At 41.4% G+C, this 136,830-nt stretch overlaps 2 protein-coding genes across 4 annotated transcripts; one reads left to right on the top strand and one right to left on the bottom strand.

Moving 5' to 3' along the window:
- Window positions 1-7,412: 7,412 nt before the first annotated feature.
- On the top strand, window positions 7,413-30,098 carry usp12b (ubiquitin specific peptidase 12b). The gene is made up of 9 exons (XM_060923572.1): window positions 7,413-7,621; window positions 12,070-12,150; window positions 12,594-12,807; window positions 17,071-17,324; window positions 17,793-17,869; window positions 23,584-23,667; window positions 26,503-26,700; window positions 26,840-26,918; window positions 28,022-30,098. Exons 1-9 carry the CDS (start codon window positions 7,574-7,576, stop codon window positions 28,121-28,123), a joined length of 1,137 nt encoding a protein of 378 aa, XP_060779555.1. The 5' UTR covers window positions 7,413-7,573; the 3' UTR covers window positions 28,124-30,098.
- A 1,762-nt stretch (window positions 30,099-31,860) lies between these two features.
- On the bottom strand, window positions 31,861-136,629 carry arhgap36 (Rho GTPase activating protein 36). 3 transcript variants are annotated; one of them, XM_060923265.1, is made up of 13 exons: window positions 136,188-136,629; window positions 79,391-79,547; window positions 74,680-74,748; window positions 62,496-62,776; window positions 45,926-46,127; window positions 43,280-43,335; window positions 40,721-40,871; window positions 40,492-40,640; window positions 38,299-38,475; window positions 38,104-38,192; window positions 37,691-37,887; window positions 35,433-35,734; window positions 31,861-32,209 (listed from the first exon to the last, which is right to left on the bottom strand). In XM_060923265.1, the coding sequence occupies exons 1-13, from the start codon at window positions 136,278-136,280 to the stop codon at window positions 32,102-32,104; spliced, it is 2,031 nt and encodes a 676-aa protein (XP_060779248.1). In that variant the 5' UTR covers window positions 136,281-136,629; the 3' UTR covers window positions 31,861-32,101. The 3 variants fall into 3 exon arrangements, with proteins under 3 accessions (XP_060779248.1, XP_060779426.1, XP_060779338.1); XM_060923443.1 differs by lacking the exon at window positions 136,188-136,629 and adding an exon at window positions 112,946-113,054; XM_060923355.1 differs by lacking the exon at window positions 136,188-136,629 and adding an exon at window positions 93,801-94,076.
- Window positions 136,630-136,830: the final 201 nt, after the last annotated feature.

Raw genomic sequence — 136,830 nt, 5'->3', positions numbered from 1 at the left:
CTTAAACTTAAAAAAAATTGCAGCCCACTAGATGGCGCTTCGGTTGAGAAACACTGATCTATGGTCTATAATATCATTAAAAGCGTCAGAGAATTTGGAGAAATCTCTGTATGCAAAAGACAAGGCTGAAAACTGACATTGGATGTCTGTGATCTTCAGGCCCTCAGGCGACACTGCATTAAAAGCAGACACGTGTCTGTAGTGGAAATCACTGTATGGGCTCAGGAACACTTCAGAAAACCATCGTCTGTGAAAACAGTTCATTACTGCATCCACAAATGCAAGTTAAAATCAGATATAAACAATATCCAGAAACACCGTCACCTTCTCTGGGCCCGAGCTCTTTTACGATGGACTGAGGTGAAGTGGAAAATTGTCCCAAGGTCTGAAGAATCAAAATTAGAAATTGTTTTTAGAAATCATGGACAGCACGTCCTCCAGGCTAAAGAGGAGAGGGGCCATCCGACTTATCATCATTGCACAGTTCAAAAGCCAGCATCTGTGATGGTATGAGGGTGCATTAGTGCACATAATATGGGGAGCTTGTACATCTGGTAAGGCATCATTAATGCTGAATGATATATACACGTTTCAGAGCAATATGCTGCCATCCAGACAAAATCTTCTTTCAGCAAGACAATGCCAAACCACTTTCTGCACGTATTAAAACTGCATGGCAAAACAGTAAAAGAGTCTGGGTGCTAAAGTGGCCTGCCTGCAGTCCAGACCTGTCTCCCATTTTAAACATTTGGTGCATTATGAAGCGCAATATATGACAAAGGAGACCCCGAACTGGGCGGCACGGTGGTGTAGTGGTTAGCGCTGTCGCCTCACAGCAAGAAGGTCCGGGTTCGAGCCCCGTGGCCGGCGAGGGCCTTTCTGTGTGGAGTTTGCATGTTCTCCCCGTGTCCGCATGGGTTTCCTCCGGGTGCTCCGGTTTCCCCCACAGTCCAAAGACATGCAGGTTAGGTTAACTGGTGACTTTAAATTGACCGTAGGTGTGAATGTGAGTGTGAATGGTTGTCTGTGTCTATGTGTCAGCCCTGTGATGACCTGGCGACTTGTCCAGGGTGTACCCTGCCTTTCGCCCGTAGTCAGCTGGGATAGGCTCCAGCTTGCCTGCGACCCTGTAGAACAGGATAAAGCGGCTACAGATAATGAGATGAGATGAGACCCCGAACTGTTGAGCAACTGAAATTGTATATCAGGCAAGAATGGAACAGCATTTATCTTTCAAAACTATAGCAACTGGTCTCCTCAGTTCCCAAACGTTTCCAGAGTGTTGCTAAAAGTAGCAGTGATGCAACACAGTGGTACACATGCCCCTGTTTCAACTTTTTTGAAACGTGTTGCTGACATCAAATTCAAAATCAGCATATATTTTTCAAAAAACAATAAAAATTTCCTAGTTTCAATATTTGATATGTTGTCTTTGTAGTATTTTCAATGAAATATAGGGTTTCCATGATTTGCAAATTATCGCATTCTGTTTTTATTTACAGGTTACACAGTGTCCCAACTTTTTTTTTTTTGGAATTGGGGTTGTGTACATATATTCATTGTTTTTCCCCCCTCCTTTTTCCCTGTTCCCCATTTAGCTCCAATATGTGGTCAGTCACTTGCTTCCTTGTCAGAACAGACCACTGAGCTCTATATAAAATCTGGAGAGCTCATAGGCTCTACAGAGTGAAGCCATCTGGCCACCATCTTACTACTTATATTGCAGAGCGGAACGGTCATTTAGGCTACTGGAATCTTAACAAAACTGGACAAGTTATTTATGTAGCTGGTGAGAAAAATTACAAGAAAAATGCCTGCCTGTGCAGCAGTGAACTGTACAAACTGTCCAGTCAAAGGTTGTGGACAGACATTTCACCTGTGAGTATTGATAGTGTGTGATAATTTTTACGTGTGTGCACAGTGCCATTTGCATGGACCCCCTATAGCATTTTATGATGGTTTGTAAAAGCCAAAGAAAAAAATAACAACAGAAAATCTGTCTCATCGTCTTGTCTGTTTTTGTTGAAAATTTGACATTGATATCTGGGATGAACTCTGTGACAGTGTCAGATTTTTGATGGAAGTGTCCCAAACGAGACCAAAGCCAAAGTCAAGACATGTTTGATATTGAATGTGAGAGCTCAAGCTCAATGGCTCAAATTCAAAAAGAAAAATGAACTGAGTAAATTAGCCTCAGGAGCCTAAATGAAGGAAAGACCATAGCCTTAGGCAGAAATGGCAGTGAGGGATGCAAATAAAAAGAGATATGTTGTTATTCTAGTTTACTCAGTAGTTATTTTCATTTACCTAAGGCTAAGCACAATTGAGGGCGGCACGGTGGTGTAGTGGTTAGCGCTGTCGCCTCACAGCAAGAAGGTCCTGGGTTCGAGCCCCGGGGCCGGCGAGGGCCTTTCTGTGCGGAGTTTGCATGTTCTCCCCGTGTCTGCGTGGGTTTCCTCCGGGTGCTCCGGTTTCCCCCACAGTCCAAAGACATGCAGGTTAGGTTAACTGGTGACTCTAAATTGACCGTAGGTGTGAGTGTGAATGGTTGTCTGTGTCTATGTGTCAGCCCTGTGATGACCTGGCGACTTGTCCAGGGTGTACCCCGCCTTTCGCCCGTAGTCAGCTGGGATAGGCCCCAGCTTGCCTGCGACCCTGTAGAAGGATAAAGCGGCTAGAGATAATGAATGAATGAATGAATGAAGCACAATTGATAATGTAGATCATCTACACGTCACACTCACTTGCACAAATTTACAAAAAGGGCATGATCGATTATCTGTTTTAACTGCATGATTTTAGTTTAAATTGAGTGCAAATATATCGATAAGTACTTAGTCAGGGTTGGTCATATTTCCCGAACGGCGTCTGATATATGATTTCCTGCAAAAAAAAAACCTGAAATCATCTCTGTAAAAATAATTATAGTTGTAAAAGAGTTGTTAAATTATCAGAGATTGAACTGGAAAAGAAAAAAAAACAATTACAGTGAAGGGGAGCGCTATGAAGATATGTAAGGAATGGGGTAAAGGTGAGAAAATAAGAGAAGGTAATGAAAGGGGGAAAACTCAGGAGATACTTTTCTTGGGGCAAATTTGATCGGATACAACGCTTTAATCAGCGGCACGGTGGTGTAGTGGTTAGCACTGTCGCCTCACAGTAAGAAGGTCCTGAGTTCGAGCCCAGCGGCTGATGAGGGCCCTTCTGTGTGGAGTTTGCATGTTCTCCCCGTGCCTGTGTGGGTTTCCTCTGGGTGTGCTGGTTCCCCCCACGGTCCAAAGGCATGCAAGTTAGGTTAATTGGTGGCTCTAAATTGACCGTAGGTGTGAATGTGAGTGTGAATGGTTGTCTATGTGTCAGCCCTGTGATGACACATAGACACACTTGTCCAGGGTGTACCCCGCCTGAGGGAGGAGTAGCAATTTAACGCATAAGTGGCCTTTGATGTATTTCTGCCAAAGGTTCGAGGTCAAATGAATGCTAAAAATTATTAAGGTATAAGGGAAGATGGCATGAAAGAATTTTGTCTAGCTTGTCCTGGTACTGTATCAGGTGGTCCCATTCATAGACATTCCTGAAAATTTTATGATATCATAAAATGACATCTTGATGTCATGTGATGTCATGCATGATATGGAGATCACAGATGGTCATTACCTATATGCACACCAAGTTTCATCCCGATATCTTGAAAACTGAGCTAGAATGTGAGTGTGAATGGTTGTCTGTGTCTATGTGTCAGCCCTGTGATGACCTGGCGACTTGTCCAGGGTGTACCCCGCCTTTCACCCATAGTCAGCTGGGATAGGCTCCAGCTTGCCTGCGACCCTGTAGAACAGGATAAGCAGCTACAGATAATGGATGGATGGATGGAAAATGACGTCATGATGTCATGTGATGTCATGCATGATATGGAGATCACAGATGGTCACTACCTATATGCACACCAAGTTTCATCCCGATATCTTGAAAACTGAGCTAGAAATGACCCTTGTCTAACTACTACTAAGACGTGTTCACTAAACCTAAGCAATTTTAAGATCCCATTTCCACTTCAGGGAGTTTGCATGTTCTCCCCGTGTCCGCGTGGGTTTCCGCCGGGTGCTCCGGTTTCCCCCACAGTCCAAAGACATGCAGGTTAGGTTAACTGGTGACTCTAAATTGACCGTAGGTGTGAATGAGAGTGTGAATGGTTGTCTGTGTCTATGTGTCAGCCCTGTGATGACCTGGCGACTTGTCCAGGGTGTACCCCACCTTTCGCCCATAGTCAGCTGGGATAGGGTCCAGCTTGCCTGCGACCCTGTAGAAGGATAAAGCGGCTACAGACAATGGATGGATGTCAACAGATAATGAGATGAGATTTCCACTGCAGTTGAAATGGGATAATAATAGGGTGGCATGGTGGTGTAGTGGTTAGCACTGTTGCCTCAAAGCAGGAAGGCTCTGGGTTCGAGCCCAGTGGCTGACGAGGGCCTTTCTGTGTGGAGTTTGCATGTTCTCCCTGTATCTGTGTGGGTTTCCCCCACAGTCCAACGACATGCAGAGCTGGTGCACAAACAATGTTTGACAAATCACTAGGTGTACCACAGCGAGTGATAGCAATCTAGTCAAACATTTCAATGGAAAACCACTCCTAATTATCTGTGAATGTACAAGAGCCATTCAATTCAACAAGCTTGTCAAATCAACACAAGCATTTTCTGAGACAGCACAAATATCTGGACAATAATGTCAACTAAAGTCAAGGCATCACAAATAAATCAAGGCGGATGGACAGTAAGGACACATATGCCACAACAACAATAATTATAATAGGTGGTGCAGTGGTTAGTGGTGGTGGTGTAGTGGTTAGTGGTGTCGCCTCACAGCAAGAAGGTCCTTGAGTTCGAGCCCAGTGGCTGGCAAGGGCCTTTCTGTGCAGAGTTTGCATGTTCTCCCCGTGTCTGCGTGGGTTTCCTCCGGGTGCACCGGTTTCCCCCACATGCAGGTTAGGCTAATTGGTGGCTCTAAACTGACCGTAGGTGTGAATGTGAGTGTGAATGGTTGTTTGTGTCTATGTGTCAGCCCTGCGATGACCTGGTGACTTGTCCAGGGTGTACCCCGCCTCTCACCCATAGTCAGCTGGGATAGGCTCCAGCTTGCCTGCGACCCTGTAGGACAGGAAAAACGGTTACAGATAATGGATGGATGGATGGATGGACAACGCTTTGACACACAAGTGTGTGTGTGTGTGTGGGGGGGGGGGGGGGGGGGGGGGTTGTTATTTTAAGAATTTTGACTTTTCCATGTTTTACCCCCCTAGAAATATGGAGATGGTCCATCTATGTGGGAAAATATCAAATTTTATTAAATTGAACCTTGCTAACCCCCCTGTACATACCCTTTGAAAGTTTCCATTCTTACAATATGACAAAATACATTACAGTGCTGTTTGATATTAGAATGCTGCATTTTTTAATGTGTTTTAAAGTTATCGATGAATGCGAACCTCTTCAGGTATGCCGCTAGGTACGACTACAACATTTTCAGTGCAGATGATCATTATTTTAAGGTAATAAGCTTAGTGGTAAGTAAACTTGCATTCAAGTAAATTAAACATATGGTAATTCTGCTCTTTTTCAGCAAGTTTTAAAGTTATTGATGAATGTCACACTCTTCAGTAATACCTCAAATATGAACTATTTTTAAGCACAGAGGATCATTACTTAAGGTTACTAATTTAGTTTTAAGAACCAGTATGCACAAATGATTCATATCTGAATTATATCTCCCAATGTATTAAATAGTCATTATTTGTATTCTTGCAGGTAAATAATGGCTTCTGTTGCAACACGGTCAAAAGCTAAGAAGATACTAGATGTAGTAGAGTGCATAGAGCAGGCTGAGTTCCCATCTGGGATGCTTCCAACAGGGAAGGACATCATTCAGAATATGCTCTATCTGCTGCGGCTGAAGCGTGCTGGTCAAGCACAGAGATCCAGGGATGCTGCTGCTCAGTTGCTGGCAGAACTTGTTCAAGAGCACTGGTTATTTTGTAACTTATACACCATCCACACCAGACATATAAAGAAGCACATCTTGAAACTTTATGGAGAATTTGTTACTCTGATTCAAACCCGTAAACAGAGACAAAATGAGGGTTTTTAACAACTCTTTTTGTGAGAAATAAATGTTATTACTGTGATTTTTGATGTTATATTTAAGAGTTATTTCTGTTAAGGAATGCTTACACTACTGTTCAAAAGTTTGGGGTCACCCAGACAATTTTGTGTTTTCCATGAAAAGTCACACTTTTATTTACCGCCATAAGTTGTAAAATGAATAGAAAATATAGTCAAGCCATTTTTCTGGCCATTTTGAGCATTTAATCGACCCCACAAATGTGACGCTCCAGAAACTCAATCTGCTCAAAGGAAGGTCAGTTTTATAGCTTCTCTAAAGAGCTCAACTGTTTTCAGCTGTGCTAACATGATTGTACAAGGGTTTTCTAATCATCCATTAGCCTTCTGAGGCAATGAGCAAACACATTGTACCATTAGAACACTGGAGTGAGAGTTGCTGGAAATGGGCCTCTATACACCTATGGAGATATTGCACCAAAACCCAGCAGCTAGAATAGTCATTTAGCACATTAGCAATGTATAGAGTGGATTTCTGATTAGTTTAAAGTGATCTTCATTGAAAAGAACAGTGCTTTTCTTTCAAAAATAAGGACATTTCAAAGTGACCCCAAACTTTTGAACGGTAGTGTATATTAGTGAAAAAGGCAGTTTTTGACTATTTGGAGGGGTTATTAACTTCAGAGGGTATGTACAGGGGGGTAAGCATTTTTCAGTTGGCCAAATATTGGTATTTCCATACTTAGATAGGGCGGCATGGTGGTGTAGTGGTTAGCGCTGTCGCCTCACAGCAAGAAGGTCCGGGTTCGAGCCCTGTGGCCGGCGAGGGCCTTTCTGTGTGGAGTTTGCATGTTCTCCCCGTGTCCGCGTAGGTTTCCCCCACAGTCCAAAGACATGCAGGTTAGGTTAACTGGTGACTCTAAATTGACCGTAGGTGTGAATGTGAGTGTGAATGGTTGTCTGTGTCTATGTGTCAGCCCTGTGATGACCTGGCGACTTGTCCAGGGTGCACCCCGCCTTTCACCCGTAGTCAGCTGGGATAGGCTCCAGCTTGCCTGCGACCCTGTAGAACAGGATAAAGTGGCTAGAGATAATGAGATGAGATGAGATGAGGGGGTAGAAAAAAATGTTTGGTCTAACCCCCAAACACAAGCCGTTTAACATCACACGCGATGCGAGTGGTAAGATGGCGGCCATCTCTTTTTACGGAACAGATACGCCCTTCGCGGCGTCTCCTGTGTACTGCACATGCGCGAAGATTTTGCGCATGCGCGCTGCACACCGGACAGGGACACACACACACACAGAGGTCTTGCAGTGACAGCAGACGGGCACTCCTCGTTCTGTGTCCAGCTGCTGGACAGGCAAAAGCGGGGCTTTTTCACCGGAAATCCAGCCTTTTGTGGCTGTCACGGTTTTACAGCTGGGGTTTGGTCCAGTATGGCTGCAGACGGATGGAAATACTGATGACAGTCCGAAAGATCGCCTCGATATGTACGATGGTGAGTTTTTATTTCTCCTCGGTCGCTTTGTAGCCGTTAGCCTGCTAGTGTCTCTACCTCTGTCTCGGCTGCGTGAGCCGGTGTTTTGGTTCAGCTAACAGCCTGGAAGGTAAACAGCTAGCAAGGTGAAACCCCTCCTGGTCCAGAACATCTCCTCCTCAAAGTTTATCACGCAGGCGAGTTCTCGTTATTACTGATACAGGTGCAGTTCGGCTGAATGGGGTATTTGCTGAGGAACTTATTTAGCTATATGAAGCCTTAAACAAATGTATAAATTAGCGAGTTGGAAAGAAGTAAGCAAGCTAGTTAGCTTAGACTAGCTACAGCTAGCCTCTGAGCTGTTAGCTTAGTGGACCCAGCCTGTGTCCTGCATGATTCAGCCCAGGGCGTCTCCATGACCAGGTTTAACCTGTCTCCTTCATCAAAACCTTTTATTTCTCAAATTATAAAGATGTTACATGGCTAAGCAAACCTTTTTCAGGAGTATTTCATTTGTTTCGGTTGACTAGGATCAGTGACTGCTGTGTGTCTTTTAACTAACAGACAAATATTGCACTACTATAACACAGTGCAGTCAGTGTTGTGAATTTAATTTAATTTAAGTTAAATAGCTAACATGTGTACATATATTAAACGTCACAGCTACTAGCATCAGTTCACAAAGCAGAAGTGCTAATTCAGAGTGAGTCATCCTGGTCATCTGGATGTTTTGTTTTGATTTATTTCTCTTCCTGATTGTACAGATCAGTGCCCTGTTTTAGTGTTTTCCCATCATTTAAATGGTCCTTTTTACTGTTTACTCAATACTTGGGATAACCTGTGTGGGTGTGTGCTGTCTGTCCGAACATCCAAGGTCATCCATTCTTAGGAATAAAGCAACAAAACTGTACTTTTAAGAAGAAACCATTAGATTAGATTAGATTCACTTTATTGATCCCACATCGGGGAAATTCACGTGTTACAGTAGCAAGAAATTGTCATAAAGATAACAAATAAAAAAGATTGAGAGATGGCAGAGGTAGTAGTGGTGAAGTAGTGCAAATATAACGACAAACAGGTTATTGGTGCTACGTTACAAGTTGTGGGTGTTTTACAGTCTGACAGCAGCCGGTATGAATGACCTGCGGTATCTCTCTCCTTCTTACACTGTGGGTGTAGCAGTCTACTACAACCCCGATTCCAAAAAAGTTGGGACAAAGTACAAATTGTAACTAAAAATGGAATGCAATAATTTACAAATCTCAAAAACTGATATTGTATTCACAATAGAACATGGACAACATATCAAATGTCGAAAGTGAGACATTTTGAAATTTCATGCCAAATATTGGCTCATTTGAAATTTCATGACAGCAACACATCTCAAAAAAGTTGGGACGGGGCAATAAGAGGCTGGAAAAGTTAAAGGTACAAAAAAGGAACAGCTGGAGGACCAAATTGCAATTCATTAGGTCAATTGGCAATAGGTCATTAACATGACTGGGTATAAAAAGAGCATCTTGGAGTGGCAGCGGCTCTCAGAAGTAAAGATGGGAAGAGGATCACCAATCCCCCTAATTCTGCAACGACAAATAGTGGAGCAATATCAGAAAGGAGTTCGACAGTGTAAAATTGCAAAGAGTTTGAACATATCATCATCTACAGTGCATAATATCATCAAAAGATTCAGAGAATCTGGAAGAATCTCTGTGCGTAAGGGTCAAGGCCGGAAAACCATACTGGGTGCCCGTGATCTTCGGGCCCTTAGACGGCACTGCATCACATACAGGCATGCTTCTGTATTGGAAATCACAAAATGGGCTCAGGAATATTTCCAGAGAACATTATCTGTGAACACAATTCACCGTGCCATCCGCCGTTGCCAGCTAAAACTCTATAGTTCAAAGAAGAAGCCGCATCTAAACATGATCCAGAAGCGCAGACGTCTTCTCTGGGCCAAGGCTCATTTAAAATGGACTGTGGCAAAGTGGAAAACTGTTCTGTGGTCAGACGAATCAAAATTTGAAGTTCTTTATGGAAATCAGGGACGCCGTGTCATTCGCACGGAGGAGAAGGACGACCCAAGTTGTTATCAGCGCTCAGTTCAGAAGCCTGCATCTCTGATGGTATGGGGTTGCATTAGTGCGTGTGGCATGGGCAGCTTACACATCTGGAAAGACACCATCAATGCTGAAAGGTATATCCAGGTTCTAGAGCAACATATGCTCCCATCCAGACGACATCTCTTTCAGGGAAGACCTTGCATTTTCCAACATGACAATGCCAAACCACATACTGCATCAATTACAGCATCATGGCTGCGTAGAAGAAGGGTCCGGGTACTGAACTGGCCAGCCTGCAGTCCAGATCTTTCACCCATAGAAAACATTTGGCGCATCATAAAACGGAAGATACGACAAAAAAGACCTAAGACAGTTGAGCAACTAGAATCCTACATTAGACAAGAATGGGTTAACATTCCTATCCCTAAACTTGAGCAACTTGTCTCCTCAGTCCCCAGACGTTTACAGACTGTTGTAAAGAGAAAAGGGGATGTCTCACAGTGGGAAACATGGCCTTGTCCCAACTTTTTTGAGATGTGGTGTTGTCATGAAATTTAAAATCACCTCATTTTTCTCTTTAAATGATACATTTTCTCAGTTTAAACATTTGATATGTCATCTATGTTCTATTCTGAATAAAATATGGAATTTTGAAACTTCCACATCATTGCATTCCGTTTTTATTTACAATTTGTACTTTGTCCCAACTTTTTTGGAATCGGGGTTGTACTAAAAGAGCTGCTTAAAGCCCCCACAGCCTCATGTAGGGGGTGAGAGGGGTTATCCATGATTGAGGTCAGCTTGGCTAACATCCTCCTCTCACCCACCACCTCAATGGAGTCCAGAGGACAGTCCAAGACTGAGCCAGCCCTTCTGACCAGTTTAAGTTTCTTCCTGTCCCTCTCTGAACTTCCACAGCCCCAGCAGACCACAGCGTAGAAAATCGCTGATGCTACCACAGAGTCATAAAAAGTCCTAAGCAGTGTCCTGCACACACCAAAAGACCTCAGTCTTCTCAAGAGGTGGAGACGACTTTGGCCCTTCTTGTACAGGACATCTGTGTTGTTAGTCCAGTCCAGTTTGTTGTTGAGGTGAACACCCAGGTATTTGTACTCCACCACGATCTCAATGTCCAAACCCTGGATGTTCACTGGTGCAATTTGAGGAGCCGTCCTTCTGACATCGATCACCACCTCCTTTGTCTTGCTGGCGTTGATGCGCAGGTGGTTCAGTTCGCACCAGGCGACAAAGTTGGTGATGAAATTCATCCTCTGCGTTTAACCCATCTGAAGCAGTGAACACACACACTCAGAGCAGTGGGCAGCCACACCAGAGCGCCCAGGGAGCAGTCAGGGGTCAGGTACCTTGCTCAAGGTAGCCTCAGCCCAAGGACGCCCCACGTCAACCTAACTGCATGTCTTTGGACTGTGGGGGAAATCGGAGCACCCGGAGGAAACCCACGCAGACACGGGGAGAACATGCAAACTCCACACAGAAAGGCCCTCACCAGCCGCTGGGTTCGAACCCGGAACCTTGCTGTGAGGCGACCGTGCTAACCACACCACTGGTTTGGTGTAGCATCCATTTCAAAGTAAGGCACATAATTGGACGTGTTTTACTCTAAAAGCTAATTAAAGGTACACCACATACAACAGGTATTAAAAAAAAAAAGTACCTTGATGGTAATACCTAAGAAACAAGGATATACAGTTTGGTACCTTGTATTTCTGAGTCTATTGACACCCATGATTTCTGGCAAATTAATTTACTCTTGTACTTGTAATGCGTATTGTGACTTATTACCTGAAATGCTGCACTGGTTTCGGATCCAGTGGCATGTTTTCTGATTTGGTCTACTGAAGTGTTTTGTGCCGGGAACGCGTACTATGTGGACTGAGACAACTTGGCACAAATTCTCTTTGCCTGAGATGACTGGCACTGAAGCGTGTTGAGACTCCGTTTGGCTGTCAATAACGGTTCAGGATGAGGTGTCGGCTAATACTCTGAGCTCTGATTCGAATATGAGTAAGAGTAGGAATGGTGCATGATTTATCTTCTCTACAGACAGTGCCATTAACATCGGGATTAGACTCCGTGCATTGCCACGCAGGCCCGTTTCGTTTTTTTAACGCCATCAGGCTGTACTTAAGCTTTGTGTTATACATTAGATGACCAGCCATTGTGTCATTTTAGATCTAAAGAACAGTGCTTTTGTATCTACCTCTTGAGCTGTTGTGCAGCTTGCCGGTGTTCTGCTAGTGCTAAAGATGTGTTTCCTTGTGGATGTACATCCTGTTAGTGTCACACCCTCCCATGTTCCTGTTCATCTAACAGGACAGTCTTGTCAGGTAGTGACTTACAAGAGTGAGGATCGGAGATAATAATCCTTGTGGCTGTGTTTTTCAGGGCGCCAATGCCTCAGCTTTGGAGAAGGAGATTGGACCAGAACAGTTCCCTGTAAATGAACACTACTTTGGTCTGGTTAATGTAAGTGACCTCCTCCTCCTCCTCTTTTTTTTAATTTATTTATTAATTAATTATTTTTTTTTGCATCCCTGAGCAGGTTAACTGTAAAGCTTTACTAAATATCTCACAGACTTATATGAATCTGCTGCTGGTCTGTATACCATGCTAATCGCTTTTTTTCCTTTTTTTTTTTTTCCTTTTTTTTTTTTTTTTAATCCGACCTTTAGCACCTGTTCTTATCAGTACACCTAGCGGCTTATCTGGTCGGTCAAGCTTCCTGCTTTAAAAGTGACAAGTTGATAATGAACATTTACTTATTCAATGGAAGTGCCTTCAAGCCCTTAGATGCAGCTTTTGTCTGACTGTATTTTTAAAAATCACTTCTTCATCTCCCTGGCCTCTCCTCTTCTCTCCTCTTCTCTTTTCTCTTCTTGTGGATATATATATCTTTTTTTTAATTGCAGTTTGGCAACACCTGCTACTGTAACTCAGTGCTGCAGGCTCTGTATTTCTGCCGGCCGTTCAGGGAGAAAGTACTGGCCTACAAGGTGCAGCCACGGCGCAAAGAGAGCCTGCTCACTTGCCTGGCAGATCTCTTCAACAGCATCACTACACAGAAGAAGAAAGTGGGAGTCATTCCCCCGAAGAAGTTCATCTCACGCCTGAGGAAGGAAAATGGTAACACATATATAACTGTTGTTTAAATTGTTATTATTAAGAGTGACATTCCTGACTAGACCAGGCGTTCAGCCTTCAGTATGAAGCTGATGTAGTGGAGGGATGAAGGCAGTAATAACAAACCAACTGAATTGAATTACATCTGATCATCTTTTCCACTGAACATTCAAAAACCGGAACTGGCTCAAAACACTCAGTAGAGGTTCTGGCTCATTTTCTACCAACTTGAGCAACGACTGGATTGTGATCACAGTGGCGTTTGCATTGCATTGAGCATTGATGCCAGCATTAGGTTCAACTGTTCACATCAAAGTGGTTCCTTCTTCCTGTCTTATCAGCTCTTTGGTTAGTCATATCGTTTACGCTGGCGTCATTAATATTTCTGACGAAACGGTTCAGTGGTGGCTCGTTGATGATAAGAGGAACAATCGTGATTAAATTAAAATGACTGAGTGGATAAAAATAAGAAGAAATGAAAATGGAATTGGAGGGACATTATAGCTGCACTAAAATGAATCAGTACCCAGGAAGTTTGGAAAATGTTAGCCATGTTGCTTAATGAATCGTGGTTTGTGCTGTAAAAAGGCTGAAAAATCAAACATAATGTTGTCTTTAGTGACACAAATGCAACCAATGAACCAGGCTATTCTACTTTTTTTTTTGTTATATAACTTTAAACTTACTGGAAAAGTGGACAATCAGTGCGTTTACATGCACATAGAGAAAATCGAATTTCTGCCATTGCTCGACTGAAATCGAAGTTCTAAATGCCATGGATACACCTTAGCTAGGCTGAAATCGAACCGAACTTGATTTCTCGTAATCGAGCTACACGACCTAGATTATGCGATTTTTGCCGAGCTACTACTTAGTGCATGTAAACCCTATCGAGCTACGTAGTCGAGCTACTTACTTCAGCACTGCCCCTTCCGGAAGTGACGAGTGACGAGACCACAAGCGGGAAACACGACAGCCTCAGTCGGCATGACACAAGGTTCCCGCGGGGTTTTAAAAGGTAGTAGAAGGTGGTTAATTAAAATAGGCTAAATTATGGCCAGTAAAAAGTAGTAAAAGGTAGTAAACGTAATCTGACGTGGTAGTAAATTTTTTTGACCCCCATCCAACTGGGCCTATGTGTTTTCTAATTCGTTTAATTAATCTGCATGCCATAATATCCATAAATTACTATATTTGGGCGAATTTATTTTTATGTATTGAGGAGGACCGCAGTGAGGAGTTGGTGGCGCATGCGCATTGAATTCCAATAACGGTCGAATCCAGTATAAATTTATACCAGAGATTGTTTAGTACGAGACTGACTTTGTTTATACGGCTCTAGTCGAATCTATCTGTTGACCCGACTGGCGACATCTGCACGAGAATTAAACAATGCGGAAATGCAAATTTTCAGACCTCTGGCTGGAGGAACCTGATTTTAAAGACTGGCTAAAGGTGGTAGATGGCAATCGGCGAGAGGCGTTCATTGAAAAGTTGATCGAAGAAAAGGTCAAACAACTGAGGCACATGTAATGCATTTTGTGTGTGCGCGCGCGCGCGCCTGGTGCGTTTTGTGTGCGCGCGCGCCTGTTTTTGTGCGCGCGCGCGCCTGGTGCGTTGTGCGCGCGCGCGCCATTTGAGGCATCCAAAATGTGATGAGCAAATCTGTTGAACTGTTCAAATGATTAAGATTAACCCTCTAAAACACTGATCTCTGGGAGGAAGGTGTTGACTCTGCCCACGGGCCTTCACGACTACAGGACTGGTGCAAATGACTATCTTAAGCAAACTTGGCAATGTGTTGAGAGACTGCCAAAATAGGGCTTGGGTTATGTGTGTTTTGTATCTTTAGGGTGTGTGTCTTGTCTTTGTCATGTGTGTGTGCACCCATGTGTGCGTGCGCCTGGTGCGCTGTGTGTGTGTGTGTGGGTTCGTGTTTGCCATTTGACCTGATTTAAATGTAATGAGTTGATGTACATAAGCACATAAGATTTTTTGTGCAAATCTGTTCACCTGTTCAAAAGATTATTCCACAAACAAAATGTTGGCCATCTTGAAAGTGTTGGCCGACAAAATGTAATCAGATCTTGTACCTAATGTGAAGTGTTGACACACAAGGTTTAGTGCAAATCTGTGTACCCGTTAAGAGGTTATGGGCCACAGTTTCCCAGTTCAATAAAATTATAACTTATATGTGGAAGTTTGTTTTCTTTTATGCAAATATGCATTACTCCATGCGTAGCCCTAGCAATGGGAGGTTCTATTATGCGTCCAAAGGAAAAGAGTTACACTACCGGTACGTTCAGATTTTCTTTCTATCTTGTCTCATCAATCCAACTCTTTGGGTAGAGTTGTCACTAACTTATATGTAGCACATTCACTTGGACTAACACATATACACTCAAAGATTACCTTGTTAAATTGTGAGAAAATGTCCAAATCCAAATTGTCGCTGTGGTAGTAAAAAAAATTGTGAAGGTAGTAAATTCAACATAAAATATCTGTAGGAACCCTGATGACAACAGTAGTAGCGAGCAGCAGAAGAGGTCAGGAGGAACAAACGAAGAAGAGAAAATGGCGAGCAGAAACGTGCAATTCTGGAGCAATGAGGAGACAGAGTTCATGCTCATTCAGCTTAAGGAGTTGAATATATTAAAATTCATGGACGGGAGAAAAACGCGCAATGGAGAACACGGAACTGATAACTTTGTTTACACTCTTGAATAGCTCTTCTTCATGACGACAACCGGAAGTGTACCAACACGATGGGGCGTGTAGCGCCACCTGTGGCTCGGGTGCACAACGTACCTCACACAATAGCTCGATTTCCTTGTGTGCATGTAGGATTGGATTTCTCTGGCACCCCTGCTGGGACCCTTAGCTCGATTACCGACAGTAGCTCGGTTTGGATGTGCATGTAAACGCACTGATTGTGAAAAGCACAGTTCCAGTATTGTGTTTCATGGGAAAAAAAAGCCTTTTGTCTGGCAACAGAAGTACATTATTCACTCATGGAGCACTTTATTAGGAACACTATAGTAGTACTGACGAGGGCCGCCCTTTACTCTTAAAACAGCCTCAGTTCTTCATGGCATTGATTCCACAAGATGTCAGAAACATTCCTTTGAGATTCTGGACCGTGTTGATATGATTGCATCACACAATTCCTATAGATTTTTCAGGTGCATTTTCATGTTGTGACTCTCCTGTTCTACCACATACCGAAGGTCTTCTTTTGGATTCAGAAGCGGTGACTGGAAAGGCCACTGAAGCGCATTGTCATGTTCATGAAACCAGTTTGAGATGAATTTTGCTTTGTGACATGCTGCATTATCATGCTGGAAGCTTCCATTAGAAGTTGAGTGAATTGCAGCCACGAAGGGATGCACATGATCAGCAGCAATACTCAAATCAGCTGTGGCATTCAAGTGATGGTGGATTAGTATTAATGAGTCCAAAGTGGGCCAAGAAAAACATTCCCCACACCATTACACCACCTCCATCAGCCTGGACTGTTGACACAAGGCAAATTGGGTCCATGGATTCATGCTGCAGGCACTAGGTTCTGATCCTACCATCAGTGAGCCTCAGTCCAGTTTTGGTGATCCTGTACCCACTGCAGCCTCAGCTTTCTGTTCTTGGCTGACAGAAGTGGACCCTGACCTGGTCGTCTGCCATTGTCGCTCATCTGCCTCAAGGTTTTATGTGTTGTGTATTCTGGGATGCTTTTCTGTTCATCACAAATGTACAGAGTGGTTATGTGAGTTACTGTAGGCTTTCTGTCAGCTCAAACCAGTCTGGCCATTCTCCATTTACCGCTCTTATCAACAGGGCGTTTCTGTCCATAGAACTGCCACTCGGTGGATGTTTTTTCTTTATTGCATCATTCTGAGTAAACTCTAGAGACTGTTGTGTGAGAAAATCTCAGGAGTTATAGAAATATTCAGCCTGTCTGCACCAACAATTATGCCATGGTCAAAATCACCGAGGTCACCTTTTTTTCCCCCCATTCTAATGGTTGATGTGAATGTTACCCACAACTGCTGGCCTGAATCTGCATAATTTTATGCATTGCACAGCAATAAAGTGCTCAGTGAGTGAATAGTGCTCTTCCTGAACTTGGATACCAGACAAAATCGTTATTTATGCAGGTTTGCTTGCATGCCATATAAATTCTGCGCCGCCACCACGTTTCTCTCGTTAAATGACACTGTACTGTGTTTGAATTAATGCATCACTCTGCTTTATTTTTGTTTCTTTTATTAGAGTTGTTTGACAACTACATGCAGCAAGATGCTCACGAGTTCCTCAACTACCTGCTCAACACCATCGCCGACCTGCTGCAGGAGGAGAAGAGCCAGGAGCGGCAGCAGAACGGCAAGGTGGTGCAGAATGGAGGAGGAGGAAGTGGGAGCAGCACAGGAGAGGCAGAATCAGCCGAGAAGAACCAGCAGACGTGGGTGCACGAGATCTTCCAGGGCACACTGACCAACGAGACACGCTGCCTCAACTGTGAAGCGGTGAGCTGAAGAGAATGAGCTGTCTACCAGAGAGCTGTTTACTTTCTGCTCCTGGGCTAGTTTACATTTGGACTCATTAAAGCTGACAGATGGAAGTGGACATGTTTTCTTAACACACACAATTAAAATTTTTTTTTTATTTTTTATTGCCCATCATTTAGATAGAACGGTTTTAGCATTTCATAGTGCACCTAGGATAGCCCCTGCTTCCTGAGCAGCATCATAGAAGTGTGTGGAAGTTTATTTAAAGAGGATTCAATAGATGAAGCTTAAAACGTTTAGATATAGAGAGGAAACTGGTAATTCATGCTTGGGTAGAAACATTTCAGTTCATATCCCTTGTATTACATTGTACAACTAAATACTGATGATGGCTGGATATTGGAACAAATCTATACAGTTCAGAAATGGCCTTCTACCCTAGACTTATGGAATACGATGACGCTTACTTTCGTTTTCACCCCTCAGGTAAGCAGCAAAGACGAGGATTTCTTGGATCTCTCTGTAGATGTGGAACAGAACACATCCATCACGCACTGTCTCAGGTAAACTCAACCACCTGGACAGAGATGGCTAAAGATATCGGCATAGCAACTTGAATAACACGTCCTGTAGCGTATTGCTCGTTACATTCCTTCACACAGAAAGCACTTGACTGCTATGCACAGCATTCTCTGTTAGCTAGCTATCTAATATTATCCTCTCCACATTCACTGGATATGAGCAATCGTGCACTCTGATTGGCTACTCTACTACTAGGATATCAGCTCATGTACCATGAGTAGAGAAAAACAAAATGGCGGAGCGGGTTGCTGAACCAACCGAGGACGAAATAAAAACTCTATTCGTAAACAAAACCCCCCAAAATACAAAAAAAGCAACAAAATATGGAATAAAAGTATTTGATGGGAAGAACGTATCTTCTTAAAAAATTTTCAATTATTATTATTGCATTTCTCACAAATTGCTCCTTTCACCAGTTCGGTTTGTTTGCATTCTTCATCTTTAAAGGTCCTATGGCATGAAATTTTCACTTTGAGGTTTTTTAACGTTAAAATGAGTTCCTCTGACCTTCTTAAGTCACCCCAGTGACTAGAAATGTCATAATGTGTAAACCAAACTATGCCCACCCTTTGTCAACATTTGAGAATGGCGTGCCAAAATGGCGCGTTGATAGGCTCTTCCCTTTACTATGTCAGCAAGGCAGATGATCCCCACGCCCCCCCCTCTGGATTCCCACCCACCGTATGGATTGCCCGCCCAGCTCAAAAATTGCCACCATAGATACGTCACTTCAATTTTGTAGTGAGGAGACCATAGAGGACACAACAACATGGCACCACCTAAGCGAGCAAAACATGGAAATTGCACTGTACATGGATGTGACAACACAGAAAAGAGTCTGTTTTTACTGCCGATGGGAGAGCCCCTGAAGACGCAGTGGCTTAATTTAATTTACTTCAATAATACGCCGTCGAGTCTACCTAAGACGGTGTATGTTTGTCGGAAGCATTTTCCTGAGGAATGTTTCCACAACTTGGGACAGTACAGGGCAGGTTTTGCACATCAACTGTCACTGAAGCCTCGGTCCGTACCAAGCATCCCTGCCGCATCAGCCACAAACACCGAATAAGTAAGTGTATAACTGTTAAGTCGTTTTGCCGTGTTTTAAAATCGGTGCGCTAGCCTAGCAATGGCTACATTAGCTGTGCAGCTAACCGCTTCCTGCAGTTAGCCAGGTACTCTGCGCTACAAAATCAAAAAGCATGCAGCATGCTCTGTTAAAGTGAGTTTAGTCTGGAAATTGACTGTAACTTATGAGCTTATGTTTGACTATTGCTCCGCAATGCATGTCTTCTGTTGGATAAGCGCTATGTTGCTGTAGTTGCTGCTTCTATCCTCTTTGGTTATGGAGTGCGTGTTCAAGCCTAGGGTATTATACGTTCGTAAACTACCACTCCGAACACTCTCACTCTCTGTTCTCTGTGTCACGTTGAGTTTACGAAAGGAGTCTGAGGGAGAACGGGGTTTTGTCTTAGCAGCGTGGCTACAGGCGCTGATAGCAGCGAGTATGTGTGTGCACGCAAACACTATACTACTATACTATACTACTAGTGTTGGACACACATTTTCCCACTCCCTTATTTAGACTTGTGAAGGAACCTGATTAGTGGTCATTTCTTCTTATGTTATATATTTCTCATATTTATTTTTGTGTCTCCATAATTTTCTGGTCAAGCCCCTCCCCCCATGGCCCGCCCCCACCCTCTACCCTTCCCTGCCTCCATGCTTCTCATTAGCAAAACGACGCACTGGGAAAAGGGCTGAAATGGGGCTTTCTCCCAGGAGGCTATATCTATGTGCTGAGGGTTCATTTCGAGAAAGGCGGTGGATATAACATCCGGAAACCTCCACGAGCCCGTTTAAAGCATCAACAAACCACCATGCCATGGGTCCTTTAAGCGTTAATTTAAAAAAAAAAAGTTTTTTTTCAAAGACTGGTTCAAAAGCTCAAAGAAGTTTGAAAATTGCATAACTGAAATGTCCAAGGAAGAATTAAGTAAATGCCTAAAGCTATTTTATACCTCGGCACGACAGCAAGACGGCACTTCCTGCAAAAAAACCCCAACACTAAAGTCAATTCATGCAACCATCGATAGAGTTTTAAGAAGTTCGCCGAAGCGGAAATGGTTTAGGCTGATGTTTTGTATAAAGTTTTATTTATCGAATTTGCAAAAAATAAAAATGCTCCGTTTCTCAAAATCCAGTGAATGTGGATAGAATAAAACAGTTATTCCACTCAATCTCATCGTACACGGCTTATAGCCAACTCAGCACCACAGACCTCGTTAGCTATCAGCTCATGTACGGCTCGATTTCGTGGAATAACTGTTAATTAGCTATAAGCATTTCCAAAGACGTAACCAATACGTACAACAGTTGGATGTTTTCTCATGTGCATGTTTTTTGGGGCACTAACTAGGCAGTGCATTGTAAAGCAGTTCATTTTTACAAGCCATAGGCAGCAAGATGGTCAGGTCGGGTCATAAACCTGCTACTGGTAACCATGTAATCCAGTACCACCTGTACATGGTCGGGTTGTCGGCGACTAAACCGGCAACCCCCCCCAGGTTTTCCTGGTGAGGAGGGTGGCTAAGCAACCTGCAGGACGTAAAACAAGACCTGTCAAAGGGCCGATGAACTCGTCTGAGTCAACGGCCACTTAGCAACGTAATTAAGATGCCCTGTGGTATCACCTCAAGTGGGCAGTGACGTATTACAAAGTACAAGTCCCCAGCCAATCACTGCAGTGATGGGAACAGCAGTAGCTGTCTTGGAATGTCCTTGGCCTACTGCACCAAACCCAATCACTGAGAGAGTGACATTAGTAACTTGCAAAAGCAAGTGTCATTTAAACCCTTTGCAAGCAGCGTACCTGTAAGTGTCAGAAATCTTGACTCCTGGCCCTCCTTAGTGGCTGACCGTTCATCATGGAGACGTTGTACTTCAGACTTCTTCCATACAGATTAGGCAGTCTTCGTTGGTCATCAACAGACAGCATAACTAACTAGGCAGCAAGAAACCTCTGTTAACTGGTCACTGGGTTCCTCCCTGTGATGTCATCCTTCTTAGCTGTCAACTTAAGTTCATCCCGCTGAGATGGGAGAGCGCTACAGGCAGCGGAGGGCGAGCTAAAGGCTCATTCACGAACAAGACAAAATCCATTGAACTACAAAAAATGTAATGGGTAGAAAATGGCGGAATGTCTTTTCAAAGCTACTCACATAAGAATAAAATGTACACTGCCCCAATAAGGCTACTCTCTTATAGTTTATTCAAAGAATTACTTTGAAATAAATTTAATGGTGGAAATGTAATGTGGATAGATTTTCTACCCACCTCTGAACCTGGGACCTGAACACACACCTCAGGTATGCATACCCACCTTAGTGACATGTCACTAAGATAGTAATATTGCTACATGTTAATGTCATGATACACTTTTCTCAGTATTATAAATTGTTGGTGTTTTACAAGTTGTGCTACTCACTGTTGCGGTTAACTGGTTAAACATTTAAAATCTATTTTTGTGCCCTTCCTCCATTTCTCGATTTGAATACTTTTTTTGTAAGGGTTTAATATCTCAGATGTTGTAGTTTTTCTCCCCCGCTGGCCGAAAGGCCTGAAGGGGGATTATGTCGTGGTGATGTCCATCCGTCCGTCCGTCCTGGGAAGGGTACTCACCTTCTGAAATCAATTCCTCTCACCATTCTTGGAGGAATTTCACAAAACTTGACAGGATTCTTTGTTATATGTCGGTAATACACATATTGGAGTTTCGTTCAGTTCAATCACATTTTACCAGAGTTATGGCCCTTGAATACCAAACTTGTACAACCCCGATTCCAAAAAAGTTGGGACAAAGTACAAATTGTAAATAAAAACGGAATGCAATGAGGTGGCAGTTTCAAAATTCCATATTTTATTCAGAATAGAACATAGATGACATATCAAATGTTTAAACTGAGAAAATGTATCATTTAAAGAGAAAAATTAGGCGATTTTAAATTTCATGACAACAACACATCTCAAAAAAGTTGGGACAAGGCCATGTTTCCCACTGTGAGACATCCCCTTTTCTCTTTACAACAGTCTGTAAACGTCTGGGGACTGAGGAGACAAGTTGCTCAAGTTTAGGGATAGGAATGTTAACCCATTCTTGTCTAATGTAGGATTCTAGTGGCTCAACTGTCTTGGGTCTTTTTTGTCATATCTTCCGTTTTATGATGCGCCAAATGTTTTCTATGGGTGAAAGATCTGGACTGCAGGCTGGCCAGTTCAGTACCCGGACCCTTCTTCCACGCAGCCATGATGCTGTAATTGATGCAGTATGTGGTTTGGCATTGTCATGTTGGAAAATGCAAGGTTTTCCCTGAAAGAGACGTCGTCTGGATGGGAGCATATGTTGCTCTAGAACCTGGATATACCTTTCAGCATTGATGGTGTCTTTCCAGATGTGTAAGCTGCCCATGCCACACGCACTAATGCAACCCCATACCATCAGGGATGCAGGCTTCTGAACTGAGAGCTGATAACAACTTGGGTTGTCCTTCTCTTCTTTAGTCCGAATGACACGGCGTCCCTGATTTCCATAAAGAACTTCACATTTTGATTCGTCTGACCACAGAACAGTTTTCCACTTTGCCACAGTCCATTTTAAATGAGCCTTGGCCCAAAGAAGACGTCTGCACTTCTGGATCATGTTTAGATACGGCTTCTTCTTTGAACTATAGAGTTTTAGCTGGCAACGGCGGATGGCACGGTGAATTGTGTTCACAGATAATGTTCTATGGAAATATTCCTGAGCCCATTTTGTGATTTCCAATACAGAAGCATGCCTGTATGCGATGCAGTGCCTTCTAAGGGCCCGAAGATCACGGGCACCCAGTATGGTTTTCCGGCCTTGACCCTTACGCACAGAGATTCTTCCAGATTCTCTGAATCTTTTGATGATATTATGCACTGTAGATGATGATATGTTCAAACTCTTTGCAATTTTACACTGTCGAACTCCTTTCTGATATTGCTCCACTATTTGTCGGCGCAGAATTAGGGGGATTGATGATCCTCTTCCCATCTTTACTTCTGAGAGCCGCTGCCACTCCAAGATGCTCTTTTTATACCCAGTCATGTTAATGACCTATTGCCAATTGACCTAATGAGTTGCAATTTGGTCCTCCAGCTGTTCCTTTTTTGTACCTTTTAACTTTTCCAGCTTCTTATTGCCCCTGTCCCAACTTTTTAGACATTTGATATGTTGTCTATGTTCTATTGTGAATACAATATCAGTTTTTGAGATTTGTAAATTATTGCATTCCGTTTTTATTTACAATTTGTACTTTGTCCCAACTTATTTGGAATCAGGGTTGTACTTTGACAATTACATAAGGGTGTATTAAGCACTTATAGCATAGATATAGTTGCCAGTGGGGGATATTGCGCTCTCGGAGCACTCTTGTTTTAATAATAGGGCTCTACTGGTTTTTTTGCCGCTTTGTTCGTGAAATCTTAGCACTGTTCCATATTGTGTTCGCAAACGTGAAAATGTCTACCTGTATTAAAGTACTGTATTTTTGGATTATTATCCATCTTGCACTGTCACTGTGTTGACATGAGGATAAAGAGCTGTCATTTTTCAGTGGATGTAAAGCAGCGGTCATGTATTGATGTAATAGGTGTGATCGGTCTCTCTGTGCAGGGGCTTCAGTAACACAGAGACATTATGTAGTGAATACAAGTACTACTGTGAGCAGTGTCGGAGTAAGCAGGAGGCACAGAAAAGGTAAGGCAGACTTTTTGATCTGTATATCGATACCATCTTTTTATAGGCTTCTGACCTCAGCAGTAGCTGTCCAGCTGTTGGACACAGCAACTGTCTCAATCCCATTAGGCTTGCATGTGTTGTGCGTCAGGGTTTCTTTATTGTTGTTAGCAGCTGTGTACATGTACGTACTGAAATGAAACGGCGTATCTCCATGGACCATGGTGCAAGAAAGGCCAAGGTACAAAGTGCAGAAGCAGAATGTGCAATTTGCGTTAGGTATAGCGTAAGACATGGTTAACATCATATTGCACAAGAACTGGAGTTCTGTCAGTAGAGAATGATGAGGGTGATGGTGCACAGGAATGTTCGCTCAGCTAGGTAGGAGTTAAACATCTGGATGCATCAGGGCTCGACATTTAACTTTTAAACCCACTTGCCCTGGTTTTTTGTGAGTACTACTTTTTTTTTTTTAGGAAAACCATAAATAGTTGTGAACTGCAACATAAAATGAAGATCACACATTAAGTTGACGTTTGGTTATTGATTAAGTTTATTGTTAAGTTTGGTTATTGGTTACTTTTTACTTGTAACAGACAATAGCAATTTTATCCAAAGTAGTTTTTCCTGCCTTAGTCGATTTATTTTCCATTTCACATGCATACAGCTGTTGTAAAGTTCAGTGTGCTCTGTAGAACTCTCATACTGTAGGTTCATTACTCAATAATGTAGAAATCATAAAATAGAAATCTATAACAGTTTGTATGAAGAAAACAATAGGGTGTCAATACTTTTGAACAGCACTATGTTTGAGAATATTTATGTATCTTTTTTGTATTTTTATTTATTTATTTATTTTAAATCATCCACCTCTAGTTTAAAAGAAAAAAAAAACAGCGCTGCGTCATGACAGACAGGATAATGTTTGAGTTTAAAATTGTTTAGTGTGTAGGTTGTGGGTGTTTTATACAGACCTGGCAACCTGTAACTGAATCAGTGCAGCTGGTCTGTCATGACGCAGCGTGTGTGTTAATTTTTATTTATTTATTATTTAAAAAAAATAAACCTAGAGGTGGATGATAAAACAAAAAAAAAAACCAAAGCGGCTAGAGATAATGAGATGAGAATGAGATGAATTTATAAATATTTTGCACAGGACTGTGTTGCTCTGATAACAGAAACAAAGCTCCAGCTCTCCCTGCTCTTAATCTGTTCTGTTCTTTCAGGATTTATTGCGCATGTCGCTCCTTGTTGAGTTTTTTATGCCCGAGTTGTTTGAAACCAATTTGGGTTTTTTGTGTCGAATAAGGAAGCAGCTTCACCTGAAAGAAAATCAAACACTTTCATGAAGGCGCTGACTCGAATGCGGGCAGAAAAAATAAAACGAGATTCTTAAGCAAACTCTTCCATCCTCACTTCCGACTTTGTTTTTGTAAAATACATTTTAAATACAATCGTGAATTTCTCTGGAGTTTTCAGGCTGAGCTCCTCTCGTCATATTCTTTAATCACTCTTTTCCTCGTTGTTCTTGAAGCATTTGCTTCTATTTGTTAACGTTTTTCTTGATAGTGGGGAGACGGTAATGCCTTTTATCTATTTCTCTGTTTGAACAAGCAAAAACAGTGCAAAAATTAACCATATTGAAGACAGATTAAGCCTTGCTTGCATGAAAGACCGTGTCTGACCCCAACTATAATTATCATGTGATGCGTGACATCATGCACAAGGGGTCTATAAACAGTACACGTACCATACTACAACAGCGGGGGTATGTAAAATAACTTGCAAAGCAGTAAATGAAACCGAGACTAACGCTACGTTCACACTGCAAGGCTTAATGCTCAATTCCGATTTTTTTTGTGAAATCCGATTTTTTTGTGAGGTCGTTCACATTAACAAATATATGCGACTTGTATGTGATCCTCAGTATGAACGAAAAGCGACCTAAAAGTGTTCCGCATGCGCATTGCAGGATACGACGACGTCACACGCAGTGAGCATGGCCAGTGTTTACGGAAGTAAAACCGCCCGGTTGCGGTATGACCCATCCAATCTAGCTTGAATAGCTGCATCCCCCCAAATGGAAATCAGCTCCCTAACCTCTGCGTCCTTCCATTGAGAAGATTCAGAACCTTCAGAGCCCGAAGCGTCCCTCACATTGATGTCATGCGCCATGTTGTTGCAACTTTTTTTGAGAGACCCGCCGCCTACTTCAGCGCAGAATAGTGACGTTTGTGGCTTGTTGATGACGTGTAAGTCGGATGAATGCGACCTGGTGGTTCAGACTGAAGTCGCATATGAAAAGAGCGGATAGGAATCGGAATTAGGACCACATATCCAAACGGCCTGGGTCGGATTTGAAAAAATCGGATCTGTGTCGTTCATATTGTCAATAAAAGATCGGATACAGGTCACATATGGGCGAAAAGATCGGATTTGAGTCACTTCAGCCTGCAGTGTGAACGTAGCCTAAGAAAACAGCCAGGACATAATGGCGGATATGTAGTGAGGGATGCTTTTAGGAACTGAAATAAAAGATCAAAAAGCCTCATTTTTGTGGTGCTAGTTCGTAATATATGCTCATTCCAACTTGCCCGGTCGGGCATGTCGGGGACGTATCCCACTTGCCTGAATGCATGTTTCACTTGCCCCGGGCAATCGGGCAGTCCTTAATGTCGAGCCTTGACACATTGAGAATTCCGATAGCTTGTGGTATGAAAATGGTCAAATGAGAGCAGATGTTTTGATACCGTTTTCCAGATTACAAACGAACAAAGTTTACTCAAATCCCCTAAAACACCACGCAGGATCTCTGCGAGAAGAGCTCACTTTTTTCTTTTCTGGCATTCTCTTCAGGATGCGTGTGAAGAAATTACCCATGATCCTCGCCCTGCACCTAAAGCGCTTTAAGTATATGGACCAGCTGCATCGCTACACCAAACTGTCCTACCGTGTGGTCTTCCCTCTGGAGCTGAGGCTCTTCAATACTTCTGGTGACGCCACCAACCCTGACCGTCTCTATGACCTTGTGGCTGTGGTAGTGCACTGTGGGAGGTAGGAATTTATTCACCACCACTGGGGCATTCATCATTGCCATGAAAAACCTAGTGAGGTCAGTTTGTTTTGGAGAATATGACTTTGCTCATATAATCTGACTGCTTTCAAGTTGGTGTATGCCCTTGTTCTGTTTCAGTGGTCCAAATCGTGGTCATTACATCACTATAGTGAAAAGTCATGGCTTCTGGTTGCTGTTTGATGATGATATTGTAGAGGTAAGACTGAAATGCGAGCTATTTCTCTTTCAGGCTATGGAAGTCTATTTTCTATTTATACTTTTCTGTGACTTGAAAAGAGGAAGTGGTGAGGACGGTGAGCATTAAAATGACACGCATTGGAACATGTAGTGGTTTGGGTTCAACACGGTTATACTATGGTATTACATCTGAAGTGCATGTGTATACGTGTGTAATTGTTACTAGAGTCTAGTTAAGTGTTTGAACAATGGGAAAAGAAGTGCATGATTGGTTTCAGCCTCACTCTGCCTAGCATTTGGACTACTGTGTTCTGGATAAAATCCCTTCAGTGTCTTCCTGAGTTATTTGCAACTGATGAATGATGGGTTATACGACAGGGTGCTGAAACGTCTGCTTTCTTTTTCTCTTATTGCTTTTCATCTTGGCAGAAAAGTGTGTATCTCGTGCAATAAAAAGCAACCAGTATGCAGGTGAAGGGTATGAATTTTCTAGACACACCATCTGTTATTTGTATTCTTGTGACTACTGTGCACATTAATTGTTTAGTCTTACACTTTAGCAAAGTAGACTGAGACAGGATTTCCTATGGTAAGCAAGGCTGTATGTGCATGGCTGTTTTGTCTTGGGGGAGTGTCATGTCTAGTGTGCAGGTTAAGCCTGAAGGTTTCAAAACCAAGTTGTTTTGGAAAAAAAAAAAAACCCTCAGTGGTCTGCTGTGGATACAGTCGTTTGGCTGCTCGGTGTTGATTTTAATGGATTAGTGAGGCTCCAGAGTGCATTAGAAGAAGAACACATTAGCTTTTTTTTCCACCGTGGGGCGTCATTCCAACAAACCAAGAGCTGGAAGTGAATTTTCCGCAGTGTACACGCTGCCAGTCTGTTGGGATTCTTTGCAAATCTGCTTTATTTGCATGAGGTTAGCCTCATGCTGCTGGTAGACATCAATCTGCCAGTTTCCACTCTTACTTCCTTTCATTCCTGCTTGATTGTGTTTCTGTTTTGTCCTGAGACTGTCTTGATATCTGTTTAACCCTTGGCATAAATAGGTTTGAAAAGATGTTCACAGTGGTATTTCTCTCTCTCTCTCTCTCTCTCTCTCTCTCTCTCTTCCTTGTGTTTAGAAAATAGATGCCCAGGCAATAGAGGAGTTCTATGGGCTGACGTCTGACATTTCCAAAAACTCTGAGTCAGGCTACATCCTCTTTTACCAGTCCAGAGACTGAGCCAATGACAGTGTGCGAATGGGACCGCTTTGGCTTTGTGAAAGTCAGGCTGAGGCAGAAGGCAGGGCTTGGGCTACGTACGCCCCCACTTCAGACCCTCTCAGCCGAGCCCCGAGTCATCCAGGTGAGCCTTTGCACTGGAGCAGCCAGCAAACAGAAGGCAGGAGCAGTTGATTCCAGAGCAATGAGAGTGGCACGGTCATCTCCATACAGGCCTAAGGGAAGTTTGGAGGTTTTCAATCATCAGTCATCCCAACAGAGAGACACACACACACACACTCTCTCTCCATCAGTCAGCTGAGTCACAAAGAAAAAAAAAAAAAGACCTATAGATGGGCACAAAGGTTACGGTTTGTGTGAAACCAGTGATCTGGGGAGTTCTGATGTTTTGGCATTCATTTTCTGCATGACACTTTGCTTTATGCTTTGTCATGGAAGTGTGCACTGTAAAAGCTAATGTTAATTTTGCACAGAGCAGATTATGATAAATGTAATCACCTGTAAACATCTTGAAAAGGTCGGAGACGCTTTCTTTCACTAGACCTTTATCTGCTGTGAAAACACGCCATACTGTTTGCCTACGTGTTATTCTCTTATAACTAGAGTAGGTTTCATGATATCCTATTATATGTGGCAATAACAACATGATACACCTCTGCTCTGTCTCAGTGACACGGTTTGGCTGGTTTGAAGTCATATTTTACTGTGTTTTTCTTTGGAAAGACGTAAGCAATCATTCGCAGGAAGTTCTTTGGGAAAGAAGCCTGTAGGTTGCCAGCGCTGTGGAACAGAGAGGATCATTGGTACGGGCACAGTTCCGGTTCTGTTGTTTAGTAATAAGGTTGGTTTGGGATTGAGCCCTTTACGTTCAGACAAGCGAATGCAGTGCTTTGATTATCACGGAGTGCGCACTTGGTGGAACATACACTACGGCAGTGTGCACTTTGTAATATATAAAACCTGGATTTAGTAATGGCACACTTGGATATGAAAGGAGCACTCGATTATTTATTGCTGTACTGCAGAAGGGTCCTGTATTTGACATTTCATTTCCGTGAGAGAGGTTTTTTTTTTTGTTTTTTTTTTCCCCCCACACACACAAAGGATCCAGACTTCGCTTGTAAAGATCTGGGTAATTCATGGCTTTAAATGAGTGGCTATAATCTTGTACTCATTATCTCCAAGTCACTGTTTTCTCCTTCTCTTTGTACTCAGTAAATATTTAACCGGCTGTCTGTGGAGAAAGGAAGGGAAGGGAAGTGAGGCAAAGCATCGCGGGTCATTTGTTATGGTGCGACCAGAAAGCCGTTCCCAGAGCAGTCAAACAAAATAATGTTCTGAAAACACAAAAGTGAAGAATTCTGGATCGTCAGAATAGCAAAAATTCCCACAACAAACAAGCCACGTCTGGATTTCACAAAAACGTCGAAGTGCAAAGAACAGCGTAGTCACGTGACAATACGAGTTGTGTTTAATGTTCATGTGCATTTGTAGTAATCCCAGTCTGAGATCACTGTAGCGTAGTTGGCCTACGTTTGGTAAATGTAACCCCTAGGTGTTGTGGCCTTTTTTTTTTTTTTAATTTTTTGGCAGCTTTGCTAGTAAACATGTTCAGTCACTGACATTAATGGGGTGTCGGAGGTGAGTGCTGTCCCATTCTGCTGGTTCCCAGCTGATTAATTGGCTCCATGAGCCGACCTGAGGCTTATAAACACGTCTACAGGAACATGCACATACCGGACTTTTTAAGAGTTGTTAATTTTCCACTGATTAAGAAAGGCACAAATGCAGCTTGTTAATGTTTTCATTGACTTCCCCAGTTATGTGAATGTTCCCTGCACATTAATATTAGCTTGGTGTGCCTTTTCACTGAGATGTGGGCTCCAGGAGAATTTCAATGAACACAGTTGTTTCTCATTGCAGGTTTTTTTTTTTTTTAAGACTACTTATCTGTGAGGGGTTTAAAGGAACAGTCCACCGTACTTCCATAATGAAATATGCTCTTATCTGAATTGAGACGAGCTGATCTGTACCTGTCTGAGCTTTGCGCGACCTCCCAGTCAGTCAGACGCGCTGTCACTCCTGTTAGCAATGTAGCTAGGCTCAGCATGGCCAATGGTATTTTTTGGGGCTGTAGTTAGATGCGACCAAACTCTTCCGCGTTTTTCCTGTTTACATAGGTTTATATGATCAGTGATATGAAACAAGTTCAGTTACACAAATTGAAATGTAGCGATTTTCTATGCTATGGAAAGTCCACACTATAATGACAGGCGTACTAACACCTTCTGCGCGCTTCGACAGCGCATTGATATCTGAGCTCCGTATCAATGCGCTGCCGAAGCGCGCAGAAGGTGTTAGTACGCCTGTCATTATAGTGTGGACTTTCCATAGCATAGAAAATCGCTACGTTTCAATTTGTGTAACTGAACTTGTTTCATATCACTGGTCATATAAACCTATGTAAACAGGAAAAACGCGGAAGAGTTTGGTCGCATCTAACTACAGCCCCAAAAAATACCATTGGCCATGCTGAGCCTAGCTACATTGCTAACAGGAGTGACAGCGCGTCTGACTGACTGGGAGGTCGTACAAAGCTCGGAGAGGTACGGAGCAGCTCGTCTCAATTCAGATAAGAGCATATTTCATTATGGAAGTACGGTGGACTGTTCCTTTAAACTGACTGTGCTGCTGGCTGAATTCCACAAATGTAGAAATTTGCATTACAGCTGTTATAAAGCTTGTATAAATGTTATAAATGGGGAAGGATGAACAGGAATTTTGCAAGTGCTGATGCCACACTTTAAAGGAATATTCCAGGGTTGTTGTTTTTAAACCCAGTACTATCATATATATATGTGCAATTGCTATGGACAAGAACGGTCATGTTTCTCTGTACTGAGAAATAAAATTCAAACCTGTTGAAATTGAGACTATTTTCTACTGGCCAGTTATTCCAGAAATCTGTGATAATTTCTCATTTCTTGTCTGTTGTAAAATGCACATGTGTACTGCATATAGACAGATTGTGTGGGGGGGGGCGTGAAATGCCGTTAAAGTGTGCGCAATCACATACAGTGACCTTAAGGTGAAATGTCGTATTTATAACATTTTATACTTCTTTTATAGCAGCCTTAATTGAACGATTAGCGTTAAAGCTGCTAGTGCAGTAACTGGATATTTTATATCTCCAGTTTAAGTGAACAGAGGAACGGGAAGAGGATGAGGCTGAAAGTCTTTTTGTCTACTTCCTAATTTATATAAAACTCTAGGTTTCTATTTTCTTATACATGTTTCACTAATCATTCTTTCATATGGAACGCCACTGGCGCCGCAGACTTGAGCAAATCGTTGCTACGGAAATGTACGATTAGAAATGTCCAGTTCTTTTCAGATATACTGAAAGCTGCATCCCAATGATCATTTTGTTTGACACATCTAAGCACTGATCATAAATGAATGTTGATTTAGATTTTGCATTAAATGTCACACGCAAGCCTGTGTAATGCAGCACTGGAGTTCTGTGAGTCATGTGACCGATCACCCCCAAACCACTGCCTGTCAATGTTGCACTTTTGACAATGTACAGATTGTTAAAAAAAAAAAAAGGTTAAAGACTGAGATGTGAAGTGTATGGACTAAATGAAATGGTGTTGGTTCTCGATTAAAAAACAAACAAACCAAAACTGAGGTTTTTTTTTTTTTTTTTCTCCCCTTAAAAAAGTCCATCAACCACATTTACATTGCTGACAAAGGATTGTTTATTGATATAGTGTCAGGACAGTATGTTGTACCATTATGATTTAACAGCATGATACTTTTATTTGTATGTCTCTCTTGTAGAGTGTTTTTAGGCAAGTGTCGCCTCCTTGTGGTCCAGTGCTCAACATCAGTGTTCATCTCTGCTAACTGCCCCTCCACCCTTACACAAATAATTCTCCCAAAGTAAAAACAACAGGAAACGAAACATATGGATGCTTATATGATCTCTAAAAAAAGTTCACCTTGCCATGGTTTCCCATTCAGCTTTTTGCACATTGAGTCTGGTTGCTGAAGAAGTTTAGGAGAGAAAGCCTTTGGGATCATCTGTAAGGAAACAGTGCAACAGCAGCATTTTGGTCAACAGGTTCATATGGATTTAAAAAAAAAATAATCACTACACGAAAGTTACGATTATACTTTTATTCAAAAGCATTGTTCATACTGGTACACATCACTGAAGGAGATAAAAGCAGCTGCCTTGGCAGAAGACCACAGAGTTTCTGAAATGAGGATGAAACTAGAAATGCAGGCATGGGATTTAACAAAAAAACAACAACTTTACTTCCAATGTTGGAGCAGAAAACGTAAACTGCATACTGGCATTACATTCCAGGCATTTAGCAGATGCTCTTATCCAGAGTGATGTACAACATACCCAGAGCAGTTAGGGGTTAGGTGCCTTGCTTAAGGGCACTTCAGCCATTGCTGCTGATCCAGGGAATCGAACCGATGACCTTTTGGTCCCAAAGCTGCTTCTCTAATCATTAGGCTTCCCCATTAATTCCATTTCAACTCTGCAAATTATGGGCATCAGATTTGATATCTAAGCACACTCTTCTGTTAAACCTGTGAGTGTTGTCTGTATAAATCTCTGCACTGGTGCAGAGTTGGCTTTATAACATTTCGCTATTGAAATATAAATTCTTCACAGCTTTACACAGGTTCCATGAACTGATTTCAATAAGTATAAAGCAATTAACATTTGAGTTTTGTGTAAAAATGTTTTAAGTTTGAATTCAATTGAAAATATGCACAAATGAATATTTGTGGCATCTGGAAAAACCCACCAGATGTTCCTGTGTCTGGATTCTGGCAGACAAAAATCAGCTTTTGGCTGAAATCTGGGTTTTCTGTGTCTAAGGGATTTTGACACCTCAACTTTAAAAAGCCATAATTATAATTCACCAAACTGACATAGCAATACTTTTTAAAATCAGCTTGTGCTGTAAAGATGTAAAGAGCCAGCTGAGTGAACACAGCAGTCAGTCACTCTGCATAAAGATGCGTAAGGCCTTGTTAACGCAGTGTGATTTCCTCACACAGCGCTCACATTGTGCCATAATGAAATGGACACGAGCCCAAACAATTCAGATTTATCAAAATATGTCAAAATGCTTCTGTTTCCTCAGTCAGAATGAAATCATTAAATGCAGTTTTCTCTCTTTTTTGCTTTCAGGGGTAAACCGAGCGCTAAAACATTAACAGTGCTATAACTTTGATTGTAAGCAGAGAGAAACATATTCCTGTTCAAGAAAGTCTGACGTTTTCAGAATTCTATTCAGTAGGAAATGTAAAATGGAAAGGGTTTTCTCAGGGCACTACACAAAGGTATTCCACCTGTGAGTAACAAGTTCACATCAACAAACATTATCTCATCTCATCTCATTATCTGTAACCGCTTTATCCTGTTCTACAGGGTCGCAGGCAAGCTGGAGCCTATCCCAGCTGACTACGGGCGAAAGGCGGGGTACACCCTGGACAAGTCGCCAGGTCATCGCAGGGCTGACACATAGACACAGACAACCATTCACACTCACATTCACACCTACGGTCAATTTAGAGTCACCAGTTAACCTAACCTGCATGTCTTTGGACTGTGGGGGAAACCGGAGCACCCGGAGGAAACCCACGCGGACACGGGGAGAACATGTAAACTCCACACAGAAAGGCCTTCGCCGGCCACGGGGCTCAAACCCGGACCTTCTTGCTGTGAGGCAACAGCGCTAACCACTACACCACCGTGCCACCCCAACAAACATTACATTTGTTAAAAATGTCGAACTCCACTATTCAGCCACACTGCCACTTACAAATAACATATTAATGACGTCGTTAGGTATTAAGTCAAATTTATATTGGGTATTGCAGATTTAATTTTACTCGCGGTTGGATAAATGAATGCAGGTGTTATAGGTTTTGTTCACATGTTAACTAATGCTGTAAATAATGGAACCGTAATGTAAAGTGTTATTGCTTTGTTGCATATATTTATTTCTCTGAGCCATTTCTAACTTGCAATGATTTAATGCTTTATTTTTTGCCTAAGCTATAGCACCTTGGTCAACTCATCAGCTAAATCTCAAGCTCTTAATAAACTGAGTCAGACTTCTAAGCCCAAAAGGGTCGAGTCTGAGACGAGGGGTTTTAAAACCCCACAGCTCATGCAGTGTGAAAGCTGAGAGCAGGTATTAGAAGCTTGTGTGATGTGATATGGTCTGGGCATTTGAGAAAAAATACTGCACAGAACGAATGTTTGAATGTTCATGTATATAAAATATAACTTGTATGCATTTTTATGATATACAGTATGTACTATATACTCTTATGAGAATCTCCATGGTAACGGCCCTTATGTAGCAAACACTGCTGTGAAATTCCTCTTTTTAGAGCTCTGTGGTCATATTCAGTTTGATCAAAATCAAATCCCACTTTTACACATCCCACAGATCATCCTTTCTTTAGGTTTATATACTACACTCGCTGGCCACTTTATTAGGAACACCCATCCACCTGATGTTTTATGCGGTTCTCTACTCAGCCGATCCCTTGACAGCAGCACAGTGCATCAAATCATGCAGATACAAATCAAGAGCTTCAGTTAATGTTCACTTCAAACATCAGAATGGGATACCCATGCCACATTTGAAAGTCACTTGGGTGTTGGTTTGAGGATCTCCTGGGGTTTCCACACACAACAGTCTCTAGAGTTACACAGAATGGTGCAAAAAACATTGAGTGAGCGACATTTCTGTGGGTGGAAACAAACGCCTTGCTGATAAGAGAGGTCAGAGGAAAATGGCCAGATTGGTTTGACCTGCCAGGAAGGATATAGTAACTCGTATAATCACTCTTTACAACCGTGATGAGCAGAAAAGCATCTCAGCATGCAACAGCAGAAGACCACATTGGGTTCCACTCCTGCAGCCAAGAACAGGAATCTGAGAATCGATAACAAGTTCCTATTAAAGTGGCCGGTGAATGTATATGTCTGATGAACACTTTATTTCTCTCTTGGAGCTCATAACATAGCCCTATATGAACATGCACTGCATGGAAACTTCAAAACAAAGGGAGCAAGAGGATTAGTGAAGATTACTTATATATATATATATATATATATATATATATAATATCTACAAGGTATTCTATTATAAGGTGTGTTTCTGTGTTAGGGGAGTATTTCAGTCTCTAGGAAGCAGGTGAAGAAGACTATGCACACTATACTAGCTCATCTAAGGGGTCATACGACAGTCTCTGAGCCTGACACCTTGCCAGTGAAAAAGTCCCAGAAGTTGCTTGGCTGCTTGCTCTCTTCTGAGGTGGAGGAGGTGTTGGAGTTCTGTCGCACCCACACACTCCTTTCTTTCATGCTCTTGGGCTGGGAGGTGTCTTCCTGTGGCAGGAGACTGAACTGGAGACTCTCGACTGGACTGGGAAGCCCTGTGCCCCCCTGCAGCTCTTGCTCATCAGACTGGAGCTTGGTGGAGGGCTGGGCAAGACTCAACAGATTGTGATGGGAATGGAACTGTCGCATCTTGGCTATACCCTTGGGTGGAGTGTCTGAAGAACCTAAACCAATACACACACACACACACAAAAAGGGCCACAAACACTTAATGTTTCATCATTTTGGGTCAAAATTAGCAGTGAAGATTTATTATAATAGAAAAATGGAAAAAAAAACCCTAAAAACAAGAATTCTAATATGGAACTCACTCTAATGAATGTCATAAAATTATTAAAGTTGTTAATGGGATTGGCTCCGGATCTCACAGGATAAATAAAGATAAAGGGATACAGTGGTGCTTGAAAGTTTGTGAACCCTTTAGAATTTTCTATATTTCTGCATAAATATGACCTAAAACAACATCAGATTTTCACACAAGTCCTAAAAGTAGATAAAGAGAACCCAGTTAAACAAATGAGACAAAAATATTATACTTGGTCATTTATTTATTGAGGGAAAGGATCCAATATTACATATCTGTGAGTGGCAAAAGTATGTGAACCTTTGCTTTCAGTATCTGGTGTGACCCCCTTGTGCAGCAATAACTGCAAATAAATGTTTCCGGTAACTGTTGATCAGTCCTGCACACCGACTGGGAGGAATTTTAGCCCATTCCTCCATACAGAACAGCTTCAACTCTGGGATGTTGGTGGGTTTCCTCACATGAACTGCTCGCTTCAGATCCTTCCACAACATTTCAATTGGACTAAGGTCAGGACTTTGACTTGGCCATTCCAAAACATTAACTTTATTCTTCTTTAACCATTCTTTGGTAGAACGACTTGTGTGCTTAGGGTCGTTGTCTTGCTGCATGACCCACCTTCTCTTGAGATTCAGTTCATGGACAGATGTCCTGACATTTTCCTTTAGAGTTCGCTGGTATAATTTAGAATTCATTGTTCCATCAATGATGGCAAGCCATCCTGGCCCAGATGCAGCAAAACCGGCCCAAATCATGACCCTACCACCAACTGGTTTCACAGATGGGATAAGGTTCTTATGCTGGAATGCAGTGTTTTCCTTTCTCCAAACATAACACTTCTCATTTAAACTAAGAAGTTCTATTTTGGTCTCATCTGTCCACAAAATATTTTTCCAATAGCCTTCTGGCTTGTCCACGTGATCTTTAGCAAACTGCAGATGAGCAGCAATGTTCTTTTTGGAGAGCAGTCTTTCTCCTTGCAACCCTGCCATGCACACCATTGTTGTTCAGTGTTCTCCTGATGGTGGACTCATGAACATTAACATTAGCCAATGTGAGAAAGGCCTTCAGTTGCTTAGAAGTTACCCTGGGGTCCTTTGTGACCTCGCCAACTATTACATGCCTTGCTCTTGGAGTGATCTTTGCTGGTTGACCACTCCTGGGGAGGGTAACAATGGTCTTGAATTTCCTCCATTTGTACACAATCTGTCTGACTGTGGATTGGTGGAGTCCAAACTCTTTAGAGATGGTTTTGTAACCTTTTCCAGCCTGATGTGCATCAACAACGCTTTTTCTGAGGTCCTCAGAAATCTCCTTTGTTCGTGCCATGATACACTTCCACAAACATGTGTTGTGAAGATCAGACTTTGATAGATCCCTGTTCTTTAAATAAAACAGGGTGCCCACTCGCACCTGATCGTCATCCCATTGATTGAAAACACCTGACTCTAATTTCACCTTCAAATTAACTGCTAATCCTAGAGGTTCACATACTTTTGCCACTCACCGATATGTAATATTGGATCATTTTCCTCAATAAATAAATGGCCAAGTATAATATTTTTGTCTCATTTGTTTAACTGGGTTCTCTTTATCTACTTTTAGGACTTGTGTGAAAATCTGATGATATTTTAGGTCATATTTATGCAGAAATATAGAAAATTCTAAAGGGTTCACAAACTTTCAAGCACCACTGTAAATGACAAGTTAGCGAACCACGGGGACAGCAATACAAGGCTGAAAATTGAGCGTTTCCCATCAGTGGCCATGAGAATTGAAACTCCAGTTACATTCTGTAACCATCAGCGAGACTCACGTTTGCTGTTGGTGCTGAGATGTAGTGCGTTGAAAAAAACCTCGCTGCTCAAACTGCTTCCCCCAGCTGAGTCTCCAAACAAAGGCGACATAGGCTCAATAGGTGACATGTCATCACTGGACTGACCCACTGAGTCCAGAGATGTCTGAGTGTCCCTCCGTAGTCCCAGGTCTGCCTCCACTGTCACACTGCTGCCACTGTCATGCATAAGACAGGCGTATTCAGATTATAAACACAAACTATTCCCGAAACATCATTCATTTACAAGAGTCAATACATTAACCCAACTGTTTGATTTTGTCACAAGAAATTCAGCTATGCCATGGAAAAAAATCTAAAAAAAACAAAAAAAAAAGGTTAAAATATGAATTTCAGAGGATCAGTAAAGAGCATCGTCCACCCTGTTCCTTCACCTGAGCTTTCTGCGTAGCAGGTAGTCGATGACATCTGGATCAGTCTGAATGAGACTCATAAGCACCTCCTGCTGGAGCTCTGCTGAAACCTACAGCCAACCAACACGTAAGAAAACTGAATCAAGTGTCAGTTTCTAACTATGATTTTTGAGACGGGGCGCTACTACAACACTCATCTCTCTTTAAGTCTCTCACCGTGAAGAGATATTTATAGTGCTGGATGAAGAGCAGTGTGACTGAGATGATGGCAGCACTGTCCTCGATGCCCATTGCCTCAAGTTTCAGGTCTTTATCTGATCCTTTCTCCTTCTGTAGCAGGTTGGGCCCAAAAATCACGGCCAAGTTACCTGCTGTCATCTTATTCCCTGGGATCTGAATAGGACACAAGTAAATAGACAAGACGGTGAAATGCACAGCAAGGAAATGTAAAACAAATGTACATCCCCCATTCCAAAAAAGTTGGGACACTGTAAACTGTAAATAAAAACAGAATGTGATAATTTGCAAATCATTGTAACCCTATATTTCATTGAATATAGTACAAAGACAACAGATCAAATGTTGAAACTGGGAAATTTTTATTGTTTTTTGAAAAATATAAGCTCGTTCTGAATTTGTCATCAGCAACACATTTCAAAAAAGTTGGAACAGGGGCATGTGTACCACTGTGTTGCATCACCTCGACTTTTAACAGCACTCTGTAAACGTTTGGGAACTGAGGAGACCAATTGCTATAGTTTTGAAAGAGAAATGTCCCATTCTTGCCTGATATACAATTTCAGTTGCTCAACAGTTCGGGGTCTCCTTTGTCATATTTTGCGCTTCATAATGCACCAAATGTTTTAAATGGGAGACAGGTCTGGACTGCCGGCAGGCCACTTTAGCACCCGGACTCTTTTACTACAGAGCCATGCAGTTTATTATGTGCAGAAAGCGGTTTGGCATTGTCTTGCTGAAAGAAGATTTTGTCTGGATGGCAGCATATTGCTCTGAAACGTGTATATATCATTCAGCATTAATGATGCCTTCCCAGATGTACAAGTTACCCATGTCATGTGCACTAATGCACCCTCATATCATCACAGATGCTGGCTTTTGAACTGTGCAATGATGATAAGTCGGATGGCCCCTCTCCTCTTTAGCCTGGAGGACGTGCTGTCCATGATTTCTAAAAACAATTTCTAATTTGATTCTTCAGACCTTGGGACAATTTTCCACTTCGCCTCAGTCCATCGTAAAAGAGCTCGGGCCCAGAGAAGGTGGTGGTGTTTCTGGATATTGTTTATATCTGGTTTTAACTTGCATTTGTGGATGCAGTAATGAACTGTTTTCACAGACGATGGTTTTCTGAAGTGTTCCTGAACCCATACAGTCATTTCCACTACAGACACATGTCTGCTTTTAATACAGTGTCGCCTGAGGGCCTGAAGATCACAGGCATCCAATGTCAGTTTTCAGCCTTGTTCTTTTGCATACAGAGATTTCACCAGATTCTCTGAATCTTTTAATTATATTATGTACCATAGATGATGTAATCCTCAAATTCTTTGCAATTTTACATTGAGGAATGTTATTCTTAAATTGTTGCACTGTTTGCCCACGCAGTCTTTCACAGAGCGGTGAACCCCTCCTCATCTTTACTTCTAAGAGACTCTGACTCTCTGGGATGCTCTTTTTATACCCAGTCATGTTACTGACTTGTTGCTAATTAACTAAATTAGTTTTTTTCACATTACACAACTTTTTCAGCCTTTTGTTGCCCCGTCCCAACTTTTCTGAAACATGTCGCTGACATCGAATTCAAAATGATCATATATTTTTTCCAAAAACAATACAATTTCTCAGTTTCAACATTTGATATGCTGTCTATGTACTATTTTCAATGAAATATAGGGTTTCCAAGATTTGCAAATCTTCACATTGTGTTTTTATTTATGTTTTACACAGTGTCCCAACTTTTTTGCAATCAGGGTTGTAAAACCGTAGTGATTAATAATGACTTTTCCACTGTCTGGGTTTTATAGACATGGAAACGATAGGAAGTGTGATTCATAAATGTTCATATGAAGATAATAGAAACAAAAAGGCCAAAAAGTCTTTAAAATTCTCAGTTTGTCAAAAGTACGGTCTCTTAAAACATTCTGATGTGACCTCACATTCATAACGTTGATAACCTGCTACGTATCTATAATATGGACACGGATATTTTACTGAAAGATCACATGACCTCGTGCAAGAAGTGACTGTTGAAATGTCATATCCTTGATGCTGGAATTGCTAAAAGCTACTGTAGTGATGGTTGCAGAACTACAGAGATCAAGGTATTGAAGAGCAGGCAGAGGCTGAGAGAGAGAGAGAGCGAGAGAGAGAGAGGATGGGGTGTGGTACCTCCTGCTGGTCAGGGCTGACAGAGTCATGAGCATGCTCCTGAACGGTGTGTAATAAACTCAGCAGCCTCAGTAGAGTGTCACAGTTACATGAAGGCAACAGATACAACAGGTGCTGCAGGTATGTCAACTGATCAGCGCCCCACAAATCTGTAACACGTATATGCCATGTTTATACATAAGTACATGCAACTGTGTGTAGATCCGTGTGTGCGTGTGTGTGTGTTTACTATTAGCATGCAGAAAGGCGCAGTATAGCTCTCTAGGCAGCAGAGGGTCAGGCATGTCCCTCAGGAACTCCTTTAATAGTGCTGCCACATCATGAACACTGTGTTCATCATCCAGTACAACATCTGTTCCACTGTCAAAGTCCTCACGCAACTGAGAACAAACACATACAGAACACATTTTAACAGATGTGCAAAAACGCAAATGAACAACATACCATCTAGACATCCATATATAAATATAGAATTATTATTCTAGACTCTTCTAAGAGCCTAACCTCTTTTTTACTAGGATGAGCATATGTTTTTAATGGAGAGCACTTCTGTAAGTAAGACAAGGGCATCTGTGAAATTCTATAATTGCTTTATATACATAACGTACTACAGACAGCCTTGAAGGAAATTCACAAAGGAAGAAACTATTGAGGCGGCACGGTGGTGTAGTGGTTAGCGCTGTCGCCTCACAGCAAGAAGGTCCGGGTTCGAGCCCCGTGGCCGGCGAGGGCCTTTCTGTGTGGAGTTTGCATGTTCTCCCCGTGTCCGTGTGGGTTTCCTCCGGGTGCTCCGGTTTCCCCCACAGTCCAAAGACATGCAGGTTAGGTTAACTGGTGACTCTAAATTGACCGTAGGTGTGAATGTGAGTGTGAATGGTTGTCTGTGTCTATGTGTCAGCCCTGTGATGACCTGGCGACTTGTCCAGGGTGTACCCCGCCTTTCGCCCGTAGTCAGCTGGGATAGGCTCCAGCTTGCCTGCGACCCTGTAGAAGGATAAAGCGGCTAGAGATAATGAGATGAGATGAGAAACTATTGAAGGTGCTACGCACACTGAATATATAAAATCCAATGTAAATAATATAACGTATAGAAAAGGTCAGAGGTGGACAGTAACGATGTACGTTTACTTGAGTACTGTACTTAAGTACACTTTTTGAGTATCTGTACTCTACTTGAATATTATTTATTTTGGAAACTTATAACTTTAACTTCACTACATTTGAACAAATATCGTACTTTTTACTCCACTACATTTCTATCAAGGTCCTCGTTACTCGTTACTATGAAGCAGCTTTGAAAGTGGATGTTTTTTTCTTTTCTTTTCTAAAATGTGATTGGTTTTTTTGCAGGTGACACTGAGACAGTCTATCAGTAATCACTAGGGTCACGTCACGTCCATAGACTGTATAAAATCAATTCAATGATTTCCCAGTAGCATTATCTGAACACGATCGGTTGATGGCAGAATGGAAGGAGGCAGTTCTTCTGGGGAATGCACGCACCCATGGCTTTACCTGGAACCCATGTTTCAGTTATCTGAAAGGATTAAAGATTAGTTTCATTTTAAATGTTTGCCAAAAACGAACCACATCACAGCCTACAAAAACTCGCCGTCCAACCTGCGGAAGCATGGTGAGGTATATAAATGTTTTATTCCAACAGAAAGTTTGCAACGAAGTTGTCTGTGCTTTTAGAGCTAGCAATATCGTTGCGAACGTAGCTATGCAGTCTGGTTAGTCAAATGACTTCCTATGGATTTGCCCACCAAGTCGCCATCACCTTGTCCACGGCTAATGTTTACACATAGCTAGTCAACTTGGACACAGTTAGTTAGTATGTAAAAATGGAGTTACGCTAAAATAAATAACGTTAACTTATCTGAAGTCCTTTCAGAAATATCTCATCTCATCTCCTCTAGCCGCTTTATCCTGTTCTACAGGGTCGCAGGCAAGCTGGAGCCTATCCCAGCTGACTATGGGCGAAAGGCGGGGGACACCCTGGACAAGTCACCAGGTCATCACAGGGCTGACACATAGACACAGACAACCATTCACACTCACATTCACACCTACAGTCAATTTAGAGTCACCAGTTAACCTAACCTGCATGTCTTTGGACTGTGGGGGAAACCGGAGCACCCGGAGGAAACCCATGCAGACACGGGGAGAACATGCAAACTCCGCACAGAAAGGCCCTCGCCGGCCATGGGGCTCGAACCTGGACCTTCTTGCTGTGAGGAGACAGTGCTAACCACTATACCGCCCTTTCAGAAATATGTTTTAGCACAATCTTGCCAAATAAACAATGTAGAAATCTTTCTTTTCTAGTAGCGTTAGCTACCCAATATGATTTCGAGTTTGAAAAGAGTTTGCTAGCGTCAGGTGGAGCTTCACTGACTAGCTAGCTTAACATTAAACCACCATGATGCACAGCATGCGTTCATTTTGTGAATTCACATTTCTGCCTTTGGTAACGGCGTTAGGTTTTGTAAGCGTTGTGGCAATAATACAACAATGCGTTGACAGAAAATGTACTTTTAATACTTAAGTATTTTTAAAAGCAAGTACTTCAGTACTTTAACTTAAGTAAAAATTTGACTGGACAACTTTCACTTGTATCGGAGTAACATTTGACCAGTGGGATCTGTACTTTGACTTCAGTAATGATGTTGGGTACTTTGTCCACCTCTGGAAAAGGTATGATAGTTTGAGTGTGTATCACTGTTGAAAAGGAGGCTGCAGGCTTTAGCTTAACTGACACTAGGGGGTAGTGTGAGCTGAGACTCACTTGGCGGACTCTCTTTTTGGAGCTTCCTACTCGGAAAATCCCCACCGTCTGCAACCCTGGAGAGCAAAGAAGAAAGTCAAATGAAGAACACTGAATCGGTTTACTCTTTTTCTGTTCTGTGTATGTCAACTCTTCTCCAAACATGCTATTTATGACATTACAAACTGTTTGCTATTCACAAACATCAAGTCTTAAAAGTTAGACAGGTCTATTACTGTACATTTGTGTGTATCTTCTAAAAAGCCAGCAAGGTCATTTATACATGTACTGAGCAAGACACAGAAATGAAGTGTTTAGCAATGGGTCACTAATACAGTTAATTATGTCTAAAGATATAAATTGGATATGTGAAGTTTAAAGTTGAAAAATACACATGTAAGATAATTAAAAATCCCATTAAATAAATTAAAGGTGCAGTCAGCTAGTTTACAGATATTTTATTTGATTGATTGATTTCAGTATCCATGAGAGAGAATAATTGAAGCCAGTATCTCACTGGGCTGCGACAGCCTGCGACTAGTTGGAGACACAACAATTGTGATAAAATATGCGAATTAGCGACAATTTTCACTTGGAATCACATTGAATTGATATTCACGTATTTTACCGCAATTGTTGTGTCTCCAACTAGTCGCAGGCTGTCACAGCCCGGCTTTCCCTCGGCAGGCAGGGAAGTAGAGGAAGCCTCACGGAAACTGACTTGAGAAGGGTTCACGACGGCTTTGCGACACCAGTGACACATTTGCAGCTATTTTGAGATAAATTTTGTCGCACAAATTTTTTGAACATGTTCAAGATTTCAGCGACGAAGGAGCGACACTTTGCGACTCATGCAAGGAAATTGAGAAGCCCCGCAAATGTTTCAAGACACTTTTGAAACTCTCTCACGAATGATGTTCGCAATTTGTCGCAAGCTGTCGCAGCCCAGTGAGATACTACCCTAAGGGCCTCACTCAAGGACCTTCAATGGAAGTCCAGGTAGTAGAGAAATCTGTAGCCCAAAACCTTAAACACTGAACCACCCAATATTGATGGAAGTTAGCTGAAACTAGCCTCAACTCAAAATCCAGACAAAACAGCTTCTCCCTTCAGTGTTACCTCCAAAACCACATCCCCAAAACACCTGCACACATGCACTACCTGGGGTAGAAAGTAGTCCTGGGCAATGGGCCGATATTTAACAGTTATTCCACAAAATTGAGTCGTACATGAGCTGATAGCCGACAGGGCGCATACGGTAACACCGAGTTGGCTATAAGCCATGTATGACGAGATTGATTGGAATAACTATTTTATTCTATCCACATTCACTGAATTTTGAGAAACAGAGCATTTTTATTTTTTGCAAATTCAATAAATAAAAACTTTATACAAAAGTCCGACAAAATCATTTCCGCTTAGAATGTAAACAAACCGGCGAAAGGACAGTAACAATTTGTGAAAAATGCTGTAATAATAATAATAATTCTTGAAAAATCAAAAAGATATGTTCTTACCATCAAATACTTTTATTCCATATTTTGTTGCATTTTTATTGTATTTTTGGGGTTTTCGAGTAGAGTTTTTATTTCGTCCTCGGTTGGTTCAGCAACATGCGCTGCCATTTTGTTTTTCTCTACTCATGGTATATGAGCTGATATCCTAGCAGTAGAGTAGCCAATCAGAGCGTGCGATTGCTCATGTCCAGTGAATGTGGATAAAATAAAATCAGATATCAATGATGATTGACAGGAAGTAATCACCCACAATGCAAGGGAGAAAATAATTAATCGAGAAAGTAGCAATAACCTACAAATAATTTCTGTTACTGCCAAACAGCTGATAGAGCCTTTCTTCTAAACCAACCTAGCATCCATGTTTTCATCTGGGGAATGGTGGTATGATCGAAATTATTTTTTTTTTAGATATTTTTCCAGCTCTATTAGAAAGGCTGAATGCTTACACAAGAGGAGAACCTTTGTGAATTGACAGGAAACATGATCAAAAGGCAATGTTTTGGTGATCTACAGCTTTTGTTTCTGCTCCAATGTTCTAAGACTGGGCTACCACAGAGAACTGAGTTTTATCTCGAAGTATCTATCTTATAACAATATCAGAATGTGAGGAGAACTTGCAAAAAAAAAAATGTTCAGACTTTAAAAACCACTGACTGCACCTTGAAACAATCTCCTTGTCTGTTTATATAAAGAAAAAAAAAACCATGAGATAACACTTTATTAATCCCAAGATGGAATTTCCAGTGTTACAGCAGCAGGCAAGAAATATTATTGTCTAATATGAAAAAGACGCAAAAGGGTATTACCACATTACCACATATTAAAAAATAATAAAAATGAATGTGCACTGGGCTATGAATGTATGTGCAAAGTAGAATTTCAAACCATAGTTTTGCAGTGTGCAAATATATCGTTATGCTGCATGGAATTGAATAAACCGTTCAGGGACGAAAGTGAACTTTACAGATGAACGAAGTACAGAATTGTACCGTCTGAATGCAGCCGGGAGGAAAGACTCCCGCGAAAGCGTTCCTTCCTGTACTGGGGCAGAAGGATCCTGCTGCTCAATATCCTCTGTATAGCATTGATTTCAGCATGCAGTGAGTATGTGGGTTCAGCCCTGATGACTGAGATATCCTGCAGTGCTCACCGTATGTGTGTATGTGCTGGCAGCAGCGCTCCAGGACACGTGGCACCTGTCTGTAAATGGGGTTCAGGCTCAGCTTGGTCTGTGTGCGGCCCGCTGGTGTCTTCTTGATATCCAATTCATTAGGATGAGAGAGCTGCAGTGCCTCCAGCAGCCTGGACTGACTTTCCACCAGGTCGGAGATGGAGTCCACTGACAATCCTCCCTGGAGACAGACAGAAAAAGAGAAATGAAAAGCCATACAAAGGAGTTTTGACATTTCACCCAAAAGTTAGACATACAGAGAAACAAATGGAAAGACAGAGAGAGCGAGAGAGAGAGATGGATAGGTGAAATTTCAACTGACTTCATCCAACTGTTTCTCATTTGTATGGTAAGAGTGATAAATTATATAGAGAGTAGAGTGAAATTCTCTCGCCTGTTTAATAGTACCATTAATCCAGTGGCGGCTCCTGAATTTTTTTTCAGGGGGGGCAATTTTCCCCTGTTATGTCTACACGGACCGTAAATGTCCACAGGACTGAAGTAAATTGACCTAGGTAGAAAATCAATTGGCCGAACTTGTTTTTGCCTGGTAAATTCAGATATCAATATAGACAATATCTCTTCTCTCCACTAGGTGGCAACACTGAACAAGTTAAAGGTGGCAAACTAAGGTAGCCTAGTAAACTAGACCCACCCGCCTAGCGGCCAAAAATATTTTTGCCTACGAGTGGCAAATATTCATATTTAGTCTGGCTTGCCAGGCTAAAACTAAGGAAGATTCATTGTGAAGCCTTCAAAGCAAAACATTTGGCATCACAATCAATTAATATTACATTACTCATTTATTTTCTCATATTTTTCCAGTATTCTATAATAAGTAGACACAAATTCTTAATTATAAACATATTCTAATTTCTTCAATTCTAAAGAATGCAATTAAAGTGGCAGGATATAAATCCAAAACAAGTGTTTAAGTTTTGAAAAAGATGAAGAAAAGCATAACCATCAAACAAACATGTGCAGCTTAATTATGTGTTTTTTTATATGGAATTGCACCATTTTAACAACAAATAATTCTAAATAAATTCTGCAGTTTTTTTTCCCCAAGAATTCCTCCAGAAAGCCATGCCTTAAAAGGAAATTTAAAGTATTACAAGCATGTCAATGAACACAAAAGGCTTTAGTTATTTAGCTATATACACACAAGGTTACACAAGGTTTTGTAGTCAGTACAACTTGGCTTAACAAGTTGGAAAAAAGGTACGGTGCTGCTGGCTCCAATGAACACATACTGTACAATATATAAAAACTGAAAATATGCTTAATTTACACCAAGTCAGAGAGAACTTGAGGCTACTGAAATATTCCAAGCATGGCAATGTTAAACTAACATTGGTAAAACAAAAACATGGCAATGTTAAACTGCCATTGGTAAAACACACACACACACACACACACACACAAAAACAACTTTTGCCTAGTAAATTCAAATATCAGATATCACTGTACCGTCTGCTGTGCTACTTCCAGGGTGGAAGAGAACGCAAGGGGAGCAAAAAAGAGCTACATCACAGCCAGCTAGCCAAGTTTTCCAGTGGTACCAGTTCTTGTTAAAACCTCTTGAGCAGGTCTTCTCCCCCTTCGTAGACACTTGCTTGATGTTTAAATTCGGTCTAGGAGGTCCTAGCTGTTTGATTGCTGTTTTCTCCTCATTGGTACGACGACTAAAGGGAACTTCTTTCAGAGACGCTATCGTATTGTTGCACTCAACACTCGCTGCCATCTTCATAGAATGTTCACACATTTCCTGCGCAAGTTGCGTTTTCCAGCCCAAAATTATGTTCAAAACCCGCAAAAATGCACTTAAAATTGCCCAATCTGGCAACACTTGCGTGGCGCAACAGGCGTATGACGTAAGCACGCTGCTTGTGCGAGCACATAAAACCTAATAGAAAATGCATTGGGAGCAGGATTTTCGAAAAAAACGTACATACCATTACAGTCAATGGGAGATTTTGGGGCAAATCTGAACCTGACAGAAATCGCCCCAAAAGGGCGTGGCTGCACCAGGCGCGACCTTAGCCTGATTGGACAATGACATTACTGTTGCCGTGGTAGTAGGAGTAGATAAAAAAAAATCTCCCTCCCTGTTTGGGAGTGCGTCGCCCAAATCGCCCCATTAACGAGCCGCCAGTGCATTAATCCAAGAAGCTGTTCAGCAATTTATTCAGATCCTTCATTCCCATTCTCAACCTAATATGTCTCCAGAGCAAATCACGTTTCTTTTCTCCTCAGATTAGTTTATCAAAACCCAAAAAGACTCAAATTTAGATGAGTTTGACTCAGCTGTTGAACCTTTACTATGCTTATAGGCATAACAATTTTTGGAACCAAATATGTTCATCTATCCATCCATTATCTGTAGCCGCTTATTCTGTGCAGGGTCGCAGGTAAGCTGGAGCCTATCCCAGCTGACTATGGGCAAGAGTCAGGGTACACCCTGGACAAGTTACCAGGTCATCACAGGGCTGACACATAGAGACACACAACCATTCACATATGGTCAATGTAGAGCCACCAGTTAACCTAACCTGCATGTCTTTGGACTGTGGGGGAAACCGGAGCACCCGGAGGAAACCCACGCGGACACGGGGAGAACATGCAAACTCCACACAGAAAGGCCCTCATCAGCCACTGGGTTCGAACCCAGAACCCTCTTGCTGTGAGGCGACAGAGCTAACCATTTACACCACCTTGTCGCCCAGCTGAATACAGGATTTCATAATTTATTGAATATTTTGATTTAGTTTATTAAGTTAACTTTGAATATAATGGTAAATAAATGTGAATATGTACTGTATTGTGGATTATGTTGCACCTAGCACATTTATCTATTATATTATTATTATATTTGTACAATTGTCGTTGCATTTTGAATGGTGGAGTGGTATTAGTTGTTGCTTCTTGCCCCGTCCCACCCCTCTCAGTAGACAGGTGACTGCAGCACCTGCGCTATATGTGTTTTTACCTTCCGTGATGGAGGACACTCAATTCAGGCATGCAACCATACAGTTTTAGACCGCTGCAAAGCACTGGTTTGTAACTTAAATACCGTCGCTGTAATCAAGAATCACAACCATTCAACTCCACTAAGGCTGATGCTTTAATTTTTACGTTGGGAATAAATTACTGAAGCGAAACAAAGTTTTTGGATTTGGAATTTATTTGGGCAGCGCTTGAGCATGTCGAACAAGGTGTGTAAGCCTATTTGAGTCACAGGAGTAAACTGAAGGACATTTCTTTGAAACCGATTGCTCTTATAACAATGAAATAAAGACAAGGACACAAATATCTCGGGTAACATTTCTTAATGCTGAGAATGCACATTTGATATGTACAGAAGTAGTTACTATATAATATCTATCATGATCTAACTACAACCCCGATTCCAAAAAAGTTGGGACAAAGTACAAATTGTAAATAAAAATGGAATGGAATGATGTGGAACTTTCAAAATTCCATATTTTATTCAGAATAGAACATAGATGGCATATCAAATGTTTAAACTGAGAAAATGTATCATTTAAAGAGAAAAATGAGGTGATTTTAAATTTCATGACAACAACACATCTCAAAAAAGTTGGGACAAGGCCATGTTTCCCACTGTGAGACATCCCCTTTTCTCTTTACAACAGTCTGTAAACGTCTGGGGACTGAGGAGACAAGTTGCTCAAGTTTAGGGATAGGAATGTTAACCCATTCTTGTCTAATGTAGGATTCTAGTTGCTCAACTGTCTTAGGTCTTTTTTGTCATATCTTCCGTTTTATGATGCGCCAAATGTTTTCTATGGGTGAAAGATCTGGACTGCAGGCTGGCCAGTTCAGTACCCGGACCCTTCTTCTACGCAGCCATGATGCTGTAATTGATGCAGTATGTGGTTTGGCATTGTCATGTTGGAAAATGCAAGGTCTTTCCTGAAAGAGACGTCGTCTGGATGGGAGCATATGTTGCTCTAGAACCTGGATATACCTTTCAGCATTGATGGTGTCTTTCCAGATGTGTAAGCTGCCCATGCCACACGCACTAATGCAACCCCATACCATCAGCGATGCAAGCTTCTGAACTGAGCGCTGATAACAACTTGGGTCGTCCTTCTCCTCTTTAGTCCGAATGACACGGCGTCCCTGATTTCCATAAAGAACTTCAAATTTTGATTCGTCTGACCACAGAACAGTTTTCCACTTTTGCCACAGTCCATTTTAAATGAGCCTTGGCTCAGAGAAGACGTCTGCGCTTCTGGATCATGTTTAGATACGGCTTCTTCTTTGAACTATAGAGTTTTAGCTGGCAACGGCGGATGGCACGGTGAATTGTGTTCACAGATAATGTTCTCTGGAAATATTCCTGAGCCCATTTTGTGATTTCCAATACAGAAGCATGCCTGTATGTGATGCAGTGCCGTCTAAGGGCCCGAAGATCACGGGCACCCAGTATGGTTTTCCGGCCTTGACCCTTACGCACAGAGATTCTTCCAGATTCTCTGAATCTTTTGATGATATTATGCACTGTAGATGATGATATGTTCAAACTCTTTGCAATTTTACACTGTTGAACTCCTTTCTGATATTGCTTCACTATTTGTCGGCGCAGAATTAGGGGGATTGGTGATCCTCTTCCCATCTTTACTTCTGAGAGCCGCTGCCACTCCAAGATGCTCTTTTTATACCCAGTCATGTTAATGACCTTTTGCCAATTGACCTAATGAGTTGCAATTTGGTCCTCCAGCTGTTCCTTTTTTGTACCTTTAACTTTTCCAGCCTCTTATTGCCCCTGTCCCAACTTTTTTGAGATGTGTTGCTGTCATGAAATTTCAAATGAGCCAATATTTGGCATGAAATTTCAAAATGTCTCACTTTCGACATTTGATATGTTGTCTATGTTCTATTGTGAATACAAGATCAGTTTTTGAAATTTGTAAATTATTGCATTCTGTTTTTATTTACAATTTGTTCTTTGTCCCAACTTTTTTGGAATCGGGGTTGTAATAAAAACAAGAATATTGCACACAAATCTCCCCCCGCCCAAAAAAAAAACAACAACCCACAATTCTGACATGTTTGTCATGTATTTGAGTTTATGTTAGTGTTTGTATTGTAAATTCTTGCAGCTGCTTCATGGCCAAAAGATTTTCACTCTATTTTTTTTACAGTACATAACAAAGCTTTCATTCCGTAAGTGGCTGTCTAAGTGAAAAGGCAATGGAAAATACATTAGCCTACAATTACAGCAAATCCTTTTTTAGTCACAAAAAAAAAGTTCAAATGCTGGAATGTAAACACATTTTCAGAAGGGTCCTTCAGTTGTTGAATCAGCTGTCCAGTAACTCATCACTGGTGCAACATTTTCTCTCTCCAACCTCTAGTTCACAGGGCTGGGCTGGTGTAATTTGGTTCAGTGGAAAGACAGATACAGATCTTGGACATTCACGCTGTGCAGTAGCCACCCAGAGAAAGGTAATCTCCATTCCCACTGAGCCAGAGACACCACACAGGAACTGGAGCTATTTTAATCACATAATACCTCCAGGCTATCCACTGCCTGCTTTTCTCACTCCACAGCAACACTGATTAATAATGGAATTAGTAGAGTGAATTTTACTTCATGTTATATTTACTTTACGTTTTGAATCAGATTGGCCTTCTTTCGACTGCTCCTGTACGTTAGGGGTCACCACAGCAGATCTGTTCCACATATTTGACTTGGCGTAGGTTTTACACCGGGTACCCTTCCTGATGCAACCCTCTCCAGTTTATCCAGGCTTGGGACCAGCACTAAGTATGCACTGGCTTGTGCAACCCCAGTGGCTGGCTGTTTTACTGAACCTGCATGTCTTTGGACTGTGAAGGAAACTGGAGCAGAGGAAGTCCATGCACATATGGGGAGAACATGCAAACTCCACACAGAATGGCCCCCGCTGGCTGTGAGGTTTGAACCTGGAACTGTGAAGCGACAGTGCTAACCACTACACCACTCTACCACCTTTGAATCAGCTTGGCCAAAAGGCTTTAATTCCTTTTCAAAAACATCAGCAGTGACCGTAGTTATGGCTGCAAGGCAAATCACAAGTTTATATTAATACACTTGTTCTAAGTTATTGTGTTTATATGGACAGCTCATTCACAGTGAACCTTTATGGCAAGACACTCCACATAAATATCTCATCTCATCTCATTATCTGTAGCCGCTTTATCCTTCTACAGGGTCGCAGGCAAGCTGGAGCCTATCCCAGCTGACTACAGGCGAACAGTTCCATCATTCTGTCGCTAAACAACAGCTGATCACACCGAGGTGCTCGCTGACCGCCGGTATTTATTAGTTTGGTCCTGCATTTCCTTGCCTTCGCAACATAACATCTTTTCTTCTCGCTTTCCGTTACTGTAGTAGGTCTTTCACGTTTCATTCGCACACTCCTCCATTCACTCACTTTCATTCCTCCATTTTTCTCTCCTCTTTCAAATTTGTATCCCACAATGCCTTGTGCGAACGGGCAATTTAGGGCCACATGGCCCTAAATTCATTAATTGTTCTATTTAAAAAAATAATAAAATTGGAAGTCTGTGATTCAAATTCAGTAGCTTTCGGTTCACCAAACAAAAATAATTGGGTGTCGGGGAAAATTCTTTTTATGACCTACACTTGAAAAATCTGACAGGCAGTCTACCTTTAACTTCAAGTGAGAAAAAAGAAAGCCTGGTGAGGGGAAAAAACTGTTTATAATTATTTTAAAGGTGACATATTATGCTCCTTTTCCACAAGTTGACACAGTTCCCTGAGGTCTTAATGAAATGTCTGAGACATGCTTTGGTCAAAATTCCACAATGATAAACCACCACAGCTCCCTGCTCACCCTGTCTAAACAGCAATGTTCAAAACAGCTGATTTGAGTGCCTGTTCCTTTAAATGATAATGAACCACTGCTAACCCCACCCCCCTCTGAATATTCATTTCAAAGGCAGATCTCAAGCCATGAGTGGAGAGACTTATATGAGGGGGCGGGATAATTCTAATGACCTCCACTTGTGACATAGGAAGGGGAGCCAAATCTGAATGGCTTGTTGAAGCACGTTTTCTGAAATAGGCAGCCCAGAAGAAACTGCCTGGGTGTCTTATTTCAGAATTTGTGGATTGATAGGCACTCTAGATACTCAAATATATATGCACAAGCATTGAAAAAGCAAGTTTTTGATAATGTGTCCCCTTTAATGTAAGTGATAACAGGAACTTATTTCATAGATGTTCCACAATATTAAGCATAACCGGATAAAGTATGACATCATACTTTAGTAAAAAAAAATAGAATTGTTGGCAAATTGCTAAAGTATAAAAGGATAAAAGTGACATAAATCTTCATGCGTCATTGCCATGACCAGACTTCCTCAATAAATTCCAGCACCCCAGAGTTACTCAAAACTTCAGTTGGGTTTTTAATAACAATAACTTCAGTGATGGTATGTCTCATCTCATTATCTCTAGCCGCTTTATCCTGTTCTACAGGGTCGCAGGCAAGCTGGAGCCTATCCCAGCTGACTACGGGCGAGAGGCGGGGTACACCCTGGACAAGTCACCAGGTCATCACAGGGCTGACACATAGACACAGACAACCATTCACATTCACACCTACGGTCAATTTAGAGTCACCAGTTAACCTAACCTGCATGTCTTTGGACTGTGGGGGAAACCGGAGCACCCGGAGGAAACCCACGTGGAGAACATGCAAACTCCACACAGAAAGGCCCTCGAATCCAGAACCTTCTTGCTGTGAGGCGACAGCACTAACCACTACACCACCATGCCGCCCGTGATGGTATGTGTTTTATAAATAATACAAATCAAAAGTAATTAGTGACTGGATTATCTTTATGCACTTTATCTTCCTTTGTCTATCTATTACATTATTCGGCAGTATTTCACCTCCTGCCCTGAGTGTTATTTCTAAAAATATACATCAGCACTGAAAGCATTTCTGCAGTTCCCATGTGTATCTGCACAAGAGATTTCATTCTGGATCTACTTTCTTCTTCATCTGATAAAAAGGAGAAATGTCTCTACCACTTTAAATAATCAAGTCTAAGGCTTAACAAAGCAAACACGGATAAGGGAAAACTTAAACAGCTTTAGCAGGTTAACCCCTGTGCACAACCCCAACCCTCCAGCACTATGCACTACATTATCCCACACAGCAGCCGTTACAAAGAAAACAACCACATTTACACACAGACAGCTCTTGTTTAAATGTTTAAAGATATATATATATATATATATATATATATATGGGCGGCACGGTGGTGTAGTGGTTAGCGCTGTCGCCTCACAGCAAGAAGGTCCTGGGTTCGAGCCCCGTGGCCGGCGAGGGCCTTTCTGTGCGGAGTTTGCATGTTCTCCCCGTGTCCGCGTGGGTTTCCTCCAGGTGCTCCGGTTTCCCCCACAGTCCAAAGACATGCAGGTTAGGTTAACTGGTGACTCTAAATTGACCGTAGGTGTGAATGTGAGTGTGAATGGTTGTCTGTGTCTATGTGTCAGCCCTGTGATGACCTGGCGACTTGTCCAGGGTGTACCCCGCCTTTCGCCCGTAGTCAGCTGGGATAGGCTCCAGCTTGCCTGCGACCCTGTAGAAGGATAAAGCAGCTAGAGATAATGAGAATGAATGATATATATATATATATAAAATCTCAAACACAGTCACACAAAGTATGTTAAAGACCTTCATGTATCGCTTACAAATTGCTTTTGTAGTTTGTTTATTTTGTTTCCAGTCTCTTGCTTGTCTGCTGGACTCCAGTCATTTAAAACGGTGCTTTGAAAGCATGTTTAGGCTTTCCAGGGGAGAATTATTGAAAAATTTCCTCAGTATGCTTCACGCTTTAAGTTGTTGTCCAGTGGTCCACTGCTGCGGACTAAATTTCACAAACATTTCATTTTCCCGGAATGCAGCTGAGTGAGCTGATCAGTAAATCAACGAGCCAATCATACACAATGTCTTTATATTTAAAGGAGAACTGAAGTCATTGTTAAACGTGCTTTATTTCTTAATTAACGTGTTATTCAGTTACGTTTTCGGTTTTAGTAACCTTACCGTATATGGTGACTTGTATTGGCAACTAATTGCAATTAAATATTATACTTATCGACCTATTCAGTATTGAGCCATGTTGAATTTAGTTTGTTTGGACCACGGCGGGCGTCACTTATCCGTGCGATCTTCATGAGACTTGTGCGAGACTTCGAAACGTGACGTGTCAGCCAGGTGTCAGTGCCGCCATTTTGAAAACTGTTTTCCAAACGAAATATTGCACAAAAACGAGTTTAAATGACGATTACTGCCTACTTTTTTCAAACTTTCCTTTGCTGTCAAAACAAACAAAACTTCCAGCTTGATTACATCAGCATTCGAAAGAGGGCGCGCGCGTCTTTTGACAGCATTCGCAGACATTGGTCACTTTGATGTCTCGCACAGGTCTCAACGAATTTTGTTTACGGCCATTGCTTTGACATATGGACTGATATATTACAGAGCATATTTCAAACACTCATAACTTGCTATAGCAGTGACAAACTAGCTATCAAAAATGCATTCCTATATTTAATAAAATGAGATAAACAGAGGGTGGCACGGTGGTGTAGTGGTTAGCGCTGTCGCCTCACAGCAAGAAGGTCCTGGGTTCGAGCCCCGGGGCCGGCGAGGGCCTTTCTGTGCAGAGTTTGCATGTTCTCCCCGTGTCCGCGTGGGGGTGCTCCGGTTTCCCCCACAGTCCAAAGACATGCAGGTTAGGTTAACTGGTGACTCTAAATTGACCGTAGGTGTGAATGGTTGTCTGTGTCTATGTGTCAGCCCTGTGATGACCTGGCGACTTGTCCAGGGTGTACCCCGCCTTTCGCCCGTAGTCAGCTGGGATAGGCTCCAGCTTGCTTGCGACCCTGTAGAACAGGATAAAGCAGCTAGAGATAATGAGATGAGATGAGATAAACAGAATGTTGATTATAAAAAAATTGCCTTCAGTTCTCCTTTAAAAGGATAGTTTAGGAGTTTAGTACATGGAAGTGGTATATACACTAAAGGCTTATTCATTCAGTCATGAATCATTCTGTTCTTAAGGGTTCAGAAGTGTAATTTAAGCAATATCACACAAGCAAGAGTGTGTTTATGCTGAATTTCAGCATGGCTGTGGTTCTGTGTAGGCACACGGCTGGATTCTGGGTGCCGTAGTTAATCCTAGCCGTGCTGATACTCTGTATAACTGCATGATTATGAGTGTGTTATTGCTTTTAGACAACAGTCTATTAAACAAGAAATTACTATCAAGGAAATTATGTGTTTGGACACAATATGGTTAAAGTTGGTGGCACGGTGGTGTAGTGGTTAATGCTATTGCCTCACAGCAAGAAGGTTCTGGGTTCGAGCCCAGCAGCCGATGAGGCCCTTTCTGTGTGGAGTTTGCGTGTTCTCCCTGTGTTTGTGTGGGTTTCCTCCAGGTGCTCCGGTTTCCCCCACAGTCCAAAGACATGCAGGTTAGGCTAACTGGTGGCTCTAAATTGACCGTAGGTGTGAATGGTTGTGTGTCTCTCTATGCGTCAACCCTGTGATAATCTGGTGACTTGTCCAGGGTGTACCTTGCCTCTCGCCCATAGTCAGCTGGGATAGGCTCCAGCTTGCCTGCGACCTTGTACAGGATAAGTGGTTACAGATAATGGATGGTTAAAGTTTTGTTTATTTTTGTTCCACTAGTGGAAATAGATCCCAAAGGAGCTAAACTAACTTCATAGCTTTATATAAAAGTGCTTTGGGTGAAATTGGTGTCCCTTCTTCCTTTTCACTTTCATCTGACAAACTTTCATATTTTAAGTCAAACGTTATATTCATAAAAACATATTGTTTGCCACCTCGGCTGATGATTTTGCTCACTCTAATACTACTGTAGTAACAGTTTCAAACTATTAAATGGAATTTTATTTGATGAACACAGATAAGCGGAGTGTTGCCCACAGGGAAATATCTCAGTGTGGTTAAAGGAAATATAAACACTCTTGGAACACCGCTCAGCCAATCAAATTAATGGACTGGAACAAATTGTTGTATAAAAATTCATATGATGTTGGATTGTGTTCAGCGCAGCCCGAAACTAATACAATTATTCAACAAACAGTGTTTGCTGTACTACATACTGTATATTTTATATTATTCTATCCACATTCACTGGATATGAGCAATCATGCGCTCTGATTGGCTACTCTGCTACTAGGCTATCAGCTCATGTACAGTGAGTAGAGAAAAACAAAATGGCGGAGCGTGTTGCTGAACCAACCGAGGACAAAATTTAAAAAACTCTACTCGAAAACAAAACCCCCAAAATACAAAAAAAGCAACAAAATATTGAATAAAAGTATTTGATGGTAAGAACATATCTTTTTTTTATTTTCAAGAATTATTATTATAGCATTTTTCACAAATTGCTGCTGTCATTTCGCCAGTTTGTTTACATTTAAGCGGAAATTATTTTGTCAGACGTTTTGTATAAAGCTTTTATTTATCGAATTTGCAAAAAATAAAAATGCTCTGTTTCTCAAAATACAGTGAATGTGGATAGAATAAAACAGTTATTCCACTCACTCTTGTTGTACATGGCTTATAGCTGACTCTGCACTACACGCCTCGTTGACTATCAGTTCATGTATGACCTGATTTCGTGGAATAACTGTTAATTAACACTAGTGCTGTCAAGCGATTAAAATATTTAATGGCGATTAATGTCGCGACTGTCATAGTTAACTCGCGATTACTCGCAATTTAATCGCACATTTTTGTCACATGAAAAACCATTGTAATTCTCTTATCAGCATGAAAAAGTGAATGGGCTTGCTCACCGTTCGAACTACGGGGGTACTCGGGGGATCCGAGATCCCCTGAAACAGACATGAGATCCCTTGAAAACATGATTTGGGAAATGTTGGGGGGTCTCTAAAATATTGGCAAAATGATGTTTATTGACATAGCAATCGTGTGTAACGGGAAGCATTTGCATATCTGAAGTGAGCGTGCGATGGAGATCCGCACTCTGAGACAAGCGCAAGCACCCCCCCCCCCCCCCCCCAAGGGAAAAAAAGGGACCCCCTGAAAATATCAGCATAGTTCGAACACTGGTTGTACCAATGTTTTTTTTTTTATTGCAGAGCATAACACGTCTTATCACAGCCACTGCAAAGTGGGGCTGGAGCTGCCGATGGGAAAACTAAACCTAAGCCGAGCACCGTGGCTCTTCGGGGGAGGGCAGAGGACTCTGGCTGTGCGGGGCGTGGCATTACAGTCTAGCTGCTATCGTTTTTCTAAGCAAAGTCTCTGTTCCAAGTTCCTGGCAGTTTCAAAAGCTTATGAAAAACCTACATCATGTCACAGAGCGTTAATCTCGCGATAAAAAAATTATCGCCGTTAAAATTGAGTCAAGTTAACGCATTAATAACGCGACATTTTTGACAGCACTGATTAACACACATTTCATTGACACTTACAATTTTGAAACAGAGAAAGATGTGATGCCACAAACAAACTTTCCAACACCGTCATTAGTAGCCATATACAGTTGGTTGTATCCATTACAATTACAAGCCTCTCTCCTACTGTTCCATGGTGTATGATGGGACAAGTTACAAATTGTCAATAAAGCCACACTTATTTTGTTTCCTCAATATACTACAGACACCGGTTCATTTTACTGTCCTACTGATGCGTTCAAATGGAACCTGTGAATTCATACTTTGAACATAAGAAGGCCCAGCATACCATAAAGCTGTGAGAATCTGTTACTTATGCTGCACCAACTAAAACTCTGTCACCAAAATAAACAGCACCTTAACATGGAATTCCTACTTGGAACGTCTGGAAGGTATCCTCAATCCCCAAATATATAATCTCATATCAACATGGCTGCGCAAACTGTAAAGTATCACTTCTCTACTTTTAAAGAAGAAGAACTTTATTCATCACTGGTAGCCATATACAGTTGGTTCTATCCATTACAACTACAACACTTGTGAAATTCCTCTTTGCATTGAACTCATCTGAAGCAGTGAACACACATGTATGTGACCAATGAGCACACACACATACCCAGAGCAGTGGGCAGCTATGCTACAGTTCTCAGGGTGCAGTTGGGGGTTAGGTGCTCAAGGCCACCCATGTTAACCTAACCTGCATGTCTGAACTGTGGGGGAAACCGGAGCACCCGGAGGAAACCCACACAGACACGGGGAGAACATACAAACTCCACACAGAAAGACCCCCATCGGCTGCTGGGCCCGAACCCAGAACCTTCTTGCTGTGAGGCGACAGTGCTAACCACTACACCACTGTGCCACCCAAATGAGAAATGAGATTATAGTAATATTTGCTTTAGCTCAATCAACACACAGATACATTAACCGGTAAAATTTAGACTACTCGCTGTTACTATACAACTTACTGTTTGCTCAGGGTCTTAGATCATGATCCTTAAAGAGCTGGCTAGCTTCTTTGAAATTCTAGTAGGATGTCAACAAGGTGCCCTAGAGTCCCCTCCGCTCTTTAACATCTACATGGACTTTGTGGTGAGAGTAGCCCACAGCAAAATACTGAAAACATTCCCAGAGACTGGCTTTAGGCTGGAGTACTGCATTCCAAATGAAGTATCACTACGAGAACTACGTCACAAAGTACCATCATCGGGTCACAGTCAAATCACTGAACTACTCTACACTGATGACCAGGTTATTTTTGCAAACTCAGCAGAGGAATTTCAGAGCATTCTTTCAATCTATGACAACACTTTCAAACAATTTGGGATGCAGCTATCCTTTGACAAGACCAAGACAGTGGCATTCAATATAGGTGAGGAACTGATGCAACGGGAGTCTCATAACTCTCGGAGAAAACAGGATAAAGTATATCAGAAGTTTCAAGTATCTTGGGTATACCATAACAAACTCTGAACACACCTCATTCTCTGTTCACACAAGAATCGGAGCAGCATTCCAAAAATGGAATGTGTTGTTGACCGACAAGCCCATATGGCTGGTGACTAGAGTTAAATTTTTGACAATGCAATCACGCCTGCTCAATAGTGTCCAAGTATGGGATCTGTCAGAGTATGAGCCCAGCAAAGTGGAAGTGATATGGCATGGCTTTCTTAGAAAAATGGTCCGTGGAGGTTTTGAGTGCAAGAATGCTCCGAGGGGTTGATCGTAGAAGTGATAAGGATCTGAACACACAAAAGGAGGGTGATATTAACTGGAGCTTTAAGATATCCAATAAACAGCTACGGGATATAACCAGAACACCCTCAATTCGTGACTTCTGCTATCTGCAACATCTCAAATATATAGGTCATGTATGCCGGCTGGAAAACGGCGAACCCCAGAAGCAGATGCTATTTAACATGAGAAATTCAAGATGGATATGGAATAGAGTAGAAAGGCTGCTGAGCATCGACGCGCAGCAGGCTAGAAGGACCATGATGGACAGAGTGAAGTTTATGCAACTACTGGATTGTGTATTCAGTCAGTAGTGCCCCAAGGCTGTATGTGAGCCAAGAGGGAAACCATGATGATTTTTTCTCTCCACTTAATAACTCAAAAATATCTCATCTCATCATCTCTAGCCGCTTTATCCTGTTCTACAGGGTCGCAGGCAAGCTGGAGCCTATCCCAGCTGACTACAGGCAAAAGGCAGGGTACACCCTGGACAAGTTGCCAGGTCATCACAGGGCTGACACATAGACAACCATTCACACCTACAGTCAATTTAGAGTCACCAGTTAACCTAACCTGCATGTCTTTGGATTGTGGGGGAAACCAGAGCACCCAGAGGAAACCCATGTGGACACGGGGAGAACATGCAAACTCCACACAGAAAGGCCCACGCTGGCCACGGGGCTCAAACCCAGACCTTCTTGCTGTGAGGTGACAGCGCTAACCACTACACCACCGTGCCGCCCCACTCAAAAATATCTGGATTGAAAATGACATTATTCCAAGTTCCACCTTCCCACTTATGAATTAGGTCGAATGCTGCATAAGAAATATGGACACTCAGCTAATACCTGAAACTAACATTTTAGCTAGATCGTACATATTTTATTTTAAAAAAAAACTTATAAATTTGTCTCAATGGAAATGAGACAAAATAATCAAGAACACCAAAATTTCTTTAGGTATGTTGGTAAATTGCAAAGAAAAAATACAATGCTAATAAAATTAATCTCACATATTCATTCTCTCTCATATTTACCGTTGACGACAGGCTGAAATTTAACGGTCAATGAAGTGTTGAATACCATAAGAGAAGGCCATTCATATGGAACCTTCTTGAAAACACGAAGAATGCCTTACAGGTGATTTTTGAAATCAGGCAATTCTAGATTTACCTAGGTGAATTAGGTCAATATTCTTAAAAGAGATTTTTTTTTTTTTTTTTTTGGGGGGGGGGGGGGGACTCATTAAAAAAGGGGCTTGGATTTTTAGGGGGTTCATTAAAGAATGAGAACACTTCGACATCCACTCACTATTCACCTTTCCCCCTTGTTTCTCACTCACCCCCTTCATATCTTCTATCCTCTCTACCCAAAATTATGCTTATATACTTGTCTTTCTGTCTAAATAATATATAAATGTAACATTATTATTAATTTACCACTTCTTTTACTTTCCTTGCTGGGAATCAAACTCAGAACCTTCTGCTTTGAAGTCCACCACTTTACCACTACACCACAGAAGATTCAGCTCCCCTGAAGAAATTAAACATTCCACTAGATTACCCAACCCTAAGCTTAACCCGAGCCCTAAATCCTAATTCACCTAGGTAAATCTAGAATCGCTTAGGTGACTCCAGATTCACTTGGTGGTGTAGTGGTTAGCACTGTTGCCTCACAGCAAGATGGTCCTAGGTTTGAGCCCAGTGGCTGGCAAGGACCTTTCTATGTGGAGTTTGCATTTTCTCCCCATGTCTGTGTGGGTTTCCTCTGGGTGCTCTGGTTTCCCCCAAAGACATGCAGGTTTGGCTAATTGGTGGCTCTAAATTGACCGTAGGTGTGAATGGTTGTCTGTGTCCATGTGTCAGCCCCGTGATGACCTGGTGACTTGTCCAAGGTGTACCCTGCCTCTCGCCCATAGTCAGCTGGGATAGGTTCCAGCTTGCCTGCGACCCTGTAGGACAGGATAAGTGGCTACAGGTAATGGATGGATGGACAGATTTTCCTGATTTCAAAAATCATCTGTAACAAATGCAACCCCACTGGTCAACAAGTGTGTTCGTATTTTTCAGTCCAAACACATTAGACAGTTCTGTATACTCAAAAACATCTAGAAAAATACATAAGTATGTGAAAAAACTCTCGAAATGGTGGCTGCCATCCATTACTGAATGTGAGGGACTGTGACTACATTGGTCAGATAAAAAGTGCTTACTGACCGGACCAGGAATAAAAAAATAAAAGCTTACGTCTCTGAGAATCTTCAGATTCAAGAGAAAGCAATGAGTTTCGGAGTACTGTTATATCTTCTTACCCGTCTGTGACTGCGAGAGCTGTTGTCCAGGAATGTTGGTGAAAGTGGTTTGCTATGGAGCTCCAGCAGTGATGAGGATGCATCGTCGGAGGTGGAAGCTTTGCTGACCAGGGGCTGGTTTCCATTCTGCTGCCGTTTTTCAGCACGGAAGTGCATGACACTGGCCTCCAACTCCAGACAGTCCCGGCGGCTCTCCTTCAGAGCGTCCTGACGCTGTTTATAGGCCCGATCATTAGCGATCACCTGTGAGAGAGGAATCCCAAATGCCTTGGGGGCTGTTTCTGAGGGCAGGGAAAGAAGAAAAACATTTCAGTTTTTACATAATTTGGAAGGTTATACAATCCTCTGGTTTGGTCTCGTCTAGATTTATTATGCTGTGTATTATCATAGTTATCATAGTTTAATATTCACATCATTGTGTTGGAGAAATTCCATCTAAAGCTAATAAACAGAATTTGAGTGAGCCACAGAATTGGTGTGATCCTTTAATTTCAGTATTATAAAACCATTTATTTGCATTCTGTTCTTCACACCACCAGTAATTTAATTCAATATTGTCTTTATATTTGCGTCGGAGACGGAACAAATGCTACTATGATAATTCAATCTGTAGCTGGACCACCTCCCGGGAAAGAACATCTTATGAAATTCAAGAATATTAACAAACACATTTTTTTAAATGTTGAAAAAAAGAGTTACTGGCAGCACAGTACCATGCAAATAATTGCATGAGTAATAGCTGGAGAGTAATTATTTATTTGCATGGTACTGTGCTGCCAGTAACTCTTTTTTTTTTCAACATTAAAAAAATGTGTTTGTTAATATTCTTGAATTTCATAAGATGTTCTTTCCTGGGACGTGGTCCAGCTACAGATTGAATTATTATAGTAGCATTTGTTCCGTCTCCGACGCAAATATAAAGACAATATTGAATCACTCCAATCCATCCATTATCCGTAACCACTTATCTTGTGCAGGATCTCAGGCAAGCTGGAGCCTATCCCAGCTGACTATGGGCAAAAGGCAGGGTACACCCTGGACAAGCCACCAGATCATCGCAGGGTTGATACATAGAGACACACAACCATTCACACTCACATTTACAGTTAATTTAGAGCCATCAATTAGCCTAACCTGCATGTCTTTGGACTGTGGGGGAAGCCAGAGCACCCGGAAGAAACCTACACAGACTGACCCCCATCAGCAGCTGGGCTTGAACCCAGAACCTTCTTGCTATGAGGCAACAGTGCTAACCACTACAGCACCGTACCACCATCATTCAATCGAAATGCTTTCATATTTAGAGCAGCCTCTGTTTCAAGCACAATTTAAGCCTGAATGTGGCTTTGAAAAGTTGTACAGTTTTAAAAAGAGCTAATCTCAAAATCCTACAAAATGCTCCAGTGACACAATACTGAAACACTCAGTGGACTGTTAGAGTGAGGTGGAGGGTCACAGGAAGTTAAAATGATGCCTGAGACAACAGCATAGAAACACTGGCTGACTCACTGGCACATCATACTTGCGGAGTACATCTTTTGTTTCCAAACAGGAAAAAAGTTTCATCTGTGTCAGTCTCTGGGCTCAGAGATACTGCTGTGCCAGTCTTCAGTCCATCCCATCTAACCCACAATGCCCTAACTGAGAACAACAACAACGGATATGCTGCCCACAGTTTCTGCTTCCTTATTAAGCCACCATAGTGCACTCTATACTGAACTGTGAACTGAGTTGAATACACAAAAATATATTGAATTCATGTGATGCAAAGGAAATACACTAACAACTGCATTACAGATGAATAAATTGAGCCTTTTGGAACTTTCCTACCACAAATACAACTGTTATAATATTCACAACTGTAATATTATAATATTATTACACTATTACAGAGTTATATAGTAATTATTATTACTATTACAATATTATTAGGGGTGGCACGGTGGTGTAGTGGCTAGCACTGCTGCCTCACAGAAAGAAGGTTCTGGGTTCAAGCCCTGTGGCTGACAGGGGCCTTTCTGTGTGGAGTTTGCATGTTCGCCCCGTGTCCGTGTGGGTTTCCTCCAGGTGCTCCAGTTTCCTCCACAGTCCAAAGACATGCGGTTAGGTTAACATGGGGCAAGGCACCTAACCCCCAGCTGCTCCCTGGGCGCTGTCGTGTAGCTGCCCACTGCTCTGGGTATGTGTGTGTGTGCTCATTGCTCACTTGTGCGTGCATGTGTGTGTTCACTGCTTCAGATGAGTTAAATTTTATTGTGTGCTTGAGTGTACATGTGATAAATAAAGGCTTGGCTTCATGTAGATGATAGATTTTGATCTGTCTGTACTGAAGAAAGTTGAATTGACAAAGTATGATCTAGAAATGTGGTCCTCTGCCGTCTAGGAGATTCTGCCTCACGGATCGAGCCGGGATCCAGGAGCGACAGCACTGACACGGACACAGCTGTTCAGAGATGTTTCTCAGTTTATTGAAAGACAAACATGAGTATCCACAATCAAGACTGTGATGTAGTTAAATGGTGGGAAAATGTAATTTCAGGAAGCCGAGTTGTCTGAGAGTGGTAGGGTCGCTTCAACAGTTGATGGAGAATTACTGATCAGGATAGCCTTATGAAAAACAGAAAGCAGATGTGCGAGCAACTGTATGTTTCAAGGATTTAACTGAAACTAGCCAAAATAAGTAGCACACAAACGAGCCAAAACAAGTTACAAGCCTGCCAAACCAATACTGTATCTCTATCAGTATCTCTAACAAAAAAAAAAACAACACACTGGTACAGATCGTCAACCAGGCTGGAAAAATTATTGGACACAAACAATTGCAACTTTCACACCTATACACACAGGCTCTAACAAAAAAAGCATTTCAAGTCTACCAGGACCCCACTCACCCTCTACACTGTGCTTTCCAGATGCTGCCATCAGGACGGAGACTTAAAGTCCCAATGACTAGGAAGAATGGTTACAAGCGGTCATTTATTCCATCGGCTGTGACCATTCTCAACAAAGAACTGCCTAAGCGATAGTGACACATTATAGTTAGTTAGGTTGTGCATCTTAAAAGTTTTTAGTATTAGTATGGTGTTTCTACATCTTTTTCTTTTAACTTTTTAATATTTAACTGAGTGAAATGGACAGAGTAACTGTTCCTTAAGAACACTTTCTTCCCCATTTATTTATTTATTTATTTATTGAGTATTATGCTGACTGTGATGTGTGTTTGTCTCTGTGTGTCTTTTATGCCACTACTAAAGAGAAATTTCCATTTCATGTAAGTTTAATGGACAATAAAGAAGTCTAAGTCTATCAGGAGATGACAAACACAAGAAAGAAACTTAATTGTGTTACTTGGCTACAAATAGAAACCCACCACCCAAACTGACAACTTTGGCTCCAAACCTGACAATCCTCTGATGACAGCATGAAGTACTTTTAGCCAGAGGCACACGTCATGGAAACAAGAAGTTTTGATGCAATCCTGCGTCCCTGTTTAACTGGGATTCCGTCTTAGTCATCTGAAGGTAAGCATCTTACATGAAAATTCGGTTTGCTGTAACTCCGGGCAGTATTTTTCACAACAGAAAGTTGTGCAGGGTGACTGGTTGCATGTGAAAGCCACTGTCAGTGAAAGTTATTAAATGTTTAATATTCTTATCAAATTTGTGTATTTACTATTAAAACTGTCTTACAAATAGATCAGCGTCTTGTCTTGGATCTGTACGTATTTCCTTATGAGAATAAAGTTGATCTAAAATAATATTGACTTCATCTCCGAAATGAATTAAGTACTAATTCTGTTTTTTTTTTTTAAACGTTTAAGCCTCTGAAAGATCAGCAGTATGACATGGGAGTAAGCTTAAGTCACCTGTTGTGCTTTGCGTGCCACCTGTCTCTCTCACTGTCCATCTAAGGTCATGCCTGAAGTGTGAAGGCATTCTGGCAGGTCAACCTACTCTGACCCACTTTTGGAGACCTGCCAGTAATCTGTAAAGACAGGAGGATTAAATCTTCTTTTAAACACATGCTGTCCCTTCCCCTCAATCCAACTCCTTCTATCCCTCCATCCAGCCTTCCCTAATTCTGCTGTCGTCCAGCATGGGGAACTGAAGATGCTAGCAGTCACCCTGTGGCCAAATAGGAACAAGAACCCTTTATTTATCACACGTATACATAAGCACAGTGAAATGTTTCCTCTGCATTTAACACATCTGAAGCAGTGAACACACATGCACACACAAGTGAGCAATGAGCACACATACATACCCAGAAGAGTGGGCAGCTATGCTACAGCACCCAGGGAGCAGGTGGGGGTTCAGTGCCTTGCTCAAGGGCACTTCAGCCCATGGCCACCTCGTGTTAACCTAACTGCATGTCTTTGGACTGGGGGGGGCGCCAGAGCACCCGGAGGAAACCCACGCAGACACGGGAGAACATGCAAACTCCACACAGAAATGCCTCTTGTCAGCTGCTGGGCTCAAACCCAGAACCTTCTTGCTGTGAGGTGACAGCAATAACCAGTACACTATCGTGCCACCACTAAGTGAAAGTGGGAGGTCACTTGGGACATCAGCAAACAGGTGCTGACTGACTCAGGCATCTAATATCTAACACCCAAGGATATTAGACACTTTCATTACTTTAAAGATCAAATAGAATCTCAGTTCCTAGATCAGTAGCTGCTTCATCCTGGTCAGGGTCTTGGTAATACACCCTGGATGGTATGCCAGTCCATCATAGAGCACTATGCACTCGCACACATACACCTCTAGTTGCCAATTCACCTACTGGCATGTTTCAGAGATTGGAGGAAACTGGAGAACCCAGAGGAACCCCATGTAAACAGAGGGAGAGCATGCAAAACTCCATACAGACAGGAACCCAAGCTCAGGATCAAACCCTGGAGCTGTGAGACAGCAACACTACCTGCACCACTGTCAAAAAAAAAAAAGTCAAAGTCCCTCCCATGCCAGGTCTTCCCAGACAGTCTCCCATCCCAGTACTAACCAGGCCCTTAAGGCAGCACTAATCCCTGCTTCTATAGCCCTCAGCCTCCCGCCTATACAGCTAGGGTTACAGTGGGGGGCTAGTCCTCTGGTAACCATGAGTCTGACTCTCCACTCACATCTGTATTGCAGCATACCTTGCCAGATGGCAGTAGGTACCATTTTTATGATAGTCCTTGGTATGACCTGACCACAAGTAGAACTCGTGAGCTCCCAATCAAGAGGTGGATGCACTAACCACTAGGCCAGCTCACAGAACACCTGCACCACTGTGCCCTTTATTAAATCAGCATAACTAAATTAGACAGGAAGGAAATTAAGACTGCAAAAAAATGACTCCCATCCAAACTTTGGAGTTTATTTGTGCAAAGTTAAGACAAAAGTACACTTAGAAGGCATTTCCAGTGCGCCAAGAATCCAGAGGCATCTTTTTTTTTTAAATTCTTGCAAGGATCTGGATCATATCTGGAGATTTTATTTGACAGTACTGTGATTGGCAATTACCCAACATGGATTTCATCATACATGGGTCATAGTTTGCTATATTCGGGCAAAACCATCTCTGGATTCTGGGGTATTTTGCATAGTGTTAGTGCATAAATATTATACATTGCCATGCATGACAAATTTGACAAATTCCTCTCTTGCTCCTGAACAATCTTCTGTCAATATGCCTTTAGGTTCTTGCAACTGATCCTGAAACAGCAGTTTGACTTCTCTATCTACAGTGGTGCTTGAAAGTTTGTGAACCCTTTAGAATTTTCCATATTTCTGCATAAATATGACCTAAAACAACATCAGATTTTCACACAAGTCCTAAAAGTAGATAAAGAGAACCCAGTTAAACAAATGAGACAAAATATTTACTTGGCCATTTATTTATTGAGGAAAATGATCCAAAATTACATATCTGTGAGTGGCAAAAGTATGTGAACATCTAGGATTAGCAATTAATTTGAAGGTGAAATTAAAGTCAGGTGTTTTCAATCAATGGGATGACAATCAGGTGTGAGTGGGCACCCTGTTTTATTTAAAGAACAAGGATCTATCAAAGTCTGATCTTCACAACACATGTTTGTTGAAGTGTATCATGGCACGAACAAAGGAGATTTCTGAGGACCTCAGAAAAAGCGTTGTTGATGCTCATCAGGCTGGAAAAGGTTACAAAACCATCTCTAAAGAGTTTGGACTCCACCAATCCACAGTCCATGTACAAATGGAGGAAATTCAAGACCATTGTTACCCTCCCCAGTAGTGGTCGACCAACAAAGATCACTCCAAGAGCAAGGCATGTGATAGTCAACAAGGTCACAAAGGACCCCAGGGTAACTTCTAAGCAACTGAAGGCCTCTCTCACATTGGCTAATGCTAATGTTCATGAGTCCACCATCAGGACAACACTGAACAACAATGGTGTGCATGGCAGGGTTGCAAGGAGAAAGCCACTGCTCTCCAAAAAGAACATTGCTGCTCGTCTGCAGTTTGCTAAAGATCATGTGGACAAGCCAGAAGGCTATTGAAAAAATGTTTTGTGGAAGGATGAGACCAAAATAGAACTTTTTGGTTTAAATGAGAAGCGTTATGTTTGGAGACAAGAAAACACTGCATTCCAGCATAAGAACCTTATCCCATCTGTGAAACATGGTGGTGGTAGTATCATGGTTTGGGCCTGTTTTGCTGCATCTGGGCCAGGATGGCTTGCCATCATTGATGGAACAATGAATTCTGAATTATACCAGTGAATTCTAAAGGAAAATGTCAGGACATCTGTCCATGAACTGAATCTCAAGAGAAGGTGGGTCATGCAGCAAGACAATGACCCTATGCACACAAGTCATTCTACCAAAGAATGGTTAAAGAAGAATAAAGTTAATGTTTTGGAATGGCCAAGTCAAAGTCCTGACCTTAATCCAATCGAAATGTTGTGGAAGGACCTGAAGTGAGCAGTTCATGTGAGGAAACCCATCAACATCCCAGAGTTGAAGCTGTTCTGTATGGAGGAATGGGCTAAAATTCCTCCAAGCTGATGTGCAGGATTGATCAACAGTTACCAGAAACATTTAGTTGTGGTTATTGCTGCACAAGGGGGTCACACCAGATACTGAAAGCAAAGGTTCACATACCGGTACTTTTGCTGCTCACAGATATGTAATATTGGATCATTTTCCTCAATAAATAAATGACCAAGTATAATATTTTTGTCTCATTTGTTTAACTGGGTTCTCTTTATCTACTTTTAGGACTTGTGTGAAACTCTGATGATGTTTTAGGTCATATTTATGCAGAAATATAGAAAATTCTAAAGGGTTCACAAACTTTCAAGCACCACTGTAAATTCACTCAAGTCACTTCACTGCTGTGCCTCCTTTAGCTTTAAAACCTTGATACTTGATTACAAAACCAAAAACAGACCAGCCACACATTACTAGACGACAAGGGTTAAATCCAAAATTGTGCTCCAATCCCTTTTCCCTTTCCCTCACAAATGTGGTTCAGCTTGACCCATCACCCTGAAAGACAGCAGGAAGATAAGCACTGAGACTTTCCTCTGGAATTCTCTACTTATGTTTCTGGCAGTATCTTAGGTTGTTTGTATTTTAGACTTAAGTCGCGGAAGCCATGGCCTAAAAGTTAGAGAAGCAGCTTTGGGACCAGAAAGTTGCTGGTTTGAGTCCCTGGACCAGCAGGAATGGCTGAAGTGTCCTTGAGCAAGGCACCTAACCCCCAAGTGCTCCCCAGGCTGATCTGGATATGTTGTAAGTTGCTCTGGAGAAGAGTGTCTGCTAAATGCTTGTATTGTAAAGATTGATCTTCACTAACATAACCTGTTGGACTAAACAATGAGTGCATGAATTTATGTTCAAACTAGCTACAGTAACCCACTCATATATTACGAAATATAGTTTGCACAAAATAAATGTGTCCATAGCATATGGCTGCACAGATTGTAGACGATAAACCCTCAGTGGCATAGAAAACCGTGCCAAATCTCAATGTTCTGCTGGCACTAAAGCTGGATAAGTAGCATGTCACAAAGGTCTACAGGAGATTTCCTATGGGTTGTGCACATGCATATTATGGTCACAATAGGAATGTTGCTTTATCTCACAACTTTACCATCATGACATTCTACAGTAAAAGAGGAAGAGAGAGGAGGATCAGTGTTTTTGGTCAGAAACATTGCATTCTTTGGCGGGACTGGCAGTTTTTGATAGTTCATTTTGAAAAGAGATTGCATGGGAGTGACAAGATTAAGATGGAATGTGTGGGGTGCTAAAATACTGTTAGTGTCTGTGTGCATGCACTTAAAGTTTAATTCAACTGACTTCAAATATTTCTCCTTCCCATGTTGTTTGATATGAGACAGGCTTGTAGTATTCGAGTCCAGGACTTGAGTCCGACTAGTGCCCTAATTTTAAGGATTCGTGACCCGACTTGGACTTGAGCACTGATGACTCGGATTTGGACTTGGACTCAGACTCGTGCATTAACTGCATTCAGACTTGCAAAATGGAGACGAGGACTTGTTTTTTTTCTTTATTTTTGTAACATGCCATAATAATTTGGCATAAGATATTTATATTTACATTAATTTTTGTACTAATTTCATGCAAGAGTGTCACACCTGCGCACCTTGGTGCATGCATCAGATAGACTCTTGGGTGCACTCCGGACAGCGCACACCAAGCGGACTCTCATGCGCACGCCGTAAACAACTTGCACCTGCACAGGATTAAGGTGCAATCAGCGTGCCTATATAAAAACTGCAAAAACACACTTACTTTGTGAAGTATTGAGTTGCGTTGCTGACACATTACTGAGCTTTATTTCCTTGTTCAGTTTCCTGATCTGGGCAGCACGGTGGTGTAGTGGTTAGCACTGTCACCTCACAGCAAGAAGGTTCTGGGTTTGAGCCCAGCGGCTGACGGGGGCCTTTCTGTGTGGAGTTTGCATGTTCTCCCTGTGTCTGCGTGGGTTTCCTCTGGGTGCTCTGGTTTCCCCCACAGTCCAAAGACATGCAGGTTAGGTTAATTCAGGGGTGGGCAATTATTTTTTCCATGGGGCCACATGAGAAACAGAAAATTTTGTGGAGGGCCGGACCAAAAGGCTGAACTAAATTCTGCATAATATTAATTGTATTTCTTTATATAAAGCAGTAAATAACATTGTTTTTACAAGCTGCTAAGACTGGTAAGAGTATGGAAAAAACGAGGTTGCCTTACAAAAAATGTCATTTATTCAATCAAATTTCCCAAAACAACGGTTAACAAAATGTGAACGTTTGTACCATTTTTTTTCAGTCACATTCACCCCAAAACACAATAAAGACATCACAATATTGTCTTTCTATTCCAAATATCAAGCAAGATACATCATATTATAATAATGATGCCCACATTTGTAGTCTAATCACATCATTTGGTGTTTTTCAGTTTCTTATTTGTTCAGTGAGAGAAATCTAGTCTCTGTTGGTCTTTAACGAGTGCATCAGAGTCAGGTTGAATGTCTGAGGTGGAGATGCGAAGCACAGCTGACAGATGATCATCGGTGAGAGAGGATCTATACCTGGATTTGTTAAACTTCATCACTGAAAATGTTTGTTCACATATGTAGGTAGAGCCAAAGAGAACAAACATCTTCTGAGCATGTCTCCTCATGTTTGGAAACTTCTCCTCCTTGAGAGAAGAGTAAAAATCCAGCAGTGTTCCTGACTTAAAGTGCTCTGCCAGTATCGCATCAGACTGCAGGTCAGTGAGTTCCAGCTGAACATCACTGGGTGCATTATCCACATCACAGGTAAAGGGACAGGAAATCATCTGCATTTCACCCTCCATTGTTCTGAAATCTTCAAATCGCCTTAAAAACTCACCATGCAGCGCTCCTAACATAGTTGAGTACCTGCGGAGGTAGTCAGCTGATGGTGTGACTTCCTTCAGGGTTTGCATGTGAGTGAGATCATTGCTCTCCAGTTGCCTTGAAAGAAACTGCAACTTTGTCATGAATGCCTTCACCAGGCTGTGCATTTTGTGGACAAAAAGGCCCTTGCCTTGCAGTTTGGTGTTCAGTGCAGTCATCAGTGCAGTCACATCAACAGCAAATGCAAAATCTGCCATCCAGTCCTCACCTGAGAGCTCTGGGATGCCTTTGCCTTTCTTCTCACAAAACTCTCGGATCTCTGTTTTCAGGTCCCAAAATCTGTGTAGCAGTTTGCCCAGGCTGAGCCATCTGACAGCTGTGTGGTAGCTGATGTCACTGTGTTCCGTCTCGTACTCCTCTAACAGTGCAACAAACTGCCTGTGATTTAGTGCTCGTGCCCTGATGAAGTTTACTGTTTTTGTAACAACATCAATTAGATGGTTAATTTTTAGCACTGACTTGCACAACACATGCTGATGTAAAATACAATGCAAAAATACCACTTTCTGATCTGCATTGATTTCATTCACTTTATCTTGCAGACGTTTCAAAAGTCAGACATTTTTACCCATCATATTTGGATAACCGTCCGTTGTGACTCCTGCCAGTCTGTCCCATTTCAGTTCCAGTTTGTCCATGCACGCATTTACCTCCGTGAATAAATCGCTCCCTGTCGTCGTCCCTTTCAGTGAACGCATTGCTGCCAGCTCCTCTGTAATCTTAAAGTCCGTTATCCCACGGATGAATATGAGTAACTGGGCTGTGTCACAGACATCACAGCTCTCGTCCAAAGCCAAGGAAAAAAAGTCAAAACTTGCCACTTCATGTTGCAACTGAAGCTCCAGATTTCCCGCAATGACCTCAATCCTTCTGGTCACGGTTCGCCTGGACAGCGGGACTTGCTCAAATGCTTGTTTTTTTTCAGGACATATTAGCGCTGCAGAGTCCACCAAGCACTCTTTCACAAATTCCCCCTCCGAGAATGGCTTACTGTTTTTAGCGATTTTGTGGGAAAGCACAAAGCTGGTCTTGGTTGCTGCATCTACCTTTCTTCTTTTTGCAGACATTTTGGGGGCTAAAGTCTTCTTGTGACCTGCTCGCAACAACATCGATTCGGTGTAGGTATCAGATCTACAGATTGGCTCAGGCTCCGGCGCCTGCTGGTGACGTCACACTATGTGATTGGGTGGACCGTTTGAAGGATGACGTACAAGTTTGTGGTTGGTCTGGACAAATTACGGAAGTAGTTATCGCGGGATTAGGTTTCGTGGGATTTCATGTCATGTTCATGTCCTGCGCATTGCGTTTTTGTTGAACACAACTTCAAAATAAAAGCAATGCACATTCAGTCCATGCATGAGGTAAAATTAGAAAATACGTTTATTTTGTAATTTCTAATTAACCTTACGCGGGCCGGTCAGAATGAACCAAAGGGCCGGATGCGGCCCGCGGGCCGTAAAATGCCCAGGTCTGGGTTAATTGGTGGCTCTAAATTGACCGTAGGTGTGAATGTGAGTGTGAATGGTTGTGTGTCTCTGTGTCAGCCCTGTAATGACCTGGCGACTTGTCCAGGGTGTACCCCGCCTTTCACCCATAGTCAGCTGGGATAGGCTCCAGCTTGTCTGTGACCCTGTAGGACAGGATAAGCGGCTACAGATAATGGATGGATGGTTTTCTGATCCCTGATTTCCTGTTTCTCGTCTTTGATTCTGCCGAGTCTATGATAGCCTGTTTGTGCCTCGCTCAACCTATTGTCTGTTTCACTGTTTTATGATTTTGCCTGCCATTCTGGATTGTTTACCTGTCTTCACTTGTATTAATAAACACACTTTCTGCAGTCACGTCCGTCTCCCAACCGTCTCGGACAGAATACTTCACACTCCCTGATAAAGAGAACGCACATTCTCCTGTTCATACGTCATGTTCAGGAACAAATTAATGTTAATGCCGTTAAAACAGCCACCGTCAAATGGTGCGGTTGGAATCTTGTTCTCGGACTCGACTCGGATCAATCATGTACTTAACTCGACTCAAAAATTTTTTAATGACTTAGACTTGACTTGGACTTGAACACTGGGGACTCGAGACTGGACTCGGGCTCGAGGTGTAGTGACTCCACTACAACACTGATATGAGATAGAAACTGAAGGATTGAGTCAAAAGTGTTTTGGTACGTGCCAGATAAGACAGAATAAAAGCGTCAATCACTCAAGAAGGACATATTTGAAAAAAAAAATCAGAAAAAAACAGAAATATTTCCCTACCTCTTTCCTTCTTTTCCTTGGAAAAGGAATCAAACTTTCTTCTTAGTGACTTCCTTATCTTGCGAATCTCTGAATACAGAACAAAGAAGATAGTATCACAAAATCGCATACAACACATTTTCTAAGCGCATTAATAGTAAATACAACTACATATAGCTGATCATATGTAAGATTTACATGCAATTTGACAAAATACTTTATACATTGCTAAATCTGTTACATATGTCTGATGTATTAGAAATCAACATAAAAACGTATTACATTTTATACATTAGACAGAGAAAGTTTGGTTTGGCTATTGATAATCAAAGCAACTCATGGAAATACATTTTTGAAATTTCACCGTTGGTGAAAGATTGGTAGAAACTTTGTGCAGAAATGTGGAAACTAGATGATCATTTTAAAATGTTAAACTACGTTTAAATCTAAAATACAGCATATACAAAAGTCTTTACAGCCTTGTTAACATTGCAAGTTCTTGTGCTGTTAAAAAATGAACCCAAGATAAATCACATCAGATCTTTTTCCATCTTTAACATGATACACAGTAAGCAATCAAGAAAATTCAAGTTTCTGAAAGACTTTCTTGACATCATCTTGGTTTCATCCAATTGCTCAAGCCATGGCCCACACAGAGCTTACAAAACATGTACGGGATTTCATTGCTGAAAGTTATTGATGTGGGATGGGAATAAAAGAACTTATAAAACATTATATGGACCATGAAAGGCCATCATGAACGAGTTGAGTAAATGGGGCACCACAGTGACATTAAAAAGAACAGGATGTCCCTCCAAAAACTGATGTAAGGACAAGAAGAAAACTGATCATGGAGGCTGCCAAGAGACCAACAGCAGGAATATCTGGGAAGTACAGGTCACTCTCTGCATGTGACAACAATCTTTCATATTCTTCATGTCTGGGATAAGGGTAGGGTGGCTAGACAGAATCCATTTCTCATAAAAACAAACAAATAAATAAACATCCAAGGCCAGATAATCACCCCAAGCCATGTGACAAAATGTGTTATGGCCTGATGAGTCCAAGGTAGAACGTTTTGGGCACAATTCTAAAAGATTTGTTTGGCAAAAAAACAAGACAGCTTATCATCCAAAGAACACCATACACATGGTGAAGGTCACCAGTTTGATTCCCTGGACCAGCAGGAATGGCTGAAGTGCCCTTGAGCAAGGCACCGAACTCCTAACTGCTCCCCAGGCTGCCCTGGGTATGTTGTATGTTGCTCTTGATAACAGCGTCTGCTAAATGCCTGTAATGTAATATAATGAAGCATGGTGTTGGCAGCATTGTGTTTTGGGGCTACTTCTCCTCAGCTGGAACTGGAGTGCTGCTCAGGATAGAGGAAATCATAGATAGCACCAAATGGCAAATCTATTTTGACACCAAACCTGCAGAACTCTGTAAGACAGCTAAAGAGGAGGAAGAATTTCACAACAGCAACCCAAAGCATAAATCCAAGTCACTAAAGTAATGGCTGAAGAAGAATAAGATTTTGGAATGGCCCTGATCTAAATTCTATCTAAAATGGAAGTGGAATGACTAAGGAAAAGAAGAATAAAATTGCTGAATCAAGATGTGCCATGTTAGTCGATTCTTCGCTAGAAAGACTGAGTGCTGTATTACTAGAAAACAGTGCTTTCAACAAAGTGTTAGTTACTGGCTGTGTACACTTGTGCAACCAGGCTATTGTACATTTTTTTCTTTTCCTTTTTCCCCTCTTTCTAAATGTTCCTTTAGAATTTCTTTTCATTTCTATTTATTTTTCACTTGAATTTTTTTGCTTGCTATTCCACATTAAAGATAGAAAAAGACACGATATTATTTATCTTGTTTTTTTTTTAAATCATAAAAAGCCACCATTTTAACAGGGGTGTGTAGACTTTTTATATCCACTGTACTATATTTCAGTGAAACGCCCACCACATGTTTGATCGTCTGTTGACTGAGTATTTTTAAATAGGGTCTGTGCCCACGCTAACATGGTGGACTGCCAGAGCAAGCAATCTAGGTTACTATAAAAACTGTGTTTTAGGAGGACCAAAAGAGGAAGAAAATTGCTTCAAACAATATAATCAAAATCAAAACGTTTGCTTGCTGGATGCTATAGTGATGATGAGCTTGAGAAAGAGGATGAACTGTGCAACTGGAAAGCACTAAAAATATGTACACAAAACACAACACTCATCACTCATGTAGTGTGTGAAATCTGGAATTAACCTTTTATGTAGCCTGTGGGAGGAAACACGGAAGCAAAATAAAATCTGTGTTTCTTTAAATTTTCATGAAAGTTGTGAATTTTGCATCTTTTATACATTCAATTCTATTTCATCTTATGATCATCATCATAACTGTTCATCTTTTGTATTCAGTACCAGTCAAAAAATTTGGACACACCTTCTAATTAAATAGTTTTTCTTTATTGTTATTAATTAAAAGGCACTTCATGTGTTAAAGTAATGATGGATGTCATTTCTCTTTACTTAGTTGAGCGATTCTTGATATAATATGGATTACTACACTTGTGGAATTACTACCCATTATTTACTGTATTTTTATGATTTACTGTTTGATCTCAAACTCATTAAAAAGGCAAGAAATTGCACTAATTAACTTTTGATGAGGCACACTTGTTAATTGAAAAGCATTCCAGGTGACTACCTCATGAAGCTGGTTAAGATAATGCCAGTAGTGTGCAAAGCGTCATCAAGGTAAATGCTGGCTACTTTGAAGAATCTAAAATATGAAACATATTTTGTTTTTTTAAACACTTTTTTGTTTACCACATAATTCCATCTATGTTTGTTATTTCATAGTTTTGATGTCTTCAGTAGCGCGGCATGGTGGTGTAGTGGTTAGCACTATTGCCTCACAGTAAGAAGGTCCTGGGTTCGAGCCCAGTGGCCGGTGAGGGCCTTTCTGTGCGGAGTTTGCATGTTCTGTCCGTGTGGGTTTCCCCCACAGTCCAAAGGCATGCAGGTTAGGCTAATTGGTGACTCTAAATTGACCGTAGGTGTGAATGGTTGTTTGTCTCTATGTGTTAGCCCTGCGATGACCTGGTGACTTGTCCAGGGTGCACCCCGCCTCTCGCCCGTAGTCAGCTGGGATAGGCTCCAGCTTGCCTGTGACCCTGTAGGACAGGATAAAGCGGCTACAGACAATGGATGGATGTCTTCAGTATTGTTTTACAATGTAGAGAATAGTCAAAATACAGAGACACTTATGACTGAGTAGGTGTGTTCAAACTTTTGAGTGAGACTGTATGTTGAGAAATTAGTGTAATTTCCGTTTTTATTTTACTGGAAATTTCCCTGCGGACTGGCCAAAATAGCTGTTGTTGATTTTTGTGGATATGCTTCCAGATACTGAGATATTTCCAGCTTTCCTGAGAGTGTAGCTCAGGAAGGGTCCACATGTCAAAGCTACTGCTGTGATGTGTGTGTGTATATATATATATATATATATATATATATATATATATATATATATATATGAGAGAGAGAGAGCGAGAGAGAACAGAAGACAGAGGCTATGACACCACAATGGGGTTTCAAGCATCATGTGAAGAAGATTTAGGTGGGGTCAAATTCCCATGACTACAGGAAATGAGCATTTATTTCCACAGCAATTCTCCCTCCCCCCTCCACACCCCAAGGCATCATGGGCTAATCTCTTATCCACGCTCTGGCGAGAGAATGGAGAGAAAGGGAGGGGGGGTGGCGGGGGCAGTTCACTCTAAGGTATGTCAGAGCGTGAAAACAAAGTATGGAAGCAATTCAGTCAGGAGCACGAAAGACCAAAACAAAGTCATATAAGGTATGACTTCAAAATAACCTGTACAACTTTCAAATAATCCACCAAAATCTCCCAGGAACAGGCTGATAGTAGTGGGAAGTTTTATGGCTTTCTCCTTGGGGAAGAGAAACAGTCTGTAAATATTCCCACAAAGCCAACTAGTCTTCTTTGTAGGCGTCAACTGGATAGACGAATATAGCTGCTCACTGAGCATGGGCTAAAACGCAGCTCCGTGGAAGAATGGTTACATTCCACTGATCCGTACCTTACAGATGAGCTCATATTGGCTGCTTGGTTCTAATGTTGGACAGGCTGCACAAAGAAATTTCACACATGCCCAGAAAACTCCATATTAAACACCCACTCATAAAAAGTAAGGCCGGCAATCAAAATGTTTGAAGGAACGTTTAAAAATGTAAAGGAATGCATGAGACTGAAAGAGCGAGTATGTTTTTCACGGGAAACTCCTAATACATCTCCTCATGTGACAAACAGATACAAGTCTCAGACATGATGTTTTAATGCTATGACCCCTCACATGCCTCATTTATATAACAATACACATGTTCTGGAATACACTTTTTCCTGAACCTGGTTTTGTTTTTCATTTTTCTCTCTTCATCTTTCACACTCACAGACAGCCTCTTTTCTCCCTCCAACACTGAACCCACCAGATTTACCGTCTCTCGGGATTCTAATGAATCCAATGTACGGTAGTGTTTGCAGAGATTTCTGTAAATTCCAGGCTCCTATTAACTTTGCTCAAATACCTGTTGAAAAAAATTCAGCTCCACAAATTCAGATCTGGGAGGCATGTGAGTGATTATTACCTATAAAAAGAGAGAGTCAATGACAAATTGGGTATACTGTGTACAATACAGTGAGAGTGTTTACATACCTTTGGGAATGCTGATCTTGAAGTCCAGCTCTCTCTCCTCCAGGTGATAGAGGGCCACCTCCTGTAACCGGGCTCGCTCCAGTTCCGACAGGCTCTGAATGGCCACCGGTTGCAGCTTCAAGCTCTGACCCAGCATAGTGGCCCACGTATAGTCACCCTGAAAGACCAACAGAAAGAAAGGAATGAAAAATGAAGTTTCTTGAATTATTTAATAGCAATTATTTAATAGCATGAATGTGTAAGAATGGGAAGTTGAGGTACAATGAAAGAAAAGTCTCAGTGTTAATCCCTGGCAGAAAAAAATAAAATAAAAATTATATATATATATATATATATATATATATATATATATATATATATATATATATATATATATATATATATGAGTGAGTGAATCCACGCTTATGGGTACTGAAATGGGGACATGAACTTATTTTTAAAAATTCACCTAAAACCATTTCTTTTTTTTACCATCAGGTCACAAAACATGTAATCTTTAATGAATGATATGTTAAAAGATAACTTTAATTTTCTGAGATGTAATAAAAACATATTTATATGCCAAAGTCAGAACGTAACAGAAGTGTTGTGGACATATATATTCTCAATTTTAACAATGTAGAATTACTTTTTGAAACATAGGAAGGTGATGTTTTAGCAAATATAATTAATAAACATGTGTAGTAGAATAAACATACACATTCTTTCAATAAGATTAACATGGTATATAGCTAGATTGTAATTAATTTGTAACAGACGCGAGATGGACAATCGTAACAGAAGTAATGTAACAGACATCATTTTGGAACTCATAGGCTTGACTTTGGCATATAAATATGTTTTTATTACATCTCAGAAAATTAAAGTTATCTTTTAACATATCATTCATTAAAGATTACATGTCTTGTGACCTGATGGTAAAAAAAGAAATGGTTTTAGGTGAATTTTTAAAAATAAGTTCATGTCCCCATTTCAGTACCCATAAGCGTGGAATCACTCATATATATATATATATATATATATATATATATATATATATATATATATATATATATATATATATATACACACACTATCCACATTCACTGGATATGAGTAATCGTGTGCTCTGATTGGTGAACTCTACTACTAGGATATCAGCTCATATAACGTGAGTAGAGAAAAACAAAATGGCAAAGCGTGTTACTGAACCAGCCAAGGACGAAATAAAAACTCTACTTGAAAAGAAAACCCCAAAAAATACACAAAAAAGCAATAAAATATGGAATAAGAGTATTTGATGGTAAGAACATATCTTTTTTTTTATTTTTCAATAATTATTATTAGAGCATTGTTCACAAACTGCTACTGTCATTTCACTGGTTTGTTTACATTCTAAGCGGAAATTATTTTGTCGAGGTTTTGTATAAAATTATTTATTAAATTTGCAAAAAATAAGAATGAAAATGGTCTCTTTATACAGTGCTGAGCGTAAATGAGTGCACCCCCTTTGAAAAGTAACATTTTAAACAGTATCTCAATGAACACAAACAATTTCCAAAATGCTGAAAAGACAAAGTTTAATATAACATCTGTTTAACTTATAACGGGAAAGTAAGGTTAATAATATAACTTAGATTACACATTTCTCAAATTAGAGTGGTGCAAAAATGAGTACACCCCACAACAAAAACTACTGCATCTAGTACTTTGTATGGCCTCCATGATTTTTAATGACAGCACCAAGTCATCTAGGCATGGAATGAACAAGTTGGCGACATTTTGCAACATCAATCTTTTTCCATTCCTCAACAATGACCTCTTTTAGTGACTGGATGCTGGATGGAGAGTGATGCTCAACTTGTCTCTTCAGAATTCCCCAGAGGTGTTCGATTGGGTTCAGATCAGGAGACATACTTGGCCACTGAATCACTTTCACCCTGTTCTTCTTCAGAAATCCAACAGTGGGCTTAGATGTGTGTTTAGTATCATTGTCATGTTGGAAAAGTGCACGATGACCAAGGGCACGGAGTGATGGTAGCATCTTCTCTTTCAGTATAGAGCAACATGTCTGTGAATTCATGATGCCATCAATGAAATGCAGCTCCCCGACACCAGCAGCACTCATGCAGCCCCACATAAGGACACTGCCACCACCATGTTTCACTGTAGGCACCATGCATTTTTCTTTGTATTCCTCACTTTTGCGACGCCATACAGTTTTGAAGCCATTAGTTCCAAAAACATTTATCTTGGTCTCATCGCTCCAGAGTGTAGAGTCCCAGTAGTCTTCATCTTTGTCAGCATGGGCCCTGGCAAACTCTAGGCGGGCTTTTTTGTGCCTGGGCTTTAGGAGAGGCTTCTTTCGTGGACGGCATCCATGCATGCCATTCCTCTGCAGTGTACGCCGTATTGTGTCACAGGAAATAGTCACCCCAGTTTGGCTTTCTACTTCTTTAGATAACTGCAGTCAACTTGCATGCCGATTTTCTTCAACCCTTCTCATCAGAAGACGCTCCTGTCGAGGTGTTAACTTCCGTGGACGACCTGGACGTCTCTGTGAGATGGTTGCAGTTCCATCTTTCTTAAATTTTTGTACCACTTTTGCGACAGTATTCTGACTGATAAGTAAAGCTGATCTTCTTGTAGCCTTCACCTTTGTGGTGTAAAGAAATTATTTTCTTTGAGGAATTCTGAAGAGACAAGTTGAGCATCACTCTCCATCCAGCATCCAGTCACTAAAAGAGGTCATTGTTGAAGAATGGAAAAGATTGATGTTGCAAAATGTCGCCCACTTTTTCATTCCATGCCTAGAAGACTTGGTGCTGTCATTAAAAATCATGGAGGACATACAAAGTATTAGATGTAGTAGTTTTTGTTGTGGGGTGTACTCATTTTTGCACCACCCTAATTTGAGTAAAACTGAAAAATGTGTAATCTAAGTTATATTATCAACCTTACTTTCCCGTTATAAGTTAAACAGATGTTATATTAAACTTTGTCTTGTCAACATTTTGGAAATTGTTTGTGTTCATTGAGATATTGTTCAAAATGTTACTTTTCAAAGGGGGTGTACTCATTTACGCTCAGCACTGTATATCTTCTTGAATGGGGTGGCACGGTGGTGTAGTGGTTAGCACTGTCGCCTCACAGCAAGAAGGTTCTGGGTTTGAACCCAGTGGCCGGCGAGGGCCTTTCTGTGCGGAGTTTGCATGTTCTCCCCGTGTCCGCGTGGGTTTCCTCCAGGTGCTCCGGTTTCCTCCACAGTCCAAAGACATGCAGGTTAGGTTAACTGGTGGCTCTAAATTGACCGTAGGTGTGAATGTGAGTGTGAATGGTTGTCTGTGTCTATGTGTCAGCCCTGTGATGACCTGGTGACTTGTCCAGGGTGTACCCCGCCTCTCACCCGTAGTCAGCTGGGATAGGCTCCAGCTTGCCTGCGACCCTGTAGGACAGGATAAGTGGCTACAGATAACGGATGGATGGATGGATGATAATAATAGTCAAACATTTCCACATGCTCTAGAAAGAGTAAAAAGAGAGGCTCTAGGTCCTTATAGCCTGGGCCTGCCCATCCTAAGCATGACGCAACACGAGGGCCTGTTCCGAGCTTAGTCTGGCCAGGCAGGCTATCTACAGCATTTCCAAGCTCCCGAAAAATCGGGAACCAATCAACTTTGAGCATCTCCAACGGCCCTGGGTAGAGGCGTGTTCAAGGCAGTGACGTAGTAGAACTGCGACCGGAAGCCATAGATTGTTTACAGCGGTAGATGCTGTATTGAAAGCATTCAACGGGAAGTTCTCATTGAAAACAGAGCAAAGAGCAGCCCTGGAGGTATTTATTGAAAGGAAGGACGTTTTCGCCTTGCTCCCGACCGGCTTCGGTAAGAGTTTAATCTACCAGTTACTCAAGCAGTTTCCGTCGCGTCGCATACATCAGAGGAAAGAGTGATGTGATTGGTTTAAGCTTCGTCACAGCCTTTTCTGGCTTCGACCAGTAGCAAACTGAGGCATTTCAGGGAGGCGGGTCAACCACGGGCTCTGCGAAACGGTTTGGCTTAATAGCTTGGCCAGACCAAATGCTCGGAGAGCTTTGAAGTCGCGTTAGCCAGGCTAAGGTCCTTATACAGTACAGTCTAGACAGTTTCATGATCCACAAATAGTGTACTTCTTCTTAAGACAAACTGACACACAGCCAGAAAGTTCCTGCTTATCTAGAAAGTTCCACAGCCCTACTGTGGAACTGCAAAAACATCTATAAATATCTGTAACACAAAAAAGAATGTTAGTCTGACCACATTTGCTATTAAATGTAATGCCTATCACGGCACTACTTTTAAACAATTGGCAAGTGTCACCCACCCATGGTCCGCATGACTGTATACATCCTGTATGGAGTCATGCAAAGACTGAGTGGAGTGTGTTTATGTGTCTCTGCGCAAGTGTGTGACACTTACTGAAACAAAAGAACACAGTCAACTGCTCTCTTTTGCCACTGGCAGCTCAAGAGGATTCCCGTGATCTTTTGTAGATAGAAAACCTGAGCGTATGTAGCCTGATGTAAGCATGACATTTATGGAGTATTGCTTAGCAAATAAAAGCAACAATGTTTATTCTGTATAATCTGACATTATGATATCAGAAATTACATGTTTACATCACCTACGTAACCTGTATTACTGGCTACAAACACACACTGAGTATCAAAGGTAATCGTTTAACTCTTCTTCCAGATTCAGTTCTTCATCTTAAAGGTAGACTGCCTTTCAGATTTTTCAAGTGTAGGTCATAAAAACAATTTTCCTTGACACCCAGCTTTTTTTGTTTAGTGGACCGAAAGCTACTGAACCCGAATCATATACCTCCAATTTTATTAACTTTTTTGTTTTTACTAACAATTAATGAATTTAGGGGCACGTGCCTCTAAATTCTCCGCCATTCCTGTCTGCTTCGAGATGATCCATTTTAAAAAACTACATCATATATCACGTGGTGGACTTTTCCCGTTTTGCGCAAAGCATTGTGGGATGGAAATTTGAAACAGAAGAGCAAAATGGAGGACGCGAGTGTGCAAAAGAAACATGGAAAACCGATTGCAGTAATGGAACGCAAGAAGAAAAGACGTTATGTTGGAAAGGAAAGGAAATGAAGGCCCAAACTAATAAATATCGGCGGTCAGCGAGCACGTCGGTGTGATCAGCTGTTCGTTTAGCGACAAGATGATGTAACTGTCAGTGCACGGTCAAGGTAAACCTGCGCATGCACACACAGACTTCCTCTTTCTGCTTGACTGCGTTAAGTGAGCGATTTCATGCGCATTATTTGCTTGGGAATCCCCTCAAATTAAGTAACTTCCCAGCCACAGAATGGCCTGATATTCTGTGAGATATTACAGAAATAAACATATATCACAATGACCAAATTTCAGAGGGAACTAAATTTCACCGATTTTATGAAATCAAAAGGCCGTCTCACTTTAAAGTATATGATCCTGAACTACTATAAATACATTTAATAACTATGGTTAAATTAATAGGAAAGGTGTTCAGATATAAGAGTCTGGAATGTATGTCTGGACCAGCCGACAGCTCCTGATGGGTTTAAGGGGTTAAATACGAAATGAAAGTATGCAATGATAGAGTACACAGAGAGCATCGTAGCTGAATTAACCTGACAGGCTCAGAGAGAGTGAATTAACAGGCAGCACTGACAGGCAGTAAACAGAGGCACAGAGGAAAATCCACTGAGATGAAAGTGATGACAAACATGGTAATGACCCTCACATGAGCATCCTGCACATCAGTCATGCTCTATGAGCTTTGGGTTGAAAGGGATCTTTTTGTCAAGCCACATTTTAACATGAAAGAAAGATGCTCTGGAATATTCATTAAAATGATAAAAGGAGGGCGGCACGGTGGTGTAGTGGTTAGCGCTGTCGCCTCACAGCAAGAAGGTCCGGGTTTGAGCCCCGTGGCCGGCGAGGGCCTTTCTGTGTGGAGTTTGCATGTTCTCCCCGTGTCCGCGTGGGTTTCCTCCGGGTGCTCCGGTTTCCCCCACAGTCCAAAGACATGCAGGTTAGGTTAACTGGTGACTCTAAATTGACCGTAGGTGTGAATGTGAGTGTGAATGGTTGTCTGTGTCTATGTGTCAGCCCTGTGATGACCTGGTGACTTGTCCAGGGTGTACCCCGCCTTTCGCCCGTAGTCAGCTGGGATAGGCTCCAGCTTGCCTACGACCCTGTAGAACAGGATAAAGCGGCTAGAGAGGATGAGATGATAAAAGGATGAAGAGAAAAAAAGCTTTTTCCCATAATATTTTTATTATCTCCTGAGATTTTATTGTTTTCTCATTATTTTTTGGATTTCAACTAAGAGAGAACTTAGCTTTTGTTTTTCATTTGTGAATCAGAAAATCCCTGTTGCTGGTAAAGGAATTTGCAGTAATGGAAAACTAACAGCTTTTTTCTCTGCAGAGGGTAAAACCATAGCGGACTATATTGCAAAAGCTTTGCTGGGAGATTAATACTGGATAATAAAGAACAAGAAATTGGTGAGCAGTGTGCTTCTTTGCAGTGTATAATAAAAAGGCTTCATTTCAAAAGGTTTATTAAAGGAGAACTGAAGGCAATTTTTTTATTATCAAAATTCTCATCATTCATCTCTAGCCGCTTTATCCCGTTCTACAGGGTCGCAGGCAAGCTGGAGCCTATCCCAGCTGACTACGGGCGAAAGGCGGGGTACACCCTGGACAAGTCGCCAGGTCATCACAGGGCTGACACATAGACACAGACAACCATTCACACTCACATTCACACCTACGGTCAATTTAGAGTCACCAGTTAACCTAACCTGCATGTCTTTGGACTGTGGGGGAAACCGGTGCACCCGGAGGAAACCCACGTGGACACGGGGAGAACATGCAAACTCCACACAGAAAGGCCCTCGCCGGCCACAGGGCTCGAACCCGGACCTTCTTGCTGTGAGGCAACAGCGCTAACCACTACACCACCGTGCCGCCACAAATGTTTGAAATATGCTATGTAATATATCAGTTCATATGTCAAAGCAATGGCCGTAAACGAGATTCGCTGAGACCTGTGCGAGACATTGTAGGACGGAAGTAAAATGTACAGCGGAAATCAAAGTGACCAACATCTGCCAACGTTATCAAAAGACGCACGCGCTCTCTTTTGGATGCTGATGTAATCAAGCCAGAAGTTTTGCTTGTTTTGATAGCAAAGTTTGAAAAAAGTAGGCAGTAATCGTCATTTAAACTAGTTTTTGTGCAATATTTCGTTTGGAAAACAGGTTTCAAAATGGCGGCACTGACACCTGGCTGACACGTCACGTTTCGAAGTCTCGCACAAGTCTCGTGAAGATCGCATGAATAAGTGACACCTGCCATGGACCAGATGAACTAAATTCAACACGGCTAAAAACAGAATAGGCCGATAAGTATAATATTTAATTGCAATTAGTTGCCAATACGAGTCACCATATACACTACCATTCAAAAGTTTGGTGTCACTTTGAAATGTCCTTATTTTTGAAAGAAAAGCACTGTTCTTTTCAATGAAGATCACTTTAAACTAATCAGAAATCCACTCTATACATTGCTAATGTGCTAAATGACTATTCTAGCTGCAAATGTGTGGTTTTTGGTGCAATATCTCCATAGGTGTATAGAGGCCCATTTCCAGCAACTCTCACTCCAGTGTTCTAATGGTACAATGTGTTTGCTCATTGCCTCAGAAGGCTAATGGATGATTAGAAAACCCTTGTACAATCATGTTAGCACAGCTGAAAACAGTTGAGCTCTTTAGAGAAGCTATAAAACTGACCTTCCTTTGAGCAGATTGAGTTTCTGGAGCATCACATTTGTGGGGTCGATTAAATGCTCAAAATGGCCAGAAAAATGGCTTGACTAGATTTTCTATTCATTTTACAACTTATGGTGGGAAATAAAAGTGTGACTTTTCATGGAAAACACAAAATTGTCTGGGTGACCCCAAACTTTTGAACGGTAGTATAAGGTTACTAAAACCGAAAACGTAATTGAATAACACGTTAATTAAGAAATAAAGCAAGTTTAAAAATGGCTTCAGTTCTCCTTTAAACGTCACATTTTTATTATAATTAGAATGACCTATATAAAAGACTGAATTTTTAAAAAGACTGATATCTTATATCCTAACACAAGCTTGATGGAGAAAATAGGATGTCCATTTGATCAGAAACTGCTGAGTATTACCCGCTCTATTTTGGAGTATTGGCACCTCCGTTTCCTGGTACCCGCTTGGGGTCACTTTCCGCTACAGTCATCATCACACCACCTGCTGAGCTGTCCGGGTTATAGGTCACAGTTCAAAAGTTGTTTTTCTTGCTGTTTTCTCTGCTGCAGTATAGAATCAGTGAATATGATCTGACCCATTGCGGTGTCGTCTTTAATTCTAAGTTAACAATTCAAACTGTAACCTTTGACCTCTAATATCTATTAAATCTCAATTGCATCACTCTCCTTTAAGTATAAAACTACTATTAACCATGAATCATGACTATGGGAGAATATGGAAATGGCTAACTGTGTGGAAAACATCCCTAGCTTTAACAAGCCTTCAGATACTCTGTGTAAACTATGCGATAATCATGTACTACATTAACACTGTGTGTCTTGGCTCTGTAATCAAGGCTGCAATTAGCAAAATTGGCCCTTGTTAGAGTGGTGAGATAAAACAGTCCACATACTAGTACACAAAGACTGCACCGAAATCACACACAACCAGTATGTTACTTTTTCTGCCTCATAATGTAAACCATATGAAGGTCTGAATTACATAAACAGACCTTCGAAAACTAGTCAACTAGTCTGATGTACAGTATATTGTTTTCTATCTGGTGGAATTTATGCAGACAAACAATGCATGCATGCACCCTCAAAACATGTTCCCGACATAGCAATATTTCTCTGGATTCACTCCGAATATTCCCTGCATTACATTTCAGATACTTGATTAATTGACCACACTTGAATTTAACAGTCAAAGAAACTTCAAATTATTCAGAAAGTTGAGATTATTGTTTGAATGTCAGATGCCCCATGATCAGTTAACACCCTCCAGCATGGTGCTTTTAGAGGAACTGGATATAGCAGGATGGGCCTCAAGGTCCATGAAGATCGTGTGTTTTCAATGCAAGCAAGACAATAGTGCATTCCACATAAACCCGTGAAATGAATCGCCTAAAGCAGTATATGATCTTCTTTAAGATATCGGATTATTATTAAGTGCAAATTTGTCTTGTGCACAAAGGTGAATAAGTAATTCCAGAGCTCAGGAAGCAAAGTATACAGCTTTTAGTCTTGGGTGGTGGTGGTGTGTGTGTGTGTGTGTGTGTGTGGGATGTTTATGAACTCTTAATGTGGCTAAACTGTTTAAGCTCTTTAATCCTGCTAGCAACAGACAGACTGTTGTGCCAAAGGCTGTACAGCAATCTAGCATTTTAACATCATATTCATTATAAAAGTTTATTCCAGCTACCAGCTGAATTATGGCCTGAATAAGTGCACAGTAAAATTGGCAGGTTATATGATTAGCTTGTACAAGCCCAGTATGGGCAGTGAACATACCCAAGACACTCCCTGTAATTTAGTGAACAGTCTCTATTACTATTAGTTTGTGCATTTTGTTTAACGTCAGATTCCTATCATGGCACTGAGTGTTGAAATATGAGGCAGGTCTGGAAAACCCATCAGATGTCACTCAGTGCGTTTACACACGCATCCAAATCGAGCTACTGTCGGTAATTGAGCTAAGGGTCCTAGCAGGGGTGCCAGAGAAATCCAATCCTACAGTACATGCACACAAGGAAATCGAGCTATTGTGTGAGGTACATTGTGCACCCGAGCCACAGGTGGCGCTACACGCCCCATCGTGTTGGTACACTTCCGGTTGTCGTCATGAAGAAGAGCTATTCAAGAGTATAAACAAAGTTATCAGTTCCGTGTTCACAAGAAGAACAATGACGAGGACAGCAACATCGAGAGATGTTGTTCCTCCTGACCTCTTCTGCTGCTCGCTACTACTACTGTTGTCATGCCGACCAAGGCTGTTGTGTTTCCCGCTTGTGGTCTTGTCACTCGTCACTTCCGGAAGGGGCAGTACTGAAGTAAGTAGCTCGACTATGTAGCTTGATAGGGTTTACATGCACTAACACTACGTTCAGACTGCAACCTGAAACGACCCATATCCGATTTGTTGTGAAATCTGATTTTTTTGTTAGGCCGTTCACATTACCAATTATATGAGACTTGTATGCGATCTCCAATATGAACGGAAGACGACCCAAAAGTGTCCCGCATGCGCAAATTGACACATAATAAGCACATCTACGTAATACGTAAACAAAAAAAAAAGCGCACTCTTAATGTTTAATGATTTCTTTTTTTGTTTGTTTGTTTAATTATCTGGTTAGTGTTAAAGTGTGAGGTCTCATGTGTGTTTTTGTTTCTGAACTGAAATGAAAACCTGTAGCCTGGTAACGAGGGTTGACTCCTAAATGTCTCTCTAATTTCTATATAAGTGCACTACATGTTACTAGGAAGTAATGGATTTTTAAACTCTATATATAGTGCACTCGAGCTTCAGTAGGCAGTCATTTGGGATACGGCCGCTGTATTACCAAACTCTTAATTCAGGCTTAATAATTTGCACATATTTATTTCGTCATATTAATAAACTTTTTCTACATTTTTATAAATATTTATTTAGATTGTTTATAGCCAGCTGAATTCTGCAGCTTCTCTCAGCGCTGGCTCAAGGTGCAGAAACACCAGTGCAGTTTGCGATGGAGATGAGGCGAGACCTGGCGATGTGGTTTTTGTGGCGGCGGCGGAACTCACACAATAATCTGATTAACAGCAGACTAATGAGACCGAAGGTGTCAAATTACTGGAAATTTCCAGAACAATCTTATAATCTTGTAATACAGGATGGTTTAAGTTATAAATCAGTTATAGAAACTGTTTTATTTAATCAGGCTAACAGATCAACATCCAGGTCCCTACCAAATCCACCATTAGCTTGATCAATTCTATAAAAGTCTATTTAAATTCTGAAAACTGTACAAATGTTGTTGTTTTCCACCAAAGAGGCGGGATTAGCCAACGCAGAATAGTGACGTTTGTCTCTTGTTAATGACGTGTAGGTCGCATGAATGCGAACTGTCCGGTCAGACTGCAGTCGCATGTGAAAATATCGGATATGCATCGGAATTAGTGTCCACATAGTGTCGGAATTAGGACCACATATCCAAGCGGCCTGGGTCGCATGTGAAAAAATCGGATCTGTGTCGTTCAGATTGTCAATAACAAATCGGATACAGGTCGCATATGGGCAAAAAAATCGGATATGGGTCGTTTCCGGGTGCAGTCTGAACGTAGTCTAAGTAGCTCGGCTACAATCGCATAATCTAGGTCGCGTAGCTCGATTACAAGAAATCCAGTTCGTTTTGATTTCAGCCGAGCTAAGGTGTTTCCATGGCATTTAGAACTTCGATTTCAGTCGAGCTACGGCAGAAATTCGATTTTCTCTATGTGCATGTAAACGCACTGACTGTGTCTGAACTTTGGCAAATAGCCAAAAAGATTTTTACAAAATGGTTTTTGGCTAAAATTTTCTTTTTTTTTTCTTCCTGCCTATAACTTCGATACCCCAAGTTTAGGAAACTATAAAATATATTCCACCAAACAATGTAGCAATGTTTTTATTTACTTTTTGATTTTGACTCGGCTTTTCCTGCAAAGATCATCTTAGGTTGTTTTTATTTTAGACTTAGGTTGGGGAAGCCATGCCCTGTTGGTTAGAGAACCAGCTTTGGAACCAAAAGGTCACTGGTTTGATTCCCTGGACCAGCAGGAATGGCTGAAGTGCCCTTGAGCAAGGCAGCTAATCCCCAACTGCTCCCCAGGCTGCTCTGGGTATGTTGAACGTCACTCTGGATAAGAGCGTCTGCTACAGTAAATGCTTGTAGTGTAATGTAATGTAATAAGGAGCGAATTTAACAAACAACATGCTAAAAACAGTCAGTCTGTCTAAAGATATCTAAAACTCTGCTTCTTAAATGTGATTTCCTCACATAGTGAGTGTTGCACTTTGAACAAGTTGTTGGAGTTACATGGTGTAGTGAAACAGACATGCGTCTAATCATTATTTGAAACCAGCAGTAGACAAGTACCAGTTGTCTCAATACCAGTGAAGTTCATAAGTCAGAGTCCGAATGAAATTTTGAAATGCAATCCCCCCCCCCCCCCTTTTTTTCCTCTTTCAGGGTTAAACAGTGTTAAAAAATAAAAAGTTCTGGTTGAGATACATTCGAAAAAGAAACATTTCAGTTCAGGAAAGCCTGTATTTTTTTTTCTGCAGAAACATATAGGAGAAAATGTCAAATTTTACCATGTGAGGGGTTTTCCAGTGGCACCACACAAATACTTGAAAGGCACCTCCTGCTATCGACAATTCAATCTAATATACCTTTACACAAATGCTAACAGCTCCCAGATATCCTGTACAAATAACTCTCAAACATTTTGGATAATATTTTGTGTGTAAATCCTTCTGTGTTGTATGCTTGATTCACCACAGCCAAAAAAGGCAAAAGAATAGGCAACTCGAACATATTCCTAAATGTGTAGAACACTATATTTAGACCATCTACACTGTAGTGGTTTGATTATACTCTGTCTGAAAACATCAAAATGCAACAAGTGGGTTTTGTGTCCTCTGCTATAATAGACCAGTGTTCATAAAGCATCCCAGCTGCTCAGCATTAATGAACTTGGACATGAACAACCCGAAACACACAACACATCTGATGTTTGCATCGATTAAATCAACTCAGCTCTGTCTACACAGTTAACCTGATTTGGACATGATGGGTTGAAACTGCTCATATGTCAGAACCAGAGCAGAGCAGCCACCATAAACTGGGATTTTCAGTGAAAAATGCTATTCAGATACTCTCAGTTTTACCCAAGGTGACAGGTCAGGCACAAGAGCTCCATTGAGACGTCTCACTGAATTCAGCAGCATCTCCCTTATTCACAGGTCCTGTTTGATATTCACTATGGCGGTTAAACCACCACTGGAACTACAAAGACTTTCTTGAGAAGTGACCGAGAGTAGAGACATCATTTTGGAGCAATGTGTTTATAATACGTTATCAGTGAAACCATTCAAATGGAACCTAGGCAACATTTCTTGAATATATATTGATAGGAGTTGTATGCAGCTGTGTTTAAGGTTATATAGAAGAAGCAGAAGCGCACTGGATCCTTTAAGATCTTGTTTAAGTAGATCATTACATTATATGGCATTTCGCAGACACTCTTATCCAGAACGACGTACAACGAGTGTAAAAGTCAGGTAGATGAAGTGCTGAACGTCTAGACAAGAAAGTTCTAGTACCAATTGAACAAGTGGCAATAATACTTAGTGTAATATTCTGTTGAAGTATCAATACTCAGCAAACAGCCAAGGAAACAAACCAACCATACAAACTACAACTAAATAGAGATCAATGGATCATAATTTAAAAAGTGACTGTTACAAACCAACAGTGAACATCCCTTTACAAAATTAACCATATATCTTGTTTTAAAAAACTTGTGTTTGCAAAATTTTGGTATGTCTATCACGTTACATTACTAGTGTAGCAGTAAAAAAAAAAAAAAGTGTCAAGAAAATAACCTTACTATCGATAAATTAAATAAAAGACTATAGAAAAATGATTTAACTATGATATGACAGGATTGTAATTAAATATGTAATATGTAGAGTAATGTAAGGGTACCGCAGTGCTGTCATGATGAAATATGGAGTATATAGTCACTGTAGTACAAGGCAGTATCATTAGTTTGATAACCATAAAAACATTCAGTTATTATAGCTGTGAAATTAACATTTCACAAAAACAAATCGCATTTATCCAGCATCAGTGTTGGTTTTTAGGTTAATGAGTAAAACAGCAAGATTAAATAAATTAAAATCTCATGAAATGAGACATAATTAATCTCTCATAAATAATCTCTCTCACACACACACACACGCACACACACTTCCTCAGAAAAACATGACACATGTGGATAGACATATCATGTTAAACAGGAAATCCCAACACCCTCACATTATAGTAGCGTAAAAGAATGACTATAAACCTAAACTTCGAATGACACATGATTCACACACTTATAACCCACACACAGTATACACATACACTAGTAAATAATACATTAACTCAGCTATACACTCAAACACTCTGTAAACACACAGTCACACACAACCTGACATCACAGACACATACAATGCATCTGTACGTACAATCATAACACAAATTTAGTCATCCATGCGTATACACACACAGGTTCCATTTCACTCTACCTGTAGTATCTGAGCCAGATGGTGTGTGCTAATGGGGCAGAAATTCTTCAGTCAGTGCTCAGTGCACAGCCAGATAGGACCAGTCCAAATGGAGCATGAGAGACCAAAATCCACACAGGAGACAGAAACAGTGAGAAAGAGATAAAGAGAGAGGAGAGAATGTGTGTGTGTGTGTGTGTGTGTGTGTGTGTGTGTGTGTGTGTGTGTGTGTGTGTGTGTGTGTGTGAGAAAGGGAGAGGTCTGCTCTCTCCATCTGCTGCCTTCTCAAGTAAATCAGTGCAGGGCCACGGGGCAGCCAAGTGCAAGCGTAAAGTAAACACTCAGTGAACTGGAGGGAAAGAGGAGGAGAGATGTGGAGAAGAGGGGAGGAGATGAAACGAGATGAGGGGATGGAGAAAAACAGAGATGAGCAGAGGAGCAGTACAGTTTTAATAAGAACTTCTCATGGGATCTGCTTCCTATGTGCTCTATATACAATTGGGGATAACAACAAACATGAGAAATACAATAATGTATCCACTGGGCTGAACTGGCCAAAAAACCCCGAAAATATGGCAAGCTTGCACACTATCAACCCTGACATCACGTGATGAAGTCCTACATATTCTCATTCTAGTAGCATCTATTGAAAGCTAATTTAAACACAAGCAAGACACCTTAAAAATGTCAACAATTTCAAGATGAGAAGCCCAATACTCGAGTGCATGACATCAAATTACCCTGACAGCAAATTTTGTTTGGCCCGCATCTGGCACGAACCATCCTTAAAATCTGGCTCAGATGCACATCCCAGATCTGGGCCAGCATACAGTGGTGCTTGAAAGTTTGTGAACCCTTTAGAATGTTCTATATTTCTGCATAAATATGACCTAAAACACCATCAGATTTTCACACAAGTTCTAAAAGTAAAGAGAACCCAGTTAAACAAATGAGACAAAAATATTATACTTGCTCATTTATTTATTGAGGAAAACGATCCAATATTACATATCTGTGAGTGGCAAAAGTATGTGAACCTCTAGGATTAGCAGTTAATTTGAAGGTGAAATTAAAGTCAGGTGTTTTCAATCAATGGGATGACAATCAGGTGTGAGTGGGCACCTCGTTTTATTTAAAGAACAGGGATCTATCAAAGTCTGATCTTCACAACACGTTTGTTGAAGTGTATCATGGCACGAACACAGGAGATTTCTGAGGACATCAGAAAAAGCGTTGTTGATGCTCATCAGGCTGGAAAAGGTTACAAAACCATCTCTAAAGAGTTTGGACTCCACCAATCCACAGTCAGACAGATTGTGTACAAATGGAGGAAATTCAAGACCATTGTTACCCTCCCCAGGAGTGGTCAACTAACAAAGATCACTCCAAGAGCAAGGTGTGTAATAGTTGGCGAGGTCACAAAGGACCCCAGGGTAACTTCTAAGCAACTGAAGGCCTCTCTCACACTGGTTAATGTTCATGAATCCACCATCAGGAGAACACTGAACAACAATGGTGTGCATGGCAGGGTTGCAAGGAGAAAGTCACTGATCTCCAAAAGGAACATTGCTGCTCATCTGCAGTTTGCTAAAGATCATGTGGACAAGCCAGAAGGTTATTGGAAAAATGTTTTGTGGATGGATGAGACCAAAATAGAACTTTTTGGTTTAAATGAGAAGCGTTATGTTTGGAGAAAGGAAAACACTGCATTCCAGCATAAGAACCTTATCCCATCTGTGAGACATGGTGGTGGTAGTATCATGGTTTGGGCCTGTTTTGCTGCATCTGGGCCAGGACAACTTGCCATCATTGATGGAACAATGAATTCTGAATTATACCAGTGAATTCGGGCAGTATGGTGGTGTAGCGGTTAGCGCTGTCGCCTCACAGCAAGAAGGTCCAGGTTCGAGCCCCGTGGCCGGCGAGGGCCTTTCTGTGCGGAGTTTGCATGTTCTCCCAGTGTCTGCGTGGGTTTCCTCCGGGTGCTCCGGTTTCCCCCACAGTCCAAAGACATGCAGGTTAGGCTAACTGGTGACTCTAAATTGAGCGTAGGTGTGAATGTGAGTGTGAATGGTTGTCTGTGTCTATGTGTCAGCCCTGTGATGACCTGGCAACTTGTCCAGGGTGTACCCCACCTTTCGCCCGTAGTCAGCTGGGATAGGTTCCAGCTTGCGTGCGACCTAGATAAAGCGGCTAGAGATAATGAGATGAGACCAGTGAATTCTAAAGGAAAATGTCAGGACATCTGTCCATGAACTGAATCTCAAGAGAAGGTGGGTCATGCAGCAAGACAGCGACCCAAAGCACACAAGTCGTTCTACAGGTACAAAACACTTAAGTTGTCTACTGATAGTGTGCATGAGGTAAGGGTTAGGGCTAGAAAACTAATAGTATACCTAGAAGGGTAATTGCAGTATACTTCAAAACTAAAAACTGAACTAGATGTATATAACCAGTAACTAATAGTATATTTCTAATATGCTATAAAGTATACTTTTATAAACTAAAAAGTGGACTAGAAGTGTGTAACGAGTAAACCAATAGTATATTTCCAGTATACTACAAAGTATACTTTAGTAAACTAAAAAGTGGACTAGAAGTATAAAACAAGTAAACTCATAGTATATTTCCAGTATACTATGAAGTATGCTTTTGTTTCCTTGATGACGGAAGGAAAGATCCTCAGAAACGAGAGAACGCCACCAATAATGCTTTTGTAAACTAAAGAGTGGACTACAAGTATAGAACTAGTAAACTATAAGTTTACTTGTGGTATACTTGCAGTACAAAATAAAAAATACTAGTTGTATACTCAGAGTTTCCTTCTTCTCTTAGACTTAAAGTATACTTTTTATAAACTAAAAGTGGGCCAATTTAGTCCCAAGAAGTATTAGATTAGTTTACTTACAAGTATACTGTAAATACATTGATATCAGTATACTTGGTACACAAAAGTATACTTAAGGAAATATACTTTACTTAAGTATACTTAATAAAATGAACTTGAAGTATACTTCTTTTTGATAAGGGGTGTCAACAAACTTTTGGCCATATGGTATGGAACACTGGCAGTTCTTTCAAAAACATGCCAGATGTTTGAAGGGTAATGACAGCTAAATCCATAGCTGATATTTTTTTGCAAAAAGGAGCCTAAACAGGCTGAGACTGACACAAGATAATTGCATACTCCACATACTCGGAGTTCTCCTTGTGAGGTAACAGTAGATAAACAACTTTTTTTGTTTGAATGGGAATGACCGAGGAAGAGTAGCAAAGAGATCTGACACATACTGTATTATACCTCAATATGTAATGAAATAATAGTGCTACAGTGGATTTAGCAAAAAAAAAAAAAAGAGAGAAATGTGAAGCCCTATTATTTATTTTACTTTGACTCAGCAGACTATGTGCGGACGCTGATTCGGAGAGAACTTTTAAGTAGGTTAATATAGTGTTCATAATCTTTACTGATGAAGATAGCCAATTAGGTAACATGAGCTAAACTGACTGGATTCTGGGAGGGTTTTTAAAATAAACATTTATAATTCGTCTTAATAATTTGACTGCTGAATCTGGCCTAATGACTGACATGAACTTATCAGATTTCTAAGAGATGTTTAAAGTAATATTCATAAATATTTTTCATTGACGAATCTAGATAACATCAGCTAACCTGACAGGATTTCTGAGACTACTTTTATCCACATAAATGTTTACAATCTTCACTGCTAATGACAGCCAGATGGCTAACATAAGCTAAATTGGCAGGACAGTTCAGAACACCACACTGAGTGCAATCATAAAAACTACACCTACTCAAAAACATTTAGTTTGTATATGTTTGAGTTCGTATGTCAACTCAAGATATGTCCATTTGTACCCATTAAAGACACTCTGGTCTGTAATCTGCAAAACAGGGGAGTCCTGAACCCATCTTTCTCCTGTATGTTCTGTTCTGTAATGACTTCGTAGCTATTACTCTTAATGACTGCAGTGTGAAACAAACCTCCATGCAATCTCAAATGTCCACTGCACTGTGGGTGGTGATCTAACACAGAATAAATCTTTGAGCAACACTGACCTCATTCATTTATAACAGAGTACAAAGAGTGCAGAGTACAGTACCAGTCAAAAGTTTGGACACACTAACTCGTTAGTAGGCTTTTCTGTATTTTGACTATTTTTGACATTGTACAAACCCCATTTCCAGAAAAGTGTGGATGTTTTCCAAAATGCAATGAAAACAAATATCTGTGATTTATTAATTCACTCGAACCTTTATTTAACTGACAAAAGTACAAAGAAAAGATTTTCAATAGTTCAATAATAAAAAGACAGGTTTTCCACCAACATCAAGCCCAGCAAACTAATGGTCTGCCCTGTAATGTAAAGTTGGGTCGAGGAATGAAACCAGGCAGGGTTCTGGTAAAAATTGTTTTAGCTGTCTTCTCTTAAAGAACTTAAAAGAATTTAGATTGAACTGAATAATCTCAAATGCTTCTTGTAGCTTTAAAATAGTCCCAGCAGGTGACTCTGAAGAAAAATACTGTGTGTTTGAACACCGCCCGCTGTAAACACTTTGCATACACCCCAATGACCGACTCCACCAACCGCCACAACACCACCGCACACGATTCCCTCATTGGCACAGTGGAGCACCACAAATTGCTACCTGGTCTGTGGGAAACACTGAAACCGGACTAGCATGATCAGTGACAATCTCCATATGGAACTACTCGGGCAGCTATGCACTGGGTGCTTATGTGGATGGGGAGTGGAGTATGTCCGAATGTGGAACACTCACATGGCAGCACGCCATCGCTTGGGGATAATGAGAAAATTAAACAAAAGACCAAAATTTTCAAGACTGACAAGTCTTTTTGTTAGGCATATCAGGTGAAAATTTAAATTCAGTCCAAATTGCTTAAAACTGGTCTTACTGAATTCAGAATTGAATGCAGAACAACATACTTTTTACAGAATTAAAATATGTTTATCCATTCTTGAGATATTACAAATCAAAGATTGAAGAAACGGCTTAATCTTCAGAAAACTATTGTAATATTCTGTATGAAGATCACATGGTCCAAAATGGGCCTCATTAATGAATGAGATCAAATGTTTATTCTTAATAACTTTTTTTTCAAGATATTTACATGGAAATTAGCAGGCACTGAGACTGTTGTATACTGAATACAAAGTTTGAAAAATTAGTAAAAACCAATTATGCAACTTTGTATTTAATTAGCATTAATTATGCTAACTAGGTTTAAAAAAACAAACGTTAAATTGGCACACTCGATAAAGTTAGGAAATATTATTTCTAATACCCTCTTTGTGCTCTGTAGGCCTTTGTATTTCTAAGTAGGGCCTACTAGTGTTTCTATGAAAGAATATAAATGATTATTTTGATTAATATTCACAGCTTTCAAGGCTAACCTCAAAAAAACTGTGAGCCACATCCAATAAACAATTCCAGTTAACTGAATTGAAATTAACACGTTTCTGACTTCTGGTTTTAAAAAATATCTTTCCGACCATGAAGATCTCAATATTTTTCATCAAAACAACTATAGTTATATTCTAAAATAGTTATTTATTTACATGAATCAGTTTGATTTGAAAAATAAGTAGGTAAAGCTATGAAAACTTACTTCAAAGTCTCCAGTGAATCATAACATCAAAACTAGCTGATGGAAAATTTTGCTGAATACTTCATCAGAAACAGTGAAAGCAAGAGAACATCCCTATAAAAGTTATCTGATTGATATTCACGAGTAATCCAGTCGGAAACTGATCAGAAGAGAGAGAGAGAGAGAGAGAGAGCCTGACCGCTTTCCCATGACTCAAAAAGCACCGGCATCTTCCCGACATCACGTGAGCAGAGAGTGGACTCTATTGTACCAACTTCAACCTGCCGTTACTCCCAAAGTACTGAACAGATCTTAATGAGATAAATTTCTTTGGAAAGCAGAAATTATAAGCTTTTTAATGATGGTATTCACAATAGAAAATATTCAAGAGTTAAGCAATGACATATTTGGAAACTCAAATGAGTGCCTGCATGCACAATTTTCACATCATGACCAGCGAGCGTCTTTTTCAAGCCTGTCGGCAATATTGTGGGCATAGCGATAAGGAAACATTGCGTATCAGCCCAATATGCTGAAAAAGGCCTAGTTAGAACCCTGCATTGTGTGACATCACCTTTCCTTTTAACAACACTTTTTAATTGTATGGGATTTGAGGATACTAGTGGTTTCTAGAAGACTTCAGCTGCTCAATAGTCCGTGGTCGCCGTTGTCTGATTCTCCTCTTCACGATGCACCATACATTCTCAATAGGAGACAGCTCTGGGCTGGCAGCAGGCCAGTCAAGCACATGCACTCTGTGTCTATGAAGCCACACTGCTGTAGCCCGTGCAGAATGAGGCCTGGTATTGTCCTGCTGAAATAAGCATGGACTTCCTGGGAGGAGAAGTCACCTTGATGGCAACATATGTCTCTCTAAAATCTCAATATATGCCTCTGTGTCAGCGGCACCTTCACACACATACAACTCACCCATACTGTGAACACTGATGCCCCCCATACCATCACAGATGCTGGCTTTTGTCCCTTTCTCTGATAACACAATGGATGGTCGTGTTCACCTTTGACACTGAGAACTCGACGTCTGGTTTTTCTGAAAACAAGCTGAAATGTGGACTCATCTGACCACAGCACACGTTTCCACTGTCTTTGGGTCCATCTGAGATGAGTTCAGGCCCAGAGAAATTGGTGGCATTTCTGCATGCAGTTGATTAATGGCTTCCTCCTTGCGTAATACAGTCTCAGGATGCATTTCTGGATGCAGCGGCGGACTGTGTTAAGTGACAACTTTTTTTTCCGAAGTACTCCCAAGCCCATGTGGCTATATTTGACACATTAGCATGATGGTTTCTCAGGCAGTGCCACCTGAGGGCTCGAAGGTCACACACATTCAACAGTGGTTTCCAACCTTGCCATTTACGCACTGAGGTGTCTCCAAATTCTCTGAATCTTTTCAAAATATTATGTAGTGTAGATTTTCAAAGACCAAAATTCTTTGCAATCTTGCATTGATAAATGTTCTTTTTGAATTGACTAACAATTCTTTAATGAATTTTGACTTAAAGGAGTGAGCCACGACCCATCCTTGCTTGTAAAGACTGAGCCTTTGGTGCTGCCCCTTTTATACCTAATCATGATACCAATTAACCTGCTTATTGTCGAATCTTCCAAAATGGCGTTACTTGAATATCCTATAAATTTTTCAGTCTTATTTTGCCTCTGTCCCAACTTTTTTTTTGAGTGTGTTGCAGGCATCAAATTCTAACTTTGTATATATTTAGAACATACAATTAAGTTGGTCATTAAAACTATTGAAAAACTTTTCTTTGTATTTTTTCAGTTACATAAAAGTTCATGTGAATTAACAAATACACGATTTTTTCACAGATTGTTGTTTTTATTGCATTTTGGAAAATGTTTCAACTTTTCTGGAAATGGGATTTGTAGAACAATACTGAAGACATCAAAATTATGAAATAACATACAGACCATACAGTGGTGCTTGAAAGTTTGTGAACCCTTGAGAATTTTCTATATTTCTGCATAAATATGACCTAAAATAACATCAGATTTTCACACAAGTCCTAAAAGTAGATAAAGAGAACCCAGTTAAGCAAATGAGGCAAAAATATTATACTTGCTCATTTATTTATTGAGGAAAATGATCCAATATTACATATCTGTGAGTGGCAAAAGTATGTGAACCTTTGCTTTCAGTATCTGGTGTAGTTCAGTATCTTGTGCAGCAATAACTGCAACTAAACGTTTCCGGTAACTGTTGATCAGTCCTGCACACCGGCTTGGAGGAATTTTAGCCCATTCCTCCATACAGAACAGCTTTAACTCTGGGATGTTGGTGGGTTTCCTCACATGAACTGCTCGCTTCAGGTCCTTCCACATTTCCATTGGATTAAGGTCAGGACTTTGACTTGGCCATTCCAAAACATTAACTTTATTCTTCTTTAACCATTCTTTGGTAGAACAACTTGTGTGCTTAGGGTCGTTGTCTTGCTGCATGACCCACCTTCTCCTGAGATTCAGTTCATGGACAGATGTCCTGACATTTTCCTTTAGAATTCACTGGTATAATTCAGAATTCATTGTTCCATCAATGATGGCAAGCCGTCCTGGTCCAGATGCAGCAAAACAGGCCCAAACCATGATACTACCACCACCATATTTCACAGATGGGATAAGGTTCTTATGCTGAAATGCAGTGTTTTCCTTTCTCCAAATGTAACACTTCTCTTTTAAACCAAAAAGTTCTATTTTGGTCTAATCCATCCACAAAACATTTTTCCAATAGGCTTCTGGCTTGTCCACATGATCTTTAGCAAACTGCAGATGAGCAGCAATGTTCTTTTTGGAGAGCAGTGGCTTTCTACTTGCAACCCTGCCATGCACACCATTGTTGTTCAGTGTTCTCCTGATGGTGGACTCATGAACATTAACATTAGCCAATGTGAGAGAGGCCTTCAGTTGCTTAGAAGTTACCCTGGGGTCCTTTGTGACCTCGCCATCTATTACATGCCTTGCTCTTGGAGTGATCTTTGTTGGTCGACCACTCCTGGGGAGGGCAACAATGGTCTTGAATTTCCTCCATTTGTACACAATCTGTCTGACTGTGGATTGATGGAGTCCAAACTCTTTAGAGATGGTTTTGTAACCTTTTCCAGCCTGATGAGCATCAACAACGCTTTTTCTGAGGTCCTCAGAAATCTCCTTTGTTCTTGCCATGATACACTTCCACAAACATATGTTGTGAAGATCAGACTTTGATTGATAGATCCCTGTTCTTTAAATAAAACAGGGTGCCCACTCACACCTGATTGTCATCCCATTAATTGAAAACACCTGACTCTAATTTCACCTTCAAATTAACTAATCCTAGAGGTTCACATACTTTTGCCACTCACAGATATGTAATATTGGATTATTTTCCTCAATAAATAAATGACCAAGTATAATATTTTTGTCTCATTTGTTTAACTGGGTTCTCTTTATCTACTTTTAGGACTTGTATGAAAATCTGATGATGTTTTAGGTCATATTTTTGGAGAAATATAGAAAATTCTAAAGGGTTCACAAACTTTCAAGCACCACTGTATATGGAATTATGTAGGAAACAAAAAAAAAGTGTTTAAAAAACAAAATATGTTTCATATTGGGGTGGCACGGTGGTGTAGTGGGTAGCGCTGTTGCCTCACAGCAAGAAGGTCCGGGTTCGAGCCCCGTGGCCAGCGAGGGCCTTTCTGTGTGGAGTTTGCATGTTCTCCCTGTGTCCGTGTGGGTTTCCTCCAGGTGCTCCGGTTTCCCCCACAGTCCAAAGACATGCAGGTTAGGTTAACTGGTGACTCTAAATTGACCGTAGGTGTGAATGTGAGTGTGAATGGTTGTCTGTGTCTATGTGTCAGCCCTGTGATGACCTGGCGACTTGTCCAGGGTGTACCCCGCCTTTCACCCGTAGTCAGCTGGGATAGGCTCCAGCTTGCCTGCGACCCTGTAGGACAGGATAAAGCGGCTAGAGATAATGAGATGAGATGAGTAAATAACCCTGTTCCACAACTGTAGTAATCCATATTATGTCAAGAAACGCTCAGCTAAGGAAAGAGAAATGACATCGATCATTACTTTAAGACATGAAGTGACTTTTAATTAATTAAAAGTAAATAAATGAATGAATGAATTAGAAGGTGTGTCCAAACTTTTGACTGGTGCTGTATGCAAAAGTTTAAAAGTAAGCAGTATGTGGGAAATGACAGCAACAGCTCATATGAATACTGGGATAGAAAACAAAAAGCCATAGTGAGTGAGAAACAATTACTGCTCAAAAAATCCAGTGCAGGCTTCCTGTAGATACACAGATGGAAGTATGCTGTCAGAGCACACACCCTAGGCACGCACAATAACACAACAAACAAAAGCACCAACATACTCCTTCGTCAGTGTTTTTAACTGACAATAAGTGCTGCTTCTATCACATGACCAGAATCCTACAGGGTTTTAATCACAATGGAGCTATAAAATTTCTTCTTCTCTCTGTGGGTATGTTTTTACAGCTTAGTGGAGAACAAATGTCCCCACATGTATAACAAAATCTGATCCAAATACGGAAAAAATGCTTGCATATATATTTATTTGTTTGCTTATTTTAAAAAAGCCAAAAGGTTTCTGTTTACTGATATTAAAGTTAATGTTGGAATTAAGGTGTAAGCATTGCATTAATTAGCTGCATTAATAATTATGCCAACAGAAGTCACAAAAATAGCAACTGTGTATTAAATACTCTCTCTCTCTCTCTCTCTCTCTCTCTCTCTATATATATATATATATATATATATATATATATATATATATATATATATATATATTTTTTTTTAAATACCTTGGCTGTTGGTGCAACAAAGAGAGAGAGAGATCTATACTCACAAAGCCCTTGCCTGGAAATCTCTACACAAGCTCAACAAAATCTGGACTACTGATATGCCAAACAAGATCAAGATACAGTTATTCCAAGCAACTGTTGACACGATCTTTCTGTATGGAAGTTCCACTTGGTCGCTAACCAAGCAGGAAGAGATATCTCTAGATGGCACCTATACCCGCATGTTGAGGAAGGTTCTAAATTTTAGCTGGAGGGACAGAGTTGATAAGATGTTATATGGTAAACTATTCGAATCCGTAGACTCAATCTTGCTGGTCACATGTTCAGAGAAAGTCGTCGCCTGCCCCTCACACAGTCACTTGGCAGCCAATCCATGGTTCCTTGTCACGTGGAAGACCACAGTCAACATTCATCGACACGCTCCTCAGAGACACAGGTCTGCAACACATCGACGAGCTGGAGTCTAGCATGTTGGATAGGAACGTTTGGCGTAATCATTCTCGTTGTCCTGAGACATCGACCTGAGTAGTAGGGTGTGTGTATATATATATATATATATATATCACATCACATCACATTATCTCTAGCCGCTTTATCCTTCTACAGGGTCGCAGGCAAGCTGGAGCCTATCCCAGCTGACTATGGGCGAAAGGCGGGGTACACCCTGGACAAGTCGCCAGGTCATCACAGGGCTGACACATAGACACAGACAACCATTCACACTCACATTCACACCTACGGTCAATTTAGAGTCACCAGTTAACCTAACCTGCATGTCTTTGGACTGTGGGGGAAACCGGAGCACCCGGAGGAAACCCACACGGGGAGAACATGCAAACTCCGCACAGAAAGGCCCTCGCCGGCCCCGGGGCTCGAACCCAGGACCTTCTTGCTGTGAGGCGACAGCGCTAACCACTACACCACCGTGCCGCCATATATATATATATATATACACACACATACAGTAAATATATATATATAAAATGTGTGTATATGTGCTTGAATGCATAAGTTGTCACTCATCACTCAAGGAGTCTTTTCCTAGCTTTGTGTGTGATAATAATGCTCTTAAAATGATTACAGTAAGTATGTCATGCTCCCAACTAAAAATACTGTATAAAATATAAATTTTAAAAAGTGCCAGATACAGGCCACAATGAATTCGTCTTTAAATTTCGTACAAAAGTTAGTTTAGTAAAATAAAAGGATTTTTTTTGTTCTTAAAAAAACTCAAGGAACCCATCCATTATCCATAATCACTTATCCTGTGCAGGGTCACAAGCAAGCTGGAGCCTATCCCAGCTGACTACGGGTGAGAGGCGAGGTACACCCTGGACAAGTCGCCAGGTCATCGCAGGGCTGACACAGAGATACACAATCATTCACACCTACAATCAATTTAGAGCCACCATTTAGCCTAACCTGCATGTCTTTGGACTGTGGGGGAAACCGGAGCACACCCACGCAGACACATAGAGAACATGCAAACTCCACACAGAAAGGCCCCTGTTGTAGGGTGACCAGACGTCCCAGTTTTACGGGACAGTCCCGATTTGGGGTTGTGTGTCCCGAGTCCCGACAAAAGTCTGTCGGGACACGGATATGTCCCGGTTTTCGCCACTCGCGACGTTTGCGACTGAGCAGCGTGGGAATCATTAGCGGAGAAATGTCTGCATTTACTATTTTGATGAATTGACAGGAATCGCAAACTTTCCTGGTTACTGCCCCCTGGCCCTGTGGCATGGGTGTTTATTTAGCCACATTATTCCAGACAACAGAACGTGTTGCCATGCAACAATAAAATAAACATTAACTGGCGCGAATGTTCTTTGTCTAGCAGCTAGCAGCAGTAATGCCGCAGCAATTATGCCGAAAAGAAAATGTACCTTTTCCAAAGATTTACAGGGCACCTACCCCTTCCTCCGAGAGGTGCAGAACAATGCGCACGAAGCCGACTGCACACACTGTAAGTGCTTTGTTCTTGTACTGAGTTGGGTAGCCTATGCTGCAAATGCTGTGCGCTCCTGTGGGGGCTTTCCTCGGGCTGTCGCCCCTCTCCTCCTTTACTGCTGTTTTGTTTGAGTGTATATTTACGGAAGCCGTGAGAGGCCCTTCATATAATCTTTTTTTATTCACCTTGTTATCCCGAGATAACGACATAATTAATTCAGGATCTCGAGAAAACAACACAACTAATTCAAGAGCTCGAGAAAACAAAACCGTTATTCCATGATCTCGAGAAAACAAAACAATTATTTCATGATCTCAGCTGGATCACTGTATCTCCGTCGGTAGAGACGAAGCCGGGCCAGTCTTCTGCGGAGGTGCCGCGGACTAATTTTGAAATTATCCCTTATTAAAAGACTTAATGCAATCTCTCCCTGTGTCAACCCCTGATCAAAATATTGCCTTATTAGGTGATCGATTATTCCAGACATTCTAATGACCAAAGTTGCGTCTGTACAGAATGAGAAATAGCCCCAAAGTCAGCATATCACAAGTCTCTTGGCGCACCTGAATGAACCATTTCTCAGCTGTTTACTCGAGATCATGAAATAATTGTTTTGTTTTCTCGAGATCTCGAATTAGTTGTGTTGTTTTCTCGAGATCCTGAATTAATTATGTCGTTATCTCGGGATAACAAGGTGAATAAAAAAAAGGATTATATGAAGGGCCTCTCTCGGCTTCCGTAGTATATATTCTCAAATCACTTGTCTCTTTTTTGTTTCTGTTTAACATACCATTCTGACAGTTTATTGCTGTGTTGAACAGCTTGTTGCACCTTCCATTAAAGTGTTCACTTTTGTACACATCTTCTTGCTTTATTCATTCAGTTGTGGGGAATGGTTAGTAAGGTTGATTCTGACCTAGGCTATGTTGAGGTCACATATCTACTTTTGAAGTTCATGCTATAGTGCATACAATTTTAGAGATATAGCCTACATGTGCATATGCATTCTTCTTGGTGTTCTCACAAACAGGTGGAATAAATCAGTTTAAATTTGGCCTATGGACATAGCCTGGCCTATTCTCAGCCATTACAAAATCTGTTGTCTGACCATAATTTAACTGATCTGTATACCACTATGCTACTAGATAACAAAATGCCTATTTGTTTTATTTCATGTGAGATGTTGATAAATGTGAGCTTCAACAAAATGATAAGAGCACCTCTCTGAGTGTCACGTTTACGTAAAAAAAAGGTGTGCGTGCACGAGCGAGCATGGTCGCGCGCAAAAGTGTCCCGGTTTCAGACTCGGGAAATCTGGTCACCCTACCCTGTTGTCCACTGGGCTCAAACCCAGAACCTTCTTGCTGTGAGGCAACAGCGCTAACCACTACACCACCGTGCCGCCAACTCAAGGAACCCCTTTTTTTAAATTATGTAAATATTGAATAAATATCAGTGATGCTGTCATGAGAGTGATAGCACAGCAGAGCCCCATACTTATAGAAATACATCAACCTGATGATTTTTAATGGCTTGACCGTACGACATCCATATGTACATACCATATGTGTACCACCACAGGGAACCCAATCGTAAGTGCAAGGTAATGCTTGACCAACAGGCAACAAAATTGTATCTTTATTTACATAAGATAGATGGGTTTTTATCCAGCACTTACTTTTAATTTGCTTTTTTAAAATAATGTGGGGTTATTTACTAACACATTTTATAGAAAATACTCACGACAGTTTCATATAGAAGGGTGGTAGACGGATGTAAGTGCAGGAAGAGTTTTATTGAAAATACGGTAGCGAGCAGACCTACACAGAGACAAAGGCAGAGTCGAATAACAGGCAATAAGGCACAGACAGGATATCAGAGGTAATACAATACTCAAAATCCAAAACACAAACAGGGTCAAAACCAGAAAAGCGATATAAAAACGAAGCTTTCGCAAAGTCTGTCTGTTACTGAGAGACATTATATGATTGCGCTCTAATTAGGAACATGTGCACGCTAATTAGTGATGCGCACACTTTACAGTCTGGCTGCGTGCCGAGCTCCAACGCGTGTGGACGTGACAGATGTAACCAGACAACTGTTTGACATGTCAAGTTTGATATTTGATCATAACTATATAGACCCCTTCACAGTAAACGTCATTCATACATAAGAGGAAATTGCGCGCGCAGCCTGGACCCAAAAAAGACTCAGCGACGGTAGAGACGAGAAGAAATATTTGGAAGAAATGCCTAGTTGTTGTGTTTTCGGGTGTCAGAATCGTAGCAGTGATGGGGTTAAAATGTACAGAATTCCAGCAGGATCTCACCCATTCAAAAAAAATCGCCGACGTCTATGACTACAAGCCATCAAACGTGTAGACTGGGATGAAAGCACTATCAAAAATGCGCGGGTTTGCATCGCCCACTTCATCACAGGTAAGATCAGGCTATTTATTAAATCTTTCTTTTTTATTCTTTCTAGTCTTCGTTTATTGATGCAGCAAAATACTTTGGTAACGTTTGTCTGATTAGCTGGGTCATAGTTACACAATGTAATGAATATTGTTAGCATGTTAACTTAGCTTTGCATGCAATTTTGTTTGTAGGAGAGCTCTCGCTTGACTCAAGCAGTCCAGATTTTGTGCCATCATTATTTGTGTATGCCGAAAATCACAATTTTAAAATAAGGATGGAAAGGTAAAATTGTGTGCCCTCACTCTAAATGCCAACTTACGTTGACTGCTCTAACCTAGCTCCCGCCCCGTTCAGTTTCATTTCTGCTCTCTGCCTCTCGCTTTTTACGCAGCTCTGATTTCTCTTAGCTGCAATCTTTACACTATCATTCCTTTCATGCCATTACCTCCTGCAAATTGCTGTTTAGTGTTGGTATTTGCTGTTGTAGCTAAAGCCACATTGCCATCACATCACTGGCATAATTTGATTAAAACAAAATGAATATGAATGTCCCATTGTTAATCAAGTTGTAGTCTCGCTGTAACCAGAATGTTGATGGCAGGCTACTTTTGTAAATAGTTTTTTTTTTTGAGTTTGACATTTTTTGTAAATAGTATGACTGCCTTCAGGTATCAGAGGAAAACTTACTAACATCGTCCGTCCACTCTTAAATTAAATGCGGATCCGGTAGGCGATGTCCACTTGTTAGAGTTAACTTATTTATGTAGCATTCTCGATCTTGTTATGACAATTGTTTTGCATAATCTGACAGCTCATAATGCCGGTCTATGGGCAGCACCATTGTTTCTGGGTCCAGGCTGCGTGCGCATCCTGGCAACGGTCGGTTTGTTTACAAACATGCGAAGGGGTCTATAGTAATGATGTAAAGTGAAAGCGCTGGTTCACTGCTGTCTACCAGGCACCCAGCAGAGTCACAATATAATAAATGTCGTGGTGGTGTTTCTGGCACAAACCTGTATTCATAACTGCGATGCGTATCTCATTATTGGTATCACTGTCATGGGACAGAAGCATCTTCCTGCTCAGTGTCGTCAGCAAGGTTTTTGCTCAGGCTTGTTTGACTCGCCTTCAAAAGCTGGACAAACATGTCTACCCAGAGTCATAGCGTGGTTTCCAAGCTGGTAAGTCTACAGCAGACATGATCTTCTCTCTTTGCCAACTCCAGGAGAAGTGTAGAGAACAGCAGATACCCCTGTACGTTGCTTTCATTGACCTCACTAAGGCATTTGATCTGATTAGCAGAGACTGTCTTTTCAAGATTCTCCCAAAAGCTCGGATGCCCACCAAAGTTTCAGAGCATGATTGAATTATTCCATACTGACATGAAGGGCACTGTGCAGTTCAACAGTAGCACCTCTGAGCCCTTCAGCATTCATAGTAGTGTTATGCCATCAGCGTTCTCTCCCCTACACTCTTTGGGACTTTCTTCACTCTTCTTCTGAAGCACGCCTTTGGTACCATGACAGAGAAGATCTACCTGCATACTGGATCAGATGGTAGGCTTTTCAACCTCACCCAGCTTAGAGTCAAGACAAGGGTTTGCTAAGTCCTTATTAGAAATATGCCATTTGCTGATGATGCAGCAGTTTTGACACACACTCAGTAAGAACTCCAGTCACTGATAGACTGCTTCTCCATGGCCTGCAAAGACTTCGGGCTGACCATCAGCCTAAAGAAGATAAGCGTCCTGGGACAGAATAAAGAGGCATTGCCTGTCATCACCATTGATGATTACGAACTAGATGCCATCCACCAGTTCACCTACCTCGGATCCACCATCACTGACAACCTTTCTCTGGATACAGAAACTGACAAGAGGATTGGGAAGGCAGCTAGAACACTCACTCGTCTCACCACTCGAGTATCGAACAACCCCAAGCTGACAGTGGCTGTGTACCGGTACAATGCCTGTATCATCAGCCCATTGTGATACAAAAGCAGGTCATGGACTACATATGCCAGACAAGAGGGAAGACTTAGCACCTTCCACTTGAGAAGTATCCATTGTATCCTGGGTATTTCCTGGCAAGACAGAGTGCCCAATGCCAAAGTCCTGTCCCATACTGGCCTCCCTAGCATGATCACTGTGCTCAGACAATGTAGACTGCGCTGGCTTGGTCATGTCCACTGCATGAAGGATGGTCATATTCTGAAAGACATTTGCGTTATAAGGACGTCTGCAAAAGAGACATGAAGGTGCTTGATATTGACACTGAGTCCTGGGAGGACTGCACAAGGTGGAGAAAAACCCTAACCCAACATCTCAAGACAGGGGAAGAGAAACTGAAGAATGCAGCAGCAGAAAAGCAGACATGCAAAAAGAACACAGCAATTCCAATAGACCAGAGACTACATACAAATGCAGCCTTTGCAAATGAGACTGTCATTCTCAGATTGGTCTCTTCAGTCACAAATGACGGGCGGCACAGTGGTGTAGTGGTCAGCACTGTCGCCTCACAGCAAGAAGGTTCTGGGTTTGAGCCCAGCGGCTGACGAGGGCCTTTCTGTGTGGAGTTTCCATGTTCTTCCCATGTCTGCGTGGGTTTCCTCCGGGTGCTCCAGTTTCCCCCACAGTCCAAAGACATGCAGGTTAGGCTAATTGGTGGCTCTAAATTGACCGTAGGTGTGAATGTGAATGGCTGTTTGTCTCTGTGTCAACCCTGCGATAACCTGGTGACTTGTCCAGGGTGTACCCCGCCTCTCGCCCATAGTCAGCTGGGATAGGCTCCAGCTTGCCTGCGACCCCGTACAGGATAAGCGGTTATGGATAATGGATCGGGTCACAAATTATGCTGTTCCAGCTGAAGAAACAACCAGGACAACTAGGAAGCACTACCCATGGTCATCACTGACTGACAGAGGCCCATCACTGTCACAAGACAATGCAGCAATTTACTGATGCAAAATACACTGCACAATTTGATGGTTCATATTATTATCTCATCTCATTATCTCTAGCCGCTTTATCCTTCTACAGGGTCGCAGGCAAGCTGGAGCCTATCCCAGCTGACTACGGGTGAAAGGCGGGGTACACCCTGGACAAGTCGCCAGGTCATCACAGGGCTGACACATAGACACAGACAACCATTCACACTCACACCTACGGTCAATTTAGAGTCACCAGTTAACCTAACCTGCATGTCTTTGGACTGTGGGGGAAACCGGAGCACCCGGACACGGGGAGAACATGCAAACTCCACACAGAAAGGCCCTCGCTGGCCCCGGGGCTCGAACCCAGGACCTTCTTGCTGTGAGGCGACAGCGCTAACCACTACACCACCGTGCCGCCCTTATTATTATTATTATACTCAGGTTGATTTTGTGCCCTTGTAAATATTTTGCTCATACTGTCATCAGTAGCTCTGCTTTTAGGCACTGCCTAAATATCTACACTCACTGGCCACTTTATTAGGAACACCCATCCACCTGATGTTTTATGCGGTTCTCTAATCAGCCGATCCCTTGACAGCAGCACAATGAATCAAATCATGCAGATACAAATCAAGAGCTTCAGTTAATGTTCACTTCAAACATCAGAACGGGAAAAATTGTGATCTCAAAGTGTGACTTTCACTGTGGCGTGGGTGTTGGTGCCAGATGGACTGGTTTGAGTATTTCAGAAACTGCTGATCTCCTGGGGTTTTCACACACAACAGTCTCTAGAGTTTACACAGAATGGTGCGAAAAACAAAAAAAATACTGAGTGAGCGACAGTTCTGTGGGTGGAAACAAACACCTGGTTGATAAGAGAGGTCAGAGGAAAATGGCCAAATTGGTTCAAGCTGCCAGGAAGGATATAGTAACTCATATAATCACTCTTTACAAACGTGGTGAGCAGAAAAGCATCTCAGCATGCAACAGCAGAAAAATTTGGGTTCCACTCCTGCAGCCAAGAACAGGAATCTTAGAATCAAGAACAAGTTCCTATTAAAGTGGCCGGTGAGGGTGTATTACAACAGTGTGATAGAAAACAAGTTCACAAAAATGCCCAGACACAATCCAGGAAGCATTAACTTTACAGGAAACTATCAAACAAAATGTAAGACAGCTAACTGAGAACATTATCATAATAGGGTTAGGGTAATGTATTCTAGAGAAGTGCCATGTATCTTAAGTAATAGGATAGTCTGGAAGATTACAGAAATAACTTTCCTGCAATGCTCACAACATATACGTAGCTACCCAGTAAGTTAAAAAAAATCATGAAAGCATATATATGATCTCAACAAAATACTGCATGAAGGAATATTAATGAATGTTACCTGAGAAAAAAGGTCTCAGAAGATCCATAAAACTTGACAGATTTAATGTTCTATGAACAAAAATATCCCTGTAACATAATGTCTTGAATTTGCTCTGCTGCTAACCTAGAATTGTTAGCTGCGATGTTGTGTGGAGTGCAAGGTATGAAATCTGATGTGTCGAGCACTTGCGCAATCAAGATCTCTCAAGTATTTCTTATCTCTGTCAGATACCTGAACTTCAGACTCAAATATTGCCCTATCATTCTGTCTTAAAACATTCAAGAGGCCAGAAAATATTTTACTGCAGAAGAGATCTCTTTGTGGCTGGCTTCAGAAATAGAATGTGAATCTGGTGCAATGAGTATTCTAGTGAAGTCCTTACTCCAACTGAGGTATTCAATGTTTTAAAACTCAGACTAGTTTGTTACGGCCTTCAAAGGCTTTGCCACCCTCTGCCCCTAAAAAAAAAGATTTTAAAGGAAAAGAACTCCAGGAAGAACCCTATAACAAGTGGATCCATGTGATCACAGAAAACAAAATGTGACCACTGTCCCAGTGGATGGATACATTTTCCATGGATGTGTGAATGTTTGCATCCGATCATGCAATTGTACAGGAAGAAGTGTTACTCAGCTTCATATGTTTGACCCTTGACCCCACATCTAAGTTCCTCTTATCCTGTTTTGGCCAAAATAGGCTTGCATCAGGTGAATAGGTGACTCATACACACTAAATATTGTATAAATATTCCAAAATAATGGAATGTAACTAAAATATTCAGACAGCATTAAAATGTCCTTTTTATTTTATGTGTTTCAGCCACAACCACAATTCAGGATGACATACATACATACATACACACACATATATATATATAAATTTACCAGCTGGGAGTTCCGTATCGTGAAATACCGTGACCGAGGTCTTGAAAATACTGACCTTGGCCTCTGGGCCAAGGTCAGTATTTTCAAGGCCAAGGTCACAGTATTTCACAATACAGACCGACCTTAAGCTGATAAATAATATCTCATCTCATTATCTCTAGCCGCTTTATCCTGTTCTACAGGGTCGCAGGCAAGCTGGAGCCTATCCCAGCTGACTACGGGCGAAAGGCGGGGTACACCCTGGACAAGTCGCCAGGTCATCACAGGGCTGACACATAGACACAGACAACCATTCACACTCACATTCACACCTACGGTCAATTTAGAGTCGCCAGTTAACCTAACCTGCATGTCTTTGGACTGTGGGGGAAACCGGAGCACCTGGAGGAAACCCACGCGGACACGGGGAGAACATGCAAACTCCACACAGAAAGGCCCTCGTCGGCCCCGGGGATCGAACCCAGACCTTCTTGCTGTGAGGCGATAGCGCTGTTTGCATGTTCTCCCCGTGTCCGCGTGGGTTTCCTCTGGGTGCTCCGGTTTCCCCCACAGTCCAAAGACATGCAGGTTAGGTTAACTGGTGACTCTAAATTGAGCGTAGGTGTGAATGTGAGTGTGAATGGTTGTCTGTGTCTATGTGTCAGCCCTGTGATGACCTGGCGACTTGTCCAGGGTGTACCCCGCCTTTCGCCCGTAGTCAGCTGGGATAGGCTCCAGCTTGTCTGCGACCCTGTAGAACAGGATAAAGCAGCTAGAGATAATGAGATGAGATGAGATGAGATGAGAAATTCTAACAGAAAATGAAAGTGCCCAAAAGGGAAACCATATTTAGAACAAACCTGCTACAAGCTCATCAAAAACCTGTTTGACAAGCTACGTCAGCTTCCATTTTTTTAAATTTTCCATTTAGGTTTCAACAGAACTTCCAAAGACATTGAGGTTGTAGGTCATCTTTTTTGTTGTATTTTCTCCCCTTTGCTCCTCAATAAACTGCTGGATTTGCTCGGCGTTAGCAACAGTTACAGGTTTTTGGCTTTCTCCTGAAATCTTTTTTTTTATTTCGTCTTCATCAGGGTAATAAAACTCATTTTCACTGTGAACATTGTCGTTACAGGCGGCACGGTGGTGTAGTGGTTAGCGCTGTCGCCTCACAGCAAGAAGGTCCGGGTTCGAGCCCAGTGGCTGACGAGGGCCTTTCTGTGTGGAGTTTGCATGTTCTCCCCGTGTCTGCGTGGGTTTCCTCCGGGTGCTCCGGTTTCCCCCACAGTCCAAAGACATGCAGGTTAGGTTAACTGGTGACTCTAAATTGACCGTAGGTGTGAGTGTGAATGGTTGTCTGTGTCTATGTGTCAGCCCTGTGATGACCTGGCGACTTGTCCAGGGTGTACCCCGCCTTTCGCCCGTAGTCAGCTGGGATAGGATCCAGCTTGCCTGCGACCCTGTAGAAGGATAAAGCGGCTAGAGATAATGAGATGAGATGAGACATTGTCGTTACCAGAATCAGAATCACTTTATTAATCCCCAGATGGAAATTCAAATTTGCTACCAAGCTCCTGAATCAGAGAAGAAGTAAACATGTCTAAAAATAGAAGATAAAATTGTCTGAAAAAAGAATAAATAAAATAAATTTAAATAAGCTCAATAACTTAAGTAAAAGCAAAATGAAGTGATTCTATATGCAATGATTCCTATATACATATATTGCACCTGAGTTAAGGATACAGTATACATGGTAAGACAGTGTACCACAGTTATACAGTGGCATTGTACAGCTTGACTGCAGCAGGTAGGAATGATTTCCTGTGTCTCTCAGTTGTGCAGCGTGGAAGAATCAGCCGTTTACTGAATGCGCTCCTGTGGCTGATCAGCTCCTCATGTAGAGGGTGGGAAGGACAGTCTAAGATTGTTTTTATTTTGGACAGTGTCCTCTTCTCCAACACCACTGTCAGAGAGTCCAGTTCCACGCCTACAACATGGCCGGCCTTCCTGATGATCTTATTGAGTCTGTTAGTGTCCTTCACCTTCAAGCCGCTGCCCCAGAAGACGACAGCGTACAGGATGGTACTGGCCACCACAGACTCATAGAACATCTGCAGCATCATTCAGCAGATGTTGAAGGACCTCAGCCGTCTCAGAAAATAGAGGCGCTATCCATGCTGTAAAATTAATGCTATTATAATGCTGTAATATTAATGCGAAAATAAATGTTGGCAAAAAAATTGCTACTATGTTTGTTGTTGTTGTGAATGAGCGAGTTGCCAAAGGTCCGTAACCAGGGTCCGTATCGTAGGATTATGGACCGCTCGCGAGCCAATCAGAGCGCAGGATTTGATGGAAACCGGACTGCGAAAAAAATAACAGTTATTCCACGAAATCGAGTCATACATGAGCTGATAGCCAATGAGGTGTGTAGCACTGAGTTGGCTATAAGCCATGTACAATGAGATTGAGTGGAATAACTGTTTTATTCTATCCACATTCACTGGATATTGAGAAACAGAGCATTTTTATTTTCATTTTTTGCAAATACAATAAATAAAAACGTTGTACAAAATGTCCGACAAAATCATTTCTGCTTAGAATGTAAACAAGCCGGCAATTTGTGAAAAATGCGATGATAATAATAATTATTGAAAAATAAAAAAGATATGTTCTTACCATCAAATACTTTCATTCCATATTTTGTTGCTTTTTTGTATTTTGGGGGGTTTTGTTTTCAATTAGAGTTTTTATTTCGTCTTCGGTTGGTTCAGCAACCCGCGCCGCCATTTTTCTCTTCTATTTCTTCTTTAGGGTTTTTTGGCAGTTGGCAAACCAACTTCAAGGTGCATTACCACCACCAACTGGGCTGGAGTGTGGAACAGGCGATACTGGAGGAAAAAAAAGCTATATTCTTTTCGCTATTTCTGTTTCTTTTAAATACTTGATAAAGTGATATATCTGACTTGATGCACTCTGCCATTTTGTTTTTCTGTATTCACGGTATATGAGCTGATATCCTAGTAGTATTTGTGCAATTGCTCATATCCAGTGACTGTGCATAGAAGAATTCTAATTATAAAATCAAATTGTTCATGTAAAAAACTTGTAATGCTCAAACAATAGTGTTTATTAAGCTAAACATCTGTACAGGATATAAACACCAATAAGCAACAGCTGGTGGTTCTTCAGTGAGGTTCTCCTAAAACTGGTGTCCATTAGAGACTTGCGTTTAACAGGCAGATCTCTGTCTCTGTAATATGGGCCTTCCACTGCCTTTATTCACACATCACCCCAAACCAAAGAAAATGAGAAGCATTCCACATGGACTTGGGCCAAACCTGGAATATCATAACATTTTAGACAACAATAAGACTTATGGTATGTTCCAGAAACTAAGAGGATCTTCATCTCTAGGGATTTCTTACCATCCATCAGGGGGAGCTTTTGATGGGTTGGACTAAGACACAGAGCCTGTATTATATTAGAGGAAATAAATCACACTGTGCCTTCATACTGCACTTCCATCAAACTACAAACGCTGTCCTTACCCTGAGTCACAATCAGCTTCCCACTGACATATCATTGTCAAAATTGTGGTAATGCAATAAATGCTGAAATTGTTCAGAACATAGGAAGAGGGTAACTTTCACCAATGACACACCTATAGCTTCAGACCATAGAAGACTGTACTGCCCTCTTTAGGGTAATATGAGCATGTAACCAAAGTATGAGGCACCATCTGTTTTACAGTACAAATTTATCATACGAGTAATTAAATCAAGTATATGGACTACTGTCGTTCATATGATTAGAAATTGAACACACACACACACACACACACACACACACACACACACACACACACACACAAACCTCCCAGCACTCATCAGCAGATCCAGAGTCCACCCTCTCATGGCTACATGTTTCTTTTCATAGCTACTGAATAAATCATAGTAGGTAAAGAATAACTTCCTTTAAGATGAATAAAATTGGAGTTTAAAGGATTAATGGATATACAGTATGTGTCAAGGGACATGTATAGTGCCTTGCAAAAGTATTCATCCCCCTTGGTGTTTGTCCTGTTTTGTTGCATTACAAGCTGGAATTAAAATGGATTTTTGGAAGGTTAGCACCATTTGATTTACACAACATGCCTACCACTTTAAAGGTGCACATTGTTTTTTTTTTTATTGTGACACAAACAATAATTAAGATGAAAAAAAAAAGAAATCTGGAGTGTGCATAAGTATTCGTCCCCTTTCATATGAAACCCCTAAATAAGAGCTGGTCCAACCAATTCACTTCATAAGTCACATAATTAGTTGATTAAGATCCACCTGTGTGCAATCAAAGTGTCACATGATCTGTCACATGACATCTGTATAAATCAACCTGTTCTGGAAGGACCCTGACTCTGCAACAGTACTAAGCAAGCAACATGAAAACCAAGGAGCACTCCAAACAGGTCAGAGACAAAGTTGTGGAGAAGTATAGATCAGGGTTGGGTCATAAAAATATCCCAAAATTTGAATATCCCAGGGAGCACCATTAAATCCATTATAGCAAAATGGAAAGACTATGGCACCACTACAAGCCTGACAAGAGAAGGCCACCCACCAAAACTCACAGACCAGGCAAGGAAGGCATTAATCAGAAATGCAACAAAGACACCAAAGATAACACTGAAGGAGCTGCAAAGATCCACAGTGGAGATGGAAGTATCTGTCCATAGGACCACTTTAAGCTATACACCCCACAGAGTGGGGCTTTATGGAAGAGTGGCCAGAAAAAAAGTCATTGCTTAAAAAAATCACATTTAGAGTTTGCCCAACAGCATGTGGCAGACTCCCCAAACACATGGAAGAAGATTCTCTGGTCAAATGAGACAAAAATTGAACTTTTTGGCCATCATGGGAAATGCCATGTGTGGCGCAAACTCAACACCCTGAGAACACCGTTCCTACAGTGAAGCATGGTGGTGGCAGCATCATGCTGTGGGGATGTTTTTTATCTGCAGGGACAGGAAAGCTGGTCAGGACTGAAGGAAAGCTGGATGGCACTAAATGCAGAGCAATTCTGGAGGAAAACCTGTTTGAGTCAGCCAGAGGTTTGAGACTGGGATGAAGGTTCACAGTCTAGCAGGACACTGACCCTAAACATACTGCTAAAGCTACACTGGAGTGGTTTAAAGGGAAACATTTAAATGTCTTGGAATTGCCTAGTCAAAGTTCAGACCTCAATCCAATTGAGAATCTGTGGCATAACTTGAAGATTGCTGTACACCAACACAACCCATCTAACTTGAAGGAGTTGGAGCAGTTTTGCCTTGAGGAATGGGTAAAAATCCCAGTGGCTACGTAGATGTGCTAAGCTAATAGAGGCATACCCCAAGAGACTTGCAACTGTAATTGCAGCAAAAGGTGGCTCTATAAAGTATTGACTTTGGGGGGTGAATACTTATGCACACTCCAGATTTCTGTTTTTTCATCTTAATTATTGTTTGTGTCACAGTGAAAAAACAATGTGCACCTTTAAAGTGGTATGCATGTTGTGTAAAGAGCAATTCCAGCGTTATGGACGTGACACTTGAACTCAAAATGGCAACAAATGACCCAGTGCATGTTTTATTGTCTCCCAGTATTTAAACAGGTGTTGCATATTTTAAGGCTGTACCATACTGGAGAAGTGATAGAACAAGAACAATTCCCATAGTACATCTAGGGCATGCCAGAAAATGCCAATAAAATATGTGTTATGGATGTGACAGAAAAAGTATCACTTTTCTTGGGTGACTGTACATTTTTATCAAACTCTGTGAAATCGTAAACCTAATGTCGAAATGGAGATATCCATTTGATAGAGGGGTCCAAGGTGAATATTAAAAAATCTTTGTTTAAAATATTTTGTATTTCATGCAGAGTTTCGGAAGGAAAAGTCAGCGTTATGGATGTGACAAAATTCCGTTATGGATGTGACGCGTCTGAAATAGACATGGCATATGTTTAGAAAATCAGCAATTTAACCACCATAACCCTTTGAAAAACTCTCTAAATATCAGCTAAAACTATCAAAGTTCTTAAATAATATTTAGGATGGCTATTGTTTTGCTGTTTTGTGGATTTTAGCATACATTTCTGTGGCTTGTGGCAATAATATAGAATTGTACATGATCAAAGTTGATTTTAGCTTGGGTTTTACATTATAAGAAAGAAAGACTGACAGTGACATATTAGGTTGGTTACAAATTGGTTCAGCTTGTTCACATCTGTAAAATACAGGCCTAGGTGATATCTCTGGGAGTGGTTTTGATGTATTACATGTTGCTTTATTTTTGCATGGTGAGGTTGACATTTACATGGAATTGCCCTAAATCAAATGGTACTAACCCCCCAAAATCCATTTGAATTCCAGCTTGTAATGTGACAAAACAGGACAAACACCAAGGGGGATGAGTACTTTTGTAAGGCACTATAAATACTACCATCAGAAAACAAGGTACCATTTATGCACCAAACCACACCACAATTAAACTGAACCAGTAAAATAACAGACAATCTCACAATGTACAACACAAAGCACTGACCCAGGCTCATTAATCAAACCCTGTCATCATTAACACACACAACATCAAAATAAACAGTGGCTTCTGTGAAGCAGCACAACATCCAAACACACTCACGTGAAAAGGAAGTGATCAATAGCAAAAAAAACATATTGCGATTCCATGATTGGTGCACTATGAGTGCCACTGATAGTACATTTACAAATATATATATCATCTCATTATCTCTAGCCGCTTTATCCTTCTACAGGGTCGCAGGCAAGCTGGAGCCTATCCCAGCTGACTACGGGCGAAAGGCGGGGTACACCCTGGACAAGTCGCCAGGTCATCACAGGGCTGACAGACACAGACAACCATTCACACTCACATTCACACCTACGGTCAATTTAGAGTCACCAGTTAACCTAACCTGCATGTCTTTGGACTGTGGGGGAAACCGGAGCACCCGGAGGAAACCCACGCGGACACGGGGAGAACATGCAAACTCCACACAGAAAGGCCCTCGCCGGCCCCGGGGCTCAAACCCAGGACCTTCTTGCTGTGAGGCGACAGCGCTAACCACTACACCACCGTGCCGCCATATATATATATAATATAAAATTCTATTCACATTCACTGGATATGAGCAATCACTTGCTCTGATTGGCTACTGTACAACTAGGCTATCAGCTCATATACAGTGAGCAGAGAAAAACAAAAATGGTGGCGTGTTGTCAACCAACCAAGGACGAAATAAAAACTCTACTTGAAACCCCAAAAATACAAAAAAAAAGCAACAAAATATGGAATAAAAGGATTTGATAGTAAGAATGTGTCTTTTTTATTTTTCAAGAATTATTATTATAGCATTTTTCACAAATTGCTACTGTCATTTTGCCAGTTTGTTTACATTCTAAGTGGAAATTATTTTGTTGGATGTTTTGTATAAAGTTTTTCTTTACTGAATTTGCAAAAAATAAAAATGCTCTGTTTGTCAAAATCCAGTGAATGTGGATAGAATAACAGAGTTATTCCACTCAATCTCGTCATACATGGCTTATAGCCAATTCGGTGCTACACACCTCATTGGCTATCAGCTCATGTATGACTCGATTTCGTGGAATAACTGTTTCATATACATACATACATACATATATAATCTCATCTCATTATCTCTAGCCGCTTTATCCTGTTCTACAGGGTCGCAGGCAAGCTGGAGCCTAGTGTGTGTGTGTGTGTGTGTGTGTGTGTAGTAAAATAAGGATTAAACATATTTTAAACACAGATAAAATGTCCTTCACAACAACCTACGTGCATCCATTATAGGTTATGAAAAATGTAAAATAGCAAAATTTTAGTCTCACAACATTCACTTACGCCTGGTACCTGAACATTTTCACTAATATGTAATGTTTGGGGGCAGCACGGTGGTGTAATGGTTAGCGCTGTCGCCTCACAGCAAGAAGGTCTGGGTTCGAGCCCCATGGCCGGCGAGGGCCTTTCTGTGTGGCGTTTGCATGTTCTCCCCATGTCCGCGTGGGTTTCCTCCGGGTGCTCCGGTTTCCCCCACAGTCCAAAGACATGCAGGTTAGGTTAACTGCTGACTCTAAATTGACCGTAGGTGTGAATGTGAGTGTGAATGGTTGTCTGTGTCTATGTGTCAGCCCTGTGATGATCTGGCGACTTGTCCAGGGTGTACCCCGCCTTTCGCCCGTAGTCAGCTGGGATAGGCTCCAGCTTGCCTGCGACCCTGTAGAACAGGATAAAGCAGCTAGAGATAATGAGATGAGATGAGATGAGATGAGATGTAATGTTTGGAATATTCCACCAGTCAAACAGGAATTTGCATCCTACAAATTTCATGAAGCTCATGGGAAGAAGAACATTTTCTTTTTCTTTATTTCTTATGTTGTGATATTGCCTGATGAGGTCACTTTTACCCCTTTTCAACCAACAGGGAATGGGTTCCGTTCTTGTTTGCACACCAAATTTTGAACTGTTCAGAGCATTTCGACCAAAAATAAATTGTTTCAAACCCGAAAAGTTGGCTCCCAGCTAGAACTGAAAGATAGCTGGTTTTTCCAGCACAAACCATGACGACATCAGTGAGCGTGTCATTAGTTTGGAGAGGAAGTTGAGTGCAGCAATGGAAAAGGATACATCTTCAGAAAAAAAATGGACTTAAAACAAATCTCTGAAATAACAACAAAAGCTCGCAGGTAATCAATGCGCTCTCCCATCTTACTACTACTGTTTACTGTCTGTGTGCATTGTGCAACACCCTCTGTTCATGACACATCCTTGACTACAAAGTTTCCACTCCAATCTGATGACAACGTGGGCTGGATTGCTAACTGGCACCAAGGTTCAAAGGATCCTGAATGCAACCGGTTCAAGAACCCCTTCCCTGTTCCTTGAAAAGGGGTATTTGAAAGCATAACCCTATACCTAATTAAGTATAGATTGAAAGTAAATTATTAATAAAAACACAAGTAATTAATTAGAAAGTCACTCAATATCCTCATGTTATTAGCATAGACTCAAAGTAATGACATTTTGCATATTTTCTAATTCTATGCTAAAAAATTCAACCTTATTCATTCTTTCACAGCAAAATGGCTCCATTGCCAGCAAAGAAATGAGACCTTGTACAAATGAGAGACTGTTTCATCAGTATTGAAATACATTTTTTTTCTTAGATCCAATGTTGAATATAATGTATTAAAAAAAAAACCACACACACACAAGCGATAAAAGACACTGAATCATGGACAGTGAATCATATTTCCCAATATGTGTCTACAAATCATGTGGGTCACGCAGCGAGTGAGCACTAACTTCTGCTTCTTCTCTTTTGAACCACACAATATGCACACAGCGCTTCTATGTATACAAAGAGTTCAGTCAGTCTGGACTGAAAGGGAATATTCTAATTATTGTTATTGTTTTTTTTTTTCAAATGAACATTTGTTCTGCAAATCAAAACACAGATTGCCTTAACACGTCCTTTTGCCAATAAGTTCTACTGCACGCAGAGATACTTGGCAAACAGTAGGCATACAGTGAAATAAACAAAGCAACTGTTACATCACTATTTCTGAAAAATAAAAACAGAAAAATATTTGTATGCTTAAGACTCAAGGAGGAAATGAAAAGCTCTGGCACAGCTAAACATAAATGCTGCTTTTGACATCTAGCTCTGACTCATGGACACAGCTCTGAATAAATAATGTGGCCTGAGTTTCGTGCAAGATGACTATTGATTGCTAATTTGGTGAATCCTTATTGAATAAAGTACTGGGACCATAATTTTGACCAAAAACTTTGACCTAACAATTAAGGCACTCATTCTTTAAAGGTCCCATGGCATGGTGGTTTGTTGATGCTTTAAACGGGCTCGTGGAGGTTTCCGGATGTTATATCCGCAGCCTTTCTCGAAATGAACCCTCGGCACGTAGATATAGCCTCCTGGGAGAAAGCCCCATTTCAGCGCTTTTCCCAGTGCGTCGTTTTGCTAATGAGATGCAGGAGGCGGGGAAGGGTAGAGGGTGGGGGCGGGTCTTATCATTAATATTCATGACATGTAAACGTGTTACCTCTGATTGGCTAACAGCACTGTGACGCTACCTCCAGTGGGTCAGAACAAGCGGATGTGGGTGTCTTACTATTGGCGAGAGAGAAGGAACAAACCGCGAAGGGAAAAATACCGCGCGCTGACGTCATTAAGGTGCGACGCGAGGAAATAAAATAAATTCAACAAATGTTTGGGTTTTTACTGAACAAACAAACAAATAAAATGAACGAGTGACTTAAAAAAAAGAATGTGGGTGTCTTTGTAAAAACTGTTTTGATTGGCTATTATAACAGAGCATGCTGCATGCTTTTTGGTTTTGTAGCGCAGAGTACCTGGCTAACTGCAGGAAGCGGTTAGCTGCACAGCTAATGTAGCCATTGCAAGGCTAACGTGGCACCGATTTTAAAACACGGCAAAACGACCAGTTATACACTTACTTGTTCGGTGTTTGAGGCTGATGCGGCAGGGATGCTTGGCACAGACCCAGGCTTCAGTGACAGTTGATGTGCAAAACCTGCCCTGTACTGTCCCAAGTTGTGGAAACATTCATCAGTAAAATGCTTCCGACAAACATACACCGTCTTAGGTAGATTTTGTAGTAAATAAATTGAAGTAAATAAAATTAAGCCACTGCATCTTCAGGGGCTCTCCCGTCGGCAGTAAAAACAGACTCTTTTCTGTGTTGTCACATCCATGTACAGCGCAATTTCCATGTTTCGCTCACTTAGGTGGTGCCATGTTGTTGTGTCCTCTATGGTCTACTCACTACAACTGGGCGGGCAATCCATATGGTGGGTGGGAATCCAGAGGGGGGGCGTGGGGATCATCTCCCTTGCTGACGTCGGCAAGGGAAGAGCTTCTCAACGCGCCATTTTGACGCGCCATTCTCAAATATTGGGCATAGTTTGGTTTACACATTATGAAATTTCTAGCCACTGGGGTGACTTAAGAAGGTCAGAGGAACTCATTTTAACGTTAAAAAACCTCAGAAAGTGAAAATTTCATGCCATGGGACCTTTAAACTATGATTTTTTGGTAGGACTTAATCTGATCAGCTGTAACATTAAACCACATGCCTAATCCTGTATAGGTCCCTGTTGTACCACCAAAACAGCTCTGACATGTCGAGGCTGAACTCCACAAGACCTCTGAAGATGTGCTGTGATATCTGGTGCCAAGATGTTCACTATAAGATGTGAGATGGGGCCTCCATGGATTGGACTGCTAGAACAGATTGAGATCTGGGGAATTCCCAAAGTCAACACCTTGAACTCTTTATTATGTTCCTCAAACCATGCCTGAACAATTTTTGCAGTGTGCCAGGTTGCATTATCTTGCTGAAAGAGGCCACTACCATTAGGGAATGCTGTTGCCATGCAGGGGGATACGTCTCATCTCATCTCATCTCATCTCATTATCTCTAGCCGCTTTATCCTTCTACAGGGTCGCAGGCAAGCTGGAGCCTATCCCAGCTGACTATGGGCGAAAGGCGGGGTACACCCTGGACAAGTCGCCAGGTCATCACAGGGCTGACACATAGACACAGACAACCATTCACACTCACATTCACACCTACGGTCAATTTAGAGTCACCAGTTAACCTAACCTGCATGTCTTTGGACTGTGGGGGAAACCGGAGCACCCGGAGGAAACCCACGCGGACACGGGGAGAACATGCAAACTCCACACAGAAAGGCCCTCGCTGGCCCCAGGACCTTCTTGCTGTGAGGCGACAGCGCTAACCACTACACCACCGTGCCGCCACAGGGGGATACGTGATCTGTAATAATGTTTTGGTAGGTGGTACGTGTCAATGAATGCCAGGACCCAAGGTTTCCCAGCAGAACATTGCCCAGAGTATCACACTGCCCCTGCGCCTTTCCCAGGGAAGTGACACACAAGTTGTATACATTATGTTAAAGAAAACATGATTTATCAGACCAGGCCATCTTCTCCCATTGCTCCATGGTCCAGTTCTGATGCTCACATCCCCATTGTAGGTGCTTTTGGAGATGGACAGGGGTCAGCATGGGTGCTCTGACCAGTCTACTGCTACACAGCCCCATACACAGCAAGCTGTAATGCTCTGTATGTTCTGTTACCTTTCTATCATTGATTTTTTCAGCAATTTGTGCTACAGTAGATCTTCTGTTTGATCAGACCAGGCGGGCTAGCCTTCCATTCCTACATCAATGATTGGGTGCCCATGACCCTGTTGCTGGTTCACCAGTTGTCCTTCCTTGGACCACTTTTGGTAGGTACTGACCACTGCATACCAGGAACACCCCACAAGACGTGCTATTTTGGAGATGCTCAAACCCAGTCATCTAACCATCACAATTTGGCCCTTGTCAAAGTCGCTCAGATCCTTACACTTGCCCATTTTTCCTGTTTCCAGCACATCAACTTCGAGAACTAATTATTCACTTGCAGTCCAATATATCCCACAACTTGACAGGTGCCACTGTAACAAGATAATCACTTCACCTCTCAGTGGTTTTAATGTTATGGTGCATCTGTAGTGAATGGTACAAAGGACTTCCTTTTCAGTGTAAGCCCAACACAAGACCAAATATGTCAGTCATTGAATTTCCTTTCAATGTAATTACAACATCACTTTAAAGACAAATACTATATAGGACCTGTTTGTAATATTCATAAAGTAACTAGAACATCCTTCTATCATTCTACAGATGTCTACTAATTGTTTGCTAGATGTTCAGTCAGCCCCCCACTCACTCGTTCACTCGGGTTTGCTGATGGTGGAGTGACTGGCTGCTTTATGTCCCGGGGCTTCCTCATGTCTGTGTTACCTTCTAGCTCTCCCCCTTTAATTATGCTGTCATAGTTAGTTTTGCCGGAGTCCCTGCTTGCACTCAGTGCAAAATATATACTGTTCTTACTCATTAGGTGACACTGGGCACACCTAACAACCTGTGTTTCTGTGTCCCCCCCCGGTCTGTCCCTCTGAGTTACATGTCGATCCTGAGACCAAGCTGCTGACCTCTTCTGCTCCTCAGACCTGCCTGATCCATCCTGATGCCCTACGTCTGGCTGGAGTCTCATCACGTCCCGCCTGTGGAGGACGGCCCCATATGGACAGTTGAAAGTTGCACTTGGAAGTTGGTTCTGGACACTTACAGTAATACTACAGTTGACTTTCTAACTTTAGGACTGCAGTTGTCATGAAGAGTTTATAACTTCAACAAAAAAAAAAAATATATATATATATATATATATATATATATATATATATATATATATATATATATATATATATAACTATAATGAATTTCCTGATTTCACAGTTATACTTTATGACTATATAGGACACTTTTACAGAAGCGCGTTATTTATAATCACATTGTCTGTTATCACCCAAATGAGGATGGGTTCCCTTTTGAGTCTGGTTCCTCTTGAGGTTTCTTCCTCATGTCATCTGAGGGAGTTTTTCCCTTGCCACCGTTGTCACAGGCTTGCTCATTGGGGATAAATGACGGATAAAATTAGCTTATGTTTAAAGTCTTTATTTTCTGCAAAGCTGCTTGTCTGTGGTTAAAAGTGCTATAAAAATAAACTTGATTTGACTTGACTTGACATGTAAGGGTAGTTTGTGTTAGTATACACGTATCTATCCATCCATCCATTATCTGTAGCCTCTTATTCTGTTCTACAGGGTCACAGGCAAGCTGGAGCCTATCCCAGCTGAATATGGGCGAGAGGCGGGGTACACCCTGGACTAGTCGCCAGGTTATTGCAGGGCTGAAGTATGCATATATTCTATGGAAAACATAATTGGTGAGTTAACTCGTGAATTTACCAGACACAGATTTTTAAATGGGAAATCATCATAATCTTAACTTCATTCGATGTTCTTGGCACATCTTTACTGTGGTCAAACCATGAAGACATCGTTGTTGGAAAAGGAGCTCTGGATTAGGAGATGAGCGCTGGTGCTGAGTAAGCAATCCTATCTCCAGGCATTATCTGTGACTCAAATAATTCAACTCATCATCATCAACCCCACTGTCATAGAGGATAACACTATAATACCCTGGGAATATATTTATTTTTTCATTTATTCCAATTCGCATGTGGAATGAGTCCGTTTGGTCAAAATATGTTGGGTATGGGCTTTATATGTCCAATTTGAATAAGACACAAATTTATGTCTAATTTGAATATTCTAACATTGAATATATTCTTACACCGAAAAGGAAGTCCTTTGTACCATTTACTACAGATGAGCCATAACATTAAAATCACTGAGAGGTGAAGTGATTATCTTGTTACAGTGGCACCTGTCAAGTTGTGGGATAGCTCGGGCTGCAAGTGAACAATTAGTTCTCAAAGTTGATGTGCTGGAAACAGGAAAAATGGGCAAGCGTAAGGATCTGAGCGACTTTGACAAAGGCCAAATTGTGGTGGCTAGATGACTGGGTCTGAGCATCTCCAAAATGGCACATCTTGTGGGGTGTTCCTGATATGCAGTGTCTGATATTTGTAAGCAGATAAATGAGCTGAGACTGAGTTTTTTTAGGCTTTGCAAAAAGAAGAGAAACTTCTACTGCATCCAGGGGTGAAATCAGTGTGCTAAATATCTTCCTGTGCAATGAATAAAGTCATATCGATTTTGTCTAAAGAGTTTACAAACAGGCGGCACGGTGGCGTAGTGGTTAGCGCTGTCGCCTCACAGCAAGAAGGTCCGGGTTCGAGCCCCGTGGCCGGCGAGGGCCTTTCTGTGTGGAGTTTGCATGTGGAGTGTCCGTGTGGGTTTGCTCCGGTTTCTCCCACAGTCCAAAGACATGCAGGTTAGGTTAACTGGTGACTCTAAATTGACCGTAGGTGTGAATGTGAATGGTTGTCTGTGTCTATGTGTCAGCCCTGTGATGACCTGGCGACTTGTCCAGGGTGTACCCCGCCTTTCGCCCGTAGTCAGCTGGGATAGACTCCAGCTTGCCTGCGACCCTGTAGAAGGATAAAGCGGCTAGAGATAATGAGATGAGTTTACAAACAATTTAGGTGTTGGCTATAAAGCCTATTTTTAATTTTGCAGAAAAGATGATCTCATCTCCGTTCAGTCTTTAGGACTGAAACACAGGTGAATTGTCGATCTACTTGGTATAAGAAATATAAAACACATGCAAGGAGTTAATATTCTTTCTTCCGTTCCCCCACCACAATTAAACCAAATCTTAATTGTTTTCAGTTTTCTTCTCTTTCATTATATCAGCACTCTCTTCCTCTAAACATCCCTAGATCCCAGAGAGGAAATGCTCTGGGAGGAAATGCTATTTACCAAAAACATGTACAGGGATGCTATGATTCTCTAAACAGGACATTCCCCACCCTTGTTTGTGGAATTTTTGCTGCTTCTTTTTTCTGATTTCCATTCATATGTGACGGCCCACAGTTCTCATAACAACACCGTCAAAAAAAAAAAAAAAACCTTGCTTTGATTCTCTGTTTCTTCCTCCTGCTGTGATTTAGGCCTATCTGCCCAAACATCAACTGTCTAGACAATTCAGTTTAAAGGAGTTGCTGGGTGCTGAATATATGCCGATTTCTGATTCTGTTTGATTTATGTTGACTTCTCTTACTCTCTGCTTCCTTCGTAAAAATTGTTTCACGTCTGAACTTTTACAAATATCGCATCCCCTAAGCTTTTAATATAAAATAAGTACGAATCCTATCACTCAATATTTTGATGATTTGGAAAAGTTTAGAGTCGAAAAGAACAGTTGAGAACATTGAGTTTTGTACCATTTGCATGTGATCCAAACAGCTGGGAATCCTCTCTTAACCCACATGGCAATTTAAGGCATACTAATTTTGAGATAATGGAAAATATTTCAGCAGTCTTAACTTCCCTCTCATAATACCCCCATATAATGGACGAGATCTAAGTTGATTCTCTGATTAAAGTTAGGCAGCAGCAGCCTCAGATCTGATCATTCACATTCTTTAAAAGGGCCTTTAACAGAAGAGCAGGACCTGAGAAAAACACACAAATCCCCTCTTACTCAGCGTTTGTATTAGTTCTAATTAAAATCATAGTTAAAGCCGTATCAGACAGTAAGCTGAAATGCTTTAATGTTCACAAAACTCCAAATAAGTCTGACATGCATGTTGGCCTAGTGAAGGGCAAAGAGGAAAAATTAGCATCATAAACCTTCTGACATTTTAACATTCATTTACTGTATGTTGATGAAATTGGCCTTGTTTTAGGGTTGTGAGATGAGACTCTTGCCCTTGTGGGAGTTCAGAGGGAGAACATAGCCTTAATGAAGTTTCTTATACAACAGAATTGCTGAAATCTTGAATCTGATTAGTCAGAAGGTATTTTCTACAAGAACCGCTCTGACAGTCGTGTCAGCTGTAAGAGAACTCATATTAAACAGGGGTGTGGTGTGGTGGTTAGCACTGTTACCTCACAGCAAGAAGGTCCTGGGTTCGAGCCCCGTGGCCGGCGAGGGCCTTTCTGTGTGGAGTTTGCATGTTCTCCCCGTGTCTGCGTGGGTTTCCTCCGGGTGCTCCGGTTTCCCCCAAAGACATGCAGGTTAGGTTAACTGGTGACTCTAAATTGACCATAGGTGTGAATGTGAGTGTGAATGGTTGTTTGTCTCTATGTGTCAGCCCTGTGATGACCTGGCGACTTGTCCAGGGTGTACCCCACCTCTTGCCCATAGTCAAGTCAAGTTTATTTGTATAGCGCTTTTAACAATAAACATTGTTGCAAAGCAGCTTTACACAATTTGAACGACTAAAACATGAGCTAATTTTATCCCTAATCTATCCCCAATGAGCAAGCCTGTGGCGACGGTGGCAAGGAAAAACGCCCTCAGACGACATGAGGAAGAAACCTCGAGAGGAACCAGACTCAAAAGGGAACCCATCCTCATTTGGGCAACAACAGACAGCATGACTATAACATCTCATCTCATTATCTCTAGCCGCTTTATCCTTCTACAGGGTCGCAGGCAAGCTGGAGCCTATCCCAGCTGACTATGGGCGAAAGGCGGGGTACACCCTGGACAAGTCGCCAGGTCATCACAGGGCTGACACATAGACACAGACAACCATTCACACTCACACCTACGGTCAATTTAGAGTCACCAGTTAACCTAACCTGCATGTCTTTGGACTGTGGGGGAAACCGGAGCACCCGGAGGAAACCCACGCGGACACGGGGAGAACATGCAAACTCCACACAGAAAGGCCCTCGCCGGCCACGGGGCTCGAACCCAGGACCTTCTTGCTGTGAGGCGACAGCGCTAACCACTACACCACCGTGCCACCGACTATAACATTAACAGTTTTAATATGAAGTCAGTTTTGTTGATGTTATAACTCTTCATTGATGGAAACAGCTGGGATAGGTTCCAGCTTGCCTGCGACCCTGTAGAACAGGATAAATGGCTACAGATAATGGATGGATGTTCACAAATAACTCAAAAAATGCACAGGCAATTTAGTGATATCACAACAGTTGTGGTCTTGACCCATCTTGAAATAAAATCCTGCATACTCTATGTCTGAGAGCGAGATAAAACTGAGCAAAAACGTAGTTGATTCTGAGGCGAGACTGAAACCTTCAAAGTGGGCTTGAGATCAAGATTAATCTCAAGTACTACAACACTAGTTGAGGCATGCAGTTATAGGAAAATAATCAACTTCAGGGTGGTGATACCTCACACCACGACACAATTGAATACTTTCCTATAACAGTGCATTGCAAACAGTGTTATTCCTTTCACACAATTTAATAGTTGTCATTTTTAAAATTCACTTAATAAATATAAAACAGAACATAGTACATTTGCTTGTTTTAATTAGAAACACATTTCCACTATGCTGTCATGTAAATAAGGGTGAAAAACATTACCTTATACTTTAATCTAAGCCTTTAACCTGCAAACCCAGGAAAGTTCTTAAACTCCCACAAATAACGACTCACAGACAGACAGATCCTTTACTTTACAGCTTTTCACCAGAAGGACCTTACCTTGTGAAAACCTTGTTTCTGGAACGTTTTCAGCAGGATTTTTTTTTTGCATGTGAATAGATTTATGTTCAACACATGTTGTCTGATTTTCACCAGTTCAATTTCCCAGATGTAATCCTGCTATAGCTGTACAGTGACAGTGCCATAAAGTATTCGGTGAAAAGAAAAAGAATCCAGCACATTTCCACCCACACCTCTATACTTTGCATTAATCATGTAATAAATTTAAGGGATATCCCTTATATAATATGGATATGAGTGTTTTACTGGGAAATACACCACTCATATTTTTCATACGAGCTCCATCCAGGACATGGAGAACCAAAACAGTGACATAAATCTCTATTTGTCACTTGTGAGGAAATCAATGAATTGTTTTGATAAATTTTGGTACTTTTTGTTTGTGAATATGTCGATAGAATAAAAAGAACATCACACATTGGCTTGAAGATATGAAGTTTGCCGTCTCGCGTTGAAAATATTTTCACTCGTTCAATTCGCGCACTCGGAATATGTTCACCACTCGAATATAAACTTCATATCTTTGTGTAACCATGTAATACCTCCCTCCATATATAAACATCTTTAGTAGAATAAAAAGTTTTTTTAGGTATTCTGAAATTGACACAGGATGGTGTAGTGGTTAGCACTGTCACCTCACATCACAGCAAGAAGGTTCTGGGGCCTTTCTGTGTGGAGTTTGCATGTTCTCCCTGTGTCTGCGTGGGTTTCCTCCGGGTGCTCCGGTTTCCCCCACAGTCCAAAGACATGCAGGTTAGGCTAATTGGTGGCTCTAAATTGACCGTAGGTGTGAATGTGAGCGTGAATGGTTGTTTGTCTCTATGTGTCAGCCCTGCGATGACCTGGTGACTTGTCCAGGGTGTACCCCGCCTCTCGCCCATAGTCAGCTGGGATAGGCTCCAGCTTGCCCACGACCCTGCACAGGATAAGCGATTATGGATAATGGATGGATGAAATTGACACAGGGGTCAAAAGTATACATGGGGGGGGGGCATCAAAAATTTACATAGTATGCCCACTTAGATTATTAATTCAGTATAGCTGAAAGTTTCATAATGTCTTAACTTGCCAAGGCCTCTTCCTGTTAGTGATCATGATTGACTACAGCTTGTTGCTTCTCTGTGCCAACATAAAAAGGATTTGTTTGACTGGATTGGATTGGATTGACCAACACACAGTACAATACAGTACACAGTCCAAGGAGCCCCGTGCAGATCTGAGAAATAGGAACATAGATTCACACAGCTCAGGAATGTCTCTCAGAGCCATTTCTAAACATCTGCAGATTCCAAGATCATCAGTTCAAACAACTGTACATGAGTTCATTTATTGGGAGGTGTAGCCACTTTGCTGGAAGAAGACCCAAACGCTCAACCTCAACTGAGAGGAAATTGGTTTGGATGTAAGGAACAACCCAGGAACTACCAAGACACAAGTCTGCCATGAACTGGAAGCTACTGGATCACCACAATTACTGTCTACAGTCAAGCGAGTTTTATATCGCCATGGACTGAGAGGCTTCTGTCCAAGAAAGAAGCACCTGCTCCAAAATCAGCACCTTCAAGCTCACTTAAAGTTTGGAGCTGACCACAAAGACAAGGAAAAGGCCTTCTGGAGGAAGTTTTATGGTCATATGAGACAAAGATTGAGTCGTTTAGCCACAATGACCAGAGGTACAAAGGAGCACTGTACAACTATTAAAACAGCCCTGCAGCTGTTTTGCTGTCAGTGGAACTGGTGGACTGCACAAACTGGATGGAATAATGAATAACCTCAGAATTCTTCAGCATAACCTTAAACCATCAGAAACTTGGATACAGTTGGGTGTTCCAACAAGACAGTGGCCCTAAATACACCTCAAAGCTGGTTGTGGAATGAATAAAGCAGGCTAACACCAAGCTTAGAACAAGTTCTGACCTCAACCCAATCAGAAATATATATGGACTATGCTTAAACGTTGGGTCTGCACCAGAAAACACACCAATTCATTTGAACTCTACAAATTCTGTTCATGGCTACCAAAAGTGTCTGGTCAAGGTAAAACTTTCTAAGGGACATGTATGTATAATTTTGACCCTGTGTAGATTTATATCCCCTTCGGACACAAGGAAAAATGCTATGAAACTTCATGTGTGTAATTGTACACATTATGTCCAAAGGGGTTATATTAAATAATTTAATATTATTTAATAATATTATCAATTCATCCATTATCTGTAGCCGCTTATCCTGTTCTACAGGGTCGCAGCCAAGTTGGAGCCTATCCCAACTGACTATGGGTGAGAGGCAGGGTACACCCTGGACAAGTCGCCAGGTCATCACAGGGCTGACACATAGACACAGACAACCATTCACACCTACGGTCAATTTAGAGTCACCAGTTAACCTAACCTGCATGTCTTTGGACTGTGGGGGAAACCGGAGCACCCGGAGGAAACCCACATGGACACGGGGAGAACATGCAAACTCCGCACAGAAAGGCTGGATTCGAACCCAGAACCTTCTTGCTGTGAGGCAACAGTGCTAACCACTACACCACCGTGCCACCTATTATTATCTCATCTCATTATCTCTAGCCGCTTTATCCTTCTACAGGGTCGCAGGCAAGCTGGAGCCTATCCCAGCTGACTACGGGCAAAAGGCGGGGTACACCCTGGACAAGTCGCCAGGTCATCACAGGGCTGACACATAGACACAGACAACCATTCACACTCACATTCACACCTACGGTCAATTTAGAGTCACCAGTTAACCTAACCTGCATGTCTTTGGACTGTGGGGGAAACCGGAGCACCCGGAGGAAACCCACGCGGACACGGGGAGAACATGCAAACTCCGCACAGAAAGGCCCTCGCCGGCCCCGGGGCTCGAACCCAGGACCTTCTTGCTGTGAGGCGACAGCGCTAACCACTACACCACCGTGCCGCCCCCTATTATTATTAATAAAGATGTGTGTTGTACAATCATTCTGCCATGACATTCAGGTCCTTGATGGCATTCTTGTCTGTGTATGTAAACATCTGACTGCAACTGTGTGATTTAAATAGTGAGTTGTGCACTGTGTCCTTGCCACAGAGACTTCAATCTCTCCTTATGTGATTTGTACCCATTCAGGAGATTTTGTTTCTTAACATAAACTGTTTGTGCTCAATTTGAAGTTCAGAGGAAGCCGACGGTTCCTGAATTCTTGAGGACATAACAGCATGATGAGAAAAATGGACACAAATAGCACAGACTTTACACCTGGCAATGCAAAATGCTGTCTTGGTATACAGCAGCCACAAATAAAGCTAATGGCAGTGAATAAGAGGACAGTCTTACTTTCCCCTGTGACAGACATGTGGTCTTAATTATGTTGTATTTCATCCAACATGTTGAGCAATACCCTCCTGAACCAGATGTTTGAACAACGTCTACTTCTCACAATCACAGTGAGAAGTAAAGTTCCGCTGAATTGTTTATTGCTCTAGTTTTATTTCTATCTCAGGAGTGTGAGAGGCATCCGAGTTATTTTTTTAAACCACTGGTGTGGACTATAGGTGATTGTATAAGTGATGCATATATAATGGGACTGGAATACATTAGGCTACAAGCCAGGACTTTGCATACAGATGTTGAACATTTTACAGCTGTATTCTTGTAATTTTCTCATTAAACCCTTTTTTTTTAAAAAATCTAATAACCTTACAAAACATAGAATCGGTGACTCATATTAATTCCATCTTTTAACTGTAGGTAAATTCATGATTCAGTAACATTCACCAGTGATTATAAAGTCCACTTTTTATTGTCAGTACCTAAAACCATAAAGGTTTTGAAGTTGAAGTTGGGTCCTAGAAACCACATGTTTTATAGCGTACTTGTGAATGACTCAGTTAGAGGTAAAAGGTTAGCTTATCTCTGATTTATAAACTATATTCACTCTGTTAGTGCTGACGTTAAAGACTCAAGAGTTGATCACGAACGGCTACTACAGTACATAATGATTCATGTGCTGCCGTTACAAACTCAAAGAAGTTGCAGTCATTCAACACACGTCACAGTTTCTTAACAAGTGCTCATATAACACTAAATTATATGTATAATTAATGATCAAATATGAAACATGAAGCTGTTTTTAATCACAGTATATTAGGTATAAAACCAAGTCTTACCCAGACAAGACTGATAAAGATACAATAAAGACTAATAAAGTCTGACTGTTCTGAGTAATGAAATGACGTTAACCCAAGGTGTCGTGCATCATAACTCACCACATAATAAAACTGCAGTTCCTGACGCACAGGCTCCTCAGGTTGCATCACCACTGTTGATGAGACTCCATGAGATCCCCAAAATAAAATCATATCACCTCAGCAGCTAAGACTGCCATTTAGCATTTAAGCCACAGGATGAAGATCCAATTTCTTGCTTCTGTCCCCACCTGGAAGGGTCAAACTCAGACATCCAGTGTGAGAAAGGACCCCATGACCACAGACATGCCTGATCTAGGGACTATCGAAGACTAGGAGTCCATCAGAACATCCTCCATGTGGCTGTGTATCTGTAAAGTGAGAGCAGGCTTTCCTCTACAGGGTGCTCTCTGCACGTGAGTGCGAGTGTGTGTGCTCCACTATGATAAAATATGGGCCTCTAACGTGCAGCAGTGCACTGTGCTTGTCAGAAACAGGAAACACTCAACTGATGGCACAGGGCTCAGCTTGCTCTGAAGCACAAGTCCTCAGCACATGGACCAACCAGGGGTTCTCTCTCCATTCCCTCCCCTTTCCAAAGCACAACATCGACAGCTCTAAGGTTACAAAGGAAGCTGAAAACACAGATTTGAGTGCTAGTGACTTTGGAATAACTTCTTAATGCCATTTTGTATTTGTTTCATTGACCTTATCTGTGCAGTCT

The sequence above is a fragment of the Neoarius graeffei genome, chromosome 1, assembly GCF_027579695.1.
Source record: "Neoarius graeffei isolate fNeoGra1 chromosome 1, fNeoGra1.pri, whole genome shotgun sequence".
Classification (NCBI taxonomy): Eukaryota; Metazoa; Chordata; class Actinopteri; order Siluriformes; family Ariidae; genus Neoarius; species Neoarius graeffei.
Note: the sequence above shows the minus strand (reverse complement) of the source record. Positions and strands in the feature narration are given on the sequence as shown.

Coding starts and splice junctions, on each gene's coding strand:
- usp12b (XM_060923572.1), top strand. CDS start 7,574: ATGGAAATACTGATGACAGTCCGAAAGATCGCCTCGATATGTACGATG. Junction 26,701..26,839: donor GTGGTAGTGCACTGTGGGAG/GTAGGAATTTAT, acceptor GTTCTGTTTCAG/TGGTCCAAATCGTGGTCATT. Junction 26,919..28,021: donor TTGATGATGATATTGTAGAG/GTAAGACTGAAA, acceptor CCTTGTGTTTAG/AAAATAGATGCCCAGGCAAT.
- arhgap36 (XM_060923265.1), bottom strand. CDS start 136,280: ATGATTTTATTTTGGGGATCTCATGGAGTCTCATCAACAGTGGTGATG. Junction 79,548..136,187: donor AACTGCAGTTTTATTATGTG/GTGAGTTATGAT, acceptor TTGGTCTTTCAG/GGTGACTATACGTGGGCCAC. Junction 38,193..38,298: donor ACTATAAATATCTCTTCACG/GTGAGAGACTTA, acceptor GGTTGGCTGTAG/GTTTCAGCAGAGCTCCAGCA.